The following is a 144,179-nucleotide window of genomic DNA, read 5'->3' as shown; positions in this document are numbered from 1 at the left end:
ACGTCTGTACGTACGTATCTTACATAACTCAAAAACGATTAGCCGTAGGTTGTTGAAAGTTTGGATTTAGGACTGTTGTAACATATAGTTGTGCACCTTCCCTTTTATTTGCAATCTTTTTGGACAAAAAGCGTCCAAAAAAGTCCAAAATAAAAAAAAAATTAATTTTGGACTTTTTTCTTAATTGCAGTAATAATCTCTCATTGAGAGCTTTTCAACGATATATATATATATATAAAAGTGGTACTTATTTTCATTGTTTCCAGAGTTATAGCCAAATGAAATTTTAATTAATGAAATATTTGGATCTTGGGAAGGGGAAGGCGCATCAAATCAGGCTTTATATCCGTTTTTGTTTAATTTTTTTTTTTTAATTTAAAAATACTGATTTATTAATAATTATTAACCTGTGATTGTAGAAAAAATTTACGATAAATAATAATTCAATAATAATAAAAAAGAAATATGAAAAAAATATCAGAAGTTATTAATGAAATAAAACTTTTGTACTTTTCATTTTATAAAAATGTGTATAATAATTTAATAGGATACAAGGACGTCACGTGGGACCGCATAAATTTTTTTGTTTTATAGCAGCTGACACACACACCCGCGCACACACATACAACAAATATTTTCATCCAAGTACTTATAGAGGCGCAACATCATTCAGTTGTTCTGCAATAACAAAACAATAGTCGCATTTAAAAAATAAAATAAATAAATAGTCGCGTTTATAAAAACAAGCGTCGTCTAATTGTTTTCTAATAACCGACTCCGTAGAAATAGAAAATGGATTCTAGAATTGATTGTCAATATTTGATATGTTTGTACACACAGACATTTTGTTTGCTCCGTAACAATTATAATTACAATTGGCTCTCCTGCGGAACCATACGTAAGTTACCTGACAAAAGCACGTGATAAGAAGGTCCTTAAGGAACCCCCAAAATAAATAGTACACAATAAACAGTTGCAAGCAAACAAAATCAAATATGAAATTTCAAGCTCGGCCATAAATCACAAACTAATAATTTCAGCACCATATAGTCCGCAAAACAAATATTAATAACAAATAAAAAAGAAAAAGAAAGAGAAGTAACAAGAAATTAGATACACCACTGAACTTGACGGTGTTAGATTCCAAACTGTTACGCAGACCCTAAGTCGAGTACATGGGTTCGTTTCAACCGTCGGACGTCTCTGCTGTTATCGAGTAGATTAATTGCAAAGTGGTTTACATGATTCTCAAGCCTCTGCAAGTATTTGACATTGCACTGTCGTGCAATCTTACGAAACGACGGCAGCTCCAGATAATCCTGAATCTCATTATTCCGCGTGAACCACGGAGCTTCGGCAATTACCCTCGCTACTTTGTTCTGAAATCGTTATATAATTTCCACGTTGCTAGTACTAGCCGTTCCCCACAATTCCACACCGTACGTCCAGATTGGGCGCAGGATAGTCTTATAAATTAAGATCTTGTTTGATAACGTGAGGCCTGAGTTCCTCCGTAGCAGCCAATGAGGTTCCCTGTACCTTACGTTTAGATGTTTCCTCTTCATCCTCACGTGACACTTTCAAGTCAAGCGCCGATCCAGGTGAAGTCCCAGATACCGCACAATCTCCGTTTGCGGGTTCAAAACACCATCGAAGTACACACCGGGACAGTCACCTCTCCGCATGGCAAATGTGACGTGCCTTGACTTACCCTGATTAACCTTAATCCTCCACTTTTTCTGCCCCACGCACACACGATCCAGCGCCATTTGTAGGGTCTGCGAGGCCAGGCCAAGGTTTTCGTTAACGGCCAGGATAGTAGTGTCGTCAGCGAACGTGGCGACGATGCGATCATCCAGGACCGGAATGTCCGCAGCGAATATGTAATACAACATAGGGCACAGCACAGAGTCCTGAGGGACACCCGATCCAATCTCAAAGAACCTTGAAAACTCGTCATTACATTTCACCTGAGCAAAACGCCCCTCAAGATAATTCCGCAAGACTAGGAAATAGGGTTGAGGAAGTTGTAGCTTTAACTTGTAGAGTAAGCCAGGTATTCATACCTTATCAAAGGGTTGTTGGATGTCTAAGAACGTCGCCGAGCAGAATTTCCTCTCCTCCAGATACCCAATGATAACTCTGATGACTCTATGGGATTGTTCGATTGTGGAATGGCCACACCTGAACCCAAACTGATGGTCCGAATTATCCCCTTACTCTCCAACACTGGCCTAAGCCTGTGCAGTTGTAGCTTCTCAAACAATTTAGATAAGACCGGTAACAGGCTAATTGGTCTGTAAGTAGAAACTTCCTGTGCAGGCTTTCTACACAAACAGACATAGCGATTTTTTTATTACATTATATTTTTAATTATTTTTGTAATGCTGAATTCAATTGGAGCGTACATAATTTTGTTAAAAGAAATGGGAAATAAAAATAAAATTAACATAGAACAATTAATTAGGGATAAATTAATTAACGGTTATGTTAATTACAGAATGAAAAATGATGATTTACTTTATATTTTCATTTATTCAAAATACATTGACAAGTAATATTATTTTTTAACGTGTATCAGTCTGTTTTTATTATGAAAGTAGATTATTATAGATAGTAATTTTTAGATATTAGTTCCTTTTTTCTTTTAACTCAAACTTCAGTACAGTTTTTGTTTTACAGGTAATATTAATTGCAAACATTATTGTAATTTTGCTTTTTATAAATATTGTATTTGATTAGATCTACTTGTCTCTACGAGTTGGAGTATTTTAAAATTAATTGATTAATTAATTAACTGAACAACAGTTAATTCTTTATATAACTGAACAATAATTATTAGTAAATAATTACAAATATTGAAAGAAAAAATCTGAATTGGATCCCACATGACTTCCTTCTACACGTATTAAATTACATATACATATTCTTCTACAACAGAGGTAAATAATTATTAATAAATCAATATATTTAAATTTAAAAAAAAAAAGTTAAAAGGAAAATGAAGTATGATTGGAACCAATGTGCCCCCTTGTACGATCCAAATATTTCATTAATTAAAATTTCATTTGACTATAACTCTGAAACCAATGAAAATAAGTACCACTTATGACACATCGTTGAAAAGCTCTCAATAAGGGGGCTAATTACCGCAGTTAAGAAATGGTCCAAAATCAATATTTTTGTTTATTTTGTGCTTTTTTGGAAACTTTTGGTCCAGTAGATTGCAATCAAAAGGGGAGGTGCACAATTAGATGTTAAAACAGTCCTAAATCCATAATTTCAACATCCTACGCCTAATCATTTTTGAGTTATGTGAGATACATACGTATAGACGTCACGCCGAAATTAGTCAAAACGGATTAAAAGGGATGATCAAAATGGATATTTCAGTTAAAATCTGAAACCCGAAATTTTTCGCGATCACAATACTTCCTTTATTTCGTACAAGAAAGTAAAAATTGGACAGGAATATAAAAAATACTGCTTGTTAAAAAGAAAACAAACCGTTTGTGAGAATTCTGAGTCCTTGTTAAAGTTTCTTTTACTTAGAAATAACAATTCTGTTAAAAAATTTATTCTTCTTTTCTCGCTTTACACAACATACTTGGTAAATATAAATTTCGACCGGTTTTATCTACATACATATGCGTGTGTGTGTGTATGTGTGTAACGAATTAATAAAATTTTATAGAACAGAGTAGATTTCTTCTAATAAAATTAAACCGTCCAGTAAAAGAAAAAAAAAAAAAGAACTATTATTCGCGACTTTTCATAAAAGTAAAACAGATTAACTGTTATAATTTTAGTGCAAAGACCGCGGTTCTACTTTTCTTATCTTAGTTTCACAGTTATCCCTTTATCCGTTTCGCTCCCATTTCCTCATCATCCTCTCTCGGTTAAAATATCAAATCCTTCCTCCTCCCCCTGTTCATTCTCTCTCCCGTACCTTTTCACATTATATATAACCTTCTGTCTTTCTCTACCGACCTTCTATAATAAAACAGTATATTAAGTTTTATTTCCCACCTGACTTGCCGCTAGACGGTACTGAATTTCTCCGCAAACATTCTCAATTCTCACTCGCGTAACTTACATTAGTATTTTCAGTTCATCAAAAATATTATAGCCACCTTTAGCTGAACTTAAACTGAACTTTTCTTAAAACTAAATCTTCGTTATTGCATTATAATTATTTTAACTTCTTATATAAGTTTAATATTAACTTCTTTTTTTTTTTTATTGATCTACCCACCGGATTAATTTTATCGTTTTTAGTTGATAATAAAAAATAATTAAATACGGTTATAAAAATGAATCCTCAGATCTGATGACGTATACTAATAATTTATAATTAATTTTTAAATAAGTGGGTCGACTCTGAACGCATAAACATAGGATTATTTTATTATTAAAGTCGAATATAATCCTAGGTTCTGTTGAAATAAATTTTTATGAACGGTACGGATAAATTAAATAAGAAAACATAAAACGTAATTTAAATGTTGCATTTATTTACCTTACTGTTCAAAATTACTACCCTGGGCATCGATGCACTTTTTTGCTCGATTGATCACATTTAGAGTTGTCTGACGCGAACGTTGTTATTAATAGCGTTGATTTCTCATTGAATGTTCACCTTCAGTTCGTCAATATTGTGGGAATTAGATGCATAATCTCTTTCCTTTAAGTAGCTGCAAAGGAAAAATTCGCAAGTAGACAACTCTGTCTGACCACCAACAATGTTTTTGAGAAGCCAGTCGCAATAATCAAGTCATTTCGATTTGTCTGTCTCCTTCGGTTGTTTCACAGTTGTAACGCGGTATGATTTCAATTTTAATTCATGAAGAATTTTACGACAAGTTGTGAATTTAACACTAGGTTGTTGGGAGAACTTACATAGTGATTTTTTTGGATTGGCAGTAATTCTTTCAATATCGGCAATGGCATGTGGAGTCCTAACGGAACGTTGCCTGTTTCGTTTGCATTTGAAACCGAACCTGTTATACTAAATTTTTTAACTAAATCGTGTATAATTCTCTTCGCTAGGATACAGGGGTTCGGAAATTTTTCTACGAATACTTGACGCGATTCTGCAAACGATCCAGAACGAATATGGGCCTCAACTATAGCTATCCTCTCCTGGATTGAATGAGAAATTTTACACAAACATAACTGGCAGCAACAGTCAGTAGTAACATATACATCCATCGCGCAAGTTGTGCGAGAGTCCTTCATAAAAAAAGTGTAGGGTAAGCGGTTTCATTATGGGCTCGGTTTTATGCTGCTCACCGTGTATATTTAAACTAGCGTACCCCGTTGCGACTTCGCCCACAATATACATGTAGCTTCACTCGGAATGCTTTTTTAATATAAACAATTTAAGATAATAAAAAAATTTATTACAATCCCAAATCTAGCATCCCCATTGCGGATTCGCCCGTGCTCTATGGTTACTTGCGCTTCCCGTCACGATCAGAGGGTTATGGCTCGCTTCGCTCTCCGTTCCCGTTTTCCATTCCCGTTACTTTTATAACTTCTTTGAAAATAAGTATACAAAAAAATTTAAAAAGGAAACATTCATATTTCAGTCTCGTTTATTATATTTAATTTTGATTTAAAAAAAAATTAAGTTCCTTGGAAATCTAATTTTTTTTTTATAAATATTTGAAAAGAACAAAAGAATTTTTATATTATTCAAAAAAATCTAAATACAAGCACGATTGTAAGTATTCACTCAACGGAAGTAAACAGACGTAGATCTAGAAATTAATTTCTATATACGTCGCATAAAAAAAAGAAAAAAGTAATTTTTCATATTACTGGTGTAAAAAAAAAGTATTAATAATTCTTTTATGTAATTCTGTGTAAACGTGCAATATGGCAGTGTAAAATTTATAATTAGCTTTCAATTACTTCATTCCAGCGTGGATCGGTTATAACAAGGTGTCGTAATTCGAGCATAAAGCCTTGTTTCTCTCAAACTCATAATAAATAATTAAAAACAGCGTGTATATATATATATATATATATACTTTTTTTTTATTCTCTTTTTAAATCAAAAACTTACAAAAGAAAAATGTTTGATTCTAATGATTTGTAAGGTTTTCTCTTACAGTGTAATACAATCATAAAAAAAAGTTATAGCGATTGATTTTGTTCAATTTTCATATCAAAGAAATATTTTGACATATTAAATAATATAAAATATAAATAAAACAAAAAACAAACATACGGTTGATTAGAGGAGGAAAAAAAATGCCTGAGAATATGAGATGCCACAGATATAGACTTACATATAGCAAAGAAAAAGAAAAAAATAATACAAAGACAAATTGCGGTCGAAAAGATACATAGTACTATATGTACTACAAAGGGAAAAATATAGAAAGAAAGTAAAGATATGGCAGACGCAATTTTAGATGGGGAAAATGAACCAGAAGTACCTTAGGCTATCTAACTTGTACTAAGCCTTTTTGCTTTCATAGTTTCAAAGAAAATTAAAACTGGAAAAGCCTCTTTCTTCCATACAGATTACTCTATCTCACTTCAAATATCACTTTTTCCCTCTCTCTCTCTTTCTGTATATATATATATATATATAGCTAGCAGAAAAACTATATAAACTTTCTGTTTGAAACAGTTATCAAACATTGCTCAATTCGTTTTCTGCTTAATATCAGTTCAATCAAAAACAGCAGTACAGTGATAGACGTGGTATGAGTGTTAGAAAATAGACCCTGCTTGTCATCGCAAGAGGAAATTTTTACAGTTTTATTTTAAACCTTTTTCCGATATAATACTTCAAATAATCTATTCGAATAAAAAAATAATAAACCAAAAATGTATTTTGTACAGAAATAACATTTTTGATTTATATAGAAAAAAAATTATACTTCTGTTATTTGTATTTTTTGAACATTATTTTCATAAATTAATTCACCCACAAAATCTTACAGAGAAGATTGTACGTGAGAATATAAAAATGACGTTTAATAGCGTATGAAAAATATCATAAGAAATTTAAAAATTTATTTATAAGGCAGAGTAAAATTAGATCGCTTTGACGAAGAAACTTTCAGTACATGTTCGACTGGTGAAAATAATAAAAAAGGTTCATATACGAGGTGCGACAATAAAGTAATGAGACTGATGTGAAAAAAAATGTTGCTTACCGTTTTAGTCATGTTTAGTGTTGTCTCCCTCAAAGTACTTCCCCTTTGATCGCACACACTTATTCCAGCGCTTCTGCCATTAATGGTAACATTTCTGGAACACATCTTCTGTAATATCCTCCAAGACCCTCGTCACAGCTTTTTGGAGATCTTGTGTTGTTTGAAAATGGTGTCCCTTGACCGCCATTTTGACTCTTGGAAATAGAAAAAAGTCGCACGCAGCGATATCTGGTGAATAAGGTGGCTGTGGTAGTACTGAAATTTGTTTTGAGGTTAAAAATTGCTGTACTGACAGAGCAGTATGGGATGGCGCATTATCGTGATGCAGAATCCAATTATCAGCAATGTTGGCACGGACACGAAGAACTCGTTTACGAAGTCTTTCTAAAATTTCTTTGTAGAAATATTGGTTAACTGTTTGTCCAGGAGGTACCCACTCTTTATGAACAATTCCCTTGGAATCGAAGAAGCACACAAGCATGCATTTCACTTTTGACTTTGACATAAGAGCTTTTTCTGGTCTGGGTGATCCCTTTGAGCACCACTGCAAACTTTAGCTTTTTGTCTCTGGATTGTATTGAAAAACCCAACCTTCATCACCAGTGATAACACGGCTCAACAAATCTGGATTGATTTCCGTTTGTTCTAACAGATCGGTTGCCACATTTTTCCGTGTTTCTCGCTGTTGTTGTGCGAGATTTTTGGGGATCATTTTTGCACAAATCTTTCTCGTACCAAGATCTTCAGTTAATATTAGACGAACCGTTTCTCGATCGATGTTGAATTCTTCTGCAATCATTTTCACGGATAAGCTTCGATCAGATCGTACGATTTCACGCATCCTGGTCAAGTTGACATCTGTCCGTGTGGTTGATGGTCGTCCACTGCGGTCTTCACCTTCAACATTCGTTCTGCCTTCACTAAAAATTTTACGCCACCGAAAAACTTGAGCTCTTGACATAACCTCCTCTCCAAAAGCCTTCTGAAGCTTACCGTAAGTTGTCGTCGCGTTTTCACCCGATTTAACGCAAAAAGAAATGGTATACCGTTGCGCAATATTTTGCGGTTTCATTTCTGTGACGAGAGACACCAACACGTGCTCACTTATTACAGCACAACTCACGACTGAGCAGTTGCATCACTGTGCCGCTTGGACTAGAAGTAGCTTATAGACCAAAGTCAAAGATGGTGTGCCTACGCAAGCTGCACGGTTGCCACATCTTGTAAAGAAAAATCAGTCTTATTACTTTATTGTCGCACCTCGTATATATATACAAGGTATATATATCTATCTATATATATATATATATATATAGAAACACTTTTTTTTTGAGTTACGGCTAGGGAAAGATTTCGCCTGGATTTCAGCTCTTCTAATAAAAAGAAGCCCTGCTGTAATTTTTGGAACCGAATTAAGAAGTAAAGTTGGCGATTTCTTATGTAATTTGTGCTAGGAAATAGGATAAAGCAAGTCCTAAGACTGAAACGCTAATAGTTTTTATGATATCCGATATAAAATATAAAATTCGGTGTCGAAAAAAATTTTTTTTGTAGTTCAACAGCATTGTTAAATGACTAATAAATGCGGAAAATTTAGTAACAATATGTAGAGAATTTAATTTTCAGAATATTAATGTAAATACAGCCAATAAAAAGTCAATAAAGACTTTTTAAAATTCGATTTTTTTATTATAGCAAAACAGACGAAAAATATAAAATCATATTTTCCTTTTTCTACATAATAAACAATCTTTTTACAGCATCCTTTTAAGCATTCTTTTTAAACATACTTCGATATATCAGCATTTACGAACGAAAAGGATATTTCCATCTTTTATTTAAAAAAAAAACTTTGTTTTCGACACCGAATTTTGTTTTACGTCGGATATCTCAAAAACTACTGAAGCTGCAGTTCTGGAACCTTTTTTTTCTATTTCTCAACTCAAATTACGTAAAAAAATCACCAACTTTACTACTTAATTTGGACCTCAAAAATTACAGTAGGGCTTTCGTTTTATTAGAAAAGCTGAAACTCGAGCGAAATCTTTCACTAGCCGTAACTAGAAAACAAAACGTTTTCCAGACCCATGTTTATGTGAACGTTTATCATTATTTTCATCAGTAAAATATGACTTGAATGTTCCTCAGTTTGTTCATGGGACACTGTATAAAACAAAATAGATAGGGAATTTTACCCGGATTTGCCGGGTGCTTTTTATAATTTTTTTATACGAAACACAATCGGATTACCGGATATCCGAATAGAACTACGGGATTTCAAGAATTAATATAATTTTTATTTTTTATAAAAGTATTTATAGGTAATCTTGGAGCGAAAACAATTACATTTTAGTTTACTCATGCCCCGTTAGATAGTAGCTGCGTTAATTGTTGTACAGGCCTCCAAGCTGTTATGAACCTTCAGTAAAGCGGCATCGCAACAAGAGAAAGTATGTTTGGCCTATCCGGTGTTACGAGTGTGTTCACCGCGGAACTACTGGCTGTGGATAGAGCTCTAAGTATCGTTGGCCCTAAATGTAGGAGCATTCTTATTTGCAGTGACTCGTACAGTGCTCTCCTGGCGTTGGAAAACCTTTATTCCAGACAGCCTGTCGTTATTGAGATTTATGATAAAATCGCTGAATTAGGTGAACGCAACAGGGAGGTAGGTTTTTGCTGGATCCCTAGCCACGTTAGAATTCTTGGTAACGAAAGAACAGATTCTGCTGCCAAGGAAGCGTGTATTCAGCCTCCTTTCACCACCCGAGTTACTACCTTTGATTTTATCAATCATATAAAAAAATCACTGCGAGCAAGGTGGCAAAGTGACTGGACGACTACCGTCGATAATAAACTCCGACGGATTAAGGATTCAGTGTTGCCGTGGGGGCTCCTCTTGCAGAAACTCTCGTCGTGAGGAAGTGGTCCTCTGCCGGTTACGGTTGGGACATACGAGAGTCACACTGGAATTCCTAATGTCTGGAGAAGACCCGCCCCTGTGCACACGATGCAACTGCCGAATGACTGTGCACCACATTCTCGTGGACTGCGTATGTTATGCGGCGTTGCGTCTTCAGTTTAATATACCCAGGAACATCCGTGATATCTTGTGCAATGATGGCGGGATTTTGGAACGGATGTTTCTCTTTTTACATAGTACTGGGTTACTGCAAAGGATTTAATATACTCATGTTTGTTTTTCTGTAAGGAGAGTTTTTTTTTAATGATTTTAACCTTTATTTTCAATTTGATTTTTGGTTGTATGTATTTAATTTTACTATCCGGGGAGGGGATTTTTACACAACCCATCGGAGTTAGGTAAGTTTTATATACTTTCTTTAATCTATTATTTTAACTTTGTGTTATTAGTCTTGAGTTTTATTTTGCCATCTTGGCTTGTTTTAGTAAATTTTTATTATATGACTACTATTACGCGTACACCTTGTATAGTTTATTATTTCGGAGTTATTTTACCCTTTTACTAATACCTACAGGGCGATGATAACGCCCAGGCGTTTTTCGCCCATAAAAAAAAAGAGAGAGAAAGCACGGTGATTGTTGTATGCTTCACCATTTATTGTGTGGTTTGTCATACAAAGAAATTATGTGATAGTCCATCGTAAAAATTCTCCAAATGATAAAAATATGCGTAAATGATGTGAATATTTTTTTGGAAAAAAAAACAGAATCGGAATAGTTTTGGAAATCGGAATAGTTTTTAGAGGACACTCACCGGGTAGAACTAGAACAAGTACCAGAAATACATAACAATTCGATTGTCTTTTCCTTCCAAAACTTTCAGTTCATAGTATTTCGATGTCGATTAAATATTCCTAAAAGAATTGCTCATGATGTTTCTAGCAAGCGATTGAAACTTCATGCTTATAAACTGTAGCTAATCAATAAAATTAAACTTAATAATAAGCCACAAAGAGTTTAACTTGTAACAACTTCATTTTTGCCGATCAAATTTATCTGCAGCCCATTTAATTTTTTTGATAAAGCAACATTTCATATTCATTTTTGTACATATTTTAAATATTGATTTCCTTACACTCATAATTTTTGGACTTTTTTAAATTTCTGGTAGAGTATTTTGTAGAGGAGATTTTTTTTTTTTTGTTACAATTGTATCGTTCTTTATAGGAACAAATATTTTCCTTAAAGAAATTTTCCCTTTCTTTTCGATTTCTTTTAAAAGTTTCATATTAACCATTGTCCACTATTTTGCAGCGTACATTGCTCTTAGCTGAATCACAATATTCAAATAATTTAATTTTAGAGTTACGGAGATCGAATTTTTGTTGTATGTATGAGGCTCGGCTGATAAATTTTGCACATATATGCGTAGCATATGAATGAAAAGAGATATTGAAATGAAATAAAAAATGAATAAAAGTGCAATAATTAAGGTATAAAATTCAGTATTTATTTTTCAATATAAACCCCGTTTTAATTGATACACTTTTCCCAACATCTGAAAAGTTTTCGCTTTCCGTCACTGAAAATTTCTGGCGGTCTTTCTCGGATGCAAGTGGGCACAGCTTCCTTCACCTCATCGTCGGTGGTGTAATGATTACCTTTCAGATCCCTCTTGAGATAAGGGAAGAAGTGGAAATCGCACGGAGCCAAATCCGGTATAATGCGGAATAGGCTCAAACTTCAGCTTGCGGAGAGCCATCAGAAAGTTTTCGCGGTACCCATCGTGCACAGATTTTACAGTAACCCTATTTCTCGATGTAAAAGTTCACTCACCGGGTTGATCTAGTGGTGAACGCGTCTTCCCAAATCAGCTGATTTGGAAGTCGAGAGTTCCAGCGTTCAAGTAAAGCCAGCTATTTTTACACGGACTTGAATACTAGATCGTGGATACCAGTGTTCTTTGGTGGTTGGGTTTCAAATAACCACACTTCTCAGGAATGGCCGAACTGAAACTGTATAAGACTACACTTCATTCACACTCATACATATCATCCTCATTTATCCTCTGAAGTATTATCTAAATGGTAGTTACCGGGGGCTAAGCAGGAAAAAGAAAGAAAAGAACCCTATTTCTCGATCATAAAGTTCATTCATTCTTTAGATATGCCTAACTGAATAGCGACGCGTCTCTAGGGGATTCACCAGTCACTTTGAAGCAAATCATTAACCTCTTTTAGATGTTTCTCGTCAGTCACAGAAACTGGTCGTCCGTTGCGAGGTGTGTCAAAAATTGTCGCTTTACCAGCTTTACATTCGCAAAATTTCTACGCCCGACTATTTACAGCACTTCTGTCAACTGTTTTACTATCGTAAATTGCCTTTAAACGATGAAAAATATTCATTGAATTCATATTTTCTGCTACTAAAAATTCAATCCACTGAGCGCTATTTTAGCCGTGTTGACATGTTGGCTGTACTAAACTCTATTTTAACTGCTGCTGAAAAAAAAACGGTAAATGGATTTCAACGCATTATTGCAGGTTTGTAGAGGGAGATTTTATTTATCATTTGCAGCCACGCTTAACTCGATAGTACATTTTGTCTCCGTGTATCACGCTAGTTTGCAAAATTTATCAACCGAACCTTGTATTTGATATGTTAGAGGATAAAACTATTAGATTTTATTTATCCGATTTCTCAAGATTATTTTTTCTTCGGTGTTATATTCTAGTTTCTCCGAGGTATTTTAATTGTTTTATTTTTCTACCGCCCTATGCCTAGTTTTTAAAAGTAGTTGAGGTATCCTATTTTTTCCTCTGTTCTTTCTGCTAATTTTTTTAATATTTTTATTTATTCGGTTACTATTTTCTTCTTCTTTAATTATAATTAATCTATTTTTCATTTTGATTTAGTTTAGGCTTAAAAAATAAACACTTTAGAAAAGTGAAAATTAAAATTTTTTTCGTTTTTCTTTTCACTTCTTAATAATGTAAATAAGTAACTTCTTAACAGTCAAAAAATACAATTAAAATAATCTTACTATGGAAATCTTTTAGGCGATACTTCTAAACATGTGATCCCTTCGCTGGAATAAATTTATTCAACGATCGCTTGAATCGTATTTGTAAAGTGTTCTTTTTTTTTCAAACTAAAGTATTCCAAATTAAATCTGATCGACTGTAATGCCAGTAGAATAACAGTTGACGAAATATCAATGATTAAAAAAAGATTTATATTGCCACTATCTTGAAATTTTAAAAACATAAAAAAGACACTAAATTCAATAATTTTTTACTAAATTTATTTGTATATTGAGATTTATTAAAATGTTTCAATTTTTATTGAAAAACGAATTTATTTTTTAAAATAAATAAATAAATCAAAAGTGGACATGTAGAAAACCTAAATGTTTTCGAAAATATGCTTACAGGAACATTTTTATTTATTCTAATGTTTCCGATCGCTTATCCAAATATAGCAGTTTACTAATGTTAAATATAAAGTTGAATAAAAAAAATACTTTACGACAAAAATTTTAATTTGTTATATAAAATATAGTATTTATGTTTGACGTCACATTTAATAATCACAGATTAACTGATGGTAATTAGACGTATCTTAGAGTTAATATAGCTTAATTATACACTTTCTCTCGCTCGCTCTCCCTCCCCTTCACTTTCACTCTATTTCTCATAACTTTTCATCTACTACTCGTAACATAGGTTTCTAATTTAATGTGGAAATTAAGGAAACTACCTTTTGGAAATTAGGAGTTAGTAGGAAAACTGATTTGACGTAAAACTTAATTGAACATTTATACGTAATTATATTTAAATATAAATTAACGTACGAGATGAGAAATAAAATAACATCTCATAAATAAGTTGTGTACAGATAAATAAAATTAAATTCCATTAAAGAAAAAATAAATAAACTAATGAAAAGGTAATAATTATTTATTTTTTTTTTACGGCAAACTAGGCAAATAGAAATTAATGTACAAAGTTCTAGGAAAAACTTTATAGTTTAGCATTTATATATATATATATATATATATAAATGCTGACAACACAGTTGTTTCTGATGCACAGGTTACACACACAACTTAATTAAAAATATTTATAATTCTATTAAAATATAATACTTTTTCGTTTAAATCAATGATTCTAACTAAAGGGCGCGCGCATACCGTATTTAATTCACGCGGTTGTGGCGGTACTAGGGCTGATAGTCGGCACTAACTAAGTAAAGTTAGACTAAAGTAATTCACAACTTACACAGAACAAATTTTGCTTGTACGATCGGCAAAGTTATGGAGCCGCGAGGCTTAGCGCACCAGATACCGAGCAATTGGGCAATCGTGATCCAGCCAGATCGAGTTAATTTTTTACTTTTTCCCGAACTTTATAGTTTCGAGAACTTTATATTTACCTTATCTATTGTACTACTGTTGTTAATACAAGACTAGTGGTTAAAAGTACTGAGACTAGCATATTATGCTAATGTCTTTTGTCAATGGGACTGAATTCTGACAATAAATTCTGACAATTACTTTAAATTCTGTTTTTATGTAATCACTGTTATTATTATTGTCGTTGTGATTAATATGATTATTATTTGTTTATTATTATTATTATTATTATTATTATTATTGTTTGGTGTCGTCAATATTACTACTCTGATTATTATTGTGAGTTGCTTATTATTGTCATTTTTATTATTGATTTGTGTAATTTTACTTATTCTTAAAGTAATAAATTGCAATTATATAAACATTATAATTTGTCAACCTCTCAATATCCTGATCGACCCTCGACCACGTGACAATATATTGATGATATATACTTTCGATAAAATAAGGTTTTAGAAAGTGGAGATGACTTCACAATTTTGACCCATTAACCGCCTTCCTAACAGTGATCGTTCAATACAGTGAATAAACTTAGATTATTCAAAATCCTTGTAAAGTATTTCAATAAATATTTCTTCTACTCTAAATAAAATTACTGTAAGGAATAAAAATATTTTTAAACCTGCTTTCTAGATCTTTTTTAATAGTTAACTTGATTTTTTTTTTTATATATATTAAATTATAATAAATGTATGGAGAATTGAAATTATACTACTGGAAAAACAAACGAAAAAATTGGAATAATAATTTATTAATAGTAATATAATTTCTAGAAATAAATAATAAGTCACAAATATAAATTAAGAAATAGTAAAAACTCTAATTTATTAAAAAAGATAGTTTTTTTTTCATAAAGTGATTTAAGTGATATCACTCTTCTAGAAAATCATTTTTTTCGTGATTTGTACAGCAGTGAATGAATTAGGCAGTATATTAAAATTCCAATAAAAGAAAAAATAATTGATTTATGGTATAGCTAAATTTCAAAGAATTATTATCTATATAGATAATAAACTTGTTCATATATAATTAACAAATAATAATAATTTGTCATTTTTCCCCAGTTATTTTGTGATTAAACACAAGGGAGAAGACAAATTTACAGAGTATAAATAATTTAGATAGTGAATATGATTAAATTACTATGAGCGAAAATTGAGTTTATGTATTTCTGAATACACTAACGCGCATAAAACCACGACTGGAACTAAAACATGTATTTGGGTATATATGTATATAATTTTTTCATATCTTTCACAAAAAAAAAAAATACAGGGAAAAACGATGTAGAGATAGGTACCCTCTAGAGGTTAGTGGTTCTGAGGATGGACAAGGGGTATAACCGAGAAAAAGACAAGTATAACGACCGAGGTGAAAGTGGTGGAGGGAACGACACGGATAGAGAAAGATGGGATTCCATAACCACAACCACAAAACTCGCTACGTCATCCAATATATATCCTAGTGCTGCAATCTAGCGTTATTATCACGAAATATATCATTAGTGGCATACTTTTTAGAGTGTAATATTGTTTTATATACATTATATATATTAAATTCACCTTTAATATATATTAAACGTTACGTATAAAACCACAAGCCCGTAAGTACTTAGAAAATGACTACCTCATTTAAAAAAATAGCCTAATATTATTAGTACTATTATTATTATTAAGGTACAATTCCTAAAAGAATTTCAGGAGGGTTACAAAATTACTAAAAATAAAATAAAAAAAAGCACCTGAGAATAAAAAAAGATTTTATCTTTTTCCGCGAATACTTGTAGGCTTACTGTCGTATTACAATGGTACTATTCGTAAATTAAATTGTCTTTAACACATTTACCAAGAATTACCTACGTTTTATCTTTTGTTTTGAAACTAATAAAATTCTTCTTTTTTTTAAATTTGAATTCTGTATATAAAAAAAAAAAACAAACCAAGTATGCGGTTATGCAGTTTATCAGACCTATATTTAGGCACGTGTTTGTTTGTTCCATATACATTGTGGCAATGGTTCTTGTTATTTTTATTATAACTACACAGCAACTTTACAATCTTTTCAGTAAGATATTTGAACAATAAGGAAATAAGACCTATATTTGAATTATCATTAAGTAGTCACAGACCATTTCTTTTTCTTGTTTAGCCTCTGGTAATTAGCGTTCAGATAATACTTCAGAGGATGATATGTATGAGTGTAAATGAAGTGTAGTCTTGTATAGTCTCAGTCGACCATTCCTGAGATGTGTGGTTAATTGAAAACCAATCACCAAAGAACACCGGTATCCACAATCTAATATTCAAATCCGTGTAAAAATAACTGACTTTACCAGGACTTGACCGCTGGAACTTTCGACTTCCAAATCAGCTGATTTGGGAAGACACGTTAACCATTAGACGAACCTGGTGGGTAAGTAGTCACAGATCCAGCAGCTAGTGACTTAATGATAACAATCAAGTGAAAGAAATAAAATAGAACAGCACTCCGTACAGTCAGACCATAAAGTCATCTAATTGAAACGATAAAGCAAACCAAAAATATTGTTCCTTCCTTACCAATCATAAAAAAATCACTGATGATCCTAAAAATTGACCGCCAAATAATTCTGGTGCTGAACCAAACGATTTTGATACCGTAGGCTGACCAGAGAGATTTCCTGCCAAACGGTTCGCAACTTAAGGTGATTATATATGAGGCTATTGCTTATGTATCAGGAGATGTTTAGAATTTTTCGCAATATTTTTGTCTGGTAGCGTTGTTCAGTTTATAGTATCTAATCCCACAATAGACTCACTGGCAATCTGTCTTTGAGTTATTTGTGTCTGTTGGGACAGAGCAACAAGTTTTGACCGCTTTCGTGGGGTTACATCCATTGTACGAGGGCTATTCAGAAAGTAACGAACGTTTTGGAATTTTAAAAAACCATGTACAAGAAAAACTTTTTATTATATACATGTGAAAGAGGGAAATTCAGCCACTTATCATAGCGGTGGAAAAGCTTTGAAATTCCTGTGTCATAGAGTTCTGCCACCTGTGATCTCAACCACTCAATGACGCACTCATCTTGCACAAAATTTGTGGTAGCCTAGTTCCTGTGAAACAATTTCAAACAATAAAGTCCGTGAAACTTGTGGGAAACATAGAGAAAGCTCAGTTATTGTGAAACGGCGGTTTTCACGAATCTTTTCGGCAACTTTGGAGACCAGATCGTCAGTCACAATGCTCGGACGTTCACTCTTCTCTTTATGTGAACGTTTGTTCGGCCATTTTTAAACTGAATGCACCACTTCCTGACAGAACTTTCACTCATTACGTTGTTCCCGATGAATTTCTATTGGTTTTAAGTTTTTTGCCAACAAAAAACGAATCACATACCGCACCTCACAACTGGCGGAATTTTCGATTGCAGCACACATTTCAAATTTCTATATAAAAAAACGGGCAGCGCGGAGATGTTCCCGTTGTCACGGCTGAACGCTGACTGAGGTGCCGAGTACGTGCACACCAATATATACGCGATTGGCGTGCGCCTGGCGACGTCAGGTGGAATCGTTCCTTACTTTCTGAATAGCCCTCGTATTAACTAGAAACGAATAACAAATATGTAACAGCAAACCACAAGGTCACCAAAAACTAATTAACAATGAATTATAAAAGCAGAAAAACCATTAAATCTGTTTGTATATGAACTAACAACATAACCTAAAACATCAAACAGCAAGCAGTTGCCGCAGAATGAAAATTCTCTACAACAGAACAAAAATTCCCTTTGTTCGGATTAATTTGTTCGCGGCTGTATAAAAATAAACAATTATTTTATGAAAACAATTTTTATTTATATAATATGCCTATACATAACTACCATTTGTTTGAAAACACATTTCGATGCGCGTCCTTTAATGATGAAGAACAAGTTATATTATAAGTTTTCATATGTAGGAAAAATTACATATTTTTAAAAATTTATTTATGAAAGTTATTACTAATTACAAGCATAATGATGTCGGTGATAAATTACTTGAGATTTTTTGGTACTTACGTATTAACGCCACCGCAGCTACAGCTTTATTTAAAAACAAAGTAGTCAATCTGATTTCGGTGGAAAATGGCCGATATAGAGTTTAACATAAATAAATAAATATTTATTTTATAAATATAATTTAACATACGCTCGCTTCGCTAGCTAACCTTGACTAAATTAACACCGTAATTTTTTGAGTATTTATTTAATAACAATTACAATTATTTAAATAATCAAATTGCAATAATTACTGAATTTATTAAATAAATACTTAACAAATTACGGTGTTAATTAGTCAAGGTTAGCGAGCGAAGCGAGCGTATGTTAAGTTATATTTATAAAATAAATAAATATAAATAACCATTTATATTCTGTTTTGAATCTGTTTCGGCCCATTTTCCACCGAAATCCGATTGACTACTTTGATTTAAATAAAGCTGTAGCTGCGGTGGCGTTAATACGTAAGTACCGATTTTTTATATTTTGAATCTTTTTCTGATACATCATGGGTTTACATTAAAAAAAAAAATTATTTTTACTAAGTAAATGGGACACTGAGTGTAAATTTTATTTATGATATAAATAATTCTCAGCTACGCAGAATAATTTTTAAAAATATATATCTTGAATTAAATGTAATCAAGAATTATTATATGTTTACTGACGTCGAATTTACGCATGATTTTTTTTCTTTTTTTAACCTTTGAGACTATCATTAGGTATTGCTTTAGAGGATGAGATAGATGAATGCTAAGAAGCGTGTGATAAATGCCATGCCTGACAGGGATTCAAAACCGGGACCTCCGGATGAAAGGCCGAGACACTATCACTCGCACTAAGGAGTGATATTAGGCACTACGCATGATATTAGGCAGTTTAAAACTAAATAACTATTATTTATTTTAGAATATACATATTAAGAAATTCTTTATCTTCACAGAAGATTCCCTGTAGAGTCTTCTATGTTAAGATACGAGTACAATTTTGGTTACATACACCAGACTGATATATGTAAACACATATATCTTCTGTGGGTCATTAAGAGAAGGGATTGTGGGAATAACAGTTTGGTTGGGGGTGGATGGTGAGAAGAAGATGTTAAATGCGAATTCATTCATTGATTCTAGTGTTGGTTATACTCATTTGTTGCGGCTCTGCCCGGTTGACCTAGCATGATCTACGTATATTTACGTAAGCGCATATTACGAATAGCTCTATAACAGGTTTATTTTATTGAATTAATACAATTGTATTTATGTTTCTAAAATGGTGGGCTGGCTATATTTTTTCGGATTTTACTTGCAAAAGTAAACAAATAATATCCTTAGGAAAAATGGCAATTTCTCCTTCGTTCTCCCACTGTCCGGCATTTTGTTATTGTTGTATAAAAAATTATATGTCAAGTTAGGATAATGAGTCATATTAATATTTGATAAGCGTCTTGGTAATAAAGTGTTAAAATTACAAAAAAAAATCAGGAATTAAATACTTTAGCAAATCACAAAATGCCGGCATGTTTATTTTTCAATTCGTTATATCTCTGTAAATATTAGTTTATCAAAATTTATGTTTTGCTAAAATATTAAGCCTTTTATTTTGAACAGAACGATATTTTATTTTTGAAATTCGGTTAGACGAGTTGATGTAATTTTGTGTCGGAATTATTAGGTCTATTATTGTGAGAAAATTATTTGCGGGTCTATTATTTTGATACTAATAAACAATAAATAAAAACAATTAATATTTAATCGAATTGAACGTAAATAACATGAAAAAAGACAAAATAATTATATTAAAGACAGACTTTTTTTTTTTTTTTTTAAGGCCGCAAAGGGGATCACTTTAGTCATAATAATTATTCAAGTCTTTTTTGCCGATCTTTTGGCCTTTAAGTTCTTAGCTTTTACTTTCTCCCATTATTTAGTCATTCTCAACGATCTTGCTTTACGATCCTCTTCTGAATAAACCCTTTTTGTATAATTAAAAGTTCTTACTTTAAAGTCGGTATTCGGATCTTTAATAACAAATTTTAATTTTTCCGATTTATTAAGTAAATCTTCGAAAGTCAAATTTAATTTTTGCATGTCTTCTTCAATTTCTTTGATCCATAATGGAGGATTTTTTAAAGACCAAAATCGATCGATAATTCTCTTAGTAATCCTATCCTGCGGTAATCTTAACAAGTATGCGCAGAAAGAAATTCGCTTCTTTTTCATAGTATCAATTAAGGATTCCAAGTTTTCGTACAGAAATTTATTAGGCAATAATCTGTACTGATTTTCGTGTTTATATTTTTTGTTTATGCAGGTTCTAAGAATCCTGCGTTCAACTTTATGCAAAGGTTCAGTCCTATTTTTCTGATTTAATCTAAATAAAGTCTCGCTCGCGTAAGTAATTACTCGTTTAACCACAACTTTGTAATGTCTAATTTTAGTGTTAATCGAGAGCGATTTTTTGTTGTAAGTATTTTTGGTTACTTGTAGCACTTTAAATAATTTATTAAGTCTTTCGGTCCAATTTTGTTTTTCGTTACAATTACAAGTAATGATCTCTCCAAGATATTTAAATTTTTCTACCTGTTCTACTTTGTTTCCGTTAATATTCACAGAATTAATAACTAAAGGATCTATAGCCATCATTTTAGTCTTTTCGTAAGAAATTTTAAGCCCAATTTTACTCGCATATTTATACTTATTATATTTATTATACTATCTATACAGACAGTATTTATTATATTAATAATGTTGGCATTCACATTGGCTACATCAAATTTTTACTATAAAGAATATTAAAATTAATATAAATGTACTGTCACAAGATCGAATACTTATTCTTCTACTTCCCGCTTACGAATTCGAAAGATTCTCCTTTTAGATACTAGATTAATAAAGTTATCTATTTTTATAAAATTATCCCGGAATTTAAGAAAGATCCCCATATGAAGGTAGGTATTAGAAGAAAAGCGTATGGAAATATACACGATTGTTAACAATCTTTCCGTTTCTAAGTACAAAAAATTTACTCCCGTTTATAAATAGAGTTTACAATCAAAATTTTAATTTCAGTTTTTAAAATTCAGTTTAGGATCTATTCAGTATGTTTTTTTTTCTATTCAATATTTGAGTTAGGAAAAAACACGTAAAAATGATACAACATTTGGTCTATAATCTTATTATATGACTTGTATTTTTATAATATTATTGGTTTATGTTTCATTAAAAAATTTTTTATAATAAATAAACAAAAGTGGATTTTATAAAACAAGTATAAGATATATTTTGGGATGTAATACGAAGGAAGGATGTTTAGATCGTTTACACACTGTTTTTCAACCGAAAGTTGTTGGATCTTTTTCTCAGACTATTTTTACCTGCCATGATAAATACACAACTTAATCAATCTGCTTTCTTTCTTTTCCTTAGCTAGCTCTGTTTTATATATGTGCGTGTGTTTTCGCGTTTGTGTTGCAGTTGTATTATTCCTTGTGGTAGAAAAATAAAAAGAAAGTAAAGGAAGAAAAAAAGGAGGAGAAGAAAGAGAGAGAGAGTGAGAGAGAGCGAGAAAACATATTACTTTAGACAACGATTTTTTTCTGGATTAATAAATGTGTCATATTACATTAAAAAAAAAAAAAAAAAATTAAATAATATTAATAAATTAAAATATGTAAAGAAAGTTTATTTTTTATATTTTCCACAATAAATTGGGACTTACCCTGGACCGACGACTCGCCTGGAAACCATATGTCAAACAATGCGTGGGAAAAGAAATGAAAAGGACTTTTCTACTGAAAAGACTCACGACTGCGAAATGGAGAGCTAACCAGGAAGTATTAATGACAACATATAAAACGTACATTACACCAGTCCTGGAATACGGAAGTAAAGTGACAGTCACCACCGGCTCCACAACTGCATATAAAATGAACCTTGTCCTTAAGGTTAATAATTATTAATAAATCAATATATTTAAATTTAAAAAAAAAAGGAGGTGAAGTCTGATTCGAACCGATGTGCCTTCCTCTTGTAAGATCCAAATATTTCATTAATTAAAATTTTATTTGTGGATAATACTCTAATCAGTGAAAATAAGTACCACTTATGACATATAATTGAAAAGCTCTCAATGATGGCTTATTACTGCAGTTAAGCAATAGTCCAAAATTAATTTTTTTTTTGGATTTTGGGCTTTTTTGGACGCAGATTTTTTAATGAAGTTAAGAAAAAGTCCAATATCGAAATTTTTGGAATTTTGGTCCAGTCGATTACAATGAAAAGGAAAGATGCACAACTAGATGTTATAACAGTCCTAAATCCACAATTTCAACATCCTACGGTTAATCATTTTTGATTTATGCGAAATACAAACGTACTTATGTATATACATACATATGTGCATACGTACAGACGTCACGAAGACAGTACGCAAAATGGATTCAGTGAAGGTCAAAATGGATATTTCAGTTGGAATCTGAAAACCAAAATTTTTTGGCGATCACAATACTTCCTTTACTTCGTACAAGCAAGTAAAAAGAACTAAAAATAGCGCCCTGATAAAAATAAGGAAGGTTAATGATGAAGCAAAACAGATTGGTTTGATTTTGTTGAAAACGAAATAAACTTGATATAACAAAATTTATCGTTTAATAAAACATCTAGAAATTTCGATTTATAGGTAACAAAAATATTATTATTGTCAATTCTATTAAAACGATGAGCAATGATACATTAACTTGTGAATCATAATGCAAGGTTTGATCTACATTTAAAATTAGAGTTACAATACGTTCATTGAATAATTTAACCACTTTTAACGTAGAATTTTCAATGCTTTTTACTAATAATCATCTTTAGTTACAGATGCAGTTGTTTCTCATCTATGAAAAAGACGACAATGAATTTGTTTATAAATATAAATACATAGATAAGTGAATATTTTTTTATGGAGTTGTATAACTCGTCACGTGACGATGTTACAATAACAGTATTTAGTTTCTGTTATGAGTTAATCTCCTTGTACAGTAAATCACAAGAGATTTGTGATTTTCCACCTGGAGGATATGAAGTAGATCGTATAGTTTTAGAATTGAACTTTACTGAAAACGTTGACTCTATTAAGTTAATTCCCATACGTTGTATTATTTCTAAGTATAAAGGGAAGTTATACGAGAAAAGTTATTCATATTTTACACTCGATTAAGTTCTTCGTTGTCATACACCTCTCCGTCTTTTATTTCTATTTAACATTTTGGCTACAATGTACAACTAAAATTAAATGGTTATATTTAAGAGAGGAAACGAGAGCGCTAAATTTTTTAATGATTTATCTGTTGTTTAAGATAAAAATTTTTGCAATGATGAGAATATTACGTTCAGTGGCGACTCGTAATAAGTTAAAAACAGTAGAGGTGTTGCTCTAGAAAATATTTTTTTAAGCTTTTCAAGGTTGTGGTTAAAGTTTTTGGTAAAATAAAAGAACCGAAAAAAATGAATCAAATAGAACACCTAGAAGCAGCATAATAATCTAATTCTACACTTTATCACGTTCAAGAATATGGTACACGGTTTTTAAGCAAATTGTGCTTAAAAACTGTATTCGGATTAACCGAATAAATATTAAAATGTCAATACAGATAATATTTTTTAGTGTTAATAGTTAATAACTTAATAAAATGTCCGTCTAAAAACACTATAGTCCAACGGTGCTTAATTTAAATGTCTAAGTACATAGAAACAAATACATAATTAGTTTTTACTAATTATTTTCACTTTCACTCTTCCAGCATGTTTATGGAAAGATTTGGCAATTCTTAAGATTACTGGCCGGTAAAGTTATACAATCTTTTCTCGGCTCTTTTGAACTGTAATAGAATTCTAGCGAAAATATGATGTAATAATTTTTTATGTACAAAGTACTATCGCTGAACAAAAAAAAAAAAAAAATAATGGTAGAACTGTGATCAAACTTATCCATAGCTTTGAATTAAGGTTAAAAGTTGCAGTTAAGAAAATTGAAATTCATCCGTAGGCATAATTAATGATTTTTACAATGGTACACGAGTTATAAAAAAAATTGAAAATAATTTGTCATCTTGTTTTTAAATGTATTAATTTTCCCACCAGAAATTTATAAATCATAACTGTCTTTAAGGGTAAGTAGACAATGCTTTCTAATATTAAGGGTATATAAAAAATAGTTTAAAAAAAATTATACTCATAATTTTAAATGAGAGAACACAATTAAAATAATTATAACTTAATAATTTAAATAGCACAATTTCATAAAATAACTTATACTTAAGACTTTTACGGACAATGAAAACTGTTCAAACAAACATTTAACAACACTGTTATTCTATCTACAACATCCATTCAAATAACATGCAAGTTTAAACTTCCTACACCGCATAACTCTAGACATTCCGTAATGTCATAGTGGGATAGTTCGTAATTGAATGACAGTTGGGGGTAGCTTAGATGGACATTCAACGCACAACATGAAGTAATATAATTACGTATTATGTTTGCACGCGGGAGCGCGAACACGCACGCACCCACACACACACACACACACACAAATGGATAAACAGCAATTTCAAACTACAAATAATGGCCTTGAATTTAATATTATCATATGTAAACTTTTTAATTAATATATATATATATACTAGCGGACCCAACAGACGTTGTCCTGTACACACGTCTTTAATTCGAAAATTTCAAACTTTTTTGAATAAGCTGTAACAATCTGGACCGTTTTGATGAAAATTATTATTAAAAAGTTATTACAATATCTAACGTTATTACATGTACATTTATCACAATTCGACCGATCGATAACGTGTGAGTATGTGTATACTGTATGAGTGAAGTGAAATGTAGAAGCTGTGTTAAATAAAAACTTAAACTTGTTTTAATTAAAGGTGAAAAAGTTTACACTAAAACTATTTTATAACATATATTTTTTAATTTACAAAAACTTTAATTCATCGTAATGCCATCGGATGTACAATATTTTTGGTTAATCCTTGAGGAGTATAAACGAACAAATTCGATGGTTTTCCAACTCTGGAACGCGCAACATATAATTGGCCGTGAGAAAAACACAGATTTTCTAAATCTAAGCCGCAAATTGTCATTGTTTGGTCTTGTGACTTATTTATAGTCATAGCAAATGCCAAGCGGATTGGAAATTGCAAACGTTTGATTGGTATAGGTGAATCTGAAGGAATCATCGGGATCCGTGGTAGAAGTACAACTTCATCTTGGAATTTTCCACTCAAAATAGCGGCTTCAAGAATGTTGCCCGTGATTATTTTTATAACTAATCGCGTGCCATTACACAATTTCGGGGCATTTAAATTTTGAAGCAAAATTATAGGTGAGCCAATATTCAATCGCAAATTATGTGGTGGCATTCCAGGTAAATCTAGTGAATTTAAAAATTCTACAGGATAGTTGACGACTTCGTCAGGATCAACAGTGTCGATCGATTTGAATGTAATTTCATTACCAAGCAATGACTGTTGTATTTTTAAATTGATGGCGTCAACATTACATTTTTTGCGGCTAAAATAGCTCGCTCTCGAAGCCATCCATGATTAGTATAATTACGTCTCAAATCTGGAAAGATACTTTTTATTAACTCATCTTTGGTAGCCACCATGTCGCAAAAATTCTCTGGAAGTCGAATATATTGTGTATCTTCATAGAATTGAATTTTACCATCGCCAATATCTAACAACTGTTCAGAGAATCCTGACGCTAATGGATCGTTTTGAAGTTGAACGCGCATATTAATAGTAAGGCATAATTTACTGACACTTCGCCGTAGATAAGATTCTTTCAAACATGCGTTTATTTCGTCCGCATATGTCGCACGTGGAATGACTGGTAATGTTTGTCTGAAATCACCAGAGAGCACCACCGAAAAGACTAGTATTATTTTTGATATCTTTCAGGGACCTGTCGAGAGCTTCAAGCGAATGCTTATGGGCCAAATTTATTGTACCAAATTTTAGATAAAAAACGCGTAATTTTATTTTTTTGCTTTTTTTTATTTAATATTTCCAAAAAGGAATAATTTTTAATAAAAACAATTGAAAAAATTCGTTATGTAATCAATTAGCTACACAAATAAATTTGTAGGTTAGGGTGGTTGTTAATCAACGCACGTGTAAATTTGATAAAAAATTACATGAAATATACTCGCTTTGATTCCGCACTAAATTCGCAAAATGTATAGTTTTTTTATGCAAACTTCAAAACTCTTCAAACACTAATTACATTTTGATGTAATATTTTAATTAGCACACGATTTTTTGTAACACAAAATTACGAAATATTTTTCTCAATTTGATCGCAGCACCAACTGTCGGGACAAACTTATTGAATATTCGATACTACGATAGTTAAATATTAAGACAAGGTTAATATTTAACGTGTCAAAAGTACAAACTGGATAATGTCTGACACAACACCACTCAAGGTAAAAACATAAAAATACATTAAAAAAAAACATATTTTAGAGAACTTTTCAGAAGCCGCAAAAAAAAACACGCCCGGCCACGTGTCTTCGGTTGCTAAGACACGTTTAATAACAGTTTCAGCTGTTCATTTATTTGTTTATTTCTTTTATTTACTTTAGTAATTTTGTGTTTTTTTTATGTATTTGTGTTTAGCGCAGTCTGCCGGATCCAATGTAAAACATACCAAAATCAACAACTACTTATAAATAAAAAATTAATTAAAAAAACATTTTCCAGTGGACCAAATTGTGAATCTAAACCATTCTCGAATCCCCTTGAACACACACAAAAAAAATTCATCAAAATCGGTCTAGCCGTTTAGGAGGAGTTCACTCTCATACACACGCACACAAGAAATATATATATATATAAAGATATATTTTAAGTGAATAGTATTTTCGTACGCCTCATATTTAAAAACAAAGAAAATTTTCTTCATCCCTGATTTCTATCATGTGACCGAAAGGTAATTCTGTAATTTTCTTCGAAATTTCGCGGTAATAAATATTAGATCAAATTTTACGAAAAAAAAATTTTTAAACATATTTTTTACTGGGAATTTTTGGATTATAGGTTTAAATTTTAAGCTGAGTATAAATGTCTGGAATATTTTAATAACTTATTGTTAGCATTTATATTTAGAATTATTAAATTTTTTCTAATGCATGCGCCCGCACACACACACACACACACACACACACACACACACATTTACAATCTCAAAAAATAAAACCATAAAATAAATCGACGTATTGTTCGTTAACTCTATTACACAATAAACTTATATATCTCATGTCGAGCAAAATGTAATTATCTCCGGCACAAAGGTTTCGAGTAACACAGAACCTAGTATGAAATTAATTATACATAGGATATTGATCAAAGGTTATTCAAAACAAATAAAAATTCATTTTACATTACTTTTTTAAATAAATTTTATAAAAATAAACCATTTACTAATCTATGAAATTAATTAAAATATAATTGATAATAATCGTAATATATATATGCAATTAATTATTCTACAATTAGAATAATTTTAAATAAATTCATTAAAAAGAATTGATTTTGATTGAAAAAAAATTCAATAGTTTATTTTTCCTCATACTTGTATGAAAAAATTTGCATTAAGCTTAAAATTTAATCTGCTCTCTAATTATAAATTTTAAAGTTATTAGATAATTCAGAAAATTGAGGTCTGTTACTTAATTGTAACCTTATGTATTTTTTATTTACGTAGAGCCAAGTTTCATTGTTCACCGGATGTATCATTTTCGATGATAATTTGTTACGATGTTTTTTAGATAGATTTCATAAGAAAGCTATCTATTGAAATGGGTACCATGATTCCACTTCCGGAAAATTTTGACATATCCGCGTTTCACATCCCCCAGATTCAAAACCACCGTCTGTTTTGATAAATTTAAATGGGTTAATTAGGAAAACCTTAGGAATTTTTCAAACACACTTGCAATTTTAACAAAATTCCAATTTTAGCAAAGTTATTGTTTTTTTTTTAGGTAGATTTCATAAGAAAGCTACCTATTGTAATGGGTACCATGATTCGACTTCCGGAAAATTTTGACACATCTTCGCGTTTCATATCCCCTAGACACCAAAACCACCGTCTGTTCAAACGTGAATATATATATTTCACTTTCTTGTGGACACGATAACTACCGTAATTTTGCACCAATCACTTTCAAATTGATACATAAAATATAACGATCCAAAATCTCGGTCGAGTTCGTTAATGGGAAAAATCGAACCATGAGGATAGAAATGGAGCCTTTTCAAAAAAAACAAAATATCGCTATAACTTTCTTATTAAGGAAAATATCGAATTCCTTTAAAGTTTCTACTATTTTTTGGATAAGGGTCTAAAACTTATCTAAGTATAGTTTTTGATATCACCAAGCACTGGCCTAGAGGGTGGAAAAATGGGGGTTCGAAGACAAAAAAAATCATGTCTCTCTTAATAGGCACGGTATCTAATCGGTTTAAAGAGGTCGTTAGTCCTCTAAACATTACATAAAACTTTGGTCTGGAACAATTTTTGATATGACCAACCCTTACGGCAAGGGATGATCAAAATGTTACTGGATTGTAAGATGGGCTTGTATTCTAAACATGTGAAAAATCTTTCACATGAAACCATTGTTGTAATGAGTAAATGTGTAGTATTTCTTAACTTTAAGGTGGAAATCTTTTTTATCCCCTACTTAACACGGGTGAAATCTACCTCCGCCTTCCGGCGTGCCGAAAAAGATTTATTTTAATAATTAAAGAGACGAATGACTGTAGAAAAAATATTATTTATTAAATAACAATGAAACTAACGCTTGTTTTCAAAATAATTCCCGGCTGCATTAAGTACTCGATTGTTCTGGGAATTTTCATTTTCCAATCGTAAAGAACTGATTATCCTGCGTCATGAGTCATTCTTGTACCGCATCTTTGTCCACCCATTAAAGTAGAACACGGTGACACAAAATCTTTTAAAGCGGACCAGACAAAAAAATCTGGTTGGCTGTGAAATGGATGTGGCAATACCTCCCGAAAAAAATTTTTAATAATTCCTGCAAAAGAACTGTGACTTTTGAGAAATAACCAGGAAGTTTTCTCCTTATTTCAGCTTTCATTTCATTTTCTAGCAAGACACATTAATTCTCACTCTTGATTTTACATTGGTCTTCCAAATAAGTACAATAAATTTGCTTTTATCGTCTAATAACGCTGTTAATATCACTTTACTGGCTAACACGTAGGTTTTCAATTCTTTCTTAGTGGCGAACTGGGTTGTTTTCATTCCACTCTGATGTATAGATTCCGACTCAAAATCAACCCAAATTTCATCACGAATTACTATGCGATCTATAAGCAGCATTACCTTCCGTTAATAATATTAAAAAGATTTTTAAAACTTGCTTTATTCTGTTAAGTCATACATTAAAAAAATTATTATCATACATTGCATGAGTTTAATTTGTAGATTAGATTAATTTGGATTTAAATCCCCGCATAGCCGTTTTGGAAATTTTGCAATTTTTTACACCTGCACCCGTAATTTACCTCCTTACGGGAGAATGTTTTCAAAATTAATGATGGAATATTGTATTGTTACCCGACCTTAGTAACTGTACAAAATTTCATCAATCGGCAGTGTCAGGAAGTATGTTCAATTAACGATGCAAGATTTGAGGAAAACATGAAAAAAAATTTTAAATTGAAAAAAAGATTGTGAATTGAAATAAAACAAGTAATTATCATTATTTAAGTTTTGAAAAAATGTGAATATGATACATTTTAGTTATTTTAAGTCGACCGTCTCGGAAAATACCTTTATTTATTTTATTTCCCTAATGTGTATGTCTGTTCAAATAGTGAAAAGTAAGGAACCCTAATGAAATGAGGATGATTTTATCGTCCTTTTTCTTTATTTCTTTTTTTTCTGCATTTAATTATTGAAAAGGTATTTATATGCCATAATTTGTTAGCATTATAATTTTTAACATTATTTTTCCTCATAATATTACATTGCAATTTGTTCAATTAACGAACAGCAAGCAACACCAACACACCACAGTGAAATAAGGATGATATGTATGACCTGTAAATGAGGTATAGGTTTGTACAGACTCAAGCAGACCTTTTCAGAGATGTGTGGTAAATTGAGCCCCAACCACCAAAATACACCGGTATCCGCTATTTGGTATTCAAATCCGTAGAAGCAACTAAAGTTTATTAGGATTTGAACTTCAGAATCTCCGATTTCGAAAATCAGCTGTTGAACAACTGATCTACAACGAAGAGTTAACCACTAGACAAGCCCGTTGAGCTAAGAAACCTAACTTGAAGAAGTTATACAGTACAAATGATAATGAAATGGACAGTGCCCAGATTTATACCACAATTTTTAAAAATTTCCAAAATTTTTATTCGATTGTCCTCGCGAATAAATTAATGTGATTTTGAAAAATTTCTGTTGAAACATCCATTCTTCTTCTGCTACCGTGAAATTCGAAGAAACTTGTTCTGTCCGATTTTAACTTATCGACTCGCTAATAAAAAAAGTTATGGTTGATACAAATTTTATAGATTGTTTTAACATTTCCGAGCAAATATCGGCACATTTTACAGAATTATTTAAATTAAATAAAAATAAGCTTTAACAATGAAATTGTTAAAGCTTATTTTTATAAACAAGTTGTTGTTGTTTTAGAAAACAACAACATTTGAACAATAAAAGTCATTAATTTTTATCTTTAGTAAATGACAACTTCAGGGCATGCCTACGGCACACTTCTGCAGCTAGGCCCTCTGGGCGGGTGGCGTCTTGAAATGGGAATATTAATTGTCAAAAATTTATTACCTATTATGTAAAAATATGTTTTTTTTTTAATGATGAAAATTGATATAACGGAAATTAGAAATTGATACTAACGAATAGGAATTTTCTGATAGTGATCATACATTCCGGTGCTATAGTTCATTATTTTATGAAGAAAAGCAATCAGATAAATAAAAAAAGTTATGTAAAAAAACATTTTTAAAACACCACTCTTAAATTAAACTCATAAAAAGGTAAAAAATAATTTTAGAGTAGTATCTCAGAATCGATTTGACACCAAGCTTTGATGGTGATATGCAAGATTATGTGTTTTGTAGCTTCAAATCAAAAATTTGATGATTTTGCCGTGGTTTTCTCATGCGTATTTCCACCCTACTCTTTAGGCCATTCATCACGCATACGAAGAAACTGGCAAAAACAAAAATCTTTAAATTGAAGCTATGACTTTCACATGAACTTACATATTATCATCAAACCTTGTTGTCAAATCCATTCTGAGATACCGTCATAAAATAATTTTCTTCTTTTTAGTGAATTTAATATAAGAGTGGTTTTTAAAAAGTTTTTTTTTATATATTTTTTATTTTCTACTTTTTAGTCTTCGTAAGTTTATACTTCGCTAGCGCACAGGTTTGAGCGGATTTAGCGAAACATTGGATCGGTACGTTTTCCGGTTAAACGATTTAATTTCCGGATAACCAAAAACCGGTTGACCGAGAGTGTACCCGATGCATTAAACAGTTAGAGCTTGATCTGCTGATACAAACGTCGTTTGAATAGTGAAAATCGGACGAGTGGTTGCCGAGATAATACGATGGCACCCCCATCTCCAATTCCTGAACTGCGCCGTCCCGGGGCATTTTAAAATATTATCATCCGACGGGTACCAGTTGGAGCGGATGTGGTATCTCCGAGCTGGGTCAAAAACTTTTCAGAGCGTTAGTACCAACCGTTTTCGAGGTATTTGCGATTTTCTTCTGATAAAAAGGATCCCGGTTAAACAGTACAAAATTTTCCCAAAACTTCGATACAAATATTTATATCGATATATATATATATACACGGTATATCGATATATAATAATATAGCAAGTATATACCTGACCACCACGAGACATGTACTAACGAATCGGTATTTTCCGCTAGTGATCGATACATTCCGGTGCTAAGCTAAGAGAGACGCACACATACACACATACAAATGCCGTTTAGTAGGGTAGGACTTATGAGAATCTTTTACATTCTAATTTAATTTTTTTTTACGTATTAATAATTATTTTTGTATTTTTTTACAAAAATTTTTTCCTATATAATATACTTATAAAACCTTTATCATTTTAGAAATACTTTTTCAAACTTTTCTGATATAGTATTAAAAAAACTTTAAAATAATATAAGTTTTAATTTAATAAAATATGATTATACGAAAAAATTATTTGCTTTTCTCTGAAAGAAAATCAGAACACTGCTCTTGAAACGTACAGAGACATAATAAATACGTAGAAACTAAACAAATTTTCCTCTTTTTAGTATAGTCAATTATAATAAAAACTTGATTCGTTTATTTAATTTTTTAGAATTGTATTGAAAAACGATTAATTGAACTAACTACATTCATATATAATTCCATTTATGAAAATGATAAATTCAATTATTTACCCCAATATACCTTTTTTTTTTTTTTTTTTTAATTTAATTAAAAAGTAAACATAAATTATTTAAATCGATTGTAAAACAAAATGTGGTATGTGGTTTTACAAAAGCATTGAGAGGTTAACAGAGAGAAAGCGGTCAGGAAAACGAGACAAGAGAGAGAAACAAGTAGAGAGTGAGATAGCATTTACCCTGCGGTTGCAACAGTCCAGTTAACGTTAAGCGCCCCTTGAAGCATTATTTCAAGGCGACCACGATTGACCGACCTAGACCACTCGCCCAGACGTCACATCGCTTCTATTCAAGGCTCTTGTCATGTTCAGTACACCAGTTTTACATTGCTTCCGGGCAATAAGGTAGTATTATTGGAAGTTCTCCAATATATTACGCCAACTGTTTCCTTTATTTACCTATCAAATTCATTCCAAAAACTTTCATTTTAAAAGTAAACCGATTAAATATTCGATTAAATAAAAAATAAATCTCCGTTAATAGATTTAGTTTCGAATGTCATGATAACAGACTATCATTATAAAAGGTTATCGATTGAAAATACAACTTCTTCTACTAATATTAACACTGTAGGAAATATTATAAGTACCCGGTACTTTTACTGATACATCAAAAATTACGGTTCTTTTGAGGATTGAAGATAAGAATCAGACTTTTTTAATCAGTTCGACATAGGCAGCCCGCATAATAACAAGGATTGGCTGAATATGTGGGTTCTGTAATATACTATAAAATGTCAAATAGGATAGGATTAAGGATTAAAGAAAAGATTATCTAGTAAGAAAGGATCCGATTATGATATAAATAACACCATTCAAAGAATAGCTCACAGCCTCCTTATGACAGTTCTATCTATACACCCTCCATTATCAAATTTGAAATGAGCGGTTTAAATAAATATTTTGCATGTAACGCTCCCCTTTTACTTTTACTCTACGTAATTAATATCTACCTGTTAGACTGAATGATGTTATATACCGCGTAACGTGGAGGATTCATTCATTGATAGTATTCTGCCGTTAGGGCAGGTCCTGTCACGGCTGCTGCTTTCCACCTTGTACTATATTTTGCTAACCTCTTTGTTTCCGTATATTTTTCCTTTTCCATAATCCCATCCATCATTTTTTTCCTTCCTATTTATTTCCTTCCATTCAACAAGCCTTCTATCGCAGTCACCTTTTCATACAATGTTCTATCAAGTTCCTTTTCCTATGTTCAATCACATTTAGCACTTTCCTGTTTCCTTCGATTCTCCTTAATATATCTTCATTTGTTACACGGTCTTACCATCTGACTTTTACCGTTCTACTACATACCCACGTCTCAATTCGATTTCTGTTTACCTTTCTCATCGTCCATGTTTCAGCTCCACAGAATATCACAATCCAAATAAAACATTTCATTAATCTCTTCCTTAACGCTACGCCTTTTCATCTAATCAACAAATGCAAAATAGTTTCCTTTGCTTTTGTGTATCTCTCTCTCATTAAGCCCTGTTTTGTCTTTAATCATGTTCGTTTCTTTCTCATTTGATGCAAACTCCATCCTTCTCCAGAATCATCTCAAATCTAAACTAAATTAAACAATGAAATCGAGATTTTCTCATTCAGTCAATTAATGCGCTTTGTCACACAGGTTTAACAACTACGTTTTTAAGTTTTTTGAAAATTTTGAATTCAGGTTTTTTTCTAATAAGCAGAATGACATATTTTGAATATTTTTCGTAATTAGAATATAACCAAGGGTCCAGGTTCTGGTTAGATGGGCCGGCTAGTATATATATACAGAGCCGGCAAAGAAAAAAATATGAAACAATAACAAATTTACCTTTACATGAAAGTACTTTATTAGGAACCAAACCAATTAGAATGTATTCTTTTTCTAATTAATTTAATTTCATTTAAAATTCAAGGTATATTCTCTCAAAGTTTCACGATAACTCGCGAAATCTTTCACATGTTATAGTTAGATAAACAACATTCTTCATGTACAAACATAAACACACAAACGCAATTTATCAGGAAATGTAGTTCGTTAAGACTTGTACATTATAATAAGACGAAAGTTTTCGTAAAATAAATCATTAAATTCTAAACTTTCATTCAGACTGAGATAAGCTACATTAATATTAAATATCTACAATAAATTGTACACATAAAATAAGTAATAACTAAATACAAATTAAATTTATTACCAAAATGTCGTTTAACAAAAATATTTTATTATGAAACTAAGTTGTAAATTTTATGCTTGAAATGAACATTCATATGTTAATTAGATTCATTTTATAAAAATGTTGTGTGTGTGTGTGTGTGTGGCGTACATATATATATATGTATATATATAAATATATATGTTAAAAGAGATTTCACGAGGTATGAAAACTTATAAAACTTTAAAAAGGGAAATAAAATTTCAAAAGTTTAGCATATCTACTATAATAAAATAAATAATTTTAATTTTAGTTAATTAAAAGAGCAAATAAAATTAATAAAAATAACTCGTAATTTATATAATTAAATTATGTAATGATAATTTTATTTTAATAATTCTGTCCACGCTAAAAATTATATTTCATTTAATTTTATTTACAAAGTAAAACTTATTGATCTTAAATCAAAGAAAATATTTACTAAAAAATTAGATTAATTTTATTAGAAAATTTAAAATCAGTATTCACTTTCCCAGCATTAATTTACGAAATAACTTTTATTTTTTAATTTAAACGGTTAAAAAATTCTTCCACCATGCAGTTTTGATTAATCAAAATTAAAAAAATGGAATATTCATTTAAGATAATATTTAACTCATGAAATATATTAGAAATAATTAAATATTTCAACGTTTTCGAGTGCATACTATATCATCAGGTATATTGCGATTAATACAAAAAAAAAAATATATATATATATAAAACATATCGTTTCTGTAAATTTAATTAAATATTACTATTACAGCAAATACTGGATTTATTAATTATGATAAAAGAATGTAGCAGATACAGTTTTAAATTAACTAACCGTATTTAAAATAAAGTTGTTTATTTAATATACTTTCTGTAAGTGAGAATTAATGTAGAATTTTTTTGTTTTTCTATTCAAAAATTATATTTCAGGTAAAAAGTTAATAAAAAAATTATACTGACTGAGTTGAGGCTGGCCGCGGAGAAGACGGAAATCCTTATCCCGGTCGGCAGGAGGAAACTCCCCCAAATAACTATCCAACGAGAAAGAGTCAGTCATACGCCTGGTTACGGTTGTTAAATATATCGGTGTAGGGCTGGGCAGAAGTATGAGGTTATAGATCCCTGTTTACGAAAAGGCATAGATAAGGAGATCGCCGGCCATTGTGGAGTCAGTTGCTTCATTTGCTAGTCCGATTTGGTTCGGAGTTTCCAATGCGAGGGGTGCAGAAATGCACTCAAAAGGGGGCTGGCGCTCCGAAGGCAAAACAGAAAAAGAAGTTGTCGTATACGGCGTTGAGACCTGAAACATCAAAGTGGAAGACCGTAGGAAATTTGATGTATTTGAAATGTGGGCCTAAAGAAGAATGCTCCGCTTTGCATGGATAGAAAAAAGAACGAACAATTCGATTATAAACCAGCTGGGTATACAAAGAAGGTTCTCCACAATATGCGTCCGGCGCATCCTCCGGTTTTTCACCATATAATCCGTAGGCCTGGCCAAAAATCTTGATAAATTAGTCGTACAGAGACAAAACGAGGGCAACAGGTCACACGGAAGACCGCTAGAAAGATGGCTGGATCAAACTGAAGAATTGTTTGACTGAAGAAACATTAGACATATTGATTTGAATGGCAGAGGACCGAGAGCTGTGACGAGAATCTGTCAACGAGATGTGAATCGGGTCACCAGCTCTCAGACTTGAGAGAAGGGATCACTGATGATAATTTTGGGTAAGCTTAGTAAAATAAAATCTACCAGTGTGAAAAAATACCACAATCATAAGTAACGTAAATCTAAGAATTACGAGAGAAAACGAAAATTTTAATACCAAGAAATTTATTAATGAAATAATAAATAATAGAAAAAAGAATTATGCAAAAATATAATTTATAAAAATAAATCTGAGTATTAAGAAAAGGAATTCGAGAAATGAAGTAAAGTGATTGTTACTAAGTATTCTATAAAGCTTTTGGGAATGCGGGAGTATATATTACATCCTGAGTTCTCCAAGTAATTTTAACTGTAAAAATTCTTTAAATATTAGTGATATATCAGGGAATGTATAATAACGCTATTTCAGCCAGATATAAAATATTGAATGATATGAAAAAAAATCTCAAATTGTTGAAAGAGAAAATTAAAAAAAATATATATATATTACACAAATTATTTGAGTAAAGTTACAAAGTGATCTCGTGATGAAATTCTTTTTTCATATAAGAAATGTATGAATGAATTATATTTACACAATAGTATGATATAAACAAGTCTAAAATGAAATAAAATATGCCTTGATTGAATTGAGGGTTACTACCTTTTTTTTAAAAAAACTATTAAAACGTGTTTTAATGACAAAAACAAATATTCGATATATAGAACAGTTAAAAATATTCAAACAAATAATAGCATATAAAAAAATCCTTAAAGATCAAGTAATATTTAAATAAAAAATTTGATGTGGAGCCCCACATGACATCCTTGTACGCTTATCAAGTTACACATACACATTATTAAAAGTACATAAAATCTTTTTATTGTTGTTTTTTTTTTTTTGTCTTCAGTCATTTGACTGGTTTGATGCAGCTCTCCAAGATTCCCTATCTAGTGCTAGTCGTTTCATTTCAGTATACCCTCTACATCCTACATCCCAAACAATTTGCTTTACATGTTCCAAACGTGGCCTGCCTACACAATTTTTTCCTTCTACCTGTCCTTCCAATATCAAAGCGACTATTCCAGGATGCCTTAGTATGTGGCCTATAAGTCTGTCTCTTCTTTTAACTATATTTTTCCAAATCCTTCTTTCTTCATCTATTTGCCGCAATACCTATCCACCCGGATAAAGTGACAAATGAAGAGGTATTGCGGTATTTTAAAAGGTATTTAGCTGATTTTTAACATTCTCCTATAGCACCGCATTACAAAAGCTTCTAATCTTTTCTTCTCAAATACTCCGATCGTCCAAGTTTCACTTCCATATAAAACGACACTCCAAACAAACACTTTCAAAAATCTTTTCCTGACATTTAAATTAATTTTTGATTGTTATTGTTGTTATTGAATTATATTTATCGTATATTTTTTTACAATCAGAGGTTAGTAATTATTAATAAATCAATAATTTTAATTTAAAAAAAAAAAGTTAAAAAAAAGTAGACGAAGCCCGATTCGAACCGATGTGCCTTGTAAGATCCAAATATTTCATTAATTAAAATTTTATTTGGGTATAACTCTGGAACCAATGAAAATAAGTACCAGTTATGATATATCGTTGAAAAGCTCTCAATGAGAGCTTATTAATGTATTAAAAAAGTCCAAATTTCAAAATTGTTTTGGATTTTGGGCTTTTTTGGACACTTTTGGTTCAATCGATTTCAATCAAAAGGGGAAGTCTACAACTAGATGTTACAATAGCCCTAAATCCAAAATTTTAACATCCAACGGCTAATCATTTTTGCGTTATACTAGATACATACGTACGTACAGACTAACGCTGAAACAAGTGAAAATGGATTCAGGGATCTTCAAAATGGATATTTTCGTTGAAATCTGAGATTTTTCGAGATCACAATACTTCCTTTACTTTGTACAAGGAAGTAAAAATTATTTTCAATTTCATGACCGAATCAAAAGTGTTTAAATTTCCTTCTGCTTCAACAATCACCTTTATTTTAACCTAAGTCCATTAATAAAATTAAAAAAAACACTGTTTATGTAGAAAACCTAAACGGAATATTTCCTGTTCGTCGTAAATAGTAATATTAAACTACATTTCCTTTTAATTAATTAAAATTTAAATAACTTTCTACGTTTTTTCGAATAATATTTAATGATGGGAGTAAAATTTTACTTGAATCATCATTTTTATCAAATAATTATAAAAACGCCAGCGGAGAGTTTTAAAATTTAAATTACAAATCATCTTCGATTCATGATAGAATCTCAAATTTAAAAAATCTCATTCTACTTCGATCTCTACTGTACAACCATCCCATTATGTACTCCTTCTAATATGTACACATATCCTTACCGGTAAAGCCAAGAAATTCTATAAGTCAGACTGCAGAAAGCTTTAGCCTCAGACAAATTACTAAAAGAAAAATAAATTTGAATATTAAAATATTTAATAAAGAATTCATCAAAACGATTATGCTATTCTTGAGAGAAATTTTGAAATACGAGACCCATAGTGACCGTATCTCCTCACCTTCTTGACCCGTTCCAAATATAATTAAATGAAATTAATAATGAATATTTAGAAGTTATTGTATAAAATTTCATATAAATCAGTTTATCCGGTCTGAAATTAACAAGAAAAATTATAACTGATGAAAAAAAAGCAAAAAAAAAAAAAATCTTGCACAATTCTGGGCAAAAAACCCGATTTTTTTGTTAATTTGGTTCTAATATTTTTTGATCTTGTTTAATATTGCTAACAATAGATACCGCAGATAAAGAAACATCAAAGTTCCAAAGTTCCAACTTGCAGCATCCTAACGAACCACCCTTCTAACTTACTCCGATCAAACTTTTTCGACCTTAAATAGAGCGTAACTCTAGAATTGAGCCTAATGACTCCATAAATATTGATAAAAACTTTATATGCACAACTTCAAATACACTACTATAACATAATTAAATTTTAATGGAAATAATCGAGTAGTTTTAGAGAATTTTGAATCACAAATTTAAGCCTTAAATTAAGCACACACAACAACAAAACAACCAATCTTCATAAAATTTGTACATACATAACTTCAGATATACTACTACAGCATACCTAAATTTCAATGAGATTTATCCAGAGGTTTTGGAGATTTTAGAGCCACAAAATGTTATACATAGACTACATACCAATATATATATAAATAAGGAAACTTAAATTTAAATTAATGGTATTTTCGTACACTTCATATCTCAAAACTTAAAGAAAATTTATTTTTACCTCCCAAACCCACCATACGACTAAAAGTATTAAAATTTCTTCGAAAAGTCGGTAAAAAAGATTGTGTTTATTATTCCATCAACCCTGAATGAAACTTTTCAAAGATATAACAAAATTATCATATTAATGTAATGGAATTATCTAATAAATAAAAAAAAATAGATTTTGAATACAGAAACGCCAAAAAAAGTATTTATTGGTTCCTTCTACCTTTGTAAAAGATTTAAATACGACCAAACACCATCAGAAAATATTTTATCTACCTAAGGGATATTAATTTAAGCAAAAAAATTTACTTTCGTCTTGAATAAAATTTAAAAATATGGGGTTCGTACTTCCCTACCGTTTTATTATACTAAAGATTAACAAATCAAACCGTCAAATTTATATACATCATGTTAAAAAAATATATTAACTTACAAATACATACTTTTGAAATTTTTCAATGCAAAAAATTGTACTTTTTAATTACAGAATGATCATGAAAAGTTATGATTTACAAAATCCAGTATATAGAAGATTTTATCCAATTAGTATATACATCCTTTATATAGTATACTGTACAGATATGCAGTATAAATAAATCCGGAAAAGTTATCAAATAAAATAAAAAAACTGTCTCCACATACCTGGCAATAGTTATCCAAAAAAAAATTATAATGAAATTGTAAATCCTACGGTAAGAGTATCGCAAATATAATTTCTTCCGCTCAAAAATCAAAAATTTCTGTAACATAAATAAAACTGTTTTTAAAAAAAATTATACTGATATCAAAAAAGGTAATACACTACATTTCTATTATCAAAATCTGTTATTAATTTAGAAATTTGTTTAAAAAATACATATTAAAACTCTTACCTGCCCGATTTCATTTATATGTAATACTTATCAAATTTAAAGAAATAATACAATTCTTAAGGTTATTTGTTGTTTAATAAATGAAATCGAGTCGGTAAGAGTTTTCTTTAACTCAGTAGATCTTAAAATACAACTAATTTCGATATAAATAAATCAATACTAAAAATACTATCGATTATCCCTTTAGAATCCAATGATATTTTGTTAATTCGTATTACCATAATTTTTTTCGTAAATTGAATATAATACATAAATAATAGATTAATTCAGTGGTTCCCAAACTTTTCCGAGTCGCGGCGTCCTTTTTCAATTAAAGTTTTTCCATGGCGCTAAATAAAAGTATGACTACTCGTAAGTAAGAGATACAAATAAATTAAACTCTTGTATCTTGATTATTTTTTTTACTTTATTAACATTAAAGTAATAATTATAAATGTCTTGGTTCAATTAGTTATGAAGCTTTTACAATCTCGCGGCGCCACTGTGAAGAGGCCGTGGCTCCCCGGGGCGCCGCGGCGTACAATTTCGGAATCACTGGATTAATTAACATAATTTATATTTAAGCTTCCAGCTCTCGTAATGAGTGAATTTACATATGGATATTATAAATGCAAGGACATTTTGTTTTGAAGTTATTTTGGATTTAGAAACTGCGATGATGGGTAACCCACCCCAAAACGTATTTCCTAATGAGGTAGGGTGCTTAACTGAACGATGACGAACCCTTTTTTTCCCTTTTCCTTGATCAATTTTAATTATTCAAAAAATATTTTTTTTTCAAGATGTATTCAATTTTGGATACCTAATAATCCCAATCCGAGACTCCGCCCGCCAGGGCAACCCACCTGGAGGGCCTAGCGGCGGAGGCGTGCCGTAGGCATGTCTGCAAAAACTAAAATCCTTCAACAAAACATACATAAATTCTATGATTTACATAAAACATGGTATTAGAGAATCTATAAATAGAAGTTATCTGTTATTTTAGCGTGTTCCTCTTATAATATGAAAATGTTATATAAACGAAAGTTTAAAAAATAGATTGTTTTTTTTGCGATTAATCCACGACATGAACTTGAAATGAGATTTTTGTAACCTATGAAAAATACAATTCCCTGATCGAGATTCAAACTCAGGACTTTTCGGATGAAAGGCTGAGACGTTATCAGTTCTCAACGTCGATGATAAGAAATTTTTGACGCTAGCACTCCCCTGTCCAGGTTGGCGGAATGGAATGTTTTATTTACGGCGGATGTCGGTGTTTTATTTATAATTTTTAAAAATGCTTTTTTTATATGCCGTTATTAAAAAACTGATTGAAGTATTTTAACGAAATTAATTATTCATGTTTATTCCCCTGCCGAGAAGAAATATAAATTATTTATTGATAGAAGAGGTGTATTAATCTATTACCTTATATTATCGGCCTCTTTTTATAGATTTAATGGAAATAAAACAAATAGATACAAGTGCAATTATTCAGAATTGCTTTTTTTATGGGTTGATTTTATAGTCATTCCATGTACTGTACAAAGTGAATTCGTTAATAGCTATGAATGAATACAATTGTATGTTTTTTTTTTTGGGGGGGGGGAAGGGGGAGCGTGGGAAAAAGTTGTCACTCTGATACAGTATATTCAGCTAAGTGAAGAATGCGACAAGAAACCACTTCATTCCTCAATAAATAAATATTTTGTTCTGATCAGTATGTTTTACTAATATAAATTATATAGATCACGTAATGAAGAGTAGGTATACTAGTAAGTAGTAGATAAAACAAAGGAACTGGGTTACAGCAAGAACATAAATTCCTTTTGTTTTATATATAAAGTTAACATATAAACGGCGATCAAGGTAAAAGCCCAGGTTTTTTTACTGTTTGACATGGAGGGATCATGTTAGGGAGAAGAGAAAGTTGCTTGAAATTAAGCTTAAGATGTACCGAGATGAGATCTCTTAATGGGCAGTTGCCCATTTCCCGCCTGCGGAAGAGGCTATGGAGCCTCGCGATGGAGGCATGACAGCTTGAATGGCACATCACGACTAAGGGAAGATCCTTGTATAGGTTTATACAGGATCTGAGGGGATGGTATGCCTCGAATTCATTTTTAAGGGCAGCGGGTGCCGAAGTGCTCACCAACCATGTGGATTTGAAACAATATCTGTTTCGGTTTCGCCTAGCGGCTGATGAGTTGTGTGTCTGCGGGGAAGTCCAGTCGAACGAGCATATGATGTTTGACTGCCCTGCGCTTGGGGGGGGGGGGGACCAGAGACCGGGCCACCCTGGAACTTAGTGGTCAGGGGGAAAACTGGCCGCTCATAAACGGCGAGTCAGTATGGTGAGAGCCGCATTGTCAGACCGTGTGGGAGTTCCTCGATGAGCTTGCGAAGTTCAACCGTCATCGCTAGAGTTTTTTAATTAATCTGGGTTATACTGATTCCTATAGCGCCGCTGTGGGAAGTTTTTCCTGAGATAATGGCTGGCCACCAGCCAGATACAAGCTCCAATCGCTTTAAATGGTGGACAGGCACTAGCTGGCATACAGCGACCGAGGCGTAACAGTCTAAAGTGCTGTCTTTTATTTTATTAACTTTAATGACTTTTAGTAATTAGTAACAACGGGTGCGCCTCCCCGATCTAGATTTTGACAAGTGAGCTGCTGGGACACATAAGCGGGTAGTGAATAGTACCCTGCTTAATCCGCTCACGCTGATAGGTAGCTCATTAGGAGCTTTTAGGTAACGAGGTCGCTAAACTGTTTTAAAGACGCAGTAGCCGTATCTTGGCACTGACATTTGGTCTATGTTCTAGGGCGACCGAATGGGGTGGTGGCGGGAGAAATGCCATTTAACCAATTAAGATGTACCGGGTGGTGGATAAGAGATCTTAACTTTCTTTGTCCAACAAGGTTCTGCTCTGCAAGGCTTTCGTGAAACCAATCTGAACGTACGAGATTGAACTCTGGGGAACGGCGAATAACAGCAATGTGGAGGTCATTCAACGGTTTCAGAACAAATTTCTGACATAACCCACGCGCTATCGTTCGCGAAGAATGCTGAGATCCACGATTACGTAGGCATTCATACGTTCTAGAGAAAGTTGAACGTCTAGTTTTGAGGTATGTGTCCAGGTTTGATAAGCATATTAATCATCTCGATTTGAATCTGCTAGATGACGTTAGGAGACTAAAAAGGCTTCATGTACTTGATCTTGCTGATGGCCTGTTATGATGATCCGGTTTGCCGGCTTGGTGCTGGTGTTCACGTTTATTGTCTCTTGGCTGTTTCAAATTTACTGTTTCGTTTACTGTTCTATTTTAAGTTGTAATTTATTTTGTTATTTTAATGTTAATGTTGACTGGACATTCAAACACACTTATCAAATGTTATATTATTTATGTTATACTTTTGTTTTTTTATTACTTGAGGGTTATCATTGAGTGGTCCTATTTTACGTGATGGTCTGTCATACGACTTACTTATAGCTTCATTGTAGAAGCTGATAATAAGTATATAAAGAAATTCGCTGACCTCCGTGGCAAGAATGATAGCATCTTGGCCTTTCATCCGCAGGTCCCGGGAGCGAACCCCGGTCAGGCATGGCATTTTCACACGCTATAAAACTTGTAATTCATCTCATCCTCTTAAGTAATACCTAACGATGGTTCTGAAGGTTAAAAAAAGAAAAATAATAAAGGAATTCAACAAAAAAAAAATTTTAACGTATAAATTTAAACCACATAAACATATATAAGTTATCCAGATATAGCAGATAAATATCAAATATGATCAAAAAAGAAATTCTTTTTCATTATTCATACAAAAGAAAAAATGTTTATTTTCAGAGTTTTAACTTGAAAAAATCTTTAATGACAATTTAAGGTTAACTTTAAGGTTTTTCATTTAATTAAAGGTTAAATTAAATAAGGTTAATTTAATTTAAGGTTTAACTTTCACACTTTGCTAATTTTAACACTACTTTAACGGACAAATATTTTTATACACTTTTTATAGGAGGATGAATATACTGTGTCCTACAAAGAGGTATACGCTTTTGTTTAAATATCACTCGCCAATTCCCGTACCAATTTTATTGAAACTTAACGGACCTTTTAAAGAAGATTCTGAATATGTTCTGTGAAAATTTCAACTTTGTGGGATTTATAGAAATAAAATCGCGGTTTTCAAATAAAAACATCAATTTTATATAAACTGCATTTTTACTTCCTTTTACGAAGTAAAGGAAGTATTGTGATCGCGAAAAATTTCGGTTTTCAGATTTCAACGGAAATATCCATTTTGACTAGTTTCGCCGTGACTTCTGCACTCGCATAACTCAAAAACTATTAGCCATAGAATGTTGAAATTTTGGATTTATGACTATTGTAACATCTAGTTGTATACCTCCTCTTTCGATTGCAATCTACTGAACCAAATGTGTCCAAAAAATTAAAAAAAATTTGGATTTTAGACTTTTTCTTAACTGCAGTATAGTCCTCATCGAGAGCTTCCTAACGATATAAGTGGTATTTACTTTCATTGGTTCCAGAGTAATAGCCAAATGTTAATTAATGAGATGAGATCGAACAAGAGGAAGGCAAATCGGTTAAAATTTGACTTCATTTCCTTTTTTTATAAATTTAAAAAAAAAAATTAAATATATTGATTTATTATTAATAATTATTAATGTAAAAAAAAAATTACGATAAATAATATAATTCATTAATAACAATAAAATAAAAAAATATATGAAAAAATATCAGAAGTTATTAATGAAATAAAATGTTATACTTTTCATTTCAAAAAAAAAAAAATGTGTATATATAATTTAATAGGTATACAAGGAAGTCATGTAGTGTCCACATCAGATTTTTTATTCATTGCAATGTAGCTGGAAAAAATGATTAAAAACAGGTGATACTATAACTAGGATAATTTTTTAAAAATTAGTTAAGTAGTCATAATTTACTCATTAACTTTTTTCCTTGTAATTTTAACAGCTATTGTAATAAAAATCTGGTTTATCTAAAATTTAGGTTTCTTTTAAAGCCGCCATTTTATTTTTATAAATCCTAGAAGGCTGAAATTTTCATAGAACATTTTTAGAACGTTCCTGAAAATTTCTGTAAAATTTCAATAGAATTGGTGGGGGAATGAGCGATTGATACTAAATCAAAAGCTATTACTATTCATGGGACACTCTGTATTTGCAAAAGTAAAAATAATAATTTCCAACCGTATAATTGAGGTTAAACTTTATGATATTATTTGGAAAATACAAGCAATCTGTTATTAATTTTTTTAGTAAAATGTGTACTAAGTATTCATCGTTCGATAGAGGAACAGATAATCAAGAAAAATAAAGGCTTATTTGCAAGAAATAAAAAAAATTTACTAGTTTAAAATATTTGAAATATAAGTACTGTTAGTAATAATAAAATATGATTTTTAATTTTTCAAATCAGATAGTCTTTATAAGATAAATACGTATCCATACACACACACACACACACACGCACACACACACACACACACACACACACACACACACACATATATATATATATATATATATATATATATATATAACTAAAATAAGAAAGTTTTTTTCGGATTGTAAAGAAGATTTTGAAGAGTTTGACTCTAATTGGTCCAATCAAAAACAAGTAATTGGTGTTAGGTAGTAGAAGTAGAGGTAAAGCTTTAGTGATGTAGTTAAGGGGTTAGTGGGAAGAGGGGATAAAAAAAAACACAAGAAAAGAAGGGTGAAGCGGATGAAAAAACCAAAGATGAAAAAAGTAGGATTAGGTTGAGTCTATATCTTCTACTATTCCTCTTAACTCGATTCGTACACTTCAATTCATTTCCCGCCAATTTTTTTCTTTCGTCTCGTTACTTTATTTCTAACATTTTCTGTTTCTTATTTTTATATATATATATATATATATATATATATAAAACTCTTCATTTCTTCTTTTTTTTTTTTTTAGAAACTGTTTCTTTTGCTGTATCCTTTTAGATAGGAATATGAAAAGAAGTGTGCTATATCTTAGCAAATACTAGTAAGAAGATCATCGAATTTTTTTTTTTCGTTTAACTATATTTTTTTTATAATTTTAATTAAAATTAATTTTATTTTCATTTAATCTATATTTTAACAACTTTATATTAAGTTAAAAGTATAAAAATCACAAGTACAACAGAAAAAATCAGTATTTTAACCCCCCTCGCCAAAAAAAAAAAGAAAGAAAGAAATAATAAAATTAAGGAAATTTCAATTTTATTATTATAAATGTTAATAAACTGATTTTTATTCTCCAGAAATTGTTCTTCATATAATTTCAAATGTATACAACAATAACCAAACAGCAACAGTAACAATTGAAGAACATAAGAAAGAAGCCGTAATAAGAAAGGGAGTCCGACAAGGATGTTCCCTATCTCCGTTACATTTTAATCTTTACATGGAACTAGCAGTTAATGATGTTAAAGAACAATTTAGATTCGGAGTAACAGTACAAGGTGAAAAGATAAAGATGCTACGATTTGCTGATGATATAGTAATTCTAGCCGAGAGTAAACATGATTTAGAAGAAACAATGAACGGCATAGATGAAGTCCTACGCAATAACTATCGCATGAAAATAAACAAGAACAAAACAAAAGTAATGAAATGTAGTAGAAATAACAAAGATGGAGCACTGAATGTTAAAATAGGAGGAGAAAAGATTATGGAGGTAGAAGAGTTTTGTTATTTGGGAAGTAGAATTACTAAAGATGGACGAAGCAGGAGCATAAAGTGCCGAATAGCACAAGCTAACCGAGCCTTCAGTAAGAAATATAATTTTTTTACATCAAAAATTAATTTAAATGTCAGGAAAAGATTATTGAAAGTGTATGTTTGAAGTGTCGCTTTATATGGAAGTGAAACTTGGACGATCGGAGTATCTGAGAAGAAAAGATTAGAAGCTTTTGAAATGCGGTGCTATAGGAAACGTTAAAAATCAGATGGGTGGATAAAGTGACAAATGAAGAGGTATTGCGGCAAATAGATGAAGAAAGAAGCATTTGGAAAAATATAGTTAAAAGAAGAGACAGACTTATAGACCCCATACTAAGGCATCCTGGAATAGTCGCTTTAATATTGTAAGAACAGGTAGAAGGGAAAAAGTTGTGTAGGCAGGCCACGTTTGGAATATGTAAAACAAATTGTTAGGGATGTAGGATGTAGAGGGTGTACTGAAATGAAACGACTAGCACTAGATAGGGAATCTTGGAGAGCTGCATCAAACCAGTCAAATGACTGAAGACAAAAAAAAAAAAAAAAAAAGTAGAATGTAAATTAATTTACACTTTAATTAATTTAATTAATTGTAAAATAAATTACTTTCGTTTTTTGTTGGAAAACAAAGCACTACTTCTGACATCACTCAACGGAGAATTGTTGAAATTATTTCTTTCGTTACTTTAAAAAATGATTTTTTTCTCTTTTATATATGTATTTTGTAAATTTTACCGGGTCTTATTTTGAAAGCGGATATATTCCTTTATTATAATTTCCTGAATTACTAGTATAATTATGTATTAAATAATAACATTCGGTATTAAATAGCTTATGTTTATGGCATATATTCATACATATCATCCTTTGAATTAATATCACGGTGGTTCCGGAGGGTAAACAGAAAAATAGAGAAAGATGATGATACATTCCTGTTATCCCAGTTAAGGTTAAAGCCAAGGATCTCCAGGTTCTATTCCGCTCGGGAGTAAATTTTCAATCAAAGATTTTCATATAAGGAAATACAATCTTTTTACTTCATTGTTTTATTTCTGTCACCGTAATAAATGAAATAAATTGTAAAGTTTTTCTTATCAAAGATCTGTATACTTTAGTTACCATAATTACTACTAGTCTTTTGTCTTCAGTCTTTTGTAATTTACTTTCTTTTTCAGGTTTTTCAGGGCCTAAATACTTTATTTATTATTTATCAGTATTAATATATTCTAGATGATGTGGCGAGCAAAGAGAACTTCGACCGGTTTTTTTTTCATAAAATTTAATGTTAGGCGGTTAAGATACTTTCTGATATTGTTCGATCATATTATTTCATCTCCAATAAAAGTGTCGGGATAAAAAATATTTTTTTGTCATTATTTGACTCAAAATTATACTCTCGTATTAATTAGAAGATTCCATTATATTAATTGTCATTTTGATTATGAATTTTATTTAAATTTCATTCAGGAGTAGAAAATAATATTCAATTTTTTTTGCTTTATCTTGGATTAACAGATTATGAATTTTTTTTTAAGATGACTTCTGAATACGGATCATTGATTTCATTTAATTTCAAATATAAATAACGAGAGTTCAGTTTACTAACGATTATAAAATGTTTAAATCTATTCAAGCGCTTTCGAAACTTTTCCCATCCTCAGGAATATCCACTTCATTAATTATAAAAAACTTTCTAAATATTCATTTAAATGAGATAAAATAAATAAACTAAAATTTTATATCCATATCAATTGTCATATTATTAAAAATATAGTAATTTTAGTACTAAAAGAATAGTAACAGTCATACGTAAAAAGAATCTCAATTGTTAAACATAAAAATTCTTTTTATGTTTTTATTCTTTTCGTACTCTCTCTCTTTTCCCTGTTTAGCCTCCGGTAACTACCGTTTTAGATAATTCTTCAGAGGATGAATGAGGATGATATGTATGAATGAAGTGTAGTCTTGTACATTCTCAGTTTGACCATTTCTGAGATGTGTAGTTAATTGAAACCCAACCGCCAAAGAACACCGGTATCCACGATCTAGTAGTCAAATCCGTGTAAAAATATGTGGCTTTACTAGGACTTGAATGCTGCAACTCTCGACTTCCAAATCAGCTGGTTTGGGAAGACGCGTTAACCACTAGACCAACTCGGCGGGTCTATTCTTTTCGTACTAAAATTACTATACTTTTAATAATATGACAATCACTTGTTACGGATATAAAATTTTAGTTTATTTATTTTATCTAATTTTAAATGAATAGTTATATAAAGTTTTTTTATAATTAATCATATGGATATTCCTGAGGATGGATGAAGATCCGAAAGCGCTTGAATAGATTTAAACATTTTATAATTGTTAAGCTGAATTCTCATTATTTATATTTTATATATAAAATACCAACGGTGCCATGTTACGAAAATTTAATACATTTAATTTTGTTATAATTTTCAAGGTGGTGAGGTTTAACGGATGCCATGGGTCCCGTATTTCCAAATTTTACTCAAAGAGTAGAAAAATCATTCGGATAATTCTCGCATACTTAAATATGTTAATTTTGATTTTACCTTAGTATACCTTGTAGTATATAAATGATAAATAAATTTTTAATTAAATTTACCGACCTGAATAACATGAAACAATTTCGTTAATAGCAAAATATAGTGGTAGTGAAGTTTAAAATTGATGTGACGTCAACGATGTTACAATTTTTTGTAAAGCATAGACAATTTTTAATGAATAATCACCAAATTTTGTTGTTTCTATGTTTAATATTTCATTTAAACTTTAAAAATCTTGTAAAAATTATGACCCTTTAAAAATTCTTTAACAATACATTTAAAAATTATGATCCCTTTAAAAAAAGGGTTGGCCTTTATTTAAAGATACCGATTTGGTTTAACAATCGATTAATACTTAGATTATAGATATAGAGGTATGAACACGGTCCGTGTTTTTATTCTATTTATCCATGTAAAACTGCAGTCATCTTAAAATAGGTTAATCGTTTAGTAAAATATACTATCCCAAATCAGAATTTTACTTTGTATCCGTTGATAAAGGATGACGGTGTTCAACGATATTGATATTATTAGATAACAAAAGAAATTAGGAAAACTTTTCTTATATTAACTTTGTTTCATACCCTTCTAAATATTTTTTAATATACATCAAAGTAAAATAATTTACAAAACAATTTCTAATAATGAGAGTCACAGACTTCTCTTGAAAATTTATAATTGATATTTTACAAAATTTGCTTGAAATTTACGAGTAATTTTACTAATAGGACCAAGCGTAACTTCCCTTTTATTTATTCGAAAATAAATCTATCAGAGTTTTTAAAATTTTATCATATTAACCATTTTTCGTAAAATGGATCCAAGTAAATAAAAATACTTTATGTGAATATTCACCTTTAACAGTACAAGGTGAAAAGATAAAGATGCTACGATTTGCTGATGATATAGTAATTCTAGCCGGGGAAACATATAATAATAGCACAAGCTAAACGAGCCTTCAGTCAGAAATATAATTTGTTTACATCAAAAATTAATTTAAATGTCAGGAAAAGATTTTTGAAAGTATATGTTTGGAGTGTCGGTTTATATGGAAGTGAAACTTGGACGATCGGAGTATCTGAGAAGAAAAGATTAGAAGCTTTTGAAATGCGGTGCTATAGGAGAATGTTTAAAATCAGACGGGTGGATAAAGTGACAAATGAAGAGGTATTGCGACAAATAGATGAGAAAGAAGCGTTTGGAAAAATGTAGTTAAAAGAAGAGACAGACTTATAGGCCACATACTAAGGCATCCTGGAATAGTCGCTTTAATATTGGAAGGACAGGTAGAAGGAAAAAATTGTGTAGGCCGGCCACTTTTGGAATATGTAAAAAAAAAATTGTTAGGGATGTAGGATGTAGAGGGTATACTGAAATGAAACGACTAGCACTAGATAGGGAATCTTGGAGAGCTGCATCAAACCAGTCAAATGAATGAAGACAAAATATATATATATAGCTGCAGAGGCGTGCGTATGGCACGCTCTCCGCATGTAGACTCTCCGGGCGGTGTTTCGGAATGGGAGCCCAAAATTGATAAAAATTGCTAAAATCGAATCGGAATTTTCCGCTAATGATAGATACATTCCGGTTCTAAGTTAAGGTGGATGCATACACAGACAGATACACGTATAAATACTGTTTGTAGGGTAGGATTTAATAAACATAGGTTAAACTGTTCTTAACGTATCAGCTATCTAATAGAAGATTTTATTGTATCAATATTTTTATAAGTACATGAGTAATGTAACATTTTTAAAGGTCTAGGGTTGTTATATACATACATATAGTTAATTTTATGTTTGTAAATATTAATAGCTAAATTCAATTTTCATTTTATCTTTGCGTTCCGTACAAAATTAAGGCAAAACTATTTTGTTTCAATTAGTTTTAATTCTTTTGTTTCAATTTTTCTTATATTCTAACTTAAGTCTGTTTTATTGCTTGTACAGTAATACATATGTACGACATAAACTCTTTTATTAAAAATAGACGAATGAGTTTATTTTAACTAGAAAATTGCAATTTTCATAGCACTGTGTACTGTTCCTTCATTTAAATTATTTTTCCAGTGAACAGCCCTTATTCGTCGAAAAATAAATTTATAATAAAATTAAAAAAAAAAGCTTGAAGTATGATTAAGTATCTACAATCTGTTCATTCGAAACAATGAGCAAATAAGTTGAATGTCTGCAATTGAGTTAGAGAGAAAGCCCCACAGCAATTAACCCCTCTGTATTTAGTTTTATTCTCGCTAACACCTCGTAACAGTTACTAATGGATTATACGGTTAAATGAAGTTTTTGTAACAAATTAAAAAATGACAATCCTGAACGGGACTCGAACCCAAATGAAAGGTAGAAAGGATACCATTCCACCATTGTATTGGCTGATTAAAACTTCTATTAAATTACACTTTCAGGATATATTTTAGCAAATAATTTTAAAGCAAATATAATATTACTCGTACAAAACTTTAAAAAACGTTTTGAAATTTCAGTTGAATTTTCTTTACACCATATAAAACAGTTTTTTTAAAAATAATTTACAAACATGAATTAAGAAAAATGCTTCGCATAAATAAAAGCAAATAGAATTTAAAACATATTTCATAAAAAAATGTATTTTTTTTGTTTTAATGAATTAATTCACCACAGAAGCTTTAAGAGAAGCTTATATGTGGAAATATGGAAATGGAATTTTCGTAGCGTATGAAAAATACCACATCTGGCCGGGAGATTCGAACCCGGAACCCCGGACGAAAGACTGAGACGCTACTAACATTACCACGGATATCTGCGGTTTTTTTCATATATATATATACAGAATGTCCCATATAAAACGCAACCCAACCTTATATTGGTAGGTATTGAAATAATAAAAAGAGCATGTGTAAATGTAAATGTAATTTTTATTATTACCATCCATTACCTTTCATTTAGAGTAAATGTTGGAATTGGCCTTGTCGTTCTTCAGTACGAAATCAGTGGTTGCAGTGCAAGATTTGATTCGCCATAAGTACCCAGATAAACCAGCTCCTAACAAAACATCAGTATTAAGGTTAGTTGCAAAATTTAGAGAGACCGGTTCTGTTAATAACAAGGAACACAAAAGATCTGCGTCAGTTGAATACAGATCCAGTCACTGAATTCAAAATCCGATTAATCGCCTCGCCAAATAAATCGATCAGATGTTTGTCTGCTGAAATTAATTTGTCTAAATCGACTGTTCATCGGGCAACCAAACGATTACAATTACGACCTTATCGCATTCAAACGGTTCATCGACTTATTGAGCCCGACAAAAAAAACGGCTACAATATTGTTAACGGTTCCGTCGATTTCTGAATGAGGGAATGAATGTTATGGATTCGTTATTTTTCTCAAATGAAGCACGGTTTCATTTGGATAGCTACGTAAACAGCCAAAGCAGTAGAATTTGGAGTGCTGAAAATCCCCACGTTTATCACGAAAAACAATTACACCCGCAGAAGTCGGGCGTGTGGTGCGCGATATCGCGGAAGAAAATAATAGGTCCTATTTTTTTCGAGTACACCATTAATGCAGAACGATATCAGGATATTTTATTCGGTTCATTGCACTCTTGGAAAACGAAGACAGACACTGCCGGCTACAACATGACGGTGCGACATCGCACTGCGCAGGTTCAACTTCTGATTTCGTCGAGGAATTCTTCGGTAATCGTGTTATCGGTCGAGGCTTGTGGCCACCAAGATCTCCAGATTTGACTACGGCGGATTTTTTTCTACGGGGTTACCTCAAAGAAAAAGTCTACAGCAACAAACCACGAACACTTGAACGATTGAAAGTCAATATTGAACAAGCTGTATTAAATATCCGGCCACAAACTTTGAAAAAAGTTGCAAGAAACGCTGTAAAAAGAATTGAAGCTTGTATTCAAGAAGGCACTTCCAACATGGATGGTAATAATAAAAATTACATTTACATTTACACCTGCCTTTTTATTATTTCAATACCTACTAATGTAAGGTTGGGTTGCGTTTTATATGAGTCACCTGTATTAATATAACAATAAATTAATCAACCAACGAACTAAATTCGAGGATGATGTTTTATTCAAACAAATAATTAATAATTATCAAGATACCTAACCTGTTTACAACTTTTAAAATTAATATTAATAATAATAAGTAATTTTTTTTTGTTTGCAATTGTAGCAGGTGGAGACCGGACCCGCTTTTCAAGTTTAACTCAGTCCCAACGCTCCAAGAGGTCACCACTTCTGCAACAAACAGCCACCCCAAATAATTTTCGGCCACACAAGGCAAATAGTTTTGCGGTACGATTTTCATATACTGAACAATGTTATACACTTTTTTCATCTTTCATGGAATAATGATGAACGAGAAGTAAAAAATTTAAACCTATGAAACTCAACACCATATTATACACTCATTACAATTTTACGCAATAGCAACACAACAAGAATTACTGTAGCACCCGAAGTATGCATCATATTTTTTTTTTATCGTAGTACGATGAAACGAACATGCACGATACGATATGAACACGCACGAACATGCACGATAGCACCACCGAAACACGAATTACTATAGCACCCGAAATATGCATCATATTTTTTATATTTTTTAATATAGCACCATAAAACGAACAACGCAGAAGCATTAAAATACATAATACAACCAACTCAAAAAAAAAAAAACAAATAAAAAAATACATTGCAATCTGGCGTGATTACACCACCACTACACCATTTATATTTAAACATGAAGAAGAAGAAACACAAAAAACTAGTATAACTGGCTACCCAACACGTTAGCACCACCACAACACAAATTACAGTGGCACCCAAAGAATACCATCCATTATTTAAGTATACATAATCAAATGACAACACGCTTAAGACAATTCCATCAATTTATATAGACGAGCCCCTAAGGTTCACAAGCAAACATGCAGGGAGACGAACAGTGATCAGAGAACCTCTACTCACCCTCGTCCACCTCCCTACCGCGAACAATGGTCTCCAACATGGCAGCTACGGCTTTCCAAGCAACCTCCGACTCGAGCATCTTGGTGATCACGCTTTCAGCCACCAACTCTTCGAACTCCTAGACTATTGGGCGCCATACATCGTACTAGCGCTCACACCAGAACACCAAGTGTTCCGGGGAATCGATGACTGCACAATATCTATATTGAGGGAAGCTCTTTTTCCAATTCGATACAGGTAAACACCAAAGCAACCGTACCCACTCAGAAACCGAGTGAGTTCGTACAACAGGTATTCGGTCTTCCTTTCTATCCAGGCCTTGATTTCTGGAATGAGGGATCTTGTCCATCTACCTGTCTGCAACGCCTGCCATCTCTCTTGCCACTGCTCGATAAGCCAATCGCGAGTGACATTTAGAAAAACAACTTGTTGCCTCATAATAAGTAAGTCGCAGTTATTCATAATAACTGCAACTTATCTACGTAATTACTTTTACACTATGACGGTCGGTTTTTATGATTTTAATATTTTATAACTTTTCTATCTAATTGTGTTAATTTTAATCTTAATACTTTTAAACTGAAAAAAAAAACGTAATCATGATCGAATGACCGAAAGTATTCGAAAAACACAGACTTGTTTAGTGGAAAAATAAAATTATACATGAAAAAATTTACCTAAGATTTTTTTTTTTCGGGTGGATGTAATTTAAGATGTAGTTTTATTCTAAAATTATCATTATATGTTTAAATAAACCAAAAAAGTTTTAAAAATTAGAAAAAAAGAGTTTATTGTTAAAAATTGCTGTTAAAAAAATTAAAAAACCTTGAAATTATAACAAAATTGTAAAATAAAAATAAATTAATAAAAATTACTTTGATTATAATATTTTTATTAATGACAGACCTACATAAATCAGGGGTCGGCAACGCGGCGCCCACAGGTGCCATGGCGCCCCTGATGAGCTTTTTATTCGTCCTCGCTCTATTATACACCTAGTAAGCCCAATAACTGTATCGGCGTCCGGCGTATATGACAATATAATTGCGCAAGTTCAATGTCAGCAAATAGCAATCAATGTCATACACTGACACACTTGCTACTTAGCACGTAGAAATATTTTCGCTTCTGAAAAGTTTTGTAGTATATTACCGTATTTTAAGTGCTACGTGTTTTGACTGTTATTATTATTGACTATATTTTATTATTTATATAATATTAGTAATCATAAAACGCAAGATAGTCGCGCTTTTCACTACCAAATACGTATCGTACTGGTTAAACGGATTTTATAAATAACCTATCATGAATAGTTAATAATTTATTGTTTTAATGTTGACTGGGAAGAACAATTTTGTTTTATTTACTTTAAATCAAATGAACGTATCTGCTTATTGTGTAATAATACTGTGACGCCCCTGATAATTTTTTATGCGCTGTTAATAACTTTTGAATTTATTTTATGCCCTTACTGTCAAAAAGATTTCCGACCTTTGCAATAAAATATTATTTCAAAGTTGGCAATAAAATAACAACAGCTGATCAACAATACGCAATATTAGTGTATTAGTGTATAAATCATTCTGAAAATTACATTAAACATATCGGGTACTACGAACTGTGCTGTCGTTAGCGAAGGCGCTAGGGGCGTAGTATAATTTTAGGCCGATTATGGTAGGCGCGGGGTCTTCTTCTCCGCGAGTTAGGCTTTTGCTTAGTTCCTGAGGGCAACGTGGTAGCGTTAGGTGTCAGATGTCTTCTTCGGAAGGCAGAGCTCAAATACTATCTCTCGTGACGAATTACCGATGTAGATGTCCCTCGGGGAATCTGCATCGGTGGCATCTCCCAGTGGCTGGGCTGTACACTGTGGAATGTGTTACAGTTTGAGGGCAAGAAGGTGTCCTCTGTTAAAGCCATTACTGGCAAGGAACGGGGGGGGGGGGTGTAGCAACCTGACACGCTACGAGGCGGGATCTTCTCCCCTCGGGGGGGAATTGAGATGTCGTTAGCGAAGGTTTTTTGTGAAGTTTAGTTTGAACGTCATCAACCCACCGGGTTGGTCTAATGGTGAACGCATCTTCCCAAATCGGCTGATTTGGAAGTCGAGAGTTCCAGCGTTCAAGTCCTAGTAAACTCAGTTATTTTTACACGGATTTGAATACTAAATCAAGGATACCGGTGTTCTTTGGTGTTTGGGTTTCAATTAACCGCACATCTCAGGAATGGTTGAACTGAGACTGTACAAGACTACACTTCATTTACATTACTAATTGTTGTTTTTGTTGACAACCGTATGCTATATAAATTTATCAACAAATATTTCCTAAAATAATAATATTAATATTAATAGTAATTAAAGAATTTCTAATACGTTCTAATATAAATAACAGAAATACATTCACGCACGCACATTTATATGAAAAAATCTAATAAATATACAGTGATTCAAAAAGAATGTAACACTTTCAAAATATATTCTATAAAATAGAGAAGAAAGTTCATAGAAACATAGGTAGGAAACAATTTGTTACCCTCCGGTTTGGTCTAGTGGTGAACGCGTCTTCCCAAATCAGCTGATTTGCAAGTCGAGACCTCCAGCGTTCAAGTCCTAGTAAAGTCAGTTATTTTTACACGAATTTGAATACTAGATCATGGATACCGGTGTTCTTTGGTGTTTGGGTTTCAATTAACCGCACATCTGAGGAATGGTCGAACTGAGACTGTACAAGACTACACTTCATTTACACTCATACATATCATCCTCTGAAGTATTATCTGAATGGTAGTTACCGAAGGCTAAACAGGAAAAAGAAAGTTTGTTGATCGGTTTCCCATTGAATTGCGTACTTATTTACAGCAGAGGAATACGGTAATATGATAAATTTCTCAAAAATTACTGCCGATACGGTAATGAGACTTATTTTATACGGTTTTCGGCTCAAAAGCTATAAGAAATCACTATTTCTGCCTCTTAATTAACGTGCAAAAAATTTCAATACCACTTTTATTTCACCCGAGTACTGAAATCTGAACGACATTTTTCACTAGCCGTAACTCACAAACGAGTCAATTTAGGACATATGTTTATATGAACTTTTACAATTATTTTCACAAGTAGAATAGGTGATAAAAATCCCTGGAAAACTTCGTGATACATCCTGTATACATGTATATATACAGAAAATTCTTTTGTGCAACACAATAGAATGTCTTTTGAATAAAAGTAGAATTTTACGTAAACTGAAGGTAAAAAAAGAAAATTTTTGTAGGGATTCAGCAGGATAACAGAGAATTTTAGTAGTGGTGTGAAAAAAATTAAAGAATGGAAGGAACATCATTATGAATTATTATTGTATAAAAAGCTTTACTAGTCCAAATAAATCTATTGCTAGATAAGATAAATCCATATAAAAAAAGCACAAAAAATGGAAATAAAATATGGAGCAGTGTATATGTAATACATTATATTGTGAGTGTTTGGATGGATAGTTAGCATATGTGTAAATAAAGATAATTTTAATGTAACAAACTGCTGTTGTTTTATTTTGATATTTACAGTGTGACGTACATCACCCGGATATTGATTTTTTCCCGGAAGTAAACTTACTCTTTTTAATCAATCGATTATACTATTTTTATCCATATACCGCTAAATTCTATATACTATGTTTTATCGATATTTGTTTAAAATTTTTGTTTTTGATTGTTTTTTGCAATTGCTACAGAACTTAAAGTTTTGAAGTAGGTTTTTAATTTTATTCAGATACATTTTTTCCTTTTTTATTAAGTGTGATAATGATTAAAGATTTAATTTTTCAGTTATCCGAATTTACGATTATCCGGAATTGATATAAGAAAGGTCAAATCGAATGATAGGCGTCCCGTTGCATATATGGGTGGATAAGTGTGTGTGTGTGTGTGTGTGTGTGTGTGTGTGCGCGCGCGCGCGCGCGTGTGCGTGTGCGTGTGCGTGTGCGTGTGCGCCCGTATAAAAACTGCTGATTGAAATATCTTTGTCTAAATGGTAGAGATAAAATTTGAAGATGTTTAGTGATATTTTAGCAATAATAACTATTTGAGCAATATTGACTATTATTACAGTGTAATGGTAGTGATAAAAAATATGAATACCACATGAATTCCTTTTACACCTATTAAATTACATAAACACATTTTTTTCTTTAGAATGAGGGATTAATTATTAATAAATCTATTTCAAAAAAATAAATATAAATATATTTATATTCAATTAAATTTAAATGTCAGGAAAAGATTTTTGAAAGTGTATGTTTGGAGTGTCGCTATATATGGAAGTGAAACTTGGACGATCGGAGTATCTGAGAAGAAAAGATTAGAAGCTTTTGAAATCTGGTGCTACAGGAGAATGTTAAAAATCAGATGGGTGGATAAAGTGACAAATGAAGAGGTATTGCGGCAAATAGATGAAGAAAGAAGCATTTGGAAAAATATAGTTAAAAGAAGAGACAGACTTATAGGCCACATACTAAGGCATCCTGGAATAGTCGCTTTAATATTGAAAGGACAGGTAGAAGGGAAAAATTGTGTAGGCAGGCCACGTTTGGAATATGTAAAACAAATTGTTAGGGATGTAGGATGTAGAGGGTATAATGAAATGAAACGACTAGCACTAGATAGGGAATCTTGGAGAGCTGCATCAAACCAGTCAAATGACTGAAGACAGAAAAAAAAAATCAATTAAATATAAATATATATCAAATATATTTCAATTAAAAAAAAAAAATTTAAATAAAGGAAATGAAGTCGGATTTGAACCGATGCGATGTATCCCTTATGCGATGTAAATATTTCATTAATTAAACTTTAATTTAGCTTACTCTTGAACTAATGAAAATAAGTACAACTTATGATATATCGTTGAAAATCTCTCAATGAGGGCTGACTACTGCAGTTAAGAAAAATTTAAAAATTCAATTTTTTGAATTTTGTTTTTTTTTTGAACACTTTTGTTCTAATCGATTTCAATTAAAAGGAGAGGTGTACAAATATATGTTACAACAGTACTAAATTAAAAAGTTTAATATGCTACGGCTAATCAAGAGTTTTTTGAGTTAAGCAAGATTAGCTGAAACTAGTCAAAATCGATTCAGTGATGGTCAAAATGGATATTTTGACCATCCCATTTGGTTCTAAAAACCGAAATTTTTCGCATTCACAATACTTCCTTTACTTCGTACAAGGAAGTAAAAATTGGCTCAAAATTATTTTGCTATCGGAAAGCAGGATTATATTTAACATTTTCCTTCACTAAAAGGCTGTTTAACGTTCAGTTTGAAAAATAATAAATTTTTATGGTACTTACGTATTAACGCCACCGCAACTACAGCTTTATTTAAAAACAAAGTAGTCAATCGGATTTCGGAGGAAAATGAACAGTCTCTTTATTAATTTTAATTAATGTTTATTTATATTTATTTATTTCATAAATATAATTTAACCAAACAACCTTCACTCACTTTGCTGGCTAACCTTGAGTAATTAACACCGCAATTTTTTGAGTATTTATTTAATAAATTCAGTAATTATTGCAATTATTTATTATCTAAATAATCAAAACACTCCTGTTAATTAGTCAAGGTTAGCGAGCGTAGGTTAAGTCTGGTTAAATTATATTTATAAAATAAATAAATATAAATAACCATTTATTAAAATTAATAAAAAGACTGTTTTGAATCTATGCTAAACTCTATATCGGCCCATTTTCCACCGAAATCTGATTGACTACTGTGTTTTTAGATAAAGCTGTAGCTGTGGTGGCGTTAATACGTAAGTACCATTTTTATTAATAATTTAGATGCTTGAAATGTAGGTCACATGAAAGCATTATTGAATTTGGTTTGTAGGTACACTTTTCTTTTACTGATGTTTCGAACACTACCGAAATAATATTCGTCTGTCTTATTTATACTCTCTGCATAGGCTCGTGCGCATGTGTGTACGTATATATATATATATATTGATATTTTTACATATTTATTTATATGTATTCAGAGTGTTAAAGAAACAAAGAATTCATATGTATTCAGAGTGTTAAAGGTCAAATAAAGAATTTGACCTTTAAATTGTAAATATAGACAATTGAAATTTACCATAAACTCCTAATGATCAATTTTTTAAAAGGTAGAAGTGGGACAGATTAATTTAAAGAATATTAAAACACAAAAGTTTTAACATTAAAAATTTCAATCTATTACAATCACAAAAATAGCAACCAGTAATATTTTTCACAACTAGTTTCAAAAGTCTGAGTTATATTCACTTGAGGAGTACTTCTTACCTACCTCGATGATCTATTTTTATTTTTTTAGTTAGGAACCATTTAGAATGTACTGTAGCACACTAGCCTGAAATTTGCAAGTCAAAATGGTTTTTCAATACCCTTTAAAATAATCTATTATAATCTTATCTTTTTCACTTAAAATTCTCCAGTTTGGGAGTATTGAGAATGTGGTTGTATCATAATAGTAAATAGAACGTTTCAAAGTACAAGCGTTTAATACATTTAATTCTTCTACGTTTAACGTTGAAAAGTTAATATATACTTTATTAACAATTGCGTATAAAAATACGAGGTCTGTTCAGAAAATAACCGAACGTTTTTAATTACGCGCCAACGGAGACATTTAGTGACGTGCGGTTGGCAGCATTGTGTTTCACTTGAATTCCTCTGTTACCACACGTTCTTGGATTGTTGATAACTTGTTTAGTTTTCGTGTTTTACTGTTATGTGAATCCAACGCGTTTAAGTGTTAGTAGCGAATTTTGTAACGTGTGATTTTCGGGAGCAACGATACAACGTAAACTTTTACGAGACTCTGAGGGAAAACAGAAACGTTTAAACTTTTGAAAAAAGCTTACGGATATAATGCCATGGGTCATACAAAATGTTACGAATGGTTTTCACGAGTTCAAATTTGTCGTCAGTCAATTGAACATGACCCTTGACCAGGAAGTTGTATTTCAACTGATAAACCCCACGTTCAGAAAATCAATGATCTGGTGCGTGTAAATCGCCGATTGACTGCCGGAGAATTTGCAGAAGAGGTTAGCATCTCAATCGGATGATGCTATGACATTTTGATTGAAAAATTGTGCGTCAAGTAGCAGAAAAGTTTTTCCCCGTCCGATGACCGAACAGCAGGAAGATTATCGAGTAGGCGTTTATCGGTAACTTCTTGAACAAGTCGATGAAGATGAAATATTCATACAAAGGATCACAACGGGAGATGAAACCTGAATTTACGGCTACGACATCGAGTTATAAGTTCAGTCATCACAGTGGAATGGCAAAGGATTTCAATTCCCCAAGAAAGCACGTCAGTCTCGATCATATGTCAAAGTGATGCTCTCTATTTTTTTTTATTTTTTAATGAAATTGTACATTATGAATTCTTGCCTCAAGATGAAACACTGAACTTTGCGTACTATCAAGGCGTTTTACAATAGTAACGTGAAAAACTCCGCAAAAAGAGACGAGTTGTAGCGAGAAAACTCATGGTTTCTTCACCACGACAATGCGCATGCACACTCAGCTTTGTTAATTTTGTTAATACATCAGTTTTTTACCAATAAACAGAAAACTGTTTTCACTCATCTTGCGATTTTTTCTCGTTTCCAAAATTAAAAACGGTAATGAAAAGACTCCGCTTTGAGCCTATTGAAGATATTAAAGTAAATTCGTCACGAACCTTAAAAGCCTATCCAAAACTGCTTAGCGAAGTGGAAACATCGCTGGGAAAAGTTTGTAAGTAGGGGAGGAGAGTACTTTGGGAGTAAGAACCAATAATCTCTAAAATTAATAATAAAGATAAAAAAAATAAATTTTGGTTATTTTATGAACAGACCTCGTGTATGTATATTCAATATTAATATTTATGTATGATAGTAAAAGAGGAAATAAATAGAAATAAGTACCCAATTCTAGGTATATTTTATTTTAAACAGAATATACTTTGTATACTCTTTGTTATGACCGCTATAACGAATGGATGAAAGGATATACAATTCAATTAAGCGTAACTGATTATCATATCGTTAGTATGTGAAGTCACTAAACACTTAACTATCAAATCTCTACCGAATGCTACGATGGATTGAGCAGGGACAGTTAAAACTGTTTTAGTTGATGATAATAATAATCAAACGTTATTGTTTTGACGTGTTCTAATTTCGGTATAATGGTTGACTTATTACAGTGTTTGTATTGTACAGAATACAAAGGAAACTATGCTATACTATGTATATATATATATATATATACATCTCATGGTAATAATAGGATAGTATATATACATACATATTATGCTATTTTGAAGTTAGTTACTTAACAATATGGGTCTGACAATGGTGAAACTTAGTATACTGTTCTAACATAAATGTACGGGAAGAAGAAGACTAAACTTAATTCAGTGTCAGGTTACTGTCCTTTATATACAGAAGCAAAAGGAATTGTTATATAGGGAAGGGAGAGGAAAATATAGTAGCAGAGAGGGAAGAAAGCAGTGCAAAAGAGGGGAAGTATATTGTATGTCCAAACAGCAAGTACAGGATAGGTTAATCTGGTAAACTAATTGGAACATGCTCTCATTTGTAAGCTTCGTTAGGTTGTAGAGATACTGAAGTAGTAGTGGTATGCGAGTAGTGAAGAGGAGGAATTAGGGGAGGGAAGATGAGAGAAGAGAGAATTATATATATATATATACCATCAATGCGTGTATGTATCGACTGATGAAATTAGCGCACTGGTGTCAAATAGAGCCTAAAATAAGAGAGAGATGGTGAATCAATTGAGACGTAGAAAAGAGAAGAGAGTTAGTAACAGTAGGGAGAGGGTTGGTTGCATATAGGCTCACTAAAGGAAAATTGCCACCTGGACAAAGACTATCAATTAATCAGTGTGGCCAACATATTTGGTTAAACTAATTCAATTACTTACAAAGGCGTACGGGAAAAAAGTACGTGTGCCTACGTGCGTGAGTACGTAATCTACAATAATAAAATTAAAGTGTCTGTACATAGTATATTGAAATTATGTTTTGATAAAAAAAAATATTGACAAACTAATTTTTAGTACTCTAAATAAAAGATTATATTAATGGAATTATTTTTTTCCCAGGTACTTTTGAATTAATTAAAAAATAATTTCTAGTAAATCTTTTATCATTTCATTTAAATAGAAAATAAGTAAATAGTGAGGGAAAAAGTTTTTCCATATTTAATTGTACGGATCGATTTAAATTTTATGCTTCAGATGTGATAAAAATAATATCTCCTAATTTTATACATTCGATACGATACAAGCGTTTAACCATTGAAACATGAGATCATAAATATTGCTTTCTTTTATAATATTCGGTAAGAATAAATTCTTCTTTGATACACCATTCAATTATGATTAAATGTAGATTGGTGAACAATTTGGCGTCTCAATATGGATATTAATTCAATATCCATTGGGATGATGCGAGCCATCAGTCATTATTAAAGTCAGTGATACAATTGTAAAAAAACTGGTTCAAAAATTAATTACATCAAAAAAGGGAACAATTTGGCGTCTCAAGATGGATGTTAATTCAATATCCATTGGGATGATGTGAGCCATCAGTAATTATTAAAGTCAGTGATATAATTGTAAAAAAAACCTGCATCAAAAATGAACGAAATGGTTCCTTATAAATAAAGAAATTTTATATATAACTGAATAAAAAAATAATACTTAAGAGCCACGACGCTATGAAACAGGAAACGGTTTATTTGTCGTCATCTGCTTCGCTTAGCTCGTCGAGCACCGGTTTTTCATAACGATTTATACATGGATCTTTATAAATTAAAGTAGTCACGAATTAATCGTATGACTTCTTGCCGATGACTTTTGAATCTTATAAATGCAATGATTTTGTGCACAATCTACTAACAAGTGATGAATCAAATTTTCATCTATACATAAATGAAAAAAATTCCTTTCGGCACGTCGGAAAGTGGAGGTAGATTTCACCGGGACAAAATAGGGGTAGGCGAACTCTGATTGTACGAACTCGTATCAAACATTATTTTCCATATTTTACGGACATTATGTTTTCTCATTAGACTATAAGTTATTAATAAATTTATCAAGACTTCCTTATGATGTTTCCTGAAGTGCTTAACAGCACATCTATTTGAGGATTAGTGGAAGATTCTAGGTTTGCCTTTTTGTATTGATAAAAAAAGATAATGTTTTCAGAAAGTTTTAATTAAAAACATGTATAAATGTAAAAACAGTGATGTTGAGGAGAAGATCTGAAAGTACAATAGGCCTATATTACCCACGTAAAATATTGCCTCTAGCAAAAATTAAAATATACACAGTACTAAGTCAAGGCAGTTCAAATGCATTCACTTCAAATTCACTCAATACGACAATGGTTTTATATGATAAACAAGTTTCACATGTTTAGCATATGGGATGCCTTTTCTTACAATTCCAACAATATTTTGGTCATCTCTTGCTGTAAGGGTTCGTCAAATCAAAAATTGTTTCAGACCAAAGTTTTAGGTAATGTTTAGAGGACTAACAACCACAATAAACCGATTAGATACTGCGCCTGTTAAGGGAGGTATGATATTTTGTCTTCGAAACCCCATTTTTTTCACCCCTTGGTCAATGTTTGGTGATATCAAAAAACTTTAGTTACATAGGTTTTAGGCCCTTATTCAAAAAATAGTAGGAACTTTAAACGAATTCGATATTTTATTTAACAAGAAAGTTATAAAGATGTTTTGTTTTTTTCGGAAAAACGCTCCCATTTCCACCTTCATGGACCGATTTTGCCCATTAAAAAATTCGACCTAGATTTTTGGTCGATATATTTTATATGTCAATTTGAAAGTGCTTGGCGCAAAATTACGGCAGTTATCGTGTCCAAAAGAAATGAAATATATATATATATATATATAAACTTTTGGAATGATGGTGGTTTTCGGGTTTGGGGGATGTGAAATGCAAAGATATGTCGAAATTTTCCGGAAGTTGAATCACGGTACCCATTACAATAGTTTCTTATGAAATCTACCTAAAAATCAGGAATTAAATAATAAAAAACATAACCATAACTCACTACTGAATTCATATATATATATATATATATATATATATATATATATATACTCTCATATACTAGCACCCCCGTTGCGGCTTCCCCCGAGACATATGGTTACTGCGTTTCCCATTAGATCAGGAGTTTTTTATCCAGTCAGGGATCTACTCTGCGGATCTCCCTGCGTTCATTAAACTCATGCTTGCGGGAATAATAACAACAAATAAAAATCAAAGCCTGTTCAATTTATAAAAACTATCAGTGTACTATAATTTCTTCAGAGCAACAGTTTGGTCAGTACAGGACCGGAGACTTTGAGTGATCTCAGAATGTGGGTTTCAAAACAGTCGGACTCAATTTTAAAACTACAGTAGCAATGTCTGTGTTGGTTAAGCCCCTCACCGTACACCGTCGCACTTCTTAAAAAATTCCGAAATTCCTTAAGAAATCCAAAAAATTCCGAAAATGTGTTTTAGAATTTATCTGAACAGTATTTGCATGCCTCAATCTAGCGAATATCTCGTTTAGTATAATCGGATATGAAGAAAATTTGCAGTCATTCATCAAATTGTTTACCTTTTCTCTTTCAAGGTGGTATTTCGAAAAATTTAGAAATTGGTTTTTAGATATTTACATGGTCCCGGTGGGGGATCCTTTGGAGTTTCCCACTAGAGGCGTGGCACTGGCTGACCATAGTCTCGGTGGGGATCTCCTTTTTGGGGTCCGTAATTAGAGGAAGGCATAGAAGACCCAGTCCCGGCTACTTGGGTTGCTCTGACGTGAACGGCTTAGCCGGTCATGGGGGAGAGACGTGAGCTAGGCATATCCTAGGACCGAGTGATACTTGGTTGCAGATCCAGTCCTGGTGAGCGGGGGAAAAAAGAAGATATTTACATGAAGATTACACACACCAAAAATCGGGTTGATATCTTCATTTGTTACCAAGAATTTAAAAAAAAGACACGTTTCGAAAAAAATTCAAAATGTAGTTTGACTCTTTAAATTGGAAATTCAAGATATCCAACGAAAAACATGTTTTACCCTTTTTTTTTTTTAAAAAAAATAAAATTGAAGTACAATAACTTTGTTAAATGTCTAATAAATGCATAAATCTTATTATCAAAAAGAATTTAATTCTCACAAAAATTGATTTATTGAAATCTATGAAGAACAAAAAAAAAAAATAATATACTGATATGATTTGTGTACGGCTTTTGCAAAGTAACTGCTCCAACCACGTAGGCATATCCTGCACGAGTGAAGAGACGCGGCATTTACAAAAAAAAAAAATTCGAAAACGGAATTTAAATTTAGATTGAATTGGAAAGATTTATGTACAATTTAAAGAACAACAAACACAAAACTACTGCATAACTTTATTGTAGAAAAAAAATCTGTGTGGACACCACATGACGTCCTTGTACGCATATTAAACTACATTTCCATATTTTTTTAAATGAAAAGTATATAAAATTTTATTTCATTAAAAACTTTTGATATTTTTTAATTTTTTTTTTTTTTGTTATTATCGTTCATCGTAAACATTTTTTTATAATAAGTTAATATATTTTATAATAAATCAATATTTAAAAAAAAAAAAAAAAAAAACAGTTAAAAAAAGGAGAAGTTCGAATCAGAACCGAGGTGCCTTTTGATAAGGTCCAAATATTTCATTAATTAAAATTTTATTTGACTGTAACTCTAGAACCAATGAAAATAAATACCACTTATGATATACCGTTGAAAAGCTCTCAATTAAGGGCTTATTACTGTAGTTACGTAAAAATAGAAAATCCAATTTTTTTCGACTTTGGGCTTTTTGGACATTTTTGATTCAGTTGATTGCAATCAAAAGGGGAGGTGCAAAACTATATGATACATTAGTCCTAAATCAAAAATTTAAACATCCTACGGCTAATCGTTTTTGAGTTATGTATCGTGTTTGAGTTACATAACGTTCGTACTGACTTCACGCCTAAACTAGTCAAAATGTATTCAATGATGGTCAAAATGGATATTTCCGTTGAAATCTGTAAACCGTAATTTTTCGTGATCACAATACTTCCTTTATTTCATGCAAGGTAATACAGTCATTCACGGAAACCGAATGTTTTTGAAGTGGGTTGTACTCGGGCGTTCGTGGTGGGAGGGGCACGTGGCTGGTGTCTGACGTTTCCTTTGTTCATAGCATTTACATTTTAGTCGTTGAGATGGAGCCGTGGACGCTAGACCAACGCCTGTGCGCGTATGACAGTTTTGTGTGAAATGACGAATGACGAATCCGTAACTGCTTTTCAGCGAGATTTCCGCCGTCAGTCTAATATCCATCGTAATGCAAGCGTCCCTTCTCGTAACACAATATTGCGAATTTTAAACAACCTTCGAACAAGCGGTTCAATATTGAAGAAAAAACCACCGGGTCCCCGACGAACTGCTAGCACTCCGGAGAACATCGAACGAGGTAAGGGAAGCCGTTGTCAGAAGCCGACGCCGCTCTATTCAGAGGCATTCAGCAGCGCTTCAAATGAGCACAAGTACGGTAAGACGAATTCTGCATATAGACCTGCATTTCCATCCTTACAAGATATCCGTCGTGCAGCAGTTAAACGAGTAAGATTTCACGCAGCGATTACAATTTTGTCGACAAATGCTTACCGTTTTTGAAGAAAATGAAAATTTGTTATCGTTAATGAGTGACGAAACCCATTTTCATCTGAATGGCTTCGTCAACAAACAGAATTGCCGGTATCGGGCAGAAAGAAACCCGCATCGGCTCCACGAGAGACCACTTCATAACCCAAACGTGACTGTCTGGTGTGCAATAGAAAAGGTCAGTGTTATCGGACCATATTTTTTTGAAGAAAATGACGCTGCCGTAACTGTAACAGCCGATCGTGACATCGTGATGTTGAATACGTTTTTCATCCCTGAGTTACGAAACCGGGGAATCTATTTTCAAAATGCGTTATTCCAGCAGCATGGAGCTACATCGCACACAGCGAGGGCAACGATGGCTGTTCTCCGTAACTTGTTTCCGGGACGGATAGTTTCCAGATTCGGCGACATTCCTTGGCCCCCTCGGTCCTCCGATTTGAGTAGTTGTGATTTTTTCTGTGGGGGTTTCTGAAATCGCGTGTGTACGGCAATCAACTGAGTACATTGGAGGACCTAAAGATCGCAATTCGTCATCGCGTCACCCAGATTGATGTAGACATGCTGCAAAGAATTGAGGCCAGTTACCGTGAAAGACTACAACAATGTATTGCCCAAAATGGACATCACTTGCCGGACATAATTTTTCGTTCATGAGTTAAGTAACAAATGCTTGGATTTAACAAGTTTTTCAGTACCAATAAAACTTTTTTAAAGTAAACATTCAATTTTTTATGATTATTTTAAAAACATCCGGTTCCCGTGAATGACCCTGCTGTATTATGTTATCCGAATTGTTATAGGTTATATTAAAATGAAAAATTATTTATTAAAACGTGTAAATAATAAATAATCCGTTACAGTGATGCACTTCTCTTGTTTGCCACTAATGCGCCTAGCGCTTATTATTAACGCGTACCACAGTTTTATAAGAATAATGAGCAGTACTATAATTATTCTCCAAGCGTACAGTTAGTATTGCCAACCTATTTTTTTTATTGTACTAAAAAAATATCTGTTTATAATTTTTAGAAATTCACATCATTTTTCTCCAAGTTTTGTTTCTAATAATAAAAGTTGATCTTTTTTTTGTTTTTGTTCCACGTGTTTTCTAAGAATTAAATTTTCTACACGTTTTAATAGTAAAGTGACTTCATTTATTAATCATTTAAATAAGTACTTCAACCTAAATAAACTTGTTTTTAGTCACCGAATTTCTCGTGTTTTACTTTGGATATCATAAAAATTTAGAACGGCACAGTTTTGGAAACTGTTTTTATTGGAATATTTTCAGGTCAATAAACACAAGAAATCATCGTGTTTACTACTTATACGCGTATAAAGCCATAAAAATTTCAATATAACCTCAATTAACGGAGGGAACTCAAACCCGGGTGAAAGTTTTCGCTACTCACAACTCGATAACAAATCACTTTCGGACGTATGTTTGTTTGTTTGAATTTTTTCCTTATTTTAAGCTTTAGAATCAGCTTCCAAATTATTTCTCTTTCTTCCTGAATTAACTAATATATATACATATATATATATATATATATATATATATATATATATATATATACAGAATGTTTCTAAAATGGTGGGCTGGCTATACTTTTTAGGATTCTCTTGTTAAACTAAACAAAAAATATCCTTAGGAAAAATGGCAATTTCTCCCTCGTTCTCCTTCTGTCCACCATTTTGTTATTTTTATATAAAAATTTATATCTCAATTTCGGGTAAAGTAAGCACATTAATATTTGGTAAGCGTCTTGGTAATAAAGTTTTAATATTAGCAAAAAATCAGGACGTAAATACCACCGAAAATTACAAAATGACGGCAATGTTTTTGTTTCAATCCATTATATCTCCATAAATATTAGATTTATCAAAATATATGTTATTGCTAAAATATTTATTTTGAACAAAATTACATTTTATTTTTTTTTAAATCGGTTAACAAATAACCGAATTATGGCAGAAAATTGATGATTTAATTTTATATTTGTTTTCATGTCCTCCACTTTACGTTCAATTCGATAAAATATTAATTGTTTTTAGTTATTGTTAATTCTAGTATTGTAAATTAGTATCAAATTAGCTAATAATTTTCACACAATAATAGACTGCATAATTAAAAATAAAACAACTACCTGTGATAATTTTACGTTAATTGTTGTTTTTAGTAGTACACCTACGTTAACAGTAGGTGTACTTTTTTTTAAATAAATAGTTAACAATTATTAAAAGTTATAAGAGATGTTCAAAGTGTCCACCATTAGAAATTACACAAATCTCAGTGTTTATCTGAGAGTTTGTCTTAACCGTTCAAAAATTGAGGTAGTATTCCTAATTTCTTAAAATCCATTTTTGATTCTTTGTTGAAGATCCTCAATGTTGAGTACTGGAGTTGAGTAAACAATATGTTTCAAATGGCCACACAGAGAAAAGTCAAGAGGATTTAAGTCAGGTGATCGGGAAGACCACGGCACTGACCCACCGAGGCCTATCCATTTTTAATTGGAAGTTCCATGCAGGAAATCTGATACCAACTGACTGAAATATACTGGAGCTCCACCGTGATGAAAATACACATAGTGTATTTCCTTTTAATAGTACAGATAGGTCTTCCAAAAAAATGTGGAAAATTTTCGGTCAAATGAGCAAGATATTTTTCTTCATTTAAATGATTTGGTAGAATGACAGGACTCAAAAGATAGTCATTAAAAATACCTGCACGTTCAGAAAAAAATGTTTGTTGATGGCTACTTTGTAAGATACCATGAGAGCGTAGCCTCATGGTATAGCCTCATGGCTGTGATAGTTTAGAACACAATTTTTGTAGAACGAAGCTTCTTCATTTTAACATTGTTAACATGATCATCAGTAATAGTCGTTGTGAAAAATTATTTAAAAGTGAAAAATTAATGTCAATTGTTTTATTATTATTTAATATAAAGTTTTATTGTGAGAAAATTATTACTTAATTTGATACTAATTTATAATACTAAAATTAATAATGTATAAAAAGAATTAATATTTAAACGAACTGAACGTAAAGCGGAGGGCATGAAAACAGACACATTATTACAACATCAATTTTCTGCCATAACTCGGCTATTTGTTAACAGATTTTCAAAAATAATATGTGATTTTTTTCAAAATAAAAGGCTTAATATTTTAGCAAAAACATAAATTTTGATAAAATTAACATTTATGGAAGTACAACGGATTGAAATATAAACATGGCCGCCATTTTGTAATTTGTGAAGGTATATCAATCCTGATTTTTTGGTAATTTTACTACTTTATTACAAAGATGCTTACAAAATATTAATGTGATTTGTCTATCCGAACTTGAGATATAAATTTTTATATAACAACAAACAAAATGGCGGACACGTTGAGAACGAAGGAGAAATTGCTATTTTTCCGAAGTTTTTTTCGTTTAGTTTTACAAGTAGAATTTGATAAAGTATAGCCAGTTATCAGGTAGATAATAGATGTTCGGGAATTAAATAAAGCTTTTTATATAACTTAATTATTATTATTATTATAAATATACTTAGATAAACTAAGCATTTATTTAGATGTAAACTATAACGTAAATTGAATTTAATAATACGAATAGAATAATGTAAAGAACTGAAAAATCTGTCGAAAATTTAATGTATTCCAACAATTTAAATATAAAACACATTTTATATGTATACTTCTTTTTCAAATTGCAAAAATCCAGTTTAAGTTACATACGAGTATATTTTTTCTTTTTTTTATAGGCAATAAGACCATATAATAAAAATAATGACTCGAAAACCTATCTTATAATAGACTAATAATAATCTATCTTTTAGACATTTGATTTAAATTTCTTGAATAACACAGAATGGTGATTGCGAAATAGTATATATAAAAACCTATTATATCTATGTATAAATGTATGTGTTTGTTGGTGGTGAGGGAGAACGGTAAAAGAGGTTTCTATATTCTTGAGTTCGTACACGAGATTCTTTTTTTATACTTTTTTGTATAGAAAGCTATATATAACACTCATATCTTACTGACTGGGTTACAATTGAATTTTATTATCAACATAATGGAAATGACGAGAATAGAGTAGGTTTTTTTGACAGTATTTTTTTCTTTGCCTTTTTTTATCTACAGACTAGCACCTTTTGTGTAGAAAATAGATTTTAAATTACAGTAGATATAACCGTATCGATAGGGTTATGTTAGGTTATTCTCACTTTAAAAAAAAAAAAAATATATATATATATATGTATATATTGGCATACCCTGTAATAAACGATTTATATATATATATATAAACGATCAGTCACTCATTCAAAAAATATAAAAATATTCACCCGAAAAGAATGAATGGAAGAGGGGGTGTCTAAAAAAAAGCACAGTAAAAAATAATATAAGGGAAAATAACAAATGAAATTTGGAGAGAGAAAAATAGATTTACAATGACATGATGATAACATATGGGGATTGAGAAGAAATAACAAGTGGTTTTTATCTTATAAAATAACAATGTTGGTAACACTGAAGAGTATGAAGTTTTTTGGACGAGCGAGATAATAGTTGTGGTGGAGATGAGGCTATCTAAATCACCATCAGTCTCTCTATCCCTCTCAATCTCTCGCACTCTCTCTCTCTCTCTCTCGTATACAAGTATACTCTTCAATGAACATATACACCGATACACAAACAGTTACGTAGAAGAGGAGTACCCCCTTATCATTGCAAACATGAATCATGAAGTGGAGGGAATTATAGATGTTACATAAATAATGTTACCGCACCTGAGTATCCTGTCGCGTCAACCGACCAAACCATGTTATAAACTAAAATGTTTATTTTGTGAGTTAGGTTACAAAATTTACGATATCCCACGTATTTTTGTTCATTTTTAAAATATTTTAACTACTATATACATTATATATATATATATATATATATATATATAATATGTTAGTATTTTTTATTTTTTTTATTTTCCCGCTCTAGTAATATTTGCTGCGTTAGCAATAACGTGAAAGTATAGACACCAGCCAAACGAAGATCTAAAAAATCTTGCCCAGTACTGTGCGAGAAAATGGACTTTTCTTAATTTTATTTGCTTTTTAATATTTTAACATTTTAAAAAAATTTGGTTTAATATTGTTAACAATGGATATCGCCGATCAAGAAACGTCAACGTTTCAACTTGCAGCATTACAACGAACCACTCTTCTAACTTGCCCCACTCAAATATTTTCGACTTTAAATTGAGTTTAAGTCAAGAACGACTCAACCACTCTTCATAATGTGGTGCTGTTCCTGTATTTTGGGGAAGACCTGGGTTGGGAAAGCCCTGTCCAGGAGGAGTGGGCCGCTTAGGTGTCCTGCTGTCGGTGATTGGACAGGGAGCCCACTAGTGTTCCGATCGGACTTCCGGTGAGGGATCCCTTTGGAGTTCCTCATTTGAGGTGTGGTGACTAATTAAGTACCGAATCCCGGCTGTCTGGGGGGAAAGTCAGTTTTCTACTAGGCAATTTGAGGCGATGGCACACCCTGGAGCTGTGTTTATGCTTGGCTGCGGGTTCATCTTCAGGGGAAGGGCATAAAATACAAAATAAAAAACTATGGAATACATTGCCGGTTTTTTAAAGCCACACTATTTTTTTAAAAAAATTATGTTGTTTTTTTACTTCCTTGCACGTACGTACGTATCTCGCATAACTCAAAAACTATTAGGCGTAGGATTTTTAAATTTTGGATTTAAGATTGTTGTAATATGTAGTTGTCCACCTACCCTTTTGATTGCAATCGACTAGTCCAAAAAAGCCCAAATAAAAAAAAAAAAATATGGATTTTGAACTTTTTCTTAACTGCAGTAATAAGATCTCATTGAGAGATTTTCAACGATATGTCATAAATGGTGCTTATTTTCATTGGCTCCAGAGTTATAGCTAAATTAAATTTTAATTAATGAAATATTGAGAGGAATCTTAGAAGGGGAAGTCACATCAGTTCGAATCAGACTTCATCTCCTTTTTTTTTAAATTTAAATGTATTGATTTATTAATAATTACTAACCTTTGATTGTAGAAAAAATTTTACGATAAAAATAATTGAATAATAAGAATAAAAAAAATCATAAATTATTAATGAAATAAAATTTTATGTTCTTTGCATTTAAAAAAAAAAATTATATATGTAATTTAATAGGCGTACAAGGAAATCATGTGATGCCCACATTAGATTTTTACTTTTACAAATTGTAACGCAAGCATTGTTAATACTTATTTCAACAAAACCTGCAAATCATAAGTTTATAATTGGAACAAAATAAAATCCTTAAACTATATTGGCCTATACATAACATGGTAATTTATTTGTAATATTTTTATGATAAATAAAAATCATCCCGATTAATTAAAGTAAGGCATATTGGAGTAAATATTAAAATAGAAGTAATTAAATGAATTATGGATTTTGCATTATTACAAAAACCAGTCGAATTTATAACCTGTTGTAATTTACCGATTATTATAGAAGTTGCTTGGTACTATATAATACATTACAACTACGTAACAGAACAATCGTTTAAGGTGTTTGCCTGTGGATATAACGATTCGAGTTCAAAACCAGCAGTTGCTTTGTATACTTTGAAGTAGCGTATGTGTACAATTCCCCCCCCCCCCCCTAACCAACCACAAACTATGTTTAAATGCTAGGTGAATAATTAGAAGTAATATTGATATTTTAAATATACAAGTATATAGACACCTATTAGTACAAATAATATAAAACTAGTCAGAATTATATTGAATTGTTATACATACAACAAATTATATAATATATATGAAATTCCAAACCTATTTTTACACAAATTGTTTTCATTATTTGTATTTGTAGACCATTTCCTAAAATTAAGTTCATTTTCAAACACTACATATATCAACATTACTCAATCCTCAGAGTACAGCTGAAAGCAATGGAAAACTACAGCTGCTTTTTTTCCAAGAAAATGTAACTCTCTGAACTTTCATATAAAAAATTGATGGAGGCGCCTTCTTTGGTAAAATATTCCGGAGGTAAACTAGTCCCCCATTTGGATCTCCGGGTGGGGACTACTACGTAAGGGGTCACCAGAAAGTTAAAAAGTATCATTCTACGAGTCGGAGCGTGGAATGTTAGAAGTCTAAAAATGGTTGGTAGGTTAGAAAATTTAAAGAGGGGAATGGATAGGATACATGAAGATGTAGTAGGAATTAGCGAGGTTCGGTGGGAAGAGGAAAACGACTTTTGGTCAGGTGATTTTAGAATAATTAACTCAGCGTCAAATAACGGGCAGGGAGGAGTAGGTTTCGTAATGAAGAAGAAGATAGGAAAGAGAGTAGAGAATTTCAAACTGCATAGCGATAGAATCATTGTAATAAGGATAAAATCGAAACCTAAACCGACAACGATTGTTAACGTCTACATGCCTACAAGCGCCCATGTTGATGATGAGGTAGAGTGACGAAGCAATTAAACACGTAAAAGGAGATGAAAATTTAATAATAGTTGGATATTGGAGTGCAAGCATTGGAAAAGGGAAGGAAGGAAATATAGTTGGTGAATACTGGCTGGGCAAAAGGAATAAAAGTGCGGACCGATTTATAGAGTTTTGCACGAAGTATAATTTAGTAATCGCCAACACCCAGTTTAAAAATCATATTAGACGAATATACACATGGAAAAAGCCAAGTGATACTGCAAGGTATCAGACAGATAATATCATGATTAAGCAAAGATTTAGAAATCAACTCGTCGACTTCAAAACGTACCCTGGAGTAGACATTGATAGCGACCATAATTTAGTATTAATGAAATATAGATTGGGGTTTAGAAACCTAAAGAAAAGGTATATCACTATAGGAGTAAGGCAAAACATTATATATATATATAGATATACAGAAAAAAATGTAATAAATATTAATTGCAACCAATATTTAAATGTAGTCAAATTTCTATTGCAATAAAATAATATGAAATAAAATAAAGTTTAAGATCAAATTAAAATAATTTTCTTTTTAATCCTTTTCTTCTATCCTTGTTTTTTTATGAAAAACAAGCTATGAAAGACCTTCAGATTTCGCTTCAAAGAACGGATTGATATGATAAAGCAACATGCTAAATTTCAACAAAATCCGTCAGACAGTTTTTGTACAAAAATACTGCAATCCAGATTTAAAAAAAAAATCAATTTTTCAAAATTGTATAGAGCCTGATGAAATAAAGTCTTTAGATATTTGAAAATTTAATCGCATATAAAAAAGCACTCAAACTTTCAAATCCGTTTTGATAAATTTAAATGGGTTAATTAGGAGAGCCTTGAGAATTTTTCAAACACACTTGCAATTTTAACAAAATTCCGATTTAGCAAAATTATTGTTTTTTTTTTTTTTTTTTAGGTAGATTTCATAAGAATGACTTAAAGCTCAATTGTTACGATAAAATTTTGAATTTCTTCTTTAAGTTCAGAAATGGTTGATATACGTTTGCTGTAAACCTTGGACTTTACAAATTCTAAAGAAAAAGTCACACGATTAAGATCGCATGACCAATTGCGATCACTGTTACATAAGCCCACCCATGAAATTTCTATGGTTTCGCGCGCCGCATATCACTTTGCACAATACTGTTGAAAGAATATTTAATTAAAGTAAAATTCAAAGTCCATGGCTTCCAATAGAGGCACAAAAATTTTATTATCAATTCACTATAATGTACCCCATGGACAGTTTCAGCACAACACTCTTGTATTTGTAATATTGTTTACGATAGTTATACGACCCTGCCTCGTATATTTCTCCATTATAATTAACTCACTACTAACCGGAATGTGATTAGTATAGAACATGCTTTAGACAGCGTTGCCAATCCAACGGAATAAAAAAACGCGCAATTTAAATTCTTTTTTTTTCCTGTTTAGCCTCCGAGAATTACCATTCAGGTATTACTTCAGAGGATAAATGAAGGTGATGTGTGTAAGTGTAAATGAAAAGTAATCTTGTACAGTCTCAGTTTGACCATTCTTAACCCACCGGGTTGGTCTAGTGGTGAACGCGTCTTCCCAAATCAGCTGATTTGGAATTCGAGAGTTCCAGCGTTCAAGTCCTAGTAAAGCCAGCTATTTTTACACGGACTTGAATACTAGATCGTGGATACCGGTGTTCTTTGGCGGTTGGGTTTCAATTAACCACACATCTCAGGTATGGTCGAACTGAGACTGTACAAGACTACACTTCATTCACACTCATATACATATCATCCTCATTCATCCTCTGAAGTATTATCTAAAACGGTAGTTACCGGAGGCTAAACAGGAAAAAGAAAAAGAAAGAAAGAAGTTTGACCATTCCTTAGATGTGTTGCAAATTGAAACCCAACCACCAAAGAACACCGGTATCCACGATACAGTATTCAAATCCATATAAAAGTAACTGCCTTTACTAGGACTTGAACGCTGGAAATCTCGACTTCCAAGACAGCTGATTTGGAAAACGCGTTCACCACTAGACCAAGCCGGGGGATTTGCACAATTTAAATCCTGCGTAAATTTTGTGTCACTCCTTTATTATTGAGGTATTGAAATATTTTTTCAACACCTTCATAATCGTAATAATTTTTAACCTTTTTTAGTCTTTCGATTTTTATCGAAGACCATAAAATTCTTATATCATTACACACAAGAGAATATTAAGGAAATAAGAATCAATCGTTTTTAATTGTTATCAATCACGAATCAAATAATAAACTAACATAATAAAAAAAAATTACGAACATTTATTAAAAAATAAAGACATCGCGTGTTCGCGGTTCTACAAGGATATTGAGAGACTATCGAGTCGGTATATCAATAGACTTTTAAAAAAGATTATCCAAAAAATAAAGAAGGCTTGGCTTGCTCTACATACCACACCCCAGAGTGTACGTCGTGGGGTTAAAAATAAGTTGAAAAGGGGTGTTAAAACCGGAAGAGTTGGAAACTTGAGATCTACCCTCAGTTTGTAACCTACCACTAAGTCGGAACTTTTTAAATTGTTTCTAAAGGGGTTGAAAAGGTTGTAAACGAAATATACATGCAAGTATAAAGTACTTAATGACACACTAATTTTCCTATCTCTTGAATAGTTATGAAGATGAAATATTTAAAAAAGTTATTCATAAAGGAATCCTTAAAAAAAAACTAAAGACATTCTTTTCGTTAATTATAAATAAAGGATTAATTTATATAATAGAGACAGAATATTTCACAATGACAAAGGAAATTATTTTACAATATACACTCTGCTACTCTGCCCTATGGACTGGGAGCTTAGCAATAGTCAATAGGTTGCATTATAAAATAGCAAAGAGTACGTGACAGAGATATAGTATCTGAGGTGCGGCAAGAGGTAAAAAGGGACAGCATAACCAAAAATTACCACAAAACCAATATGCATACAGTGTTAGATGCGTATATCGGGTGACTATAAATAAGTTGCATTCTTTTGAACTAGGTGCTACTATGACTGGAACGTGTGAAGAAGGAGTACGTTCGAAAAGAAGACATAATTGTCGCGTGTTCGCGGTTCTACAAGGATATTGAGAGACTATCAAACGTACAAATTTCTTATAAATACAATTTATTACTCTAAAAATAATAATAATAATAATAAAATAGTAGTTCAAATAAAAAATATGAAGTTCAATTACTGTTAGTTATAGATACCAAAATACAGACCGATTAACTACAAACTTTATAATGACTAATAGAAACTATTATTACATTAACGATTAAGATAACAACGGAAAAATTTGAAATTAACATATGTTTATAAAAAATTAATATATGTTTAAATAATATTTTAACATATATTTATAAAAAAAGGTTTTATATATATATATATATAGAAATAATGAAGATTTATTGACTGAATATAAAAAAAAAGGAAGACAAAAGATTATGGAGGTAGAAGAATTCTGTTATTTGCAAATTAGAATTAGTAGAGATAGACGAAGCTTGAGCTATATAATATACCGAATAGTACAGGCAAAACGAGCCTTCATTCAGAAAAATAATTTGTTTACATCAAAAATTAATTTAAACATCAGGAAATCATTTTTGAAAGGATTATTTTTGGAGCGTAGCTTTATATGGAAATGAAACTTGGACGATCGGAGTACCTGACAAGAAAAGATTAGAAGGTTTTGAAATGTGGTGCTACAGGAGAATGTTAAAAATAAGATGGGTGGATAAAGTGACAAATGAAAAGTGGTTGCGGAAAATTGATGAAGAAAGAAGTATTTGGAAAAATGTAGTTAAAAAAGAGACAGACTTATAGATCACATACTAAGGCATCCTGGAATAGTCGCTTTAATATTGTAAGAACAGATAGAAGGGAAAAAGTTGTGTAGGCAGGCCACGTTTGGAATATGTAAAACAAATTGTTAGGGATGTAGGATGTAGAGGGTATACTGAAATGAAACGACTAGCACTAGATAGGGAATCTTGGAGAGCTGCATCAAACCAGTTAAATGACTGAAGACAAAAAATATATATATATCTGTATATATATATATATATATATAGTAATCTGTGTTACTACTGTATGGCTAGATTCCCGAGAATTTATCGTATTTATAATACGTATTACAATATCGAAATCGCTCATTCCAAAAATTATCCTTTCTATTGTATTTATGTTTGTAAGTGTGAACAAAATAGAAATTACGGTTACTTGATTAAAAAACATAAAATAAGAAAAAACGCTAAAGGGAAACGCAAGTTACCATATAGCGTGGGCGAACCCGCGACGGGAATATGATATATATAGTACACAAAATTAGAATAAGATAGTTGAGTAATAAGAAAATAGTTAGAGGGGCAAAAACATTTCGTGGGAATATTTTATTTTGACACGTTATTTAAAAAACTGAAGAGTCCTATTTTCCTGATAGGGATATTTTTTTTTTATAAAGCCTTTTACAAGTAAAAAAACATTTTTTGGAGACAAGTATTTTTTGTAACTCCTTTATTTCTACAAGTGTAAAATCAAAGAAAAACAAAGACTTACAATTTTTATTGGAACATATTTTGATTTACTATGCTGTTAAAAAGGTAATTTGAAAAATGATTGCAAAAATGTATTGTAAATGAGTTACGGTAATTATGAGGAATTACCTGATCAATTTAATTTTTAATGATTAACATATCATAGTAGAGAGAATCTTAGGGCCAAAAAACCCAAGATATAAATGTCGGAAAACAGTTTTGGATAACTGGTGACCCGTACAAAATCTAAATCCACGCAGCGTTATAAGTACTCTAGTCGAATAGCAATTAGATTTATGAATTAAGTCAATATGAACAAATTCGATGTTTACCAGGTAATTACTCTGTATTAATAGATCTGTAATTCGCTAAATTTTGTTCGTAGAAACTCGTAAAAGAAAAATTTACATCAGGAATTTGATCTAGTTTTCAGAAAAAAATTCGTAAAATTCATCTTAGAATTTATAGTTTTTTAAAATATTCACAAAAAACTCGTTTTTTAATACTCGGGTTTTTCAGTTTCTTAAATTCCATGCCAAAAAATCTTTTTCCCAATGTTTAATTTTACCTCTATTTAGCTCTTTATTAAAACTTTAGGATCTTTTTTAGAATTCAACCCCTCCCCCCAAAAAAATAAAATAAAACAATTTTTTAACCAATGTATTTTTAATATCCAATAAGAATTAGGCGGGAATGTGCATGTTTCAAAATAAAAAATAAAAATTCAACGTAAATAAAATATATTGAAAGAAAAATTTGTTATAGGGAAATTCAATATTTAATTCACTGCTTATGAAACTGAAAATTCGTCGGAATAACTGAAAATAGCAAGAAATATTGATATTAACAAAAACCAAGTTGGAGAAATAACCAAATATAACCAACCATTTATATTTATTTATTTTATAAATATAATCTAACTAAACTTAACCTACTCTCGCTTCGCACGCTAACCTTACTAATTAACAGGTCATCGGAAGAAGAAGAGGGAGAAGAAGAAGACGAAGAAGAAGGAAGACCCTCTACTCGCCCCAACATCACGGACTGGAGTCCGGAACAGAGCCCAGCAGAGATGCGTCCTGGAAGGCAGCCATAACGGAAGTGGATGAAGAACATCTACACAACCTCTCCTTTAAAACTTACAAGTTAAATAAAATAAACCAGCAATTGCGACTCCTCCGGAGTAGGGGTCGCATTGCTCCCTCCTGATAGTTAGTGCCCCGTTGTGGCGTATTCCTGCTAGCCTATGAAGCGTTAGCACCGAAAGGACTTCAGTGGACGGTCTGAAGGGGAATTACGTCGGGAGGACAGGTTGCATAAGCCTAGCCTTCCGCGGTCGGCCCATAAAAATGGGTTCGATAACGCTGGTTCAACAACGGATTGGAATGCAACAAAATCCGTCTTAAAAATACTAAATAAGAAACAAAACTTGAAAAATTAGACCCGCCATTAAAAATTAACCTTTTAAAAAATACGCCCGATTAGAATCATCCAGCAGCAAGGGACGCTCTCCAGGTTCTGCGATTTGTAGGGAGAAATAAACTCCCGCCAACTTTGTATTCCATTCCATTCCAATTAACAGTAAAGTTTTGAATATTTACATAATAAATTCAGTAATTATTACAATCATTTATAATTTAAATAATCAATACATTACTGTTAGTTAATTAATCGAGTATAGCGTTCGAACCAAGCGTAGGTTAAGTTTGGTTGATTATATATAATTATAAGCAACAATGCTTATATTTTCAATATGTAAAATATGTTAATATGAAATATGTTTTAAAATGACTGGTATAAAAAAGCATATTAGTGTGTTACAGCGTTATTTCTCCAACCTGGTTATTGTTAATAATATTAATATTTCCTGTTATCTTGAAACATGGATATTCCCATCTAATGCTTATTGAAAATTAAAAATACATAGAATTTTGGTTAAAAAATTAAGTGTTTTTTTTTTTTGGAGGAGAATTCCGAAAAAAATCCAATTTTTATTTTTGTTTACTAAGAAGTTATAACAAAATTTGAGGGTTTTACTTCAAACCATTTCTGAGATATTAAGTAAAGTAAAATGGCCAACAGATCTACATATTTATATAATTCTATGGACAAGAAAATAAGAAATTTCATAACAAAACACTGTAGTTTATTATTTTTGGTTGTTGAATTCAACACACAAGTTCGAATTGTGCAAAGGAATATGAAATGGTTATTTTTATCGTATAAAAATATCATAACCTCACTAGAATTCAAACGTGGAATCTTCTGGATGAATTATTAAACAAATATATAAAAAAATATAAATTTATATTGTAATAAGTCAAATAAAAATATTGTAAGTACGAGAAATCTACTGAAGAATATGTAAAAAGAAAAAAATATTTTTATAACAAAATCGCTTTATAATCATAATCATATTAATGAATTTCAGAATAAATAACAGAATAATTCTATAACAGATACATATATAATCCCAAAGTCTCTTTACAGTTGCTTATTAGCGTAGAAAAAAAAAATAGTTCAATTAAAGGTTTTTATCTTGCACGCTTTAATCTACAGAAATATATAATTAATTAACCTTAAAAAACAAAACTGAACAATTAACAATTCAACAAAAAGAAATGTAATGATTTAAAATATTTCTTATTTGTTAAAACAATGTAAAAAGTAATTAAAAAATGTATATACAACTTACACAGTAAGCAATTAGTCATCCACACACAGAGAAACTAACTGAAAGCACACGACAAAAACACGTATAGAAACGTTACTCATTGTCTATGTTGTTGTAAATCGGCAATCATCGGTAATGATCGTGACCACTAGCAACGAATATTAGACACAGCAGTCCCGTCTCTGTATGATGTATTGGTGTTCAGTTACATCAAACAGTTACGTCATCTTCTTCCTTTTAAATAATAAAACGACACCACAATCCGAATAAACAACATATGCCTGACATTGATTAAAAATTATATATCCAAAAATTATTTTTCCTTTAAATTTAACTATAATTTTCAATTATTAAAATATAATTATTATTAATAATATTAATATTATTATTAATAATTATTAATATAAATAATTGTGTATTTATTCGCGTTATTCACGAACGTTTTTGACAAAAACATTTTTTTTTTTTTAAAGTAGGTGCGTGATTTATGCGAAAAAATCGAGTTTACATAGTTTTATAACAAAACTTAAAAGGGCGTTAATCAGTGAGAAAACAATATTAATGCAACTTTTTAAAAATATTGTTTAAAAATTCATGTTTGTGTGTGTGTGTGTGCGTGTCTGTGTGCGCGCGTGTGTATGTGCGTGTAAAATTTTTACGTTTTAATGTCCAAGTAACTTATCTAGACAAAAAAAAACACATGTAACATGTGCTTTTTATGTGTGTTGCACTGCTTTTGGCTTTGTATCTCAGGATTTACCAAACCGATTTCCTTCAAATTTAGCTTAAATATTTCTATATGTAGGGCAATGATCATATTATTTTTGGTACTTACGTATTAACGCCACCGCAGCCACAGCTTTATTTAAAAACAAAGTAGTCAATCGGATTTCGGTGGAAAATGAACAGTCTCTTTATTAATTTTAATAAATGGTTATTTATATTTATTTATTTTATAAATATCATTTAACCAAACTTAACCTACGCTCACTAACCTTGACTAATTAACACCGTAATTTTTTGAGTATTTATATAATAAATTCTGTAATTATTGCAATTATTTATTATTTAAATAATCCAAAACACTCCTGTTATTTAGTCAAGGTTAGCGAGCGAAGCGAGCGTAGGTTAAGTTTGGTTAAATTATATTTATAAAATAAATAACCATTTATTAAAATGAATAAAGAGACTGTTTTGAATCTATGTTAAACTCTATATCGGCCCATTTGCTATCGAAATCCGATTGAAGACTTAGTTTTTAAATAAAGCTGTAGCTGCGGTGGCTTTAATACGTAAGTACCTTATTTTTTCCCAAACTTGGTTTACGGGTGGGAAATATTGCGAAAAAATTTATTCCGATTTCCTTCAGAGGAATTTAAAGAAAATTGTATTAAAAGTTTGTTACCTACTACTCGTATTAATAATAAAAAAAATTGAAAATTTCACCTCTTAAAATTGAAATATATGTTTTTTTGTTCTTTTGTTCTATCTTCCTTAGATTTAAATATTTTTCAGAGGTTTTTTGAAATTTATACTTCATATAAAAAACTATCCAAAAACATGTACAATTTAAAAAAAATTTTAGACTCCAGATTTAAAATGCAGAGAGGTTTTTAAATTCTCTTTTTCTTAGAATTTGTTAAACGAGGTGTTAGATTTAGAGAAAACTTTACTTATGCAAATTTTTTAAGCTTAACCTATTTATGAATACTTTTATAAAAATTTGACTTAAAATTTATTTCTAACCTGAAAAAATTATATGTTCTGTTTTTTATTATTAATAGCCAGGAAAGTTAAGCAATATTTTACTAGGTTTTGTCTAATTTTATTTTTTTTTTAAATAGAAAATCTGGTTTTTATTAGATAAAAAAAGTAAAATTCGTTTTACAAATTTCTATAAAAAAATTTAAATTATTGGAAGTATAAAAAATGTATCAAATTTTAGAAAAATCCAGATTTAAAAGAATTAAATATATACATGAAACGGTTCTACAAAACGGCATAGAAAAGTTGGAGATCCATAAAAGAATAGAAAAAATAGTACAAGCGCATGGAAGTAAAATAACGGGCTGTACAACTAAAAATCTCTTTCCATAAACAAAAAAAGCTTATGTGGACACCATATGACTTCCTTATATACCTATTAAATTACATATACACATTTTTTTTAAATGTGAAAAATGCATAAAATTTTATTTTATTAATAACTTCTGATATTTTTTCATTTTTATTTTGTTATTGAATTATTCATCGTAATTTTTTTTTTTACAATAAGAGGTTAATAATTATTAATAAATCAGTATAATTAAATTAAAAAAAAAGGATATGAAGTCTGATACAAACGTATGTGCCTTCCCTTAAGATCCAAATATTTTCATTAATTAAAATTTTATTTGGATATAACTCTGGAACCAATAAAAATAAGTACCACTTATGATATATCGTTGAAAAGCTCTCAAACACGGCTTATTACAGCAGTTAAGAAAAAGTCCAAATTCCAAATATTTTGGGTTGTAAGCTTTTTTGAACATTTTTGGTCAAGTTGATTGCAATTAAAAGGGGCGGTGTACAAATAGATGTTACAACATTTCAATCCAAAATTTCAACATCTACGGCTAATCATTTTTTAGTTATGGGAGATACATACGTATCTACAGACTTCACGCCGAATCTTATCAAAATGGATTCAGCGATGGTCAAAATGGATATTTTCGTTGAAATCTGAAAACCGAAATTATTTGCGATAATTTAATATTTTTTCACTATATAAAAACAAATAACCTATGCCAGAAAAGTATAACAATTTTGTTATCAAAGAATTTAATTCGTTTGACCATTATCTTCAATCTTATTAATTTTAAAAGAAATTTTATGTTTTTTAATTTAAATCTATACATACAATTAAATTTTATATAGATTTAATTAGATGTGTCTATAAGTAGCTTAGAAGTTAACCCGTTCAGAACTCGAATAATTGAGCTATACTAAATATTCGATATTTTGTTCTATGAATTTAGTGGAAATTTAATATTCATAAATTTATTATGTTTTAGGCTAATGGAGACTGTAATTATACGTATGAAATATATATTAAATAAATTAATGGTAAAATAAAATCCTAGAATTAAACATTTACAGCAAATATTATATAATTTATTTAATTACGATGTCGTAAGAGATAATCTCCGTAATACAGATCCGAATATAAATAATACAGTAGTAACTTAACTATACTCTTAATCCGACCGACTTACCTCACCGAATATTATTTTGTGTTTATTTCTCCCTCTTTCTATAATAATTAATATTTAACGCACCGTTGCGCGCACACATACACATATCCATATAAAATAATTAGGGAACATAGATTTAATTTCTGTATTTAAATTTTAAATTTAATATACTAAAACTATTACAAATAGTTAAAATTATGCATCCATTTTCAAATTAATAAAAATAAATACATAAAGAGTAATGTATTTTACATGTAATAATTACGTCGAGAATATTAGGGTGGTTATAAAAAGTTGGATCCTGTCTTCTAAGGGAACAGTCGACGAAGGGTAGATGGACTTGAGACTAATCCACGACCGTCAGAGAGGGCTATGCTGAAGACACGGGGAACTAGGGTAGGGATTTATCCAGTTCCTTATCGGTTACGAGTGTTTTAAGCCAAACATGTGCTCGCAGAGACCCTCCAGGAATGCAATTATTGAGGTAGGAAGATATCTCCGAACATACGATGTTGGTGTTGCGATCGGTTTCTGCAGCATAGGAAAGTTTGGGACTATGCTACAGAACGATCGTAGCATGATCGTTTACGATGTTGGATAAGATAAACCGAACAAAATTGGTATAAGATGTCCACGGGTGAACCTCTGTGTTTCAGATTGGGACAGGTCCCAATCTGAAACACAGAGGTTCTTACCCCAAGGCAGGACTGGCCCTAGCATTTTTCCCACCGTAGGCAAACCCGGAATATGCTGTCATCAAGGCTTCAAAAAAAATTTAAAAAAAGAAACAAAATTATAGAAGAACCATGTTAATTAGTAAAATGAGAATTAAATTAAGACAATAACACTAATACCGATTTACGGAAAATTGTTTTATTGAAAACAAACCAACATACTTGGCGTTTATAGACCTAGAAAAGGCATTCGACAACGTAGACGGGAATAAAATGTTCAGCATTTTAAAAAAAAAATTAGGGTTCAAATACAGAGACAGAAGAACAATTGCTAACATGTACAGGAACCAAACAGCAACAGTAACAACTGAAGAGCATAAGAAAGAAGCCGGAATAAGAAAGGGAGTTCGACAAGGATGTTCCCTATCTCCGGTAATTTTTAATCTTTACATGAAACTAGCAGTTAATGATGTTAAAGAACAATTTAGATTCGGAGTAACAGTACAAGGTGAAAAGATAAAGATGCTACGATTTGCTGATGATATAGTAATTACAGCCGAAAGTAAAAAGGATTTAGAAGAAAGAATGAACGGCGTAGATGAAGTCCTACGCAAGAACTATCGCGTGAAAATAAACAAGAAGAAAACAAAAGTAATGAAATGTAGTAGAAATAACAAAGATGGACCACTGAATGTGAAAATAGGAGGAGAAAAGATTATGGAGGTAGAAGAGTTTTGTTATTTGGGAAGTAGAATTACTAAAGATGGACGAAGCAGGAGCGATATAAAATGCCGAATAGCACAAGCGAAACGAGCCTTCAGTAAGAAATATAATTTGTTTACATCAAAAATTAATTTAAATGTCAGGAAAAGATTTTCGAAAGTATATGTTTGGAGTGTCGCTTTATATGGAAGTGAAACTTGGACAATCGGAGTATCTGAGAAGAAAAGATTAAAAGCTTTTGAAATGTAGTGCTATAGGAGAATGTTAAAAATCAGATGGGTGGATAAAGTGACAAATGAAGAGGTATTGCGGCAAATAGATGAAGAAAGAAGCATTTGGAAAAATATAGTTAAAAGAAGAGACAGACTTATAGGCCACATACTAAGGCATCCTGGAATAGTCGCTTTAATATTGGAATAACAGGTAGAAGGGAAAAATTGTGTAGGCAGGCCACGTTTGGAATATGTAAAACAAATTGTGTGGGATGTAGGATGTACAAATCTAAATTGTTCTTTAACATCATTAACTGCTAGTTCCATGTAAAGATTAAAAAGTAACGACGATAGCGAACATCCTTGTCGGATTCCCTTTCTTATACGGCTCTTTCTTATGTTCTTAAATTATTAGTGTTGCTGTTTGGTTCCTGTAAATGTTAGCAATTGTTCTTCTATCTCTGTATTTGAACTCTAATTTTTTTTAAATGCTGAATATTTTATTCCAGTCTACGTTATCGAATGCCTTTTCTAGGTCTATAAATGCCAAGTATGTCGGTTTGTTTTTCTTTAATCTTTCTTCTAATATTAATCTGAGGCCTAAAATTGCTTCCTTTGACCCTATACTTTTCCTGAAACCAAATTGGTCTTCTCCTAACACCTCTTCCACTCTCCTCTCAATTATTTAAATATTGAAATGAATAATTGAGAATCTGGTATGTAGTAAATATGACTAATTAATATACAAAAAACCGGTTATCAACAATTGAATTTGAAGCGTTCAAGCGTTTTCAGAATTTAATTCCATCGTCAGGATTTCTCATATTCGTCCTATTTGTAATAGTAATTAAAAATTCACATATAAATTATAAAAAAATCGTGGTATTTTCTTAAAACAGCTGGTCGTAACGACCAACTGTTGTTTTACAAATATTTTATGTATTACAAATAGAACGAATATGAGAGATCCTGAAGATGGAATTTATTTCCAAAAGCGCTTGAACGCTTCGATTCAATTGTTGGTAAGCGGTTTTTTGTATATTAACTTTAATTATATACTTATTCCAACCGGCCATGCTTAATTATTATAAATATGACTAAGTTAAAAGGTGAGAAAAAGCATAAAGGAAGAAAGAATTGCACCAAACCAGTCCGTTAACTGATAAATACGTAAAGAAAAAAATATTGAAAATAAAATACGTTTTTTTTTTATAATTATTCTTTAAATTTTATTTTAAACCAGTACCTGAGGACTTTTGCATCGGCCTGAATATAAATCATTACACAAACAATAATCATAACAGAATAGTAGTATACATGAATGGGTCGAAACAGAATGATACCGTTGGATAACAACATTCGTTGTTAATGTTCGGTCTACCTAGTATTGCAAATGTTATACTGCTGAACTGAACTCCATCAATAAGGCTTTAAATATCATTAACCCATAATACTATCACATCCTAATTTCTCGTGTAGTGCACTCCAAGCTTTAGAAGATTTGTATTCTAAACATCTTATCGACAACGAAATTTGTAATGCAATCGGTGAATTCAACTGTCGCTACAAACAGGTGAGTTCCTGTTGGATCCCTAGCAATGTGGAAATACCGGGTAATGAAAGAGCAGATTCCGCTACTGAAGACGCATGTCATCAACCATCTTTCACCACTCGTGTTAATACTGCTGATTTTATTAATTCTGTTAAACACACACTTCGCGGAAAGTTGCAAGGTGATTGGACTGTTAGATCTATATATATAAAAATTAATGTCTCTTATGCCTACCTAAACCGTTCATCCGATTGCGATGAAACTTTGGTGAGTTGTTGTGCGCATGCCTGCGAAGGTTTTTGAATTTGTTTGGACCCGCTAGGTGGCGACAGGGTCAAGATATATAAAAAAATTGTATTTATAATCCGATTTGGATCATATTCAATATATATAATATTTATGTGAAAAGATATACTTTTGCAAAAAATGGACCCTCTATGTGGCACTGGGGTTTGAGATATTTAGAAAAATTATATTTGTGGACCGATTTGGTTCATATTCAGAACATATATTACTTACGTAAAAAAATTTTTTGCAAAACTATACTATACTATATATATATATATATCTTGTGTATATATATATATATATATATATACATAAAAGGCAATGTTCTTTTGTGTGTCCGTTATAGACTAGAAAACTACTGGACCGATTTATGCGCGGGTTTTTAAAAAATGGTCCGCGTTGTCTTGAGAAGGTTTAAAGCCATTAAAATCCTCGATAAGAGCAGTAGAAAGAAAGTCAGGAGTATTTTGAACCGACTACTGTGCTTAGTGAGTAGTTTGAAATAAATCCGATATAGGTAGTGCTATTTTGACATTTGATTTACTTACATTCTTACTTTTATAAAGTGAAAGGTTAAATTTTATGAAGTTCCGTAATTTTTTGTAAATTTCTTAATGTTCACTATTAAGTGATGATTTTACAGCCATATCTCTATTCGTTAAAAAGTTATTTTCCTCTGACTACTGTGTTTAGACAGTGGTTTGAATTAGATCCGATAGGTAGCCTGTTGTTTTGCCAACTGGATTTATATACATTCTGACTTTTATAAAGTGAAAGGTTAAATTTGGCGAAGTTCCGTAATGTTCAGTTTTTAATGTTTTATCAATCTTTCAACTGTGTTCATTTAATTCATATATATATATATATACTCAAATCCAGTAATAGCGAAGCATTCCCGGGTATGCTAGTAGATAATAAACTTCGACACATCAAGGATACTGTGCTTTCATGGATATTTTCATACAGGAATAATTGTCGAAAGGAGGTTATTATTTGCCGTTTGCGAAAACGGCATATTCATGAAATTTCCTGAAGTACCTATTTATGTTTGCTACAACTAACGGTACACCACATCCTTGTGGACTGCGTGTGTTATGCGAAATTGTGTTGGAAACTAGTAGCTAACAGCCGAGTTATTTAAAGAAACAATATGAGGATATTATCGAATATATTGTTGTTTCTTCAAATCGAACATGTGTATTCGATTATTTAATACTTGTTGTAATATTTTTACATTGTATTTTATCTTTTTCCTATTTTTTCTATGTTATTGTGCGGTTTGTTTGCTAATTTTATTTTTATGTTATTTTGTTTATATATCCGTTATACGTCCCGTTCTTTGTTATAGAATTAATTTGTTTATTGTAGAATCATTGCTTCCGAACGCTAATAACAAACCTTCGTGGTATTCCCCTCAAAAAAAAGCACAGCACCCTAGATCAGGACATTTTATAACACATAAACTGGGCACCATTTACTTTAGTTAGATTTGCCTTAAATACTAATGTAGATAATATTGTAATAGTATGGGAAAGCTAATTAAAAATGAACACATTTTTTTTTTTTAATACTAAACAATAAGAATAAAATTATACGTTAAATTCAAAATGAATATTGACAAAAGCGCTTAAACACGGGTGAACTTTGCAATACCTACCGTTAAATCGTGATTGAAACGATTCTACAGTTCATTATTTATTTTAAATTAGCTGTGAAATTGGCCAATATCGTTGGTGAAAACGCTAAATTTTTCTATTTGTATGCATCGGTAAAGAAATCCTAATCACTTTTAATTTTTCGTCTTGTAATTTTTCACTTAGTCGAGAATAAAGCAACGATATACTTCAGACGGTTCCTACTGTTTGCGCGCGTACTGTTACTCTAGTAGTGGTGGGGGTATGCGCGCAAGGCTAGCTGGACCAGTCAGTCGTCGCGCAATATCAGCCGCGTACGCACCTCGCCCGTCTACCGGCATCACTAACTATTTTAGATCTGATTTGTTGTAATTTACAGTCCACTCATTATTTTAATAAATATGTTTCTTGTCTAGTCAAGCGTTTTGGTTTTTTAGTCAAAACACCAACAACGGTAAACTAATTATATAGTTCAACAAACTCCCTATTTCATCCACTTTCAACGAATTTTTACTCTGTTGTTAAATCTATCTCCTGCATTTTTCTACATCTAAATCTGACCAAAATGAAAACGACAATCAAATAATTGTATTTCAGGTCAATCTGATGAGTTATGGACTCTGTTTAAAAAATCAATTACCACATATTTATTGTTTAACACAAAATTTAAATTTAAAACAAATTGTTTTTACTTCCTTCTACGAAGTGAAAGAAGGAATGTAAACGTGAAAAATTTCGGTTTTCAGATTTCAACAGAAATATCCATTTTCACTAATTTCGGGGTGACGTCTGTACGTACGTATGTATCTTGCATAACTCAAAAACGATTAGACGTCGGATTTTGAAATTTTAGATTTATGACTGTTGTAACATCTAGCTGGGCACATTCCCTTTTGATGGCAATAAACTGGAACAAAAGTATCCAAAGAAGCCCAAAATCCAAATGTTTTGGATTTTGGACTTTTTCTTAACTGCAATATTAAGCTCTTATTGAGAGCTTTTCAACAATACATCATAAGTGGTACTTATTTTCATTGGTTCAAGAGTTATAGCCAAATAAAATTTTAATTAATCAAATATTTGGATCTTACAAGAGGAAGGCACATCGTTTCAAATTCGACTTCATCTTTTTTTCTTTTTTTTTAAATTTAAATATATTGATTTATTAATAGTTATAAGCTGTGTAAAAATTGTTTTAAATAAATAATAATTCAATAATAACAATAAAAAAAAAAAAAAAAATGAAAAAATCACAAGTTATTAGTAAAATAAAACGTTATGTACTTTTCATTTTAATTCAGAAATTTTTACAGAAGTAAATAATTATTAATAAATCAACATTTTAAATTAAAAAAAAAAAAGAAAAAATGTGTGTATGGTTACGGATCCGACACAGTCTCACTTACACCACATATCTACTTGAGCGACGTGAAAAAAAATTAATATATAAACTAATATAAAATGCTGTTAGTAATACAGCGATGGGAATATTGCTTGTGGCATTCGAATCGGTGGCATCTTGGCTGAAGCTTGACTGAAAGAAGTCATTTCCGAGGTACTGAAGATGACCTCCAGTAAAGCCCATAAGGGCTACGTATGAAGAGGGTGGCGTGGCGACCGAAACCGCCACATAGAGGGTGTATTCCCCTATTGGGTCAGAATAATACGGACACCCCAAAGAAAAAATGATGCAATCTGGTGTCCACCACAATGCAATTGTGTAACTGTCCAGTTTATTAAAGAATTGGAGGATCGTATCTCACTTTCAAATGAAATAAGTTTAAATGAAGTGGAGCAAAAAATGTGTATATGTAATTTAATAGGCGTAAAAGGAAGTCATGTGGTGTCCACATCAGATTTTTAATAGTTGAAATACATTTAAGTAGGTTTTTACACCGATGTAACTCACCGGGTTGGTCTACTGGTGAACGCAACTTTCCGAAATCAACTGATTTGGAAGTCGATATAGTTCCAGCGTTCAAGTCCTAGTAAAATCAGTTATTTTTACGCGGATTTGAATACTAGATCGTTGATACCTTCTTTGGTAGTTGGGTTTCAATTAACCACACATCTCAGGAATGGTGGAATTGAGACTGTACAAGATTACACTTCATTTACACTCATACATACCATCCTCATTCATCCTCTGAAGTACTAACTGAACGGTAATTACTGGAGGCTAAACAGGAAAAAGAAAGGAAAGGTTTGTACAAGTTTATCTGGAAATATATAAAAACACCATTAGGCATATAATGCCCAATTACTAATATATATGCAAAGTAAATATTCAAATGTAGCGTAAAATATAAATATTTTACAGGGTTATTGTCCAGTGGTAGGATTGGTGTGGTATTCCTGTTTCTGTCTTGAAGTACATTCAAAAGGAGATAAAAATTGTTTAAGTAACTGTCACAGTTCGTGAATGCTCATATATATCAAGAACTCATTGAGAGATAAAACACGTAAAATTTGATAAATACAATTTATTACTTTTAAATAACTTACAATATACAAAATAGGTCAATTATAAAATTAAAAATGCAATTTCGAATTACAACTAACTTTACAAAAGCAAATAGAAACGAATATAAAATTAACAAGAGGTAACAACGATAAAATCAACAATTCACTTTATACAAGAATTTTCCCCTTTAAACGTTTATAAAATGAAACTAGCATATTCTTTATAAATAAATAATGTTGTCACTTTGATTCCCGTTCACAAAGAACTCGCCGAACAGATTCTCTTACCCCAATAACTGTCCAAAACAGAATATTCGTGACGCTGTCTTCGCTCGTTTGTTACCGTACATTCCCTTCGAATGCTCTTGCACTCTATGATCCCATTTATCGTAAACCGTACTCATCTTTATAGAACACTATATTGAACTATCATTCCGGAAAGAAACCCAAGGCTGTCTCCCTATAAATAGCAAAGCCTGGTCATCGGTCCCTTCCCTTTTGGTTTTCCTTATTATCGGGCGAGTATTTATGTTTTAATGACAGTTAGATATTTGTTTTTTTTTTTTAAGACGGATAGAGTTAGGAATCGCGTTCCAGTCCTGGATAGATTGGCTTTTGAAATGTTTTAACTTGGGTTATTTCTTGAGAGGTTAGCAAACAATTAGCGTCTTTCTTCTGATAAGTTTTCCTTTCTGTTCATTCACAGAAAGCCTTCCGGTGAAAGTGCCTTTTGTTCTAGAAGGGCTAGTGTCTAATGGGCCCTTAATTTATTGGAGGGAGAAATCCACTCACTTTGCGAAGGTCGAATGTGTCTTCGGTAGGCCAATAATTATAAGATTAAGAAATTAAGGATGGTAAATCTAAGTTTTATAAATTCTTCTTCTTCTACTTCTTGATTTTCTTACTTTAGCTGAGTTGGGTCTCGACCGAATTTTCTGTCGTGGGATGTTCTTGTTTAATTCTTCTTTTTGCCTGACTCTCCATGATTTTAGTTGTAAATATTTACAAATGTAACTGTCACTCCGCTAATCCTGGCAGTATTTATATTTTTGAATCTTGGGGCTGACCTGCAGTACAAATACTCGACCCTCCCTTTTCTTTATACAAGCATAATGATTTCTGTTGTCCGCAACTTCTAAGCTCTTACACAAATCTAGATAGAATTCCTTTATTATTTCTTCTAGATTTTTCTTTGTTTAATTTCTCTCTCTTTCTTCTTCTAGAAACCACTCTTCCCGTTACAAAAAATATATTTTTTTTGTTTTCAGTCATTTGACTGGTTTTTGATGCAGTTCTTCAAGATTTCCTATCTAGGGACAGTCGTTTCATTTCGATATACCCTCTATATCCTACATCCCTAACAATTTGTTTTACATATTTCAAACGTTGTCTACCTGTCCCTCCAACATTAAAGCGACTATTCCAGGATGCCTCAATATGTAGCATATAAGTCTGTTTTTTCTTTCAATTATATATTTCCAAATGTTCTTTCTTCATCAATTTGCCGCAAAACCTCTTCATTTGTCACTTTATCCACCCGACTTTAAACATTCTTCTATAGCACCGCTTTTCAAAAGCTTCTCATCTTTTCTTCTCAGATACTCCGATCGTCCAAGTTTCACTTCCATATAAAGCGACACTCCAAACATATACTTTCAAAAATGTTTTCCTGATGTTTAAATTAATTTTTGGTGTAAGCAAATTATAGTTCTAATGGAAACCTCGTTTCACGTGTACTATTCGGCATTTTATATCGCTCCTGCTTCGTCCTTCTTTAGTAATTCTACTTCCTAAATAACAAAATTCTTCTATTTCCATAATCTTTTCTCCTCCTATTTTCACATTCAGTGGTCCATCTTTGTTATTTCTACTACATTTCATTAGTTTCGTTTTGTTCTTGTTTATTTTCATGCGGTAGTTCTTGCATAGGACTTCATCTATGCCGTTCATTATTTCTTCTAAATCCTTTTTACTCTCGGCTAGAATTACTATATCATCAGCAAATCGCAGCATCTTTAACTTTTCACCTTGTACCGTTACTCCGGATCTAAATTGTTCTTTAACATCATTAACTGCTATTTCTATGTAAAGATTAAAAAGTAACGGAGTAGGGAAAATCCTTGTCGGAATCTCTTTTTATTACGGCTTCTTTCTTATGTTCTTCGATTATTTATTGTAATTTTTAATTAATTTTCATAACGCTATGCGTAATAACTAGTATGAAAATTATAATGCAAAAAGTTTTATTTCATGTAATGCATGAGAAAAAAAATGAACTTTTTATAATGTTATTGTAAATTATTTGCAACCATAAAGTTACTTAATATAAAATATATATATATATATATACATAAAAAAAAAATCTTTACAGAATTTTGGTTAGTAAAGAGGGAGTTACTGCATATCCTAAACCTTTCCACACTTTTTGGCTCTACCTCAACAATCAACTCCCTTATTCCTTTCCAATAGACAGAGCAGAGAATCACTGCCAAATATGCTGTTGTGTGCCTTAATAAAACCATTTTGGAAAATGAAATGGGAAGAGGTTTAAACGGGAAAATAAGAGAATGTATATAACGGATAAGAATAAGCATTTAGTAGGAATGCAAAGATCGTTTAAATGGGAAAGAGGATATAAAATAATTTACAAATATTTGGCTCTTTAGTAAGTTTTATAAAATAATAAAACTTCATGTTTTATTGTACGTTTCCCTAATTTAACAAATATATACTGTATATAAATGTAAAAAAAAAAAAAAAAACAAAAAAGCTTTTTTACTTTTTTTATAATACACATAACGTTAAATTACCGTAAATTAATGCAACTATTCTACAAAAAAATGTATTTGCTATATTTTATTTATTTTTTTATTGTTGATTTATTAATCATATAAATTCGAAGTTTTTTCTTTTTTTTTTTTTTAACCACCGGAACCACTATTAGTCATTGCTTCAGAGGATAAGATGAATGATTTCTAGCGTGAGTGAAAATGTCATACCTGACCGGGATTGGAACCCGGGACCTCTGGATGATAGGCCGAGACGCTACCAACCGCACCACGGAGGCCGGAAAATTCGAAGCTTTTGAGTAAATTAATTATTACATGAATATATCAAATAGGAATTTTCTAGCGTATGAAAAATATCATACATTAACCAGGATTCGAACCCGGAATCTTCCTGACCAACGGGTAAAATCTACCTTCCACTACGATCGAATAATTTAATAGATTTTATTTCTAAATCAGATTTATAAAAGTTGTAATTAAATTGGTAACATATTATAATAAAATTTTGAAAATTTTATTTCTAGACAAGATTTCATTATTAATCACGTTTGTAGATACTGTGACGTGTAAAGAAGCTTCTGGTAATGAAAAGTACGAGAAAATGAAGAATATATATCGAAAAAATCCAGAAAAAACAAAAAAGAGGAGCCAGAAGAAGAATTTCTAGAATAGTCTATACCAGAGGTTCCCAAACTTTTCCGAGTCGCGACGCCCTTTTTCAATTAAACTTTTTCTACGGCGCCCTACCCTAAGTAAAAGTATGACTACTCGTAAGGAATAAAAATAAATAAAACTCGTATACTTTCACTATTTTTTTAATTTATTAACATTATATTAACGTTTATAAAGGTCTTGGTTCAATTAATTATGAAGCTTTTACAATATTTCGTGGCGCCCCTATGAAGAGGTCGCAACTTCCCGGGGCGCCGCGGGGTACAGTTTGGGAATCACTGGTGTAGACTGTGGAAAGTTCGGATAATCTATGTTTTGAAATGGTTATATTTAAATGATCAAACGAGCGAATCTTTTACTATACCCCTTGGCCCGCGTGCATAAATACATTCAAGGATAAGCAAATAACACATGGTCCGTTTCCAGATGATTTTCCAGCACGGTGGAGAAAATCCATACTTTTCTTTAGTATGGACTTTTTTTGCAAGTGAATTGCAGGTAGCGGATCTGCAACTGACCTCCAACAGGTCGCCTAACTTAATATCTAGGAATTACTACCTGTAGGACCACATCAAATCACTAGTACATGAACATCCTGACCCCTCCACAGTAGGGGAGGACACACGTCTTGGAACAATCCCGATCACCACACCACCCCGTCCGTTCTTAGCCCTGACGGGCTTCACAGAAGGTTGTCTTTTAGACGTTTTATACTTGATAACATAACACAGTCATCGGTTTGGCCTCTGTCAGGATGCCACCGATGAAAATTCCTCGGCAGATATTTTGGTCAGTGTACATACAAAAATTACTATCACTTTCGTATGGCCTTTTCCAACCACGATCACTTATCATAATTTACAACCCTCAACTATCAAATTAACCGATTTGGAGAAGCCTGATCCCCGCGCCTTCCTCTAACACCGAAGGTTTCATATAAAATTTCTTTCTATATCTAACTTTTATTACACTACGCACTCGGATCGTTACTTGATTCAATCTTTAACCACCAAAAATACTATCTTCATACTAATAAAACAAGTGTTGATGGCAATTTTTTTCTACAATTCAATTTACTCAAAGTCCTCTTGATTTACTTAAAATCAAGAAACAGCTTACAAATTTGATAAACATCTAATGAAAACATACCCTATCATTCTCTGCTCTGGTCCGCTTTTGGTAGCATTGTCAATGCCTACATCCTCTCACACCGTAGCAGAATCACAGAGTTCTTCACTCCATTTTCATCGTAATAGCGAACATCTCAGCTAACCGGGGTTCGATGCCAAAACGCCTATCTTGGCCAAGTAAGCATCCAACCGGGCCTCTAGCCAACCGGGTTGCTATTGGGTGTATACATCTATAACAACATCAGACTCCCTCAGCCATTCTCTGCAGGGCTAAGAATTTAAGGAAACAAGACACTATATTTCATTCCCTTCCGGTTTTCCAAATAACTTGTAAATCAAAACCAGAGTTGATCCTCGCAAGCTCTATAGCTACTTTGGTACGTTCAACTTCGTATCTGGGGCACTACTATATGAACAAAAGTGTAATACAAGAAAAGAGTTAGTTATTAGCATTCTCATTGCAATACAGTTAATACAAAAAAAACCTGTTGAAATACGGAAAGCCATCAAAAACTTGGGTAACGTTGGGCAGGGTACGGTATCTACTATGGTAGATGATGTTTTTACCAGTTTATTTAATTGTTTGTAGCTTGGTTTTATTGTTTGTGTATGTATTCGATATTTTTCTAAAATATTTAATTCTGTTACGTATTATTAAAACTTTTAATTCGTTTAATACCTAGTTAAAGCCACATTTTAATACGTTTTATTTTTAATGAATTCAGAAAATTTTACGTTTGTATTTAGTTACTGTAGAGTTTATTCATACCATTTTAATCAGAATCAAATTCTCTACAGGTCGATTTAAAACCTTTATGTATATATCATCTATCTAATAAAGTTATTTTGTACCAAAGGTAAAATAGTGTGTTTTTAACCCCAATATTTCGTCTTTTACCCAGATTTCTCAAAAATAGAATTCTAGAACCAATTTTTTTTCCAATTTTTCATGTCAGATTTCATAGAAAACCAGTTCGTTTATTTTTTAGTTTCGGTCCTAAGCATTACAATCTGGTTTAATTTTATCGAAACCGCAGAAATTTTACACCAGCTGACACTCGCTAACGATTCGTTTCCGAACGAATGTTTATATGAACTTTCTTCTTAATTTTCACCAGTATAACATGCCTTGAGATTTTTTTATATTCTTCCTGAAAATAAGCTCTGTATGAAATAGTAGTACAGAAAGTATGCTTTATTATTAAATTAAAAATCCGTAAAAAATAAAAAAAATTTCAGAAAAAATTATTATTTTTATTAATATTTTTGTAATAATTTCCATGAAATTATTACAAAAATAATGTAAAAATTAATCAAAGACTTTTATATATTCTGTTACAACAAATGATTTTTAACAGATTATTGTTAAATAAATAAATTAGAATAGTTATCGAAAATACATCGTATTTATTTGGTTGTCTGGGGTATATATATATATATATATATATATATATATATATAGAGAGAGAGAGAGAGAGAGTGACTGAGAGAGAGTGTACAACGAAGTTCTTCTGGGACTTTAATACCCTAATCCATTTGTGAAAATAATAAAAAAAATTCATATAAACATATATTCTACAATGCTTCGTTTACGAGTTACGGCTTGTGAAAAATTTCGGTCGTATTTCAGCTAAACCGGTGACATGAGCTTCTGTCGCCTTAATCCGCTCGGCTACACCAGCTACATTGACATGAGGTCCTACTGAAATTTCTAAATCGTTAATTAAGGGACGAAATTAATGATTTATTATGGTTTTTGACCTGAAACATCAAATCAAATAGGTCAGCGAACCTTATCTGCAGTATTTTTTGAGAAATCTGGAATTAAAATTAATAAATTGTGGTAAAAAATATGATTTGGACATCACATAACTTTCTTGTACGCCTATTAAACTGCATATACGCATTTTTTAAAAGTACATAAAAAATTATTTCACTAAAAACTTCTGATTTTTTTTATTGTTATTATTGAATAATAATAAATTATTACTTACTTTCAAAAGATTTTTGAAAGTGTATGTTTGGAGTGTCGCTTTATATGGAAGTGAAACTTGGACAATCGGAGTATCTGAGAAGAAAAGATTAGAAGCTTTTGAAATGCGGTGCTATAGGAGAATGTTAAAAATCAGATGGGTGGATAAAGTGACAAATGAAGAGGTATTGCGGCAAATAGATGAAGAAAGAAGCATTTGGAAAAATATAGTTAAAAGAAGAGACAGACTTATAGGCCACATACTAAGGCATCCTGGAATAGTCGCTTTAGTATTGGAAGGACAGGTAGAAGGGAAAAATTGTGTAGGCAGGCCACGTTTGGAATATGTAAAAGAAATTGTTAGGGATGTAGGATGTAGAGGGTATACTGAAATGAAACGACTAGCACTAGATAGGGAATCTTGGAGAGCTGCATCAAACCAGTCAAATGACTGTAGACGAAAAAAAAAAATTATTGAATAATTATTTATTATACAAATTTTTTACAATCGCTGGTTAATAATTATTAATAAATCAATATATTTAAATTAAAAAAAAAGGAGATGAATTCTGATTCGAACCAATGAGCCTTCCCTTGTAAGATATTTAATTAATTAAAATTTTATTTGGCTATAACTCTGGAACTAATGAAAATAAATCCCACTTATGAAATATCATAGAAAATCTGTCAAAGAGGACTTATTACTGCAGTTAAGAAAAAGTCAAAAATTCAAATATTTTGCAGACTAGATAATTTTTAATTTTTACATTTTTTTCTTACATGAACAAGTTGAAAAGTAAAGAGGGATAAACTACATCCTTGGTTTTTGTTTTATTTTTTTTTTAATCACTAGTAACTTTTCTATATATTTTTTAATTAAGTCCTCTAATATTTTTACAAATGTGGTAGCAATGTGGTTTCCCTAATATTAATCCAGTATCAAATAATTTTTACTTAATATACTAGTTAAACACTTAAGTAAATGAGGTTTTCATTACTGTAAAAGTTATGCTTATACAACAGATATTACACATCAAATAAAATAACATTAGCAATTAACTAATTACAATTAAATTATTTAATATGTATCATTACTTATCAATTAACGATAAGAAAAAAATGAAGTTTCTTGTAATAAAAAAGAATTTAATAGATATTTTGGTTAAGTATAGAATTATTTAATTTTTTTATTCTTCGGGACTACCGTTGTTGCGCGTAAAAAAGTGCCTGACCGGGATTCGAACCCGTGATCTCCGGATGAAAGGTCGAATTGTTACCACTCGCGCCACGGAGGCCAGTATATAATAGAATTACTAAATAATAATTATCTAAACCAATAGAAAATGAAAAAAATAAATTAAAAAGATTTGTGATACAATTGTAAATATTTATTTAACAGGAATAAACTTATATGCGATTAGTTAACACTACATAACAAGATAAATATGAAGGCGATATATATATATATATATATATATATATATATATATATATACACATATACAATAAAAATTTAATTATCTTTGAATAATATGACACTGAATAATAAAATAAAGAAGGTAAATTGTTGACAATTAAACCGTGATATTTAAAATACATTTGAAGAGATAAATGAGATAAATTAATGTCAAAAGAAGGCTCGGTTGTACAAAGAGTGACAGGGGAGAGGTTTAGGTATCATGGACAAATGAAACCGTATGAAAAGGATGCGAATTATCGTACTATAGAGTATGTTATAGTATCGGTGATGGGAGGAGGTATAAGCAGATGTGGTGGGAGGATACGTCACGCAGTAAAGGACATTGATGTATGATCTCATCATATAAGGGCATAAATCAAAACGACGTCTTTAAACACAGACTAATATGAATTACACGTTGAACATTCAGATATTATTCAAATAGATATAATATTATTTATAATTAATTTATCTAATGATAATAATAATAATAATTTTATGTAACAAATATATAAATATCATTGTATAAATTAAATTTCCACTTATCAACAATTTAAAAAGTGTAAATCTTAGTACTTTCGGAACTGTTACTCCATCTTTAGGGATTTTCAGGAATGTTAATTTAGATTCAAATCAATAATCGTTTTTAAAATTAAACGGTTATGTTTATAATAGTCGGTCGTCAAGAATAAATTTATTTCGTACGTCAACATGACAGTAACCTCATGACAGTAACATATTATCGATAAATCGAAGATAATGGTCGCAAACATCTTACAAACATGATTTACTTATCTTATTGACGTACGAATTAATTTTATTCTTGATGACCGTCTATTATAAACATAACAGTTTAATTTTAAAAACGATTATTAATTTGAATTTAAATTAACATTCCTGAAAATCCCTAAAGATGGAGTAACAGTTCCGAAAGTACTAGATTTACACTTTTTTTTAAAATTATTGGTAAGTGGAAATTTAACTGATACAATTGTATTAATACCAACAGTGCCAAATGCTTAGTAAATTAAACATAAATATCATTCCAAAAAAAATAATTAATACGAACATTTTGGCATATGAATTAGATTTTCCTATTTTTTGGAATATGAATTAGATTATTTTCATTTCTCCGGTAATTACGCTGCAAAAAAAAATTAAGGATATTATTTAGAAATAAGGAAATATTTTTAACCGATCTTTCCTGAACAAAATGAAGCTCCAACGCTTACTTACTTATATTAAGCTGAAATTTTAAAACCAATTTTTGAAAATACTTTAAAATCAGATATGAGATTTCAAGATATAAAAATGAACTGTTATTTAATGTTTATATGTTCCAATAAATATAAATTACATAAAATGATATATTATTCAATTTCTATTCTATTTTATTTTTTATTTATTTCATTGTTGAATTAATTCACTACAGAAACTTGTACATGGGAATATGGAAAAGGAATTTTGTAACGTATAAAAAATACCATTCCTGACTGGTATTCCAACCCGGGATAACCAGATGAGCGGTGTCATTACCACTCCGTCAAAGAGATTGGCGTTTATATATGTATTTGCATAATTTATTTACTTTAAGGAATGAGATAACTTTGCTAAATAATGAATAACTTATTTCTCAAAAGATATCATATTATACCAAAAAACTATATGGAATTCAACCCAATGAAAACAACGAAAGGAAGATCTTAATGAACCTTTTTTTTTATTTTTAAAAAATTACCGACTTATTTAAAGACACCTTCCTCCAAATTTAAACATTTTTTTTTTACAGAACCGAATTTCATTCGTACACAAAAAAAAAGAAAGAAAACTAACACTGAATTTCTTCTTATATTTTCAATTTAATATATGTTACTCTAAAAGGTCAAAGTCAGATATTATCAATATTTCGGTAAATGTTGAGAAATTCCAAATACATCATCGAAAGACAAAAATAGTTGCTTATATTTTTATACATTCGGTTTCTCGCCGGTGTATGTCGAGAAACACAGATAAACTTTGGTAGGGGGTCGAAACAATAAGTAGAAATTTTGAAAAAATCACCCAATATTAATCTATAAGGTAAATAAATTACGAGAAACCCTCGTAAACAAAGGAAGATTTTAAATCAAATATAACCTACCCTCGGTAACCTCGTCTAATTAAAGTTACATATACAAATTATTAGTAAAGATGGACGAAGCAGGAGCGATTTAAAATGCCGAATAGCACAGGCGAAACGAGCTTTCAGTCAGAAATATAATTTGTTTACATCAAAAATTAATTTAAACGCCAGGAAAAGATTTTTGAAAGTATATGTTTGGAGTGTCGCTTTATATGGAAGTGAAACTTAGACGATCGGAGTATCTGAGAAGAAAAGATTAGAAGCTTTTGAAATGCGGTGCTATAGGAGAATGTTAAAAATTATATGGGTGGATAAAGTGACAAATGAAGAAAGTGTTGCGGAAAATAGATGAAGAAAGAAGCATTTGGAAAAATACAGCTAAAAGAAGAGACAGTCTTATAGACCACATATTAAGGCATCCTGGAATAGTCGCTTTAATATTGGGGGGAAAGGTAGAAGAAAAAAATTGTGCACGCAGGCAACGTTTGGAATATGTAAAACAAATTGTTAGGGATGTAGGATGTAGAGGGTATACTGAAATGAAACGACTAGCACTAGATGGGGAATCTTGGAGAGCTGCATCAAACCGGTCAAATGATTGAAGACAAAAAAAAAAAATACAAATTATATATATTATTCCCCAACTATGGAGGAGATTAATTAAATTCACCTTATTCAGCATGCTGTCATGGAGCTGATTTAAGGCTAGAATAAAAGACCACAAAGTACAGTTTTAGTTGTGCGCGACCGAGCGTGTCTAAAGTAAATGTTTAACGTGTCAGAAAGTCTTTCCTGCATAATTTTAAAATACGCAATCAATCACTAATTATCAATATTGATGATGACAGTGTTTTAAAGAAATGTTTACGTATGCATATAGCTGTTACAGGCTCTGATGCCTATCAACTATGCTGTGCATGCCGAATTAGTAATCGAAATTTTACAGCATGAAGATTCTTAATCGTATTGTGTTAAGTGATTAGTCAACATTTCATCTTAGCAGAAAATTTAACACACATAGTGTTCGTAGATGAGGGTTAGAAAATCACCATGAGCAATTCGAAAAGAACTATCCAAAATTAAACGTTTTCTTTACGATATCCCGACGAAAAGTTTACGGGCCGTTCTTTTTCTCTGAAACGAATATGACAAAAGTTGCTTATTTGGATATGTAGCGTACACGGCTCTTCCCTTAACTGCAAGAGATGGACCAGAGACTTGTATTTGGCAAAAAAATTGGTACATGTCCTCATCCTTCCCATGATCCCATAGGAGAAGATACCTTCCGCCACCACCTCCGTTCCGCTCTTATGGGGTTTACCGGAGGTCATTTTCGAAACATCGTCTTTTGACATATTCTAGTCCGCCTCGGCCAGGATTCTACCGATGCAAATGCCACGACTGACATTCTCATCGATGTACTACTAATTAATGATCTCAAAACAATCTCACACAGTTCACCGAGTCTTAAGCAAGACCGAAAATACCTAACTACCTACCCGTAGAAGGTAAAAGTGAGTTCAACACACAACACGAAACATAAAAATATTACGTGAAACAATAACATCGAAACAAAACAAAACAAGGACAAGAACAACCAAAACATAATTTATAAAACAAAACATCCACAAAAATAGAATAGAATTTCCTCAATTTCCTGCATTTTCTCAATGGTATAACTCTGTTACGGATCGGTTTTCCTATTCATTGGATCGGTCTACATGGACACGATGACGGAACTTTTTTGCGGTGACCGCGTAAGTTACCAGATCTTAGATCTTGTGATTTTTTTCTTTTGGGGCTTTATAAAGGATGTTTTGTATGTACCTCCGTTACGTTTTGATCTACCCGATTTGGAATTTAGGATTAAAGCAGTTTTTGCTTACATTTCTTCAGAGGTGCTGGTTGAAATATGGGGCGAACTCTCTTAACGGTTGAATGTATACAGCGTGATGAAAGGTGCTCACAATGAAAATTTGTAAGGAAAAACTGTAAGAATTATTCTACTTTTATTTGTGGTTCATTATTGTACGTTAAATTTAAAAAGTATTAATCTTGATGTTATTAGTTTTTATACATTTGTATATATATATATATATATATATATATATAAAACTTATTTTTATATTATATTATCCTTCAGCTCAAAATTATAAGCAAGGGAATATTATCTTCACTGGCTACACTTATTACAACTTTTGCCCATTATTTTCATTTATTATAATTTGTACGAGTTTATTCACAAACAAAATAATCACTTAAAAAAACCTGATGAATAAACGAATTTTACTAGTACATATAGAAATGTACTCGGTTGAAATATTTTATCATTCGACTAACTACCACCTTTTAACGAAAAATTAAAAAAAAAAAAACAGATTATTTCCATTTAATAACTTAGGATGGATTTTAATAAATAAATGGATTTAAATGTAATCCTAATTCCATTTTCGTTAATTGATTTTTTTTTTAAATTTAAATCTCACTTTGTCTTTTCAAGTATTTTAACGAAAGAAAATAATATTTGAAATAAACTTGTTGAATTTTTTTGTTTCTAATGCAAAACGACATTTTCACCAATTTTCTTATAAAACTACCTGATTTACTAACAAACAATTTTTTTTTAATTTTTTTTTTGTCTTCAGTAATTTGACTGGTTTGATGCAGCTCTCCAAGATTCCCTATCTCGTGCTAGTCGTTTCATTTCAGTATACCCTCTACATCCTACATCCCTAACAATTTGTTTTACATATTCCAAACGTGGCCTGTCTACACAATTTTTTCCTTGTACCTGTCCTTCCAATATTAAAGCGACTATTCCAGATCACAAGAAATATTTTTTAAATATATTATTAGCCTACCAGGGTATAAACATATTCGAATACAAATTACTAATATTACATTTTCTTAAATATAATTAGTTACTATTAATTTAAAAAAATATATAACGACATTATTAACAAATTCCTAAAGATTATACTTCTTATAAAACTTAGAAATATTAAGTTGCATCGGCAACTTAAAACTTAAAACAAAGTTACAGTTTTTCGTAGCGTAAGATTAAAGTTATAAATTTATAATTGTGTTAAATTATATAATAAATTCAAAATAAAAAAATGGAGGTAATTTATGAAAGTAAGTGAAATAATTTCAGATAAAAAGGGATTATTAAACGTACGTAGTTTGTTACTCACTAGAAAATAAGACGCAATATAATACTAATTAAATTTTATAAGACTATAACGAAAGTATTAAATAAATTATAACTTTTCTCAAAACGAAACAATTGCTTTAACATCAAAACTTAGTATAAAATCTGCGGTAAATAAATGAGACTATTTATTTTTTTCTAATATTTTTTTCATAATTTAAAAAAAATGTATTTATACATTTTTAATTATTTCTGTACTTAGGTCAGAAGTTGTTGATTTCTAGGGATACTATAACGCTTTATTTTCTAGGTCATTTAACTAGGAAACTGTTATTTTAAATACTATTTGAATAGATGCCAAATTAGGATAAATTTTGCAAAATAATACGCTCATAAAGATTTAAAAAAAAGAATGTATCCTTTTTTTATCCAAAAAAAAAAGTCTAATGTGGTAACTAAATGATTTCCTTTTACGCCTATTGAATTACATAAAACATCTTTTTAAATTGAAAAAAGTAGCAATTTATTTAATTAATAACTTCTGATATTTTTTTATATTATTTTTTAATGTTATTATTTATTGTAAAAATGTTTTTTACAATCAGAGGTTAATAATTATTATTAATAAAATTTAATATATTTAAATTAAAAATAAAATAAATTAAAAAATACGAGATGAAATTGGATTCAAACCGATGTGCCTTCCCCTTGTAAGATCCAAATATTTCCTTAATAAAACTTTAATTTGGCTATAACTCTGGAACCAATGAAGATAAGTACCACTTATGATATATCGTTAAAAATCTTTCAATGAAGGCTTATTACTGCAGTTTAAGTTTTTCTTACTGCAGAAAAAGTCCAAAATCCAATTTTTTTTTTTTTGATTTTGGGCTTTTTTGGACACTTTTGGTCCATTCGATTGCAATCCAAAGTGGAGGTGCACAACTAGATGTTACAACAGTACTAAATCCAAAATTTCAACATCCTACGTTTATTCGTTTTTGAGTTATGCAAGATAAATACAAACGTACAGACGTCACGCCGAAACTAATCAAAATGGATTCAGGGATGGTAAAATGGATATTTCCGTTGAAATCTGAAAACCGAAATTTTTCGCGATCACAATACTTCCTTTACTTCGTACAAGGAATTAAAAAAAGAAAATTGTTTTTAAGTTATCAACTTAAATATCAAAAGAAATAAATAAACATTTGAAAAATGTATTTTAAAAAAGATTTAGGTAATATAAAATTTTATAAAAATATTACTTTAGAATAATAATGACGAATGTTAAAATAAATTAGACTACCGGCTGGTCTGTTGGTTAACTTGCCGTCACAAATCAGTTATTTAACAGCTGATTTTTGAAAACAAAGGTTCTGAGGTTCAAGTCCTAATACATTGGTTTTACCGGTGTAATTTGGTGATTGGGGTTCAATTAACCACACATCTCACGAGTGATAGACCTAAGTCTGTACAAGACTAAATCTCATTGACACGTCATACATATTATCCTTATGGTATTAGGTCTTGGTGGATTGCTTATTGTTCAGTTACTGAACAGATTTTAACGCAATATTAGGAAGAAAAACAAATTAAAAATACATTTATGCAAAAACATAAGATGAAAAAACCTAAAAAAGGCAACATAAAATGTATTTTTTAGAGTCTTTTAATGTTAAAAATTATATATTGCTAACAAAATATAGCATTCATAAATACCTTTTCAATAGTTAAATTTAGAAAAAAGAAATTTAGCAAATTCTTTTATCTGAAAACGATTTATTTTTTGGTATTAAAATACTATAACTCAAGCCTACAGGTACCTCTTAGGCGGGGAACAATTCAAAATGTTTAAATGGAAAAATTGTAATGTATTATTTTAAAATGCATTTAAAATTAAAAGCGCGCGCGAACGCGCACATACAGAGAGAGAGAGAATCTTGACGTAAAAGTAAGAATAAGACAATTTCTACTTGTAATGAGGGTCATTTATTAATACTTTGCCTAGAAAGTTTTAGAAATAGCTTCTTTTTTTTTGCTTGAAACAAAAGCAATATAAGCTATTTAAACTTACGTGATATCGCTACATAAGCTTGAAGCTTATGGGTGGAGGAAATGAAATTTTATAGCGTATAAAAAAAGCTGTTTCTGACCGGGATTGGAACCCGGGACTTCTGGACGAAAGACCGAGACAGTATCACTTCGACACGGAGATCGGCGGCAGATTACGTTACATCACCCACCGGGTGGGTCTAATGGTTAACGCGTCTTCCCAAATCAGTTGATTTGGAAATCGAGAGTTACAGCGTTCAACTCCTAGTAAAGCCAGTTATTTTTACATGGATTTGAATACTAGATCGTGGATACCGGTGTTCTTTGGTGGTTGGGTTTCAATTAAGCACACATCTCAGGAACGGTCGAACTGAGAATGTACAAGACTACACTTCATTTACACTCATACATATCATCCTCATTCATCCTCTGAAGAATTAACTAAACGGTAGTTACCGGAGGCTAAACAGGAAAAAGAAGGAGATTAGATTACATCTCAAGTAGCGATCTCATATCAAAAAACAGATCGTTTTAAGGATTGAATGGTTTGCTAAATTTTATTTTTCTATGTTTAACTTTTGAGAAATTAATAAAAGGTTGTTCCTTAATATTTTATATCATTTATATATATCATTAGACAACTTTGAAATATTCTTAAAATAATTAATCAAACTGAAATTTATAAAGAAAAAACCGATGATAATGAACTCAGTCTTTCTGAAATCAACGCCATTTTTTTTAAAAACATACAACTATAAAAAATTTAGTTGTGGCAAATATTCAAATAATCGCAAGTCAACAGATGAACAATATCATTTATTATTAAATTTTTGTACTTAATTAGTTCATTTTATTTAATAATTTTTCAAGTTTGTGTAATTTTTATTGTTTTATTTTAAGGTAAATATGATTAGGCTAATAACAAAATTGTATCTTATACGAAAACTGATGTTATCAAAAAAAATAAAACATGTGACGTCTTGATAAAAAAAATAAAATAATGTAAAAAGACACTATGTATAGAGGTTACTAATAAGCGTGAGGTAAGACTGTGTAGTATGCAGAAAGTAATATGTAAGGTATATTTTTTACCTCAAATTTTCAACTAAATTAGCATGCAAATTATTTTAATATCAAAATGATTATTGGATATATTTCATTACACTATAACATTATAATATAAAAAAAAAATATATATATATTAATTTAAATTGTTATAATACTAAGTAATATTTGCTACTTACATTTATATATGTTACAGTACTTGTTTATATAGGTCACGTAATTTTTTTTTTTAATTTACAAGTTATAAGGATACAATTTACAACGGGACAGTTATAAGAACTTCCTTCTTTTTCTAAAACAAGTTAATAATAAATCACCCCCTCCAACAAAACACACACACACATATATACAAAGTGTTTCTAAAATGGTGGCTGGCTATACTTTTCCGATTATGCTTTTAAATCTAAACAAAAATATCCTTAGGAAAAATGACAATTACTCCTTCGTTTTTCACCTGTCCGCTATTATGTTATTTTTATATAAAAATTTATGTCTCAAGTTCGGATAGAGGAATCACATTTATATTTTGTAAGCGTCTTTCTAATAAAGTTTTAAAATTAGCAAAAATTCAGAACTTTATATACCTTCACAAATTAAAAAATGGCAGTCATGTATATTTTTCAATCTGTTATATCTCCATAAATATTAGTTTATCAAAATGTATGTTATGTTTTAAAATATTAAGCTTTTTTTATGAACAAAATTACTTCTTTTTTTAAAAATTGGTTAAAGAATAGCCGGGTTATAGCAGAAAAATTCATTTTGTAATTTTGTGTCTGTTTTCATGTCTTCCAGTTTAGTTCAATTCGATTAAATATAAATTGTTTTTATTTATTGTTAATCTTAATATTGTAAATTAGTATCAAATTAAGTAATATTAAATTTTATTGCGAGAAAATTATTACTTAATTTAATATTAATTTAATAATTTAATAATTTTTTATTTGAAATTGTCGCCGAATGGCTTCGACGACACGTTGCACTTACTAACCTTATAGCAGCCCTGAAAAGGGCTGTTTTTGTCGTCGATTGGCTTCGACAACTCGTTGTAATTGCGTTTTTCAACCTATGTTTACAAGAACATTTTTAGGTAGATTTCATAAAAATGCTACCTATTGTAATGCGTACTTCCGAAAAATTTCGACATATCTTTGTGTTTTACATCTTCCACACCCTAAAACCATTGTCAGTTCAAAAATTTATATATACATTTATATACGAAGATGGACCACTGAATGTAAAAATAGGAAGAGAAAACATTATGGAAGTAGAAGAAGTTTTTTATTTGGGAAATAGAATTACAAAAGATGGACGAAGCAGGAGCGATATAAAATGTCAAATAGCACAGGCGAAACGAGCCTTCAGTCAGAAATATAATTTGTTTACATCAAAAATTAATTTAAACATCAGGAAAACATTTTTGAAAATATATATGTTTGGAGCGTAGCTTTATATGGAAGTGAAATTTGGACGATCGGAGTACCTGAGAAGAAAAGATTACAAGGTATTGAAATGTGGTGCTACAGGAGAATGATAAAAATCAGACGGGTGGATAAAGTGACAAATGAAGATGTGTTGAGGCAAATTGATGAAGAAAGGAGCATTTAGAACAATAGTTATAAGAAGACATAGGTTACGTATTAAAGCATCCTGGAATAGTCGCTTTCATATTGGAGGGTCAGGTAGAAGGAAAAAATTGTGCAGGCAGGCAACGTCTGGAATATGTAAAAAAAAACTGATAGGGATGTAGGATGTAGGGAGTATACCAAAATAATGAAACGACTATCACTAGATAGGGAATCTTGAAGAGCTGCATCAAACCAGTCAAATGACTGAAGACAAATATATATATATATATATATATATATATATTTCACTTTCTTGTGGACACGATAACTGCCATAATTTTGCGCCAATCACTTTCAAATTGATACGTAAAATATAAAGACTAAAAATCTCGGTTCCGTTCGTTAATGGGGAAAGCCGAACTATGGGGATAAAAATGCCTTTTCCACCCTGTCTTTTTCGCCTTTTTTTCCTGGAAATGCCTTTTTCGAAAAAACAAAATATCTGTATAACTTTTTTATAAGTACAATATCGAATTCGTTTAAAGTTCCGATTATTCTCTGTGCCTAAAACTTATCTAAGTAAATTTTTTGATATCACCAACCAACCACTGTCCCAAGAGTTGGATCAAGTGGGGTTTAGAAGAGAAAAAAAATTATACCTCCCTTAATAGGCGCAGTATGAAATCGGTTTAAAGTGGGCGTTAGTTCTCTAAAACTTTTCTCTTAAAACAATTAAAACAATTTTTAATATGACCAACCCTTACGGCAAGGGATGATGAAAATATTGTTGAAATTGTGAGAAGATGGCGCTTGTCTTATGTTAAACATGTAAATTTTTTTTCACATGAACATTTAATGTCGTATTTAGAAAATTTGAAGTTTTTCTTAAATTTAAGGTGAAAATCGTTTTTATCCCCTACTTTTTTTTCTTTCCCTACTCTCCCCGACCGGATATCCATTTAAGTATACTCAGTCGGGGAGAGTGTCCTTTTACTCTAAGGGAGCGTCCCCCGCCCACCGGTTGTACACCCGGCACTGCAGGTTAGCTCCCCCGGTCTCGGATCTTTAATTTTATTTTATTCGCCTGCCTCTAATCCCCTGCCTCGGAGACGGGGTATGGCTACGCCACCTCCCATCCCCCCAGCAGGGAACCGGGTCTCGGTCATTATGCCTTTGCCTCTAATCAGCGGCACCGATCCCACTAAGCGCCGAGGCACCCGCAGGAGCGGCACCGCCAACCGGGACTCGGTCTTTTATTTGTCCCACACTCCTCAGGAGTTCCCCCCTTCACAGGAACCCGCACACCAATGCGTACGGGCCCTCCACGGTGGGACTGTCCTCCCTACCCTAATTTCACGAACCCCTTCTTCTGTCCTCTTTTTCCTTGGTGCGTAAGATTTCCCCGGCAAACCTACGGAACCAATCCCAGTTATCGTCACTATAGACCATCCAATTTAAAAGGTTTTCAGGTGTAAGTCCGTTGTCCGAAATTTCTCTTCTATTTGGAGCCCATCTTGGGCATACAAACACAGTGTGTTCCGCATCATCAGTCTCTGGGCAGTACACACATTGTGGGGTAGGTCTTTTTCCAATTCTAAACAGATAATGGCCTAACAAGCCATGCCCCGTCAACAGTTGTGTCGTATAAAAATCTACATTACCTAGTCTATTACTAGTCCACGTATTTATGTTGGGGATTAGTCGCCTGGTCCAATCTCCAACTCTAGTGTGTCCATGTATCCTGCCACTCTTGATCAATTAGCCGTTCAACCTCATCATTGGCCATACCCCTATATCTAAGTGTTCTTCCTTTAATTTGTAAATCAATGGGTATAACCTTCATTAATATACACAACGTGTCGTATGACACTGTTCTGTATCCCGCGGCTACACGCAGTAAAGCAGCCTGTGTACTCTTTTTAATTTTGTTTTGTTTCTCTGAATATTCATTGTATCTCCCCATATCGGGGCCGCATATAAAATTGCTGACGTGGTAGCCGCAGTTATCAGTCTCCTTATTACCATTTTCGGTGTACCATGGTTCTGGAAAAGAGTCCTCAATGCCTTAATCAAAGGAGTGACCTTCTTACAAATCATCTCTACGTGTTTGCTAAATCTTAGGCTTTTATCCAAAAGAACCCCTAAATACTTTGCTTCTTTATCCCTTACTTAGCACCAGTGAAATTCACCTCTCCGTCTTCCGGCGTGCGGAAAGGAATTTCTTTATTTATTTTTTGTTATTTTAGGCTATAAAATCATATCCCGAGAGATTACCGTGCAATTTGGAATCACTTTTTATATTAAAGTCTTAATTGTTCCATTTTCTTATTAAAAAGTACCTATAAAAATCTCTTAATGTAAATTACATAATTTCCCAAAAGTACTTGATAAAAACTTTAGAAAAAAAAAACAAAGAAAAAAAATAAATTATATAACCTTTTTATGTTCTTAATATTATATTTTAAGCAACAAGAAAACAGTTTATGTTAATTATTCTATTGTGTGTTTAATATAGACTTTATACAAGAACAATAACATTACATTTTATGTTTTCTGAAAACTGTATAACAACAATAATACCAAGACTATAATAACAAAAACTCTTTAGCACCATTTATATGAAAAGTACTGTTTGAAATATTATAACAACTTTGTAACAGAGTTTTAATATGTATGAACATTAAGAAGGAATAAAAGATTTAATGCCTTTTCCGGAAATAATCTTGTCAGCAATATTTCATTTTTGATAAAGCTTTAAAATTCAACTCTTTATACTTTACAGTAATTGTTTTAAATAATTGCAATATTATTGTTATTAAAATAACTATAAATTATTTTTTTGTTTTTTTTTTAATTTTCTCCCATAATTCTTTATTACAGTTCTTTAGTAAGTTTGTGGGATCACTAATAAACATCATCTTCACAAATCCTGAATTTAATCTTTAGTCTTTCTTATAATAAACTTATTTAATACACAATTTTAATTTGTAGAAATACATTTTTGTGATAAATAAACTTAAATTTTATGAGAAATTTATTAAACGATATATGAATAGAACGATTTGTCAATAGTAAAATATTTTTAATTTTTACAACTCCGGCGAATACAGCTAGAATAAAGGAGAAAGTATGATAATCATGATCACAAAATACCACCAAAACAACATATAACAAAAGATGTATCTCAATAGATACAAACTCAAGCGTTACAAAACTGTAATCAGACCTGTATCATATGAAAGCAAAACATTCTTCAAACTAAGATCCAACATTTCCTATTCCCTTGGTACTGAATCACGTAATTATAAACGGACATAAAGTCAAGCTAGTTTAACGATCAAATATTTAAGAGAAAATATCACCCGTGATCTCAAAGAAAAACTAAACCGGAAAGAAAGAACTCAAAAGCACAATTTTGCACAAAATAATACCAAAACAACGTATAACAAAAGATGCATCTCAATGTAAACCAAACTCAAACATTACAAAATTGTAATCAGACCTATAATATTATATGGAAGCGAAACACTCTTCAAAATCAGATCCAAGATTTCCTACCCAGCAGAGATGCAAAGAATAGAAAGAAGAATTCTAAGAAGATGCATAAATAAAAGACGACTTACTGATCAGGGAGAATGATCGCAGAACTTTACAACTGTAAAGTTCTGTCCGCGAATGGTAAGTCTGACCACAACAAGAGGCGCGTCAGAAACCTGTCGTATGAAAACACTATCAAGCGACTTCCTGCATAGAATAGCAGACATATAGGTTTGCCCTACACAAAACTTTTTCCAGCTGTAAAAGCCTGGCAGATCCCCCCTAATTAAATATGGGTGCTGGAGAAGGACGACATCGAAGCTCCGTCTCTTTACAATTTCACCTAACTCAACCTGGACGACATAAGCACCCTGGGCATTTAATTGACCGAACCTAACCATCTAAGGAATTAAAGTACAACGCAACAACCCTTACGTAACAGCCACACTCCTTACTAAGAACTGGGTGCTCATGTCATCAATGTCACATATATAGAAATATTCTGACCAGGTTTGGTAAAAATTGGTCCGTTAATTCTAGAGATATAAGGTGATTTAGAGGCCAAAACGAACACACAAACGAGCACGCACGCGTAAATAACATCTGGAAGTATTCCATTCCAGCCGGTTTTTTGGGTTCAGGTATTAAAATTTCAAGATCTGGTGAAAACCGCATATGCCCAAATTGGACCAATTACAATACTTTCCTTCTAGAGATATCGCTCTTCTAAATAGCTATCTAAATGGGAAATTAAAAACGGGAGATTTAAAAACTAATTCATTTGTTTTTTGTAGCTATGTTAATTTAGATTTAGATTACCTTTCAATTGGACTTCGTCCTCTTTCTAGTGTACAATATCATGACGTATTTTATGCTGTTTCTTTTGGTTTCCTTATTTCTATTCAGAATCAGATCGATAAGAATAGTTTTAGAAGTGATCAAAATTACATCGATTAATTTTTTTTTTCATAATTACAAAAAAAAGTTTCTTAATTTTACTTAAAAAATTAGGAAATACTCTCTTTATATATAGCATAAATAGAATATGATAAGAGAAAATAGATAATATAATTTCTTCATGTTATTTAAACATACATGTGTACGTTAACAAGACGTAGAGTTTACGTTACACTACACTTAATTTTGGGCAGTAACTAAACTAATGTAAGCGACCAGAAAGCCTACTGCTTGTATATGAATACAGAGAGCAGTTTATAGAGACGAAGGCTGTGGTGGTAATGGAGATAGTACGACGGTGAAGGGCGGTCAGAAGGGATATCTATGCATAATGCAAGTCGGGCCTCGGTGGTCTCTCTCAAAGCTTATACCCCCATTTCCCTTAGTAGGTTATACTACAGACACTCATGACAAGGTTTTACGAAATAGAAGTAGGGTAGATAAATAGGCCGGACAACAAAACGGAGTCGAAGGAGGGGGTTATTCTCTCAAGAGCGAGACAGAACGAATAAGAAATGATGGGTGAGATATAATAGCGTGTGAGATGGGAGGGGGTGAACCTTTTGTAAGGATGGGTTGTAATGAAGGTAAAGGGATAAGCGGGGAGGGGAGTATATCCGATCGTCTGTCAGTAGTGAAATGGTGAAATGGTATTAAGGTTTGCTACGGGTGGAACGGGTATGACAACATAAGTACAGTAATCCACCGCCAGATGTCGCAAAAGTTAACATGAATTTATATATTTTTTTCCTATGTTAAAGTAGAAATCTTAATTTTTTTTTTAGTCATTATTTTAATTACAAAATTCGATTATTACTTTCTCAGTTTTTATACTCTTTAATGCAAATTGTTAATATTAATGAAAAAAAAAATTCCCCAGGGAATTTGTATTTTTTTTTGTGTAATTTTTGTATTGATATCCCTTTAGCTCAGAAATACGAAAGAATATTGAATAAACACTGTTGTATCTTGGAAATGTTAAAATTGATATTTTATATTACGAGTCTATTTTGAGAAAAGAAATAATACAAGAACGATTTATTTTTGAAAGAATCTGTTTTATTTGTTCTAAATATTGATATCAGATTTATAAATGAATATTCATCGGCTTAAATTCTTTATAAATAATGATCAATAAGTAAAAAAATGAAAAAGAAAATACAAAATAGAAAATTTATTCAATACGTAAAGAGAAATTAATACAAAGAGATTTGAATAGATGAAAAAAATATGTGTATTAGTTATAGATCAGTTAGATATCAGAAAGAGCGTGGGTACAAGAGATGTATTTTTAAAAATTAAAGCAACCTACACAGGATTTGCAGAACAACTATAATGTAGAATATTTATACAACATTTCATAATTTAAAATAAAATGAAATATTTGGCATTTTAAGGACTATAAAGAGGAATATCTACATCCCAAGAATATAAAAATGTATTACACAGAAAAACAATATTTACATATATAAATATCGTATATCAAATCGTCCGGTTCCACTGATTTTTCAATATTTAATTTTTAAATCGACAATTTATTTATTTTAATATTTTCATGTTAATTTTTTCATCAATCTAAGACAGGGACTGTTATAAATTTAAAAAACCACGGTACTTTTTCGAAATTTCCTCCCTAAATTTTTTCCCATGAATCATTATAATTTGGTTATTATAATGATTGTATAATAACCAATTATTAACCTTTAATAATTTCCTTATTAAAGGAAATTTAATTGTATATAATTTTTACATGTGTGTAGAAGGATGAACCCCTGCCCTTACTACGGCAACCGGGATACCCCAGAACGTGGTGTTCTGGTGCCCGCAGTGGGATGATTACCGCCTGGCTTGCTCGGCGATTACCGGACCGCTCAGCGTGGATAACATCATCGCCACCATGTAGCCCAAGAGATTTCATACCATTGCAGGGTTCGTGGGGAGGGTTCTTCAGGATAAGGATCGGGGAGGTCGGGGATAAGTGACAGTCCTCTGTGGAGCTGCCGTTCGCTCGTGGTTGCACGAGTGGGCGGTAGATATAATGCACGGGGACTCTCGCACTCTCGAGCGAAAAAGACCGACTCCCAGCTTGGATGCCCTATTCGGGGTATACCCGTTAGAAGCACTGGCATAAAGACCAAGTTCCGGCTTCAGGAGTCGGGACCTAGGGTCGGCATAGCCTGGCCTGGTGGATCCTACTCTGGGGGTTTGAGGCGAGCGCAAAGTGAGATCCGACCAGTGGGCCGAGACATGGAGGCCCGTTAGAGTAAAGGACACTCCCCTGGGCTGTGTAATAGTTAACTGCAGGATCCGGCCCCGGGGAGAAGAAATAAAAGTTGTATATAACTTGTATACTAACGTTAAATAGACGAGATTAGCTAGTATAGGTTACCCACCGGGTTGGTCTAGTGGTGAACGCGTCTTCCCAAATCAGCTGATTTGGAAGTCGAGAGTTACAGCGTTCAAGTCCTACTAAAGCCAGCTATTTTTTTACACGGATTTGAATACTAGATCGTGGATACCGGTGTTCTTCGGTGGTTGGGTTTCAATTAACCACACATCTCAGGTATGGTCGAACTGAGAATGTACAAGACTACACTTCATTCACACTCATACACATCATCCTCATTCATCCTCTGAAGTATTATTTTAACGGTAGTTACCGGAGGCTAAACAGAAAAAAGAAAGGAGCATCTATTAGCACATCTATAGACTTTTTCTTTCTGCATGAAATTTCGGTCAAAGTACCGGCTACTTCCAGACTTTCTTTGTGATAAGACACTTCCCATGTTCTGAAAATCACTCCACGGCAACCTTCCAAATGTCAAATTTCTCACTACAAAGTTGACGTAAGGGTTACTTGCCACATCCCACACCATTTCATGGAAAAAAGTGCACAAAATTTACAAAAACTCCTCCCTTAAATTCGGAATATGCAAGCTACTTCCAGCGGTAAAGCCATTTAAATTGAAATCGCAAATTTCTCTTTGTGTGAAAAACAAATACTGGATTTGTTAACCAGATATTGTCCAAAACATCCAGGTTTTTTAATGAGACGTCTTTTCATACGTAAACACCAATATCATAAGCGTGTGGTTCACTGGAACTTGAAGATGTTGAAGCTTCTGGAACCAGAACAATACACTTATCACTTATAAATGATTCAGCGGGGACGTCATAATTATTGAGTGATGTCGATGTACATTCATACCAGCCGAGTTTTCACAGGAGGGTGTAAAACTAGTTTCGGGAAGAACGTTTACGACAGCATCACGTTGTGGTAGCGAAGAAATATTTGGCAACGTGAAATTTTCATTAACGTTAGAAGAATCACTATTGACATGCGACATTTTGCTAAAAAAATGTAAAATCGAACTTTGAGATCGCTTAGACATATTAAAGAACACGGAACGATAATGTGAAGTTTCTATTTAAAAAGATGAACTGAGAAATGCATAAAATGTTAAACGAACGTTCCACAACAAAATCTGAACTCAGACTAACGAGTGAATACCGCTTGACAATGTACAATATTTCATGCATGCACTGCTGCTACTGCAGAGCTGTTCCGACAATATGTTTCACAACAAGTAAGTTTATATGATGTCGGCCTTATTTTATTACAAGGTCAGTATTATTTTCGTACCTTCTTAATAAGTGGCATGGTTTTGATGGTCTTTCCTGTCTTTCAATAAGGAGTGGTATATGCTTTGACACCCACCGTGCCGGTGAGAACACTGCCGTCTTCTCAGAATGCTGAATGACGGCTACTGTGTTGCACAGCGCAGCTCCGAATACGGATATTAAATTATTGAAGAAGGAAGGTCGGCGGAATCGATCTTTCGTCGATAGATTTTGTTACTCTGACAGTGAGAAATCAGAGGAGAGTATACGATAAATTTTTAAAAAGATATTCAAATATATATGTATAAATTTATATGTTTATTTTATATAGGCCAAATATTAAGAACTACTTAAACCTTCAAGGGGAGGGGGTTCAAACCCGGTAACCCCCTCCCTTGCGTACTCCCCTGACCTATGATTTTAAAATTCAATAATAACATTTAAAAAATATGAAAAAATATCAGAAGTTATTAATGAAATAAAATTTTATGTACATTTCATTAAAAAAAAAAGAAAAGTGTTTTATTGTAAATAAGAATTATCCAAAATCCGATTCTAGATACACTTTCCAGTACATCTACTTTGTTACGACTTATCTCAATTTATGAGAGTGACGGACAATATGTACATAATTAAGAGCAAAATTCAAAAAATTAATTTAAAAAAATTACTATTTAATCGAAAATTCAAATTTAATCAAATTAAAAAATCAAAAAAACAAAAATTAATGTAACCCATAATAATCTTTTTATAACTGCACCTTGACCTAACATAAATCTTTCAAGAATGTAATTTAATAGGAGTACAAGGAAGTTACGTGGTGTTCACATTAGATTTTTTAAAAAATTATTATTAATATTTATTCATTTACTTATTTAATTTTTCTTTTATGTCTAATATTCCTCAGTAGCTACGATTGTTTAATAACTAAAATGTAAAATTACTTCTAGCTTTGAAATTAAATTTTCTAGATTATACAAAATGCAAAATCTTTTTTTTTAAATCATTTTATTACTTAATTTAGTATTTTATTTCTTTGTGACCTCTTTTCTTTTTCTTACTTCCTGTACTAATTTAAAATTGTTTATTTTTATAATTCTCCATGATTAAATTTATGTATATTAAATTATCCATTTACAATAATTTATTAATTTTTTAAATTGACTTACCTAGTAAAGATTATTAGGAATTATGATAACTTTGACTCGTTATAATTTTCTTCTCATCGAAAAAATGGATTTCATCTATTTATTTTCATAAAGATGTTTAAATATGTATATTTTTTTATCCAAATATCTGTCCTCTATTATATATTTATTAAGTTATCATTTACTCAGTGATATTTAAGCAATTTATTTTATGAAAATTGGTTCAACAGTTATACCATTATAAAGGAAAAAATCTATTATATTTTATAAATACAAAACTAACATCATGTTGTAAAAAACGGTCATGATTTTACGCATAATGGAAATTGAGTAACAGAACATTATTTGATACTTTATTAATTAACAAAGGGATACTACTTGTTTATTATTGGAATGATTTTTGTTCTGTTCAGTTATGACCAAATCTAATATTTAATCTACAGCTCATATGATTTTTTCATGATTCGAAAAGCTACTGTGTAGTTTTCTCAGTTGTTGATAAATTCCAAAATTTTTATATAAGGTATATTAAGATCGTAAAGCGATCGCGATGATAGCGAATATAATATTGAAAGTGACGTCACAACATGCCTTTTAAAATTGTAACGATTTCCATAAAAGTAAAAAATAAGGCGCGACTTTCATTGGTTGTAGAAAAATGACGTCACTTTCAATATTATATTCGCTATCATCGCGATCGCTTTACGATCTTAATATACCTTATATAAAAATTTTGGAATTTATCAACAACTGAGAAAACTATACAGTAGCTTTTCGAATCATGAAAATCTCCTTGGAATTACATGATATTTGTTAAAAGGAGTTCTCATTTTGTTTCTTTGTGTAATTATTTTTAACGAATTAAAAACTATACCTAAGACTTATAGGACAAAATTGTCTTTGTTTCGATCAACAATTTAAGCGATAGGATAATAGTACTTAGATATTTATAGTAGATTAAAATTAATTTATAAATTTAATACTACAGTCAAACTTTGAAAGTTATTTAATGAATTATTCATCTATCTTCATCGGTGTTACAATGAGGCGCTTGGATCGCGCTTCCATAAAGAGTTAAATAGTAGAAAGGGCTGAAAAACAGAGTAGATAAGCGAAATTGTCGGAAGAAGCCTGCAGCGAAGTCAAAAGCAAAGTTGAGTTAAAAAACACACTGATGAAAATGTTTTCCGAGAAATTTCCATTGGGGGCAATCTGACGTAGCCCAAACTGATAATTGTAATACGCAATCCGCGTTCGAGGGTATAAAAGATGACCTCCGGTAAAGTCCACCAGGGCTAGGAACGGAGAGGGTGGTGTGGCAACCGGTATCATTACAAGGTGGATATCTTTCTCGTACGGGGATCAATGTAACCGTTTCATTTCAGGGTCGGATTGAAGAAAAGACATAAGTCAAACGATATGAACGTCAACTTGAACTATCAGTTCCGACTGTAATCGAACGAAATAATTACATACGTGAGGTATGCGTTGAATTACTAAGAAACGTCATTCTGTTTTGATCGGATGTATTGTGGCAATTAATAAAAGCGAATTTATCAGATATAAAAATTGCGCCGGACGAGTGTTTTCGTAGAAATAGACTTCTGGTGGAGTTTGCCGTGAGGCGAAGTAATGTTTGAACTCATTCCGGATAAGTCCTTCCCGACAATAAAGCGCCACGTGAAACAAGGGATAAACTGTTTATTCGGACTTCGGGAGATCTTATGTGACCAACACTGAGCGATAGTGAGGGCAGGTTCCATCATATCAAAGTGAACAATAGGTTCGATTTCGTTGATCCAAAAAATTTTGGATTTACACAAACGATCGGAAGGACTGAGGGAGCGCCAAACGGCGAAAAAATAAATGTTGTGATACGACTAGACATCATCTGAAGTCATAATTAGGAGAATTTCAATGGCGACACAATATAAATAGTTCGACAAGATAATTTCAGGCATAAAATCCATTTGGCTGCCAGAAATTAATCTATGGCGTGGTTAAGCAGAATAAATTATATTATCCGTTAAGTAATAAAATTACACATCCTGAATCCCGTAGGAGGATACCCGCCTTGTGACGATCCCGGTCGCCACACCACTCTCGCCGTCTTAGCTCTGATGGGTTTTATCGGAGGTCGTCTTTTAGATCCACTAAACTTGATAACACAGCACAGTTTGATCTCTGTCAGGATGCCACCAATGAAAATGATTCCGTAGATATTTCCATCGGTGTATTTACACAACCTACTATCACCTTCGTATGATCTCTTCCAACCAAGACCACTTACCATAATTAACAACCTTCAAATATCAAATTAACCGATTCGTAGAAGTACGACTTCCGCGCCTTCCTCTAACGCATAAGGTTTCACACAAAAACGTTTCCCATTTCTCACTTCAATTAGACTATGCACTCACATCATTACTTGATTGAGTGTTTAAAGACCAAAAAAAAAGTGTAACTCACTCTAACAAAAAACAAGCGGTCACCGTTAATTAATCACCATATATTTATATGTGCTCATATAATTAATTGATTAGGAGCATATACTGTAATGAAAGGCTTAGATTTACATTTTCAAGACTATCGAATATAAATTAAAAATACTAAAAAAATTATAATATTAATAAAAAAATAAAACGGCGAACTTCCGTAGTTCATTAAAATAAATCATAAGTTTTATAAGCTTATATAAATTCAACTATGTAAGCTCTTTTATTTGAATAACTAATTAAAATCATTCGAGACGTAACCAACTCGTTAGTTATTTGTTTGTTTTACGGGTATATATGTATAGATTCTTTCCATGTGCCTCCATTCGTACACGATTCATCAGCGATTTGATTCAGCGGTTAGCGCTTTAACATACAGTATTTATATATGAAAATGAATAAATGAATCATGACTACATAAGTAAAAAATTAAATAAAAGTAATTTTAAATTCTAAGCGATTTATGTAAATAAACAATGTACAACAACGTTTATTTATGAATGTTTATATTTATAATAATACTTAAGTATATATGAATTAATCTTGTGTATATATATATATATATATATATATATATAAATGTTCGTTCGTTCAAAATCTTAAATCTCCGAAAGTTCTATCGATTGCTTTGAAATTTTACACAACGTTGCATTCGAATACGCGCGTGTTTTTATATACCTACTATTTATATACCTAAGATATCACACCATTGACAGGTAAAAACATGCTTTTTTAAAAAAAAAGTGCTATCGGTTGGACGTAAAAACAACACACGCTACACTAAATATTTTACGATTCCATTTCAGTGTTTCCGATATATATGTCCGCTGACTAAAAAACTACTGGACCGATTTACGCGCGGGGAAATAGGGAGAAAGGGAAAAATCGGAATAAAGAAAAGGTAAGAAGAGGAAAATTGAAAAAGGGTAAAACGGGTAAAAGGAAATGTAAAGGGAAAATGAGAAAAAATAAAGGATGAAGAGGAAAGAAGAAGGGCGAAAAAGAAATAAGAGATAGCGAAAGGAGTCGGAAAGGAGAAGAGGGAAATGGGAAAAGAGAAAGGGGTATGGTAAGGTGAAAACGGGATCAAAGAAAACGGGAAAGGAAAAGGGGGAAGGTAAAAAGGGAAAGGTTAAGTATTGTGAAGTTCCGTAATATTCATTTTGTTAATGTTTTATCAAACTTTAATTTTTGTTCATTTAATCTATATATATATATATATATATATATACATATTTTTTGTACATATTTTTTGCGATTGTAAAAAATTTGTATAATAAATAATTATTCAATAATTTTTTTTTTCGTCTTCAGTCATTTGACTGGTTTGATGCAGCTCTCCAAGATTCCCTATCTAGTGCTAGTCGTTACATTTCAGTATACCCTCTACATCCTACATCCCTAACAATTTGTTTTACATATTCCAAACGTGGCCTGTCTACACAATTTTTTCCTTCTACCTGTCCTTCCAATATTAAAGCGACTATTCCAGGATGCCTTAGTATGTGGCCTATAAGGCTGTCTCTTCTTTTAACTATATTTTTCCAAATGATTCTTTCTTCATCTATTTATTCATCGTCGCAATACCTCTTCATTTGTCACTTTATCCACCCATTTGATTTTTAACATTTTCTTATAGCACTACATTTCAAAAGCTTCTAATCTTTTCTTCTCAGATACTCCGATCGTCCAAGTTTCACTTCCATATAAAGCGACACTCCAAACATACACTTTCAAAAATCTTTTCCTGACATTTAAATTAATTTTTGATGTAAACAAATTATATATCTTACTAAAGGCTCGTTTAGCTATTCGGGATTCCCAAATAACAAAATTCTTCTACCTCCAAAATCTTTTCTCCTCCTATTTTCACATTCAGAGGTCCATCTTTGTTATTTCTACTACGTTTCATTACTTTTGTTTTCTTCTTGTTTATTTTCATGCGATAGTTCTTGCGTAGGACTTCATCTATGCCGTTCATTGTTTCTTCTAAATCCTTTTTACTCTCGGCTAGAATTGCTATATCATCAGCAAATCGTAGCATCTTTATCTTTTCACCTTGTACTGTTGCTCCGAATCTAAATTGTTCTTTAACATCATTAACTGCTAGATCCATGTAAAGATTAAAAAGTAACGGAGATAGGGAACATCCTTGTCGGACTCCCTTTCTTATTACGGCTTCTTTCTTATGTTCTTCAATTGTTACTGTTGCTGTTTGGTTCCTGTACATGTTAGCAATTGTTCTTCTATCTCTGTATTTGAACCCTAACTTTTTTATAATGCTGAACATTTTATTCCAGTCTACGTTATCGAATGCCTTTTCTAGGTCTATAAACGCCAAGTATGTTGGTTTGTTTTTATTTAATCTACCTTCTACTATTAATCTGAGGCCTAAAATTGCTTCCCTTGTCCCTATATTTTTCCTGAAACCAAATTGGTCTTCTCCTAACACTTCCTCCACTCTCCTCTCAATTCTTCTGTATAGAATTCTAGTTATGATTTTTGATGCATGACTAGTTAAAATAATTGTTCTGTATTCTTCACATTTATCTGCACCTGCTTTCTTTGGTATCATGACTGTAACACTTTTTTTGAAGTCTGACGGAAATTCCCCTTTTTTATAAATATTACACCCCAGTTTGTATAATCTATCAATCGCTTCCTCACCTGCACTGGGCAGTAATTCTACAGGTATTCCGTCTATCCCAGGAGCCTTTCTGCCATTTAAATCTTTTAATGCCCTCTTAAATTCAGATCTCAGTATTGTTTCTCCCATTTCATCCTCCTCAACTTCCTCTTCTTCGTCTATAACACAATTTTCTAATTCATTTCCTCCGTGTAACTCTTCAATATATTCCACCCATCTATCGACTTTACCTTTCGTATTATATATTGGTGTACCATCTTTGTTTAACACATTATTAGATTTTAATTTATGTACCCCAAAATTTTCCTTAACTTTCCTGTATGCTCCGTCTATTTTACCAGTGTTCATTTCCCTTATATATAAATATATACTCAAATCTATCAATAGGGAAGCATTGCCAGGTCTGCTAGTATCAAGTTAAATTAATAAACTATTTACCGTTAGAAATTTTTTATCAGAAAAAATGATAATAGTTTAAAAATTAATAGTAAGAAAATAATACTCTCCGTTACTAAAAATCTGATTGTTTCTATCACCTTCCTTATTTTTTGTATTTACACAAAAACAAAATGATGAAAGACATTACTTACGCATGTAGAATTTTAATGTTTAATTATTTAATAAAACCTTACCATATTAAACTTCCTTTTTTAATAACACGTTTCTAATTTGCATTATTATAAAATTAAAACATTAATTAATAAATTGAAATAAGTTTCAGTAAGTATAGTTAAACTTGCAAATTAATTACTTAAATATTTCTACTTTCCTAGCATCATAATTCCATAGCTATGCTCCAAAAAGGAGAGGATGGTAATCAGTGAAAAAATGAGGTATAGGTTTTTTTTGCATTTTCAACATTTCATTACCCAGGAATCCCAGAAACAAAAAAAGGGGTAATATTCGTACGTATGTTGGTTTGTTTGAAGCTTAATAACTTTTGACTAGATAATGTATAAAAAAATTTTATACAAAGATAGTATATACAGGGCAATTTTTTGATAAACTTTTGAGGTCAATATGTTCACGGTATGAAAGGGTTTATTGGTGTAATTTTCTCGAAATTCTACAAACATAGCCTCACTTTATATTAAGCTCATACATGGTTGCATACTAATCTTACCTTTTTTAAAAGAATTTTATCGCAAAATTACTCCTTCCTTAAAAATCGAAAAAAGCAGTCTTTTTATTTAATGCATATATTTTTTAACCTCGCTTTTTCTGTTTAGCCAACGGAATAACCGTAAGGTATTAATTACTTCTGAGGATGAATGAGGATGATATGTATGAGTGTAAGAGAAGTGTAGTCTAGTACAGTCTCAGGTCGACCATTCCTGAGATGTGTGATTATAGAAACCCAACCACAAAAAAACAACGGTATCCATGACCTAGTATTAAAATCTATATAAAAGTAACCCACTTACTAGGACTTGAATTTTAGAACTCTCGACTTCGAAATCGCCTGATTTGTGATGACGAGTTCATATTTAACTGATTTTTATTTTCTCATACGAACTAAAGGAAGTATTAAGATCACGAAAAATTTCGGTTTTCAGATTTTAACGGAAAGATCCATTTTGACCATTCCTGAATCCATTTTGACTAGTTTCAACGTGACGTCTGTAAGTACGTATGTATAATTATAATTAAAAAACGATTAGCCGTAGGATGTTGAAATATTGGATTTAGGACTGTTGTAATCTAGTTGCGAACCTCACCTTTTGATTGCAATCGTCTGGATCAAAAGTGTCCAAAAAACCCAAAATCCAAAACAATTTGGATTTTTTACTTTTTCATAACTGCAGTAATAAGTCGTTATTGAAAGATTTTCAACGATATATCATAAGTGGAACTTATTTTCATTGGTTCCAGAGTTATAGCGAAATAAAATTTTAATTAATGAAATATTTGGATCTTAAAACGGGAAGCCGCATCGGTTCAAATCCGACTCCAGCTCATTTTTTAATTTAAATATGTTGATTTATTAATAATTATTAACTTCTGATTGTAAAAAAATTACAAAAAAATAATAATACAATAATAACAATATAAAAATTCTAATGTAGAGACTTCCTTGTACATCTGTTAAATTAGATATACACATCTTTTTAAAATGAAAAGTACGAGGGCTATTCAGAAAGTAAGGAACGTTTTGGAATTTTAAAAAACCAAGTACAAGAAAAACTTTTTATTATATACATGTGAAAGAGGGACTAAAATACTACTTTTCAACATAATCACCATACAAATTCAGGCAGTTATCATAGCGGTGGACAAGCTTTGAAATTCCTGTGTCATAGAATTCTGCCGCCTGTGATCTCAACCACTCAGTGACGCACCCATCTTGCACGAAATTTGTGGTAGCCTAGCTGCTGTAAACAATTTCAAACAATAAAGTCCGTGAAACTTGTGGGAAACATAGAGAAAGCTCAGTTATAGTGAAACGACGATTTTCACGTATCTTTTCGTCAACTTTGGAGACCAGATCATCAGTCACAATGCTCGGACGTCCACTCTTCTCTTTATCGTGAACGTTTGTTCAGCCATTTTTAAATTGAATGCACCACTTCCTGACAGAACTTTCACTCATTACGTTGTTCCCGTACACTTCACACGTTCCAGATGAATTTCTATCGGTTTTAAGTTTTTTGCCAACAAAAAACGAATCACAGACCTCACCTCACCACTAGCAGGATTTTTGATTGCAGTGCACATTTCAAATTTGTATATAAAAAAAAAAGGCAGTGCGGAGATTTTCTCGTTGTAACGGCTGGACGCTGACTGAGGTGCCGAACACGAGCACACCAATATATATTCCTGCGCCGCCAGGCGCAGGTGGAAACGTTCCTTACTTTCTGAATAGCAATTGTACATAAAATTTTATTTCCTTAAAAACGTCTGATATTTTTCACATACATATATATATTTATTATTATTACTGAATTATTATTTATAGTAATTTTTTTTTTTAGTCAGTGGTTAATAATTATTATTAAATCAACATATTTAAATTAACAAAGGTTACAAAAAGAAAGGAGATGATATGTGATTCGAACCGATGTGTCTTTTCTTTGTAAGATCGAAATTTTCATTAATAACATTTTATCTGGCTATAACTCTGGAACCAATGAAAATCAGTTCCACTTAGGATATATCGCTGAAATGCCCTCAATGAGGGCTTATTACTGCAATTAAAAAAAAGTCCAAAATCCAAATTTGTTTTGATTTTGTGCTTTTTTGAACACTTTTGGTTCAATCGATTGCAATCAAAAGGAGTGTGAGGTCACAACAAGATGTTACAACAGTCCAAAATTCAACGATTAATCGTTTTTGAGTTATGCGTGATACTTTCGTACGTACGTCACGCCGAAACTAGTCAAAATGGTTTCAGGGTTGATCAAAATGGATATTTTCGTTGTAAAGTGAAAACCTAAATTTTTCGCGATTATAATATTTCCTTGTACTTCCTATATGTTAGTAAAAAGATTTGCAAAATTTTCAAAAATCTTTTTGCTAATATTGTTATATTTTAATCGTAAACAAATACGGCTTAGTAAAATATGACAAAATTAGGCAAAATATCGAGATATTCAGGGTAACCTTGCTCTACAGCTTTACCCCCTTAACCTTTTTAGTTGAAAATTTAATGGCATGAATGCCCAATATATAAAAGTATTCTTGATTAAGTTTGGTCAAAATGGGTGCAGTAGTTCTGAAGATGTAACTAGATTTAGAGAGCGACACCGAACACACATACATGTATATCCGGCCATCCGGAAATTTCCATCTGTTTTTTTAGGTTCCTTAGGTGTCAAAACGTCAAGATCCGGTGAAAACCGAATTTTCTCAAATTGGCTCGATTACAACCCTTCTACAGCTATAGCTATGCTGAAATAATAGATAGAAAAGTAATAAAAACAAAAGTGCAATACAAAACGTTTGTTAGAATCAACTATTATTACCAAGTTATGAAATAAATTTTTTTTGCGAAATTTAGATAAAAAATATCTTCAATAGGCTTCATATCTCTAATACATTCTTTTATTGATCTTTCTTTATTTATTTTTAAATTTTCATTGTTTATTTATCTAAAATACTTAATTCTCTTTTTTTGTAATATTGAATATATTATTTTGTTTATCTATTTGAAATCTGATAAATTTTTATATTTTTTTCTTCATATACTTAGAAATTCTTATGTTTGTATTTAGTTAGTATGGACTTTATTCATGTAATTTTAGACAGATCAAATTCTTTACAAGTTTTTTTTTTTAAATTTTGTGTGTTTATTATCTATTTAACAAAGTTATTGTACGTAAAACATAAACATGTATTTTGACCACCAATCTATTGTTTTTTACCCTAGACTTCTCAAAAACTGCACTAAAAATACAGTTCTGGAACTAAATTTTTAGGTCAGATTTCATATAAATCTATTAAATTTACGCCTGCCTTAATTTCGGTTCCAAGAATTACAGTCAAGTATAATTTTTTTTTTTTACTGAAGTCGTAAAAATCAAGGCAAAATCTCTTAACCCCCGTACCCCGCTAACAAATTGTTTTCTTTCTTTCTTTCTTTTTCCTGTTTATCCTCCGGTAATTACCGTTCAGATCATACTTCATATGTATGAGTGTAAATGAAGTGTAGTCTTGTACAGTCTCAGTTAACCATTCCTGAGATTTGCGGTTAATTGAAACCCAACCACCAAAGAACACCTTGACTAGGACTTGAACGGTGGAGATCTCGACTTCCAAATCAGCTGATTTGGGAAGACGTGTTCACCACTAGACCAAACCGGTGGGTAACAAATTGTTTCCTACCTATGTTTATATGAACTTTCTTCTCTATTTTATAGAACATATCTTGAAAGTGTGTTACATTCTTTTTGAAACACTCTTTATATTTATTCGATTTTTTCATTTAAATGTGGGTGCGTGAATGTATTTCTGTTATTTATATTAGAACGTATTAGAAATTCTTTAATTACTATTAATATTATTATTATTTTAGGAAATATTTGTTGATAAATTTATATAGCATACGGTTGTCAACAAAAACAACAATTAGTAACTTAATTATTTTGTAGTCGTTAAGAGTAAAATTTAAATCGATTAGTACAGGTCAGTGGTCGACAACTATTCAACATGGGAACATTTAAGATAGTAAGTATGTATTTACGTTTTATTATTTTAAATTATTTATTTTATAATAATTCATATCTACATATCGATATTCATAATCATATCGATAATAGTAATTTATTATTTTTTTATTAAATAAATAAATAAAGTTACACTTGAAATAAATTACATAAATTTTATGTAGTTATATACCCAGCATGTTGTAAAGATATATTTATACTTCATACAAATAAAATAATTGGAGTTAAAATTGATACAGTTAAACTACAAAATAAGCCGGCGCGAGTTGTAGCGTCTCGGCCTTTCATCCGGAGGTCCCGGGTTCGAATCCCCGGTCAGGCATTGCATTTTCACACACGCTACCAATAATTCAAATCATCCTCTTAAGCATGCCTAACGGTGGACCCGGAAGTTAAGCCAAACTAGAAAATAAATGTTTAATTTTTTTTTATTAATCTGCTGATTTATGTATTAACAAAGTTGAAAATTACGGTTGACAAAAATAAAATTGTCTTGGATTTTTGTATTTTTAAACGTAATTTTAACATTGGTATATCAAACAATAGTAAAATTCCGGAATTATAGGACACTATAATTATGGTATATTTAGATATACGTACCAATTGTGTATTTCTTGTTTAAAGTTTTTTAAAAAATAGATAAATTTATAAGCAACATTGAAAGAGGAGTAGTTTGTAATTGATTAAAATGTATTATATATATATATATATATATATATATATATATATATATATATACACAGTACATATACAGTGTTCTTTAAAGGTGAGGCCAAACTCTAAGAATTGATTCTAATTAACATAATGAAGAAATTATGTCCAGTTGATATAAATCCGAAAACGCTGCCGGCTTCCGGTGGGGCGAGTGGTAGTGTCTCAGCCTTTCATCTAGAGGTCCCGGGTTCGATTCCCCGTCCGGCATGGCATTTTTCAATCGCTACAACAATTGTCATACATCTCATCTCCTGAAACAATACCGGAACGGTGTCCCGAAGGTTAAAAATAAAAAGTAAAAACGGTCCGAAAACACATATTTTTTCTGTTTGCCATTTTGTGTTTAAAAAAACTATTTCTCAAAAACGGTTGGAGATAACGCAATAAAATTTTGTAGTTTATTGTGAACAAAAAATTTTTAATAGGCAAAAAATAACGATACCCTTCGTTGAAAAAATTTCAAAATGGCAGTCGTTTTAAATTTTCAATCTTAAATATCTTAGGAATTATTAGATATATGAAATTGTATTATAAAAATTATGAAGATGTTTTTTTTTGTGGACAAAACGACACCTTAGTCGTAAAAAACCGACGACAAAACACAGAGAAATTGAAAAATGTAGGCCTAAACTGATATGGCGGCCATCTTGTTTTATTTTATTATAGTGTTTATTATGGTGGTTTCTGATTAAAATTGCTAATTTTAGCAATTTCACTCAGAAAATTTGATTTAATTATCAAGTGAATCACGATATAATAAAAAAAAACGAGATGAGCGCCATATCGGTTAAGGCTTAATTTTTGCAATAACTCTGTTCTTTGTCGTTGGATTTTTACGACGAAGGTGTCGTTTTGTTAAGAAAAAAATTCTTCCTAAATTTTGTTACAATACAACTTGATAAATCTAATAATTTATAAGATATTTAAGACTGGAAAATTGAAACGACCGCTATTTTAAAATTTGGTAACAAAGAATATCGTTATTTTTTCCTTTTTAAAAAATTATAGTTTAAAATAAACTACAAAATTTTATTGTGTTACCTCCAACCGTTCTTGAAAAAATATTGTTTTATTTAAAGAACACAGTGGCGGAGAAATAGAAAAATATGCGTTTTCAGACCTATGTTCACTGGACATATTTTCTTCAGTATGTTAAGTAGAAACACTTCCTAGAGTTTTGCCTTACCTTTAAAGGACACTCTGTGGAGGCATCCATACGTTGGGAACACTCCTTGATTTCTATTATTGTGTTCATATGTTGCCGCACAAGCGAGCTTAACTCCCTAACGTGGTTAAACAAAAGTCATGTTATTAATAAAACATCTCTTCCAGAGTGTAAGGGTCTTTACAATACCCACACTGCTCTTCTTCACCGTCTAACCCTTCTCCATGCGGGAGACGTCTGGAATGATCCACACTTCTCCAATTCAGAGGCCTCTCCTGAGGAGTACAAGGTACCCCTACCACCAGCCTTTGACTTCTTTGTTTCCTCTGCAACCGGTGGAGAACGGCGCCGCAAACTCCGTTTCCCAAATGTCTTCGGAATCTTCAGCCCCAATTCCATATCTTCGTCAGACCGTACTGGAAGAGGCGGGAAGTCCTCCTTAAGGCCGCTACTACCTGCGAAACCCGCAGCGACTAAAACCGGTGAAGCGGCAGCCTCTCCCCGCCGTCGAGCTGAGTACCTTTCTTCTCTTTTTTTGTGCGTCTTTCCAGCAGTCGCTCCTCACGTCGATATTCCGCAATATCCATTTCCACTGTACTATCAGTCCCGCTGCTGTCCGAGAACACCTCACTCACCAAAACCCGAGAAGCATTAATATCTCCTTCAACCGGCGGGGAAGCGCTCCCGGACCGATCCGTCTAGGTCATAGTCTAACAACAAAAAATAGATTAAAGAAAAGAAATCTAAAATGAAACAAAACTAACCAACGAATCTAAACAAACTGAATAAATTAATACTAACCACTGTGTAACCAAGCAAACAGTGCTTGGTTACCGTAGGCAAACGCCAAAAAATAAAATTTAAAACAAAACGACTAATAGAAACATAAAACAACAAAATAACTCAAAAACTAAATTATAATACAAAACCAGAAGGAAAACTTCAGAAATACGGAACGGGAAAAAACACGTCCGTACGTACTGAGAGGTTACATAACCTCCTTCGGGTCCATTTTTTGCAAAAATATTTGATTCACGTAACTAATATACATAAGTATTCCGAATATAAGCCAAATCGAACCATAAATACAATTTTACGAAATACCTCGAATCCAGAGCCACCTAGCGGGTCCAAACTAATTCAGAAACCTTTGTGAGCGTGCGGAAAACAACTTACTAAAGTTTCATCGCAGACGGATGAATAGTAAAGAAAGATACAGGACAAATAACCATACAAACATCCATTTATATATATAAGATTAAAAAACAAGACTGCAAAAAAAAAACCATTGCTGACAAACATTGCTTTTTAATATAGGATAATTAAAGAGTGTGCAGGTGATAAATTTTTATACAGTATTTGTATGTAGTATTTGCGCATGTACTGTCACTCAAGTACCTCAAGTAGTGGGGGTATGCGTCCCGTTAGCTTGACCAGGCAGTCGTCGCGCAGTATCAGCTGTGTACGCAACTCGCCCGTCTAGCGGCGTCATTAACAATTTTATATATCTTATTTGTTGTCATTTTTATGTAACTTATTTTTACTTCTACACAAGTCTCTTTATGAACATTTATAAATTCGGATTTTACCCTTTTTACAGTCCACTCATTGTTTAAATAAATATGTTTCTTGTCTGAATAATGAACATTTTTTTTTTTTTTTTTAATTTATTTCACGCAATTCAAATTTTGATCAATCATAATCGGTCAAACGTATAGTATAATATTTTTTTTCAAATTTTCTAAATTTATCTAAATATTTATATTTATTTATATAGCCTATTACATTCCGGGTAGTGTCATTGGAAGATTCCAACTCGGGGTCATTCATCTAAATCGGTTCACCCATTGAGCTGCTACGGTAGAACAAACATACATATATACATAAACCCTAAATCCATTACGCTTCTTTATATGTAGTCTTGCAAAAAGTAGAATAATTTAAAAAAAATATACAATACGCCAATATCCGTGGCAGAATGGTAACGTTTCGAGCTTTTATTTGAAGGTCCCGGTTCGAACCCCATTTCCATTTTCATATTCCATCGAACAACGTCTTTATAAGTTTCTGTAGTTATTAATTCATTAGTTAAAAATAAGAATTCTTTAAATTTCTTAGCCTAATTAAAAAAATAAATAAAGAATATCTTCCCAATGCGGTCATGAAACGTTTGTGACTATATTATACCACATAGGTGTTAAATCTCTCCTCCGTTTTCGATTTTCATAAAAATATAACAATAAAGCTCTCGAACAGCGAGTTACACGATTACAAATTTCAAAACTTCTTTGTATAAATGAGCTTTGAGTAAAAACAAAGCTTTATTTTACTACTCAGGCTAAAAGATAAGAGATAAATCTCGCTTCAAAAATTGTTGTACTATATTATGAAGTGTTTTAAGTGCTTACTTTTTACAGTTTTAATCGGCAGTATTTAAATTAATTATTACATTTAAAAAAAAATTAATTAGAAACTGTCTTTTTATTGTACATATTTTATCTGGTTACACTTAACCTCCTTAAAATTTAAGTATCAGTCATGATTACTTATCATTATTTTCGAAGAAAGCAATTATAATTAGAGCCAAGCAGCAGCTAGTTCGTGTTTTATATTCATCACAACTGTAAGAAAGGCAGAGAGAGTTTGTAAAACAAATTAAAATACATTTACTCTGGGAAAGAACGCGTTAAAGACAATGCATAATGCCGATTAAGTATTGTTTAACAGAAAGTTGATATTTAAATATGTTAAATGTTTCCTTAGCAAACATAAATATAAAAAATTAAAATCGATAAATATTCTACCAAAATGTATTGCAGTGGCACAATAATTTAAATGCATGTGTTGTGTTGATACATAGTTGATACATAATACACTCTATCCATATGCGAGTACAAAGTTAGCTAACCAGAATAAATTTTAAAGGGATTCCACCTGTGAACAAAATTCAATTCCTAGTATAAAACAAAAACTGGAATACAGAACAACTAAATTAATTAATAACCACCACTAATAGAAAATTAGATTACCTCCAAATAATGCAAGTCTCCATCAATTTCGCTTACGTATATAAATATATACAAAACTTGATATGGTTTTCCTTTGTTACGTTTTACAGAATATTTTAATCCGTGTTCAGTAATCATATAATAAATTAGGTAAAATGTATAAAACCTTTTCTTCTTGGAGTTTTAATTTAACAGAAAATTAATTGAATATTTAAATATTCAATCAATAAATGAATGGGCATTAAAAAAATCCCTTTTGGCACGCCGGAAGGCGGAAGTAGATATCACCGATGCTAAGTAGGGGATAAAAAAGATTTCCACCTTAAAGTTAAGAAAACTTTCAAATTTACTTAATACGACAATTGCTGCATATGAAAAAAAAAGTTATTAGCAAATTTAGCAAATTAAAAGCCCCATCTCCTTACAATTCCAGCAACATTTTGGTTATTCCTTGCCATAAGGGTTGATGATATTAAAAATTGTTTAGACAAACGTTTTAGGTTATTTTCAGAAGACTAACGATTACTTTAAACCGATTTGATACTGTGCTTATTAAGGGAGGTATGATTATTTGTCTTCGAAACCCCATTTTTTTAACCACCTGGACCAATGGTTGGTTGGTGATATAAAAAAAAATTACTAGATAAGTTTTAGTCCTTATCCAAAAAATAGTTAGAACTTTAAACGAATTCGATATTTTACTTAATAAAATAGTTACAGCAATATTTTGTTTTTTTTTTAAAGTCCTCCCCATTTCCACCCTCATAATCCGATTTTGGCCGTTAACGAACTCGACCGAGTTTTTGGGACGAGTTATTTTTGAGGTACAATTTGAAAGTGATTGGCGAAAAATTACGGCAGTTATCATGTCCACAAGAAAGTGAAATATATATATATATATATATATATAAAAATTTTGAACGGACGGTGGTTTTGGGATCTGGGGGATGTGAAACGCGAAGATATGTCGTAATTTTCCAGAAGTCGAATCATGGTACCTATTAGTCAGAAACTGACTAATAGTAGTCAGTTTTCATATATTTTTATTTTCCCGTCTACATAGCGCTATAGCTTTACAAGGGAAAGTATTGTAATCGGTCCAATTTGGGAATATGCCTTTTTCACCGGTTCTTGACGTTTTTAACACCTAAGGAACTCAAAAAACAGGATTGAAATTTTCCAGATGTTAATGTACGTGTGTTCGATGTTGGCTTTTAAATCACCTTATTTCTTCAGAACTACTGGACCGATTTTGGTAAAATTTGGTTAGTTCTATATATTGGGAACTGATGTCATTAAATTTTCAACTTAAAAGGTCAAAGGGATGAACCTGTAGAGCAAGGTCACCCTCAATGTCTCGACGCCAGATTAAGGTCATATTTTGCTTAAGCACTTTTTTTAAAAATAAAAAATAACAATATTTACAACAAAAAAATTCACAAAATCGCAAACACCCACAAAAATTCTGTTGTAGTCAACTGTAATGTTGTGACGTCACAGGTGAGCGGGAGAATTAAATAAATTAATAATATTTAATGTTTAAAAAAAGTAACTCGGTCTAGCTGGGTCTCGACCGCTCGGTTGAATTAAAAATTATTAACCTCTGATTATAAAAAATATTTACAATAAATAATAATTCAATTTTTTTTTTTGTCTTCAGTCATTTGACTGGTTTGATGCAGCTCTCCAAGATTCCCTATCTAGTGCTAGTCGTTTCATTTCAGTATACCCTCTACATCCTACATCCCTAACAATTTGTTTTACATATTCCAAACGTGGCCTGCCTACACAATTTTTTCCTTCTACCTGTCCTTCCAATATTAAAGCGACTATTCCAGGATGCCTTAGTACGTGGCCTATAAGTCTGTCTCTTCTTTTAACTATATTTTTCCAAATGCTTCTTTCTTCATCTATTTGTCGCAATACCTCTTCGTTTGTCACTTTATCCATTCATCTGATTTTTAACATTCTCCTACAGCACCGCATTTCAAAAGCTTCTAATCTTTTCTTCTCAGATACTCCGATCGTCCAAGTTTCACTTCCATATAAAGCGACACTCCAAACATATACTTTCAAAAAGCTTTTCCTGACATTTAAATTAATTTTTGATGTAAACAAATTATATTTCTTACTGAAGGCTCGTTTCGCTTGTGCTATTCGGCATTTTATATCGCTCCTGCTTCGTCCATCTTTAGTAATTCTACTTCCCAAATAACAAAATTCTTCTACATCCATAATCTTTTCTCCTCCTATTTTCACATTCAGCGGTCCATCTTTGTTATTTCTACTACATTTCATTACTTTTGTTTTGTTCTTGTTTATTTTCATGCGATAGTTCTTGCGTAGGACTTTCTCTATGCCGTTCATTGTTTCTTCTAAATCCTTTTTATTCTCGGCTAGAAATAATAATTCAATAAAAAAAATTAAAAAAATTAGAAGTTATTAGCGAAATAAGATATGTACTTCTAAATTGTGTATATGTAAATTAATAGGCGTACAAGGAAGTCATGCGGTGTCCATATCAAATGCTTTTATTTACAATTTTAATTAGTTTTAATAATACATGTTTAGTATAATCTTAAAATAAAATTTCATCATAATTCTCCCACACCGCTAAAAAAAAAATCTTACGTAACATTTTATTGGTTGTATATTTATTAGTGAAATATTTTGGTTTCTTCCGTTTAACCTAGTAAACATAGAAATATAAAAAAATCTTATAAGGTCATTCTAGTGATTAGGAGTACAATAAACAGAAATATCGATTTTTTGAGATTTTAATACTTTTTTATTTTGTTTATTTAAACATGTAATGATAATTTTACAATAAAACTTCATCATACATTACCCCCATCCTATAAATGTTAAATAAAAAATCTTTGGTACGTTTTTTCATGCATCATTATTTTTACACTGTATAAGAAGAAATACGAATTCCCCAGGAAAGTATCACAATTTTTTTTCCTAATTTATTTATTTTTTTTAAATTCATTTAAGAACTTGTGTAGTAATGTTAATAATTATCACGCATAATTAATAATTAATGCACTCAAATTAGATTGGTTTTAATACATTATTTTATCGTAAATTAAAAACATTTTTAATTAACATTATAATGTAAATTAATAAATGATAAAAATCAGATCAAATGTAAAGTGAAATATAAATATATCAAAGTAATTTGACTAATTTTCTGTTATCAAAGTTTCATTTGTTTGACAGTTTAATCAATAGTTAGAAATACTAATTTTACTTCGTATAAGTCCTTTAGAATATACGTGTCAAGTGAAATTCTACTTGACACGACTACTGTAATAAAATAGACGTTATTTTGAAACGATCTGAATAAATTTACATATTAATATTATATATAATTGTTTTTGGATTATTTTTTAATAATATATTAAAAAAATTGTGCTTTAATTAAAATATATTTTATTATGTATATAATTTTATATACGTACAATTTGTAAAATGATTTTTGATTTTTAGATTGAGTTTTAACTATTACAAACTGATTATACAGTTAATTTTTACTTAATTTGTAACAGATGAGTAATAAATTTTATTGTGTATAAAAATATCCAAGCCTGCCCGAGATTCGAACCTAGCACTTTCTGGTCAGGTCCGGTAAGTACTACATCTTTCACACAGGTTAACGGAAACTTTAAATAATAATTTTCTGTTTTTTTAGATGGTCTCTACATTACCCCTTACAGCCATCCCAACCGTATGATGGCTTTCAAGTAAACTGAAAGATCTACAAATTTGTGCTGTTAAGGTGGATTTTATTAATTATTAATATTATTTAATTAATTAACATATTAGAGATACCATGTTCGAGAAATTAATTTAAAAGCATATAAAAATTTATTTAGATAACTTACAGATTCGGTTGAGGTCTCCTCATTTCATAGCAAAATACATCACGTTTTGATCACGTAGTTCATTAGTACCAGAATTCGGTCATCAGCGCTGTCACCAGAGTTTTTAAAAATGAATAAATTTACTGGTAAACCCACCGGGTTGGTTTAGTGGTGAACGCGTTTTTGCAAATCAGCTGATTTCGAAGTCGAGAATTCCAACGTTCAAATCCTGGTAAAGGCAGTTACTTTTATACGGATTTGAATACTAGATCGTGAATACAGGTGTTCTTTGGTGGTTGGGTTTCATTTAACCACACATCTCAGAAATTTTTTTTTTTTTTTTGTCTTGTCATTTGACTGGTTTGATGTTTGATGCAGCTCTCCAAGATTTCCTATCTAGTGCTAGTCGTTTCATTTCAGTATACCCTCTACATCCTACATCCCTAACAATTTGTTTTACATATTCCAAACGTGGCCTGCCTACACAATTTTTTCCTTCTACCTGTCCTCCCAATATTAAAGCGACTATTCCAGGATGCCTTAGTATGTTGCCTATAAGTCTGTCTCTTCTTTTAATTATATTTTTCCAAATGCTTCTTTCTTCATCTATTTGCCGCAATACCTCTTCATTTGTCACTTTATCCACCCATCTGATTTTTAACATTCTCCTATAGCACCGCATTTCAAAAGCTTCTAATCTTTTCTTCTCAACTTGGACTCCGATCGTCCAAGTTTCACTTCCATATAAAGCGAAACTCCAAATATACACTTTCAAAAATCTTTTCCTGACATTTAAATTAATTTTTGATGTAAACAAATTATATTTCTTACTGAAGGCTCGTTTAGCTTGTGCTATCTCAGAAATAGTTGACCTGAAAATGTACAAGACTACACTTCACTTACACCTCATACATATCATCCTCATTCATCCTCTAAAGTAATACCTGACGGTGATTGCCAGAGGGCAAACAGGAAATAAAAAATTACTGGTACGGAACGTGATCACTGCGTGTTTTGGTATCACGTCTTATAGTCAGCAACTGCAGTTCAATGTAATTTTTCGTAGAGAGTAACTTAGGGGGCCTCCTAGTAGGCATGAAGTTTTCTCTTGACAATAAACCTTCGTTGAGACAGGTTGATCTGTCAAATAAAAAAAATCACCAAAACGCCCACGCGTCCCTAAAGCTGCTGTGGAAAAGCTCGGAGAAAACTTTGCACGTAGTTCTAAGAAATCAACTCGACGTAAAACTGGCATTCAACAAACGACTGTTAGGCACGTATTACGTAAATGATTGCACTTGAAGCCATACAAACTAATCCAGGTTCAATTACATTACAGTTTACAAAGTAACTTGGCTGTAGTTTGATGTGGAAAGGATGGATAGAGTTACATACAACAGTACATTATTAGACAATTTTTAGTGATAAGTCAACGTTTCACATTAGGGATAAGGTAAACACCCATAACTGTCGTACATGGCATAGCAAAAACCCTCATAAAATATTTCAGCACATTTGTGATAACCCTAAGGTCAATGTTTTTTGTGCCCTACGCAAACAAAGACTGTACTGTAGCAACCGTAAATAGTATCGTTTATCCAGCCTAGCTTAAAAATTGTCTAATTCGTCAGTTAGACGATGATGACCAAGATGAACGCCGTTGCTATCAGTAAGACGGGACACCACCTCACTACCACCAAGAAGTCAGAGATTTTCTTGATATTCGATTCGTAGGACGGTGGATTGGTCGTGAAGGTCCAATTGCACGGCCACCTCGCTTCCTAGATTTGATCTCGCTAAATGTTTTCTTGTGTGATTTCATTAAAGATCGGTTTTATATACCACATTTGACTGATGATCTAGTTGAGCTGAGACTTCGAATTAACGCTGCAGCTGCGGTAGTAACGCTCGACTTGCTGGCTAGAGTCTGACATGAAATCGACTTCTGGTAGGATGTATGTCCATTACAATTGGAAACCATATCAAACCCAAGAGAATGTTTGATGGCAAATTTGATGTATTTTTTTATGAAATGAGACAGCATTGGAATCTGTAAGTTATCTTAATAAATTTTTATATGCTTTTAAATTTCTGAAGTCCTTTTTGTATCACTCGGAATAATAGTGAGATATAGTCTAAATTTATACATTTTTTTTAAAAATTTAAAAAGAATTACGAAAAAAAGAAAAATAAAGCGAGGTAGAACACTTGTTACGTGAATTTTTTAACAGTCTTAAGAATTCTTTAAGTTTGGTCAACATTTCCCAGAACACTATTCATAATAGTTCACTGCTTATTAAATTATTTTTGATGTACATTTTTATTGTGTGGTACTTTTCTAAGGTCGTATTTATTTATTTATTATAAATTTATTTTAGTTACATGTTTTTTGTTGTTTTTTAAATATTGAGAAAAAAGAAAATTATAAAGACATTTACAAAAAAAAACCGTATTTAATAAAATTTAAGGTGACAAATTTGCGTAATCTATGTAAATAAAGATGTTAATGTTCGTTTGTTCAAAATCATAAATGTCCGAAAGTTCTTCACCGACTGCTTTGAAAGTTTGACACAACGTTGCATTCGAATACGCACGTGTATTTATACATCTACTATTTATATACCTAAGATGTCACACCTGTGACAGGTAAAAACATATCTGTTGGACGTAAAAGCAACACACGCTATACTAAATTTCTTACGATTCCATTTCAATGTTTCCGATAAGTGTCCGCTATAGACAAAAAAAACTATTGGACCATAACAAGCGGGGAAAAAGAGAGAAAAGGAAAAATTGGAAAAGGGAAATAGGTAAAAGTGGAAAAAGGTAAAAGGGAAGAAGGGGAAAATTCAAAAAATAAAAAACGGGGGAAAGTAAATGGAAAGGGGAAAGGAGGAAAATATAAATTGGAGAATGAAAGGGAAAGGGGGAGGAAAGGGGAAAATGGGGAAAGGGATAGGAATGTGGTAAAAATGAAAATGGGAAAAGGGAAAGGTTAAATTTTGGGAAATTCCGTAATATTCATTTTGTTAATGTTTTATTAAACTTTCAATTTGAGTAGTGATAAAAATATTAAAATGACTTCAGATAAACGACGAAAAGAGACTATTATCGAGCGTGATTTAAGGTCCTTAGAATAAGGTAGTATATAAAAATTTTATTGCCATTTTTTTTTTAATT

The sequence above is a fragment of the Lycorma delicatula genome, chromosome 11, assembly GCF_047948215.1.
Source record: "Lycorma delicatula isolate Av1 chromosome 11, ASM4794821v1, whole genome shotgun sequence".
NCBI classification, from domain to species: domain Eukaryota; kingdom Metazoa; phylum Arthropoda; class Insecta; order Hemiptera; family Fulgoridae; genus Lycorma; species Lycorma delicatula.
The sequence above is the reverse complement of the archived record's forward strand: the minus strand, read 5'-3'. Positions refer to the sequence as shown.